Below are 134,158 nucleotides of genomic sequence, written 5' to 3'. Positions count from 1 at the left end.
ACAGCCTAAGACATGATCAGGTGGTGTTTCTCTTACACAAACGTAGTCACTCCACAGATGGAAGAAAAGCCCTCTTTTTGAACTCTAGCAGAACAACACAACAAAACAACCATAACTCCCAAACCCAGCAAACGGAGAGTAAAATTATTCGGCAAAACGTCGACTTCCCTATCCTAAGACAAGGGAAGCAAACGGAAAAACTGGATGGGCTCAACTAGACCGAGAGAGACCGGTGAGAAAAAGAGAGAACCAAAACAGAAAACATAGAAAAAGGAAATGGTCAATCCAGTCTTCAACAATGCCTGATCCCCACCATCTCTGTTGTTGTCATTGCAGCTCAGCTACCACCATCACCCATTCTGCCACATGATACCAACTCCTTGAAAGCATGCTCTGTCATTGATCGTGTTGCTTAATTGGGATTATACATGAATGAGCACTTAGAAGGGCCAATAACAGTCTAATCCATTGAAAAATTAGAGGATGAACAGAATCATATATATTTTGATTAAATCTGTTTGGGATCAAGTTCAGACCTGCTTTCTAGAAAAAAATATATTTAGATGCAGTTAAAAATTTAACTAAAAATAAATTTTAATTATTTTTAATTAATATAATGGTACTTTCCTTAACAATAATAACACCAAACAAATTTACATGGAAGCAATCCTCAACATTTCTCATTGTATAATACGTAGAAGCAATCCTCAAAATTTCTCATCATACAAAAAGAAGCATTGTTTCAGTTTCCAATTTCTCATAAATGGTGTATTGGTAATCATTGTAATTAAGCTGCAACTTTCAGATGAGCTTTCCACCGACAAGGAGGCTCAAAGGGAACTAGGATGGTTAGCCAATCTTTTCTGGGACTGCAACCCTTGTCGCTTACATGGGTAAGGCCAACCAACGGAGCACTTTCAAATTGCCAGTAGACAGTTTAGAGCAACAGTCAATTTTACTCTTGCAAGTGAATCAGTGAAGGATCACATGTTTAAAAGAACTGGAACTTCTAGATCAGCCTGTTTTGCCATTCATGGCAACGCTGCTTCGTTCATTAGCTGCCATTGATGGGCCTTGTGTTTATCATGGAGCTCTGCTTTGCTCACCTCTTACTACAAATTTTAAAATAAAGCATTTTGCATTGCTTTGGTGCAACCTCTAAATTTTGTTGTTTTGTTGCTGCATATTTGCTTATTGGAATATAAAATGTCTTGCATAATTAATCAGATTAAATTCCTCTCAAATTTACATTAACATGACGATCTCCAGGTCATGTTCATATAATCTCAAGATGAAATTTATGAAGTTGAAGATTGATCATGTGCTTAAAAGAAAAACAAATTGTGGAGAAAGAGAAGTCCGCTGTGGCCGGTTAGCCTAATTGGGGAACAAATGCTGCTTCCCAGAATTTTTTTTATTTTTTATTTTTGGGGAACTTATCTGCTGCACTCTTGCAGTTATGTAGGTTTTTAAAGTAATAAGCTTGTTTTTAGAGGTAAAAACTCACTCTCTAATTCACCAAATAAGTGCATGGGAAGGTTTTCCATTATCTTACATTATTTTAAAAAAACCCTCATGTACAGTATAATTATCCCTAGCTGCTTCTCCTCAGACTCAACAAAGGCTTGCCCAAACCCTCCAATATCTCCGGCTTGTTGACAATATTTCTTCTTCTCATCCCCTGGAAGATAAACGAATCTTCAACCTCTAATTTCACCTTTTCCACCAAATAACGCCTGCATATAAACCCGCTCTAATTAAATAAGCATCTAAATTGATTACCACTAATACTTGGAAGTGCAAGTAGAATGAAACTTGATGCCTGATGGGACTGGGGTTAGTGGCTTCTTAGTCATCTAATGAACACATGCCTCTTGGAGAGCGTAATTTATCATCACTAATGCCTGGAAGAAACCCTATTGTCTGCAAGCAGAATGAAACTTGTCCAACTCAGGATCCACAATTTCTTCAGAAAGCAACTTTTGCAGGCGGAAGACAGGGACTAAAAGAGGTGGACGCGTATCAGATATGAAAGGAGGGTCTCGATCAGGTCTTACATATCTCGATGCCTAGTGGGATTGTGTTTAGTGGCTCCTACCTCATGAACATAAGCCACTGGGAGAGAGCATCTAAATTGATAATCACTAATGCCTGGAAATATTAGAATTGTTTTAAAAGGAAAAATTATTAAAAATATAAAATTTATATTTTCAGTTTTTTTCATTTATAACCCATACTAATTCATAAACTGAACTAAGTGTAAAATGAAAAACATAAGCAATTACATGAATAAAACAAAAGCAATTAACGGATTTATTGATGGTAGAGTATAATTAAGAAATATGAAAGTATAGAATTTAATTAGTAATTTTTTTATTAAAGATAAAATCAAATACATTATTATTTTTTTATTTATAATTAAGAGACTTATATTTTGGCTGCACAATATTTTATTTATTTGATAAAGCAGTAGCTAGGCACGTGGATCTACGACTGCATTTCACCAAATTGGCAAAACCTTTATTGGATTTGGTAGGTCCCACGAAGCATTTGTGATTCAGTTGCTTTTGGCTTGATGATTAGGAATCCTCAAGACATCGATGAAAGATTTTCCATGGAGTTCGCGAGAAAGATAACCCTTGAAATAGTCTGCAACGCTAATGCTCTTAAATACTGGTGGAGTTTCAGGGGTAATAAGGCTGGGTGCAGCACACAATTCTCCATCAAATTTTGGGTTGTGGAATGTGGCGATGGAAAGCCTCTCTTTAGTCGAGCTAATAGTTGCCCTATGCTCTATGCTGCGGTAAATTCCATTGGTCACAATCTGCCAAACAAAACATATGTATAAATAATTTGAAAGTACTGATAAATTCAAGAAAATCAGGAATATGTATATATATGCACCTCCAACATGTCTCCAATGTTGATGATAAAAGCATTGGGAATTGGCTTGACAGGAATCCACATCCCATCTTTATGTATCTGAAGCCCTTCAACTTCGTTGAGCTGGAGTACGATGGTGAGGCCAGTTGCATCAGAATGGGGCCTCAGGCCAATCACAAGGTCCGGTTCTGGACATGGGGGATAGTAGTTCATTCTCATTGCCTGCCACCCTTCTTCAGTTAAATCTCTCATTTCATCAGGTTTCATTCCTACAGCTTTTGCCACCAGGTTAAAGAGTTTCTTGGCAATCTTTTGCAGTTCTTCTGAATAAGCTTCGAGGGCATCCCTACACCAATGCAAATCAAGTTGGTAAATGGTAATCGATTACTTATGTAACCAAATAGCCCTTTAAAATCTGATTACAAAGAGATGAGATGAGTAAAATATGTATAAATAGTGAGGACTTATAAATTTATTGACTTCAAGTTTGAGATTAGATGTGGCATTAAGCTCGTTAGCGTTTTCTTTCACGTAATAATTCCCTTAGACATTTTGACCTCTTGAATCTCTAATAGATTTCAACCAATTATATTAAGATTACACATCTATATAACAACTTCTTTTATAAGCATCCATATAGCTATTATATTTTATACAAGAAAATAATATAACTTATTTATAAGACTTGAACATTAGTTAATGATCAATCTTATACGGCTTAGGGCTTTAATTTTATAGGATAAACTGCAATCACATATTTGTAGTTTGTCAAAAATAATTACTTAATCTCTTTTTTTAAAACTCAATTAAAAGGTTTCTGTATTTTGAAAAATTAAATTCCTTAATAATTTTGTTAGATTTCTGTTAAAAAACATTAGTTAATTTGTTTTGATAAAAGGGACTAATTAGTATAGATAGTTAAAATTATAGGTATTAAACAGTGTGGATATATAAAAATTACATAGACTAAACAGTATAAATAATTAAGATTAAAACAAGTTGATTAACATATATTTTAGTATAATGATTAAAGAGTTTAATTTTATGGAATATAAAAATATTTTAATTATATTTTAAAAAAATAGGAATTAAATAGTTAATTTTGTAAAATTAGGGAGACCAATATACCCTTATGTATTATTAGGAAGGGAGAGAACCTGAACGCGGGAGGGAAATTGGAGAACAAATGAGGTTTTCGCCTATGTGTTGGAAGAGTAATAATGTAGAAAAGGTCTGCCCATTCAAGCTTCTGTTCTTCAGACCCAACAAAGTGCTGTCCAAATCCTTCCACTTCTCCTGGTTTTTGCCAAAATTTTGTCTTCTCTTCCATTGGGAGATTGAAGAACTCTTGAGTCTCCAACTTCACTTTCTCCAATAGCTCAGTGCTCACTCCATGATTCACCAACTGCAACAAATTACATATATTTGGAAATCAAATTATATTCAATCCTTAATATTTTCTTTGAGTTAAACTTTTGTTTCTTGACGTTATATATCTTAATTACTTCAATATACATTTAATATACCTGGAAGAAACCCCACTCTTTACAGGCTTGATCCAACTTTTCCAGCTCCAAATCTTCAAATTCTTGAGAAAATAACTTCCCCAGGTCAATGACTGGCATTTGAGGTAAAGAATTGGTTTTGGCTACTGGAGAATTATCATGATCACGGCACACATATCTTGGTGGAATTGCAACGATTTGTTCCTTCACTATCTCCTTTACTGAAGGCACCAGCAGAGAGGTCGACCCTAGCATTGATTTTGACTCCATAACTGCTTACTAAATATATATGCAGAATTGCAAATGCAAGATTACTTTCACTTGACCAAATCAATTACTATATATATAACATTCACAAGAACACAGAATTTTCAAATATTAAATTAATTTCATTTTGAAATTGGGCATTCACTCAAATTAATTAAGTTATGCAAAAACTTTACATCGTCTTAATTTTATATAAATTTTGACTGAATTGGCTCATGGGCGGATATATATATATACACACACACCCCATTTGTAGGGTAGAAATTTCTTTTAATATTGATGTATATATGTTTATTGAGTTCTGATGATTCCAGCACAAGACCTTTTGATTGGTTTTGTTTGGCAGCTACCACATGGAGAACATCAAACTTCACTTACCCAAAAAATTAAAAACATATAAATTGCAACTAAGGATAATAGTGAAAGTTTTATATGACGATTATGATTATTATATAATTTTTGTGTTGTTACCGGTTTATCAATAAATATTTGATCTTTCAAACTAAGAATGTCCTACAAATTCCCAATATAGGAGAAAGATTACTGTAAGTAGTAACATCTTTTTTTTTTTATAAGTTATAATTTTATTACTAAATCAAGAATCAGAAAAAACATAGCTTAAAACGTTCAACTATGTCTATCAAACTTACACATATATAGAATTCTCAATATTCTCTCCTTAAATATACACAATCAGTTATCATATAACAATTAAATTTGGAGAAAATTCTATACCTATTATATTTTAATTTATTTATAATACAAACTTATATAAGTGATTAAGTTGTTTTATACCTCCTAACAAATCTCCAAAATAAACCTATTTCAAACCAACCCATCCCTATCCCAAGCTAGCTTCAAGCCAAAATGTAAACCTACCAAGCTCTCTAGAGAGAGAGACAGAGAAGCCCTCCCATGCACTGCCTTGAAAGCTCCAGCAGTCTAATTGAGCTTTTCTTTTGATTTGAAGTATAAAAAAAATTAAAAAAAAAAAAAAAACAGAAACCAATTGATTCAAAACCATAAAATAATTAAGCAAAGCAATCTTGAACTTAGTATACCTTAACAAGGTCTGTGTGCTTTCCTTAATTTCTTTCTCTGCCCCTCCTGTGTGTCTCAGGTGCTCTGCAGCTGTGAGCTTTCTGTTTGTTACCACTTCTCTCTTTATATAGATAAGGATTACGAATGCTGACTTCATTTTTTTAATGCGAAAATTAAATGCTTGAAAAATGTATTTCTCCATTATTTCCATTCCATGGTCATTCTAGCTTTCGTCACTGTTTAATGGCCAATATAATTAATTTCTCCCTTCTTAAATCACCCTCTTTACTATCTTATCTTCAAAATTCAAACATATAATAATTATCGTTCGTGTACCATGTCATCTGCACTTGTGTTTGGGAGGAAGTTAAAAAACTATTACTTTTGATAAATTTTAATTTAAAAAAAATATATATATTAACTTATTCTCCAAAATTAATATTTAATTTTTAATTAAAAGGTACAAGAATAATAATTACTAATTATTAATCTTGTATTAAACATCCTTAAAAAATAAAAGATATTCTTTCCGTCCACTTTTATATGCCATTTAGAGTTTTTTCACGGTGATTAAGAAAACAATTAAATTACTTAAATTATAATAAAATACTCTTTAATTTAACTAAATTACTTTTTATTACACCTAATTAAGAGGGAGATATTAAGATAAACTTGACAGAATTGTATAAATAATTATTATGTTTGATAGAGATGAGAGTAAAATTGAGATACAATAATTAATATTACTTAATTAATTTTCTCAAAAAAACGTTTAAAAAATAACAAATAAAAGTGAGCAAAAAGAGTATCGATAGATATTTTGTATAAACCTCTCGATATCCCTAAAATTTCTTACACATAATACATAATATTCTGTACATATTTTTCATTTTTAATGACTCTCCCCTATGTGTAAATTGTATTGAGATGAATTAATAAAACCATAATTGATATTCTTTCTTCGTAGTCAAATCTTATTAGGAGTATACTACAAAATTTTTATTTTTCATATTTTTCTAAAAGATATAAGAAAATTGATTAATATCGCAAAATAATTTTAAGATCAATTTATTTAAATTTTTTTCTTAGTTGAATTAAGATTTTGTTTGGTTTATGAAATGAAATAAAATAGAAATCAAAATCAACCGTTTAGAGGTGAAAATTTATACATGCAAAAGTCGAACACATTGATGATGATTATTACCAAATGGCTAATTATTGTATACCCATAGATATAACATTATTAATTAATTGAAGGCAAACAATTATTAATTAATAAGTCTAAAGGTTATAAATATATAATGGAATAATAGCTTAGTGGTAACCCTTAAATGGATATTTGAAATTCTTATCTGTTAAGCAGTAAAATTTTTTGAAAATTAAAATTCATTCGTTTCATCAGATTAGCGTAATACATTTAAGTACTTTCTCTGTCCCATTTTAATTATTTTTTTTTTATAAGACTAAAAGATGATGATTTTATTGAACAATATTATCAAAACAAAATACATCATCAATGAAAGAAAGGTATATGTAACTCTATTCAATCTCGTTAGAACGTAGAATTGTAGCTCAAGTAATTAAATGAGTTGTTTGGTTCTTGATTTCTTAATAAAAAGTAAGTTACTAAATATAATACTCTACGTCAAAGAGTATCAGTAAGAAAAATTCGTTCTATATCTGCATAACTTAAACTAAAAGCTGGGAATTGATACTCAAATTAACCTTATTCCACCCTTTAATCTTATCCAATTCAGTGCTTTAAATATTTTTAAAATAATATTTTTATCTAATTTTATTTATTATCTTAATAAATTAAAAAAGTATTAATTATTTTATCAACTTTACTCTTATTTATTATTATTTCCAATACATTTATTTGTTCCTTATCAATTTTTTAAATTTTAAATACTACAATAGTACTTTAATTAATTATTAATTTTCTTTTTATAAAAATAAGGTAATTTAATTATTTTTTAATTTCAATATAAAAATTTTAAAAAACATTTGAAATTGACGGAAAAGGTGTATTTTTCATATATTTAATGTAATTTTAAAATTGCCATTAATAAAAATTTCTTTTTTTTATTCAACACCATAAATTAAAGAAATAAATATTCAAAAGACAAATAATAACAAATCTCGATAAGTTCAAACTACAAATTTCAAAGCATGAAATTTTTTTTTCAAACATTATTATCACCGATAAATCAAATAGTTGATTCATTCAAGAGTATATGATATCTTATTGTAGAAAAGGCAGATATAAACAATAATTTTTATTATATTTTACTTAACATAAATACGATTTTATATGAAAACAAATTTAATGATATTTGAATTAAATATTTATATCGAGATATAAATAGAATTAATTTAAATATATATAATAAATACATGAATTTAGATATAAAATTCAATTTAAAAGTTTAACTTATTCTTAAAAGAACTATGACTTTATTCTTATACAAATAGAGGATTTTGTCCAAAATTCACTTGGATTCTAGGATTTAAATTTCAAATGTTTAATTTAAAATTTATAAATTTAAAAATATTTTATTTGGCTAATAAAAATAATTGTAATAAAAAATACTAGAAGTGGTGATATATGTAGAGCTAATACACTTAGGATAAACTTAAAATAATAAGGTAAAAATAATTATTTTAGATTTTTAATTTTTAAATTTATTATAAATAAATGAGATTTATATGAAATTTAAATTTATTTTTATTGAAAATATTTAAATAATATATTTAATCTAAATCCAAATTCATAGGGATAAATCCTTTTTCCAATGATTCCTCTAATTAATACCCTGACTTTTCCATCAATAAAATTCAGCACTAATTGCTCATAAATAAGAAAAGGAATTAAAATCGATGCATTTCCTTTTCCAAATCAAAATTTTCGTCTTAAAATTCAGTCATAATTATCATCATACACGTATATTTGGTGAATATTTATTTCACAATATAGAAAATATAATTAAAATTTAAATTCTAGAAATTTACATCAAATTAAGAACTGCTCAATTTTATGTTACAAATGTCATTAATCATAATTTAAAAAATTTTTCTTTTGCTGAAAAATTAATTATGTTTTATAGGAAATTTGAATCTTCGTATAAAATTCATATTGAATTTTTGGCAACAATTAATTTACAGCGAATTGTGGCGGAAATTGCTGAACAGTGACTATTCTCTTTAAAAGTAAATTTTATTCATATATATATATATATATTATGTAAGTCATTGACCTCTGAGAGGAGAAATTAATTTTATTGAGAATGAAATTCAAACAGTAGATGTCAACAAAATTATATATTCAAACAGCAGATGTCAACAAAATTATATATATACTCATACGTGGCCTATAAGAAAAAAATGAAAAGGAAAATATTTTCACTCATGCGGATTGAACGAATGGAATCCTATACATATAGTCTAACTTTTTCTGTTCACTTTTATATGTCATTTAGGGTTTTTGAATGGTAATTAAAGAAATAATTAAATTACTTAATTAAATTACCTTTTATCCTATCTAATTAAGAGAGATGTTAAGATAAATTTTAGGAAATTATATAAGTAATTATTGTGTTTAGTAAAGATATAAGTAAAATTGAAATAAAACAATTAATATTACTTGATTTCTCAAAATAATTTTTAAAAAATACTGATGAAAGTGAATAAAAAGAATATAAGTGAACCTTCCTAAACTAAAATATTGTACAAATCTCTCGAAATCCCTAAAATTTCTTTCACATTATACGTAATATTTTCTACATATTTTTCATTTTTGATGGCTCTCCCCTGTGTGTAAATTATATTGAGAGGAATTAATAAAACCATAATTGATATTCTTTCTTCGTAGCCAAATCTTATTAGGAGCATACTACAACTCAACTTTTTATTTTTCATATTTTTCTAAAAAATATAAGAAAATTGATTAATATCGCAAAATAATTTTAAGATCAATTTTTTAAAATATTTTTCTTAGTTTAATTAAGATTTTGTTTGACTTATGAAATGAAATAAAATATTAATCAAAATCAACCGTGTAGAGATGAAGATTTGTACATGCAAAAGTCGAACACATTGATGATGATAATTACCAAATGGCTAATTATTGCATACCCTTAAATATAAAGTTATTAATTAATTGAAGGCAAACAATTATTAATTAATAATTCTAAAGGTTGTAAATATATAATGGAATATACCTTCGTGGCATCCAGCAAGAACTCCTCAAATGGATATTTGAAATTCTTATCTATTGGGCAGTACAATTTTTTTGAAAATTAAAATTCATTCTTTTCATTTTTAAATTAAAAAATGATGATATTATTGAGCAATATTATCAAAACTTAGTACATCATCAATGAAAGGAGGGGACATATAACCCCATTCAATCTCATTACCACGCACAACTGTAGCTTTAGCAATCGAATGAGTTGTCTGGTCCTTAACTTCGTAATAAAAAGTAAGTTATTAAACTGGATAGTCTGCACCAGAAAACGAAAATCATCTATAAGAGCATTATAGTAAGAGAAATCTTTTTTCTATATCTACATAGCTTGAACTAAAAGTTGGGAATTGATCTCAAAATCAACCTTATTCCACCCTTTAACCTTGATTCAACTCAGTGCTTTAAATATTTTTAAATAAATATTTTTATCTAATTTTATTTGCTATTTAAAAAAAATAAGTATTAATTATTTTTTTTATTTTACTTTTATTTATTATTATTTTCAATATATTTATCTCTTCCTTATCAATATTTTAGATTTCAAGTACTACAAAAGTATTTTAATCGATTATTATTTTTTTTATAAAAATGAGGTAATTTAATTATTTTCTTAATTTTAACATAAAAATTTTAAAAAACATTTCAAATTGACGAAAAATGTATATTTTTCATATATTTAACGTAATTTTAAAATTTTCATTAATAAAAATTTTTCCTTTTTTTTATTCAATGTCATAAATTAAAGAAATAAGTATTCAAAAGACAAATAATCACAAATCTCGGTAGGTTCAAACTTCAATTTCAAAGCATGAAATTTTTTTTTTTTAACATTATCATCACCAATAAATCAAACTGTTGATCCATTCAAGAGTATATATAATATCTTATTGTAGAAAAGGAATATATATATATATATATAATGTTTTTTTATTATATTTATATTTTACTTAATATAAACTCAATTTTATATAAGAATAAATTTAATAATCTTTGAATTAAATATTTATATCGAGATACAAATAGAATTAATTTAAATATATATAATAAGTACATGAATTTAGATATAAAATTTAATAAAAAAGTTTAACTTATTCTTATATGAACTCGACTTTATTAAGATTTTGTCTAAAATTTACTTGGATTTTAGGATTTAAATTTTGAATGTTTAATTTAAAATTTGAAATTTATAAATTTAAAAATATGTTGTTTGCCTAATAAAAATAATTTTAATAAAAAATATTAAAAATTGTGATATCATGTAGAGCTGATATATTTATGATAGATTTAAAATAATAAAGTAAAATAATTATTTTAAATCTTTAATTTTTAAATTTATCATAAATACATGAGATTTATATCAAATTTAAATTTATTTTTATTTAAATATACAAATAGTATATTTAATGATAAGGATAAATCTTTTTTCCAATGATTCCTCTAATTAATACCCTGGCTTTTCCATCAATAAAATTCAGAACTAATTGCTCGTAAATAAGAAAAGGAATTAAAATCGATACATTTACTTTTCCAAATAAAAATTTTCGTCTTAAAATTCAGTCATAATTATCATCATACACGTATATTTGGTGAATATTTTTTTTCATAGTATAGAAAATGTAATTAAAATTTAAATTCTAGAAAATTACATCAAAGAACTGCTCAATTTTACGTTACAAATGTCATTAATTATAATTTCAAAAATTTTTCTTTTGCTGAAAATTAATAATTTTTTTAAAGGAGATTTGAAACCTCGTATAAATTTCATATTGAATTTTTGGCAACAATTAATTTACAGTGAATTGTGGCGGAAAATTGCTGAGCAGTGACTATTCTCTTTAAAAGTAAAATTTATTCATATATATATATATATATATATATATATATATATATATATATATATATATATATATATATATATATATATATATATATATATATATATATATATTATGTAAGTCATTGACCTCTGCGAGAAGAAATTAATTTTATTGAGAATGAAATTCAAACAGTAGATGTCAACAAAATTATATATATACTCATGCGTGGCCTATAAGAAAAAAATGAAAAGGAAAATATTTTCACTCGTGAGGATTGAACGAATGTAATCCGATATATGTAAGACTATAGGGAAGAATAATGGGTTTGATGACAATAATATTTGCTCCATTTTCAAGTCTTTGGAAGCTTAATTTTATTAAATATAAAAGTCTTTGGATGCTTAATCAAAGTCACATACGTATTTCAGATATTTATGATAATAATTTTTTTAATTTTAATATAATTAATTTAATTTTAAAACTTCTTAATTTTAAAAAATTACTTTAATATCATTGATCAAAGCTTATTTTATGATTTTTTTAATACAATTGATAAGAGTTAAACTAAAAATTTTACAATTTTAGAGATAATTTTAATTTTTAATATTATTGAGTTAGATTTTACGAATAATTATAATAATAATAAAAATAATAATAATTTATTCTTTAAATAAAAATAGATTTTTATTATTTGATGCAGCTCTAGAAGTATCTTACGTAACCGTCACCATCTTTGTCAACATTCGCTTATGTATGGTAAGGTGAGGGAGATATATATGAAAGTTACAAAATAAAGAAACTATGAGTTCTATTTACTATTTTGAAAATTTTTAAAGAAGACTATCAGGTTTAGAATGTTATAAATTAAAATTTATGATATAATAAGTCAAATATTTAATTATTAATTTAATAAAATTTTTTATAAATAATTATAAATAATATATATATATTCATTTTGTAGTCTGCAACAGCCACTGCTTTGGACATATTCAGCAGTATTAGCTGTTTTATTAACTATTAATGGTTAAATATTAACTGTTAATAGTTATTTATTTATATAATGATTTAAAGTAAAATTTTTTAATAAAAATAATTATTAGATTAATTGTAAAAAAAAAGTATTATAATTCTGATTAAAATGCTCTCTACTTTTTTTATGAATCACTCTTTTAACTTTTAAATATTAATATAAATAAGAGAAGTAGGGATTAAACCTACCTAAAAGCTGTTGCCTTGTTAATTCAGAAACTCCATTTAATCTAGGGTTGCTAAATGTAGCGATTGAAAACCTTATTTTTGGTCGAGTTAATTGTTGCCCTGTGCTAAATGCCCTGGTATATATAAAAAGGTTAATGTTTATTAATTGTTTGCATCTTACAATTTAATAGTTATTAATTTGTTTTTGAAATAAATATGCATTACCTCCAAGCTGTCTCCAGTGTTGATGACAAAAGCATCAGACATGCGAATCAAAGGTTGCAATTGTATTGATAGAAATTTTATGATTTTTGATGTTTTAATTAAAGAAATTCCAAAATTAAAATAACTTAAATTACTCAGAAATGACCTAATTAATGAAATATTTGTCAATGTTAATTGATAAAAAAAATTGTTATATATTAACCTCAAAAATGGAAGTTTTTTCACTTAAGTCTGAGTTTTAATTTGATGATCAAAGTTTAGTATATGACTTATTTTATTAAGCTCTTTCCCTGAATTAATGTTTAATAAAAAAAATTAGCTTATAAAACAGCATTTATAACGAACAAATAAATAAATAAAAGAGGAATATCATGGTTCAAGTTTTGAAGTATATATATTGACTCTGCATTAGGAAGATAATGTATACTGTATCTCATATATAAAAGTTATTTAAAATATAAAAACCGAAAACAGTAGCCAGCTAGCTAGCTATATCTTATTTACAAATTATTTCTTCAATACAATTTTCTTTTATTTATAATTGCCAATGCTTATTGGCATAATATACTATTATTAAGATGAGTTCAAGAGTCATACAGTACACTTCTATTAATACCCTCAAGAAACTTATTTTAGCATACTTGTAGGGTTTTTGAAGCTTAATTATTTCATTTTATAATTGTATAGTTCAGGACTCATTTAGTTTTGAGTTCTTCATCCTGCTGAATCCTTATCACCTCAAGATACGATTTTCCACGGAGTTCGAGCAAAATAACCCTTGTAGTAATCTGCAGAAGTCATTGTTTTAAACTTTGCTGGAGTCTCTGGAGAAATAAGGCTTGGTGCTGGTCCTACGGTCCCATCTAATCTGGGGCTGTAAAATGTAGCAATGGAAAGCCTTTCTTTGGAGGAGTTAACTGTTGCCCTATGCTCAATGCTAGGGTATATTTCATTGGTCATTATCTGAAAAAACCAAGCATTATTTTGGATATAACCTCGATCAGTATCCTACAATTTAATAACTGTATTAATTCTTTTTTGAAATAAACATTACCTCCAAGCTGTCTCCAATGTTGATGACAAAAGCATCTGGCAGGGGTTTAACAGGAATCCACCCTCCATCTTTTCTGATTTGGAGACCTTCTATTTTATTGACTTGGAGAGGGATGGCAAGGCCACCAGCATCAGAGTGAGGGTTGGGACCAATGACAAGGTCTGGTTGTGGACATGGAGGATAGCAGTTCATTCTCATTGATTGCCATCCTTCTTCTTAGTTCTCTTTTATTTCGTTAAAGTCCATACGAAGAGCTCTTGCCATTTGTTCAAGGATTCTCATAGCCAGATCTCTTAGTTCTGCTAAGTAATCTTCCACAGCCTCTCTGCAGGAAAACAACAGTACATACCGATATTCCGTTACTGGAAGGATTACAAAATCTACTTAAATAATTAAAACAGCAAGCAAGTTCCTTAATTAGTAGAGGCACCTGAACGACGTAGGAAGTGCAGAGAACAAATGGGATTTCCTCATATGGATTGGAAGCATGTTCAAGAAGAAAAGATCTGCCCAATGAAGCATCTGATCCTCAGACACAACAAAATGCTGCCCAAATCCCTCCATATTTCCTGGTTTCTGCCATAGCTTCTTCTTCTTCTCCTCCATTGGTAGATTGAAGAGTCCTTGAAGCTCTGTCTTCATTTTCTCTATCAATGACTTGTTCGCTCCATGTTTAATCAACTATAAAAACATCAGCATAATTTGTGAAAAGAGGGATGCATGGGCACCAGAGTCAAAAATTAATTAAAGAACCATAAATTAAATTATATGCGCAAGAATTTACCTGAAAGAAACCCATTTTATGCGATGACTTCTTTGTCTCCATCTCTTTAACACTTGTCGTTTTCATGGCCATCGAGGGTAAGAATGGGCAAGACAATTATCTTAGACTGGAAAAATTATATATAGAAACGGATGTATGTACAACAGTTTCATTATAACCATTAATTGTGATAGGTCTCACCATAATCAACAGTTATAATAAAATCGTTGATATATACATCAGTTTTACTAAATAAAAATTTCTTAAATAGCCTAATTTATTGATTCATATTAGTTAAGATAGGGTGTTTATGCCGAAAATAAGATTTGATAAACCTCCTCCCTTAAACTAAATTTTGAATAGAGTTAAAATCGATCCATTTTCTTTACATGATATTGGGCATGTGTTTGCATGAAAACTTTACACTCCAAATGTTCATGCTTAGACATAAAGAAGTGTGTTATTATCCAATTGAATTAGTTTTTAGGATAGAGTAGGCTTGATTAATAAATTTGAATTTATTTATTTCCAAAAATATATTTGAATTTAAGACTTTCTTTATCACAAGGTGTGAATAGGTTGAAATATTTGAAAGAATTTTATCACAAATTGCATTTCCATGGTCTTAGTTATGAAGGGTATAAAGCAATTCCCTTTAGCTTACGCTTATAAATTAATTACTATTTGATGCATGGAGGAATTCAAATCCAGAATTCTCAACTTCTTATATTTTTGAATGGCATAAAGATACTAATTAAATTTAATTAATTTGACTAGTGACGACAATTTTCAGTAAATACCTTATTTCTTTTTGTCCCCTCTAGCTAAGTGATCCCTTGAACTAATATCTTGAAATAAGCTATGATCAGTGATTATTAGAATTGTACATATATCTTGTGTGTGTGATCAAGATGGCTATGACTCTAAAACATATTTTGAAAAAAAAAAAAAAAAGAAAATCACTAACTAAAATAATTGGTCACGACACCCATAATTTTTAATTAACAAATATTTAAATATAAAGTATTTAAAGTAATTAATTATTAATAAATGACTACAGTATTAATAAATTAAATAAAAAAATCATTAGTAAATAATAGACTTTCGTAAATGTTGTGAGAAGATGTAGTTGGTGTGAGATGAGAGTGACTCAATTTATACAAATTGTTTTAACCCTAACAAGAAACATATTTGGAGACGTAAACCAGTTTTGGTTAATTAACTAATGGTAATTGCTGGTATTGAGTCACTTTCCATGGCAAAAAATGTTGCGTATTTATGCATCTCATAACATGCAATCTATCCCAAAACTACATCCATTTCTTTTTTAATTTAATTTCTTTAACCAACAAAAAGAAGCAATGGGATTTTAAAAAGATCAAGTCAATATATATATATATATATATATATATATATATATATATATATATATATATATATATATATATATATATATATATATATATATATATATATATATATATATATATATATATATATACATGGAGGTTTGAAGAATATGCAACATTATCTCTGCTGACTTTGTTAATTTCAGGCTTATTCACTTACCTTAATTCCACATGATATTGTAAGTCAAAGGTGACTTAGCAATTCTGGGATTTTTTTTTTTTACTTTATTTTAATTTCAAATTTTTATTACTTACCTCTACCTATCATCTGAGCAAATTTACGAGAGCATGATGTAGCAAAGAACAGGCTTGGTGTATGGAAAGTTTTCTACAAAATTTATTTGTACTTCAATTAATTACTTGATTTTATCGTTGTCAATTTATATAACCAGCCAGTTTTATCCGCGTGTTAGACATAATATTTTTTTTATTTTAATAATATAATTTAATATTTATTTCATATATTTTGTAATGTTAAAATTGTATTAAAAATTTGTTCACGTTAGAATTTTTAATTAATTATATTAAATATAATCTAAATTTATATTAAAACTTTAAATAATTATATACTTATTAAAACCAAATTAAAATTTCATTTTTAAAATAATTATTAAATATTTTTTCTAAATATTTTTTATAAAAATATAACATTTAAAATAATATTTTATATTTTCAGTAGCAACTAATGTCACTTTATGTTTAATAAATGGTAAAAAGATGTGTGCTATTTAATTTTAAATTTTGAAATAACTTGATAAATTAATTGATATATTATTTTTATGATTTTTTTAGATTATATCAAATGAAGTCTTTTAATATGTTACTTGGTGATTTTTTAAGAGGTTAAATGGCTTTTTTCTATGAGCTAATTTGTAAAGGCTATATAATATAAATTTTTAAGAAGATTTATACATACCAAAGTCGAACACATTGATGATGATAATTACCAAATGGCTAATTATTGTACACCCATAAATATAAATTTATTAATTAATTGAAGGCAAACAAATATTAATTAATAATTCTAAAGGTTGTAAATATATAATGGAATAATATCTTAGTGGTGTCCGGGAAGAACTCATAAAATGGATATTTAAAATTTTTATTTGTTGTGCAGTACAATTTTTTTAAAATTAAAATTCATTCATTTTATTAGATTGGACTCATACATTTAAGTTGTGACGCCCCTCACCAGTCTACAGTGTAGCCGAGCGATGAGTGCCATATTCGGTGCCGAAGCACCCTATATTGTCTTGTCATGTCTATTATAAATTTTAATGTCATTTAAAACAGGTAATTTATGTGTAGAATTTTTTTTTTTATATCTTATTTCTGTGGAGATCCGGACAGATACTCCTCTGTTTTATTAGCAGGGTTCCAATATCACCTGTTAACATATTCATAGTCATCTCATATTTTTCCATATCATATTCTCTTTTATCATATTATTCACAACTATTTATGAGATCTCAAAATGAACTATCATCTATTGCATTCATATGGAAACTCATAGATAATAAATTACAAGTTTTCATTTCAATCTCAAGTTTAATTTCAAGTCCAAAATGAAATACATCATAAACTAGTAATTATATCATCACTAAACATAATGAACCAAAATACTAGTCTATGCATGGGCCTTACCAAAATACAAAAACCAATGAGGTAACTACGGGCGATGCGGATCGTGGAGCTCTGTCAATGCACTCAGTGCTTCTGCTTTGCTTTCTTGGGGTCGATCTCCAATACCTACGCGATGGGAAATCAACGCGCTAAGTATAGCACTTAGTGGTGCATAATTTATAATAACAATAATTTAACAATTTGAAATAATATCTACAACTCATAATTTCTGAGTCTTTTACTTTTTTATTGCTCTTTGGAAACAATTAACATTATCGGGATCTTTTATGATTACTTATTATATTTTAAGTCTTAATTAATTTTTTTTCAGTGCCCAAGAAACCCATAACAAATTATAAAAGCTGGATACATGGGTGTATACTGGTTAGACAGTCATATGTCTATCCAAAGATTATCGTCTGTCGAGCACGAGACCGGTATCGGGCACGAGACATTTATCGGAGCTTGTAAAGTCAGAAATAAAGTAGGCATAATGGCCAGTAAGTAGGCATATAGCCTGTAGAATAATCATACCAGACATATATTGTCAGTTCATGATTTTCTCGGTAGGCAGTACTGCTATCTGTAGTCCCTAATTAGTATACCAATTTATCCAAACTAAATAAATAATTCTAGGTATACTATGGGCAATTAAACATTTTTAATTAATTTAGCACTATTTACTGTTGCTATTTTTTAGTACTGTTCATTGGTACTATTAATTTCATATTAATAGGACATTAGTCCTAATTTACATATTCATATCATTTTTAATATTTAATTTTCCTTATGAGTATTTTAATTATCATATATAGCATTATTCCCATGAACCTTTCTTTAGATTCATGTTGATGTGTTATCTTTATTTAGGAATTTGACTAGGTTAGGATGTCTATTTAGTCACACTTCCTTCATAACAATTGCTCCTCTATGTTTAAACTTGAATTTTAGTTTTTGAATCACTGAATTTGGGGTTATAGAACTCAAGTTATGGTCAAAATACCAAAAGAACAATATTTTGGACAATTTCTGGGTTGACAGTTTTAGTGACTAAACTTGTGCTAATAATTTGATTTGGTTAAAGGCAAAACTGGGTCAAGTGGTCTCAATGAAAAGTGTAGCCCTATGTCTAAGTTTTCCATTGATGAAATTTTAGGTCATTTGGACCAGTATAGAGAGAGTTATGACCAAATGAACATGTTTATGGGTTGGCAGTTTTAGTGACCCAACTTATGTTAACAATTTGAATTGGCTAAAGGCAAAACTGGATCAAGTGGTCTTCATGAAAAGTGTAGCCCTATGTCTAAGCTTTCCATTGATGAAATTTTAGGTTATTTGGACCAGTATAGAGAGATTTATGACCAAATGAACCTGTACTATTCATTTGGTCATTTTCTGGGTTAGTAATGTTTGGTCATCCGGGTTTGGGCAGAGAATTGGACATGATTTTGACAAAATTTGGGCAGGGTTTCTTCTTGAAAATGAAGGTTTGGATGTCCCAAAACACCTCCAATTGGCCTTATACCAATTGGAGTCACACATTGTCAATTAGGGTTTAACAAACACACTGGACTCATTGAGTCCCAACCTGCAGAAAATTTAACACTCCCAAAATTCAATCTCCTCCTTCTCCAAATTCCAAATAAGCATACATGTCACTTCTATTATCATCAATCTCAACACAATTAGTTCAAATTCAAAAATTTCATAGAATCCTCAATTTCAAGTGTACAACTCTAATTTCAAACATCAAATTCATATATATAACCATGAAATCAATTCTCACATATAATACCTTGTTAATTAACTTCCCTCACTAAACTAAAACCAACAAAATCTATCATTTTCATGGTTCCTCTAGGGTTGCTGAATTCAAGGGTTTCTTTCCCAAATTTTTCTTTTTAATTTCATGTAAATCTTCACTTGGTTTAGCATGATTTTTATGCTTAAAGAAGAGATTAAGAGTTTTGAGCACTAACCTTTTTTTGTAACTTATTAAACTTCACTTTCCTTGCTTCTTTTTGGTATCTATAGCTTCCTTAAGATATGGGGGGTATTTTTTGTGAAGTGGGCTATGGGTTTTGAGTGGATTAAGCTTAAGAAATCAAGCTTGGAAGCTTAACAAAAATGGTGAAAAGATGGGGGGAAAGTGTGTGCCGGCCATGGGAGAGAAAGAGAGAGAGAAGAGGTGGAGAAAAAGCTTGTGGTTGGTAGCTTTTGTCTCTATTGTCTTATATATTTATTTATTTTTGTGTACTTTAATTCTTTTAAATGCCATAAGCTTTTCTTTTCTTTTCTTTTCTTTTCTTTCTCATTCTTTTCCTAATTTATTTCATAAATTTTAATTTATGTTAATTATTTTATTCTCTAAATTTTTAATTTGACATTTGGGTCAAAATTTACCTCTGAGAGTGAAATGATCAAAATGCTCTTCATAATGCATATCGGGTTATTTTTATTATTTTTGTACCAATTTATAAATCCTTTAAACTTTGATTTATTTTTCTCTAAATTTTTCTTATATTTTTTTAACATTTATTTCTTCAATTTATGCCTCCTTACTGTAGTTTAGGTGTAGTTCCAGACATTTTGACTGTCCGAACAGACATTAGTTGTCGGAACAGTAAAATGTACGGACTACTTACAGTGAGGGCGTTACAATTCTTCCCTTCTAATAAAAATTTCCTTCTCGAAATTTATCTAATGTGAAGAGCTGAGGGAACTGCTGCCTCATCGTCTCCTCGCTCTCCCATGTCGCTTCTTCCGTGTTGTGGTGTCTCCACAAGACTTTCACTAGCGGGATCCTCTTGTTTCTGAGTTCTTTCACTTCCCGTGCTAAGATTCTAACTGGTTCTTCTTCATATGTCAAATCAGGTTGCATAATTATCTCCTCTACTGAAATGACATGTGAAGGATCTGATCTGTATCTCCTGAGCATCGACACATGGAATACACTGTGGATCTTATCCAGCTCAGGTGGTAAAACTAGCCTGTAGGCTACTGGACCCACACGCTCAATGACATCGTATGGACCAATAAACCTAGGGCTCAACTTACCCTTCTTACCGAATCTCAACAATTTCTTCCAAGGTGATACCTTAAGAAAAACCTTATCGCCAACCTCATACTCTATATCCTTTCTCCTCAGGTCGGCATATGACTTCTGTCTGTCCGAGGTGACTTTCAAATTGTCTCTGATGAGTTTCACTTTTTCCTCTGTCCGTCTTACTAAATCTAGGCCCACTACTTTCTCCTCACCCATTTCTGTCCAGCATAAGGGAGTCCTACATCTCCTCCCATACAATGCTTCATATGGAGCCATTTTTATGCTGGCTTAGTAACTGTTGTTGTAAGCAAACTCTACCAATGGAGGATACTTCTCCCAACTTCCTTCAAAATCAATGATGCAGCTTCTCAACATATCCTCCAATACCTGAATCACCCATTCTGATTGTCCATCCGTCTGTGGATGAAAAGCCGTACTAAAATGTAGTCGAGTGCCTAAAGACTCCTGTAGCCTCTTCCAAAACCTCAAAGTAAATCTCGAGTCTTGATCAAATATGATCGATGTTGGCACTCCATGTAGCCGGACTATCTCATCTATGTAAATTTCTGCTAATCTCTCTAATAAGTAGTCGATTCTAACTGGTAGGAAATGAGCTGACTTTGTCAATCTATCCACAATTACCCATATAGTATCATGCTTCCTTTATGTTAATGGTAGCCCAGTTACAAAATCCATAGTGATGCGGTCCCATTTCCACTCTGGTATGAATATAGGTTGCAATAACCCTGATGGAACCTGATGCTCAGCCTTAACTTGCTGGCATGTCAAACATCTAGTCACAAAATCACCAATCTCTTTCTTTATTCCAGGTTACCAATAATGTGTTTTCAGGTCTTGGTACATCTTGGTGCTTCCTGGGTGTATAGCATGGAAGCTATTGTGCGCCTTTTTCAAGATATTCTTCTTTAGTTCCTCATCTCTTGGTACACATATTCTGCCTTTATAGTACAGGCACCCATTTCCTTTCAACTCATAATCAGTCTCCTTCCCCTCTTGAGTTTTGCCCATAACAGTTAGCAACTTTTCATCCCTTAATTGTGCTTCTTGTATTTGCTGTGACAAACTTGGCTTTACACATAACTCAGCCAAAACTACCCCATCCTGTGCTAAAGAAAACCGAGCATTCAATGCTCTCAAAGCCATCATGGACTTCCTGCTTAGGGCGTCAGCCACTATGTTTGCTTTTCCAGGATGGTAGTCAATTACACAGTCATAGTCTTTAAGTAATTCAATCCATCTCCTCTGTCTCATATTAAGTTCCTTCTGAGTTGGCAAGTACTTTAGACTCTTGTGATCAGTGTAGATGTAACACTTCTCACCATATAGGTAATGCCTCCATATCTTTAATGTAAATATTATTGCCGCCAATTCCAGATCATGAGTTGGGTAGTTCTTTTCATGTGGCATTAGCTGTCTAGAAGCATAGGCAACCACTTTCCCTTCCTGCATCAGAACACACCCAAGCCCATTGTGAGAGGCATCACTATAAATTACATAGTCTTTCTCTGACTCTGGCTGTGTCAACACTGGAGCTTCTGTAAGCATAGCCTTCAGCTTCTCAAAGCTAGTTTGACATTTATCATTCCAGTCAAACTTTACATTCTTATGTAGTAACTTAGTCAGTGGGGCTGCTATAAGGGAAAATCCCTTCACAAATCTCCTGTAGTATCCAGCTAACCCCAAAAAGCTTCTGACTTTTGTTACATTTCTGGGGAGCTTCCATTCAACTATTGCTTCAATCTTCCTTAGATCTACCCTAATTCCATCTGCTGACACAATGTGTCCAAGAAAGGATATCTCATCCAACTGGAAGTTGCACTTGGATAACTTGGCATACAACTGCTTTTCCCGCAGTGTCTGTAGTACTACTCTCAGGTGTTCATCATGCTCTTCCCGGTTCTTAGAATACACCAGCTTGTGGTTGGTGGCTTTTGTCTCTATTCTCTTATATATTAATTTATTTTTGTGTACTTTAATTCTTTTAAATGCCATAAGCTTTTCTTTTCTTTTCTTTTCTTTTCTTTCTCATTTTTTTCCTAATTTATTTCATAAATTTTAATTTATGTTAATTATTTTATTCTCTAAATTTTTTATTTGACATTTGGGTCAAAATTCACTTCTGATGGTGAAATGACCAAAATACCCTTCATAATGCATATCGGGTTATTTTTATTATTTTTGTACCAATTTATAAATCCTTTAAACTTTGATTTATTTTTCTCTAAATTTTTCTTATATTTTCTTAACATTTATTTCTTCAATTTATGCCTCCTCACTATAGTTTAGGTGTAGTTCTAGACATTTTGACTGTCCGAACAGACATTAGTTATCGGAACAGTAAAATGTACGAATTACCTACGGTGAGCGCGTTACATAAGTACTTTCTCTCTCCCATTTCAATTATTGTTTATATTCTTTTTTTTTTTAACTTAAAGATGATGATATTTTAGAGCAATATTATCAAAACGAAATACACCGTCAATGAAAGAAAGGGATATGTAACCCTATTCAATCTCATTAGGACACACAACTGTAGCTCTAGCAATTGAATGAGATGCCTGATTCTTAACTTCTTAATAAAAAGCAAGTTACTAAACTAGATGCTCTGCATATAATCATCTACAAGAGCACTACAGTAAAAGAAATTTGTTTTATATCTGCATAGCTTGAACTAAAAGCTGAAAATTGATCTTGAAATCAACCTTATTCCACTCTTTAACCTTGATCTAACTCAGAGCTTCAAATATTTTTAAAATAATGTTTTTGTCTAATTTTATTTACTATCCTACAAAATTAAGAAAGTATTAATTATTTTTATCAACTTTATTCTCATTTATTATTATTTTTAATACATTTATCTGTTCCTTATCAAATTTTTAGATTTCAAGGGTACTACAAAAGTATTTTAGTTAATTATTAATTTTTTTATATAATAATGAGATAATTTAATTATTTTTTTTAATTTTAGTATAAATATTTTTAAAAGCATTTGATATTGACGAAAAAGATGTACCTTTTATATATTTAATGTAATTTTAAAATAGTCATTAATAAAAAAATTTCTTTTTTTTATTCAACGCCATAAATTAAAGAAATAAGTATTCAAAAGACAAATAATTACAAATCTCGATAGGTTCAAACTTCAAATTTCAAAGCATGAAAACTTTTTTTTTCAATATTATTATCACCAATAAATCAAACAGTTGGTCTATTCAATAGTATATGATATCTTATCGTAGAAAAAGAAGATATGTATAATGTTTTTTATTATATTTTATTTAATATAAACCCGACTTTATATGTGAATAAATTTAATGATCATTAAATTAAATATTTATATCGAAATATAAACAGAATTAATTTAAATATATATATAATGAACATATGAATTTAGATATAAAATTTAATTAAAAAGTTCAACTCATTCTTAAATGAACTCTGACTTTATTCTTATATGAATAGAAGATTTTGTCCCAAATTCACTTGGATTCTAGGATTTAAATTTTAAATGTTTAATTTAAAATTTAGAATTTGAAATTTATAAATTTAGAAATATTTTGTTTGGCTAATAAAAATAATTTAATGGAAAATACTATAAGTTATGATATCATGTAGAGAGCTGATACATTTAGGATAAATTTAAAATAATAAGGTAAAAATAATTATTTTAAATTTTTAAAATAATTAGTACCCTGGCTTTTCAATCAATAAAATTCAGAACTAATTGCTCGTAAATAAGAAAAGGAATTAAAATCGATGCATTTCCTTTTCCAAATCAAAATTTTCGTCTTAAAATTCAGTCATAATTATCATCATACACGTATATTTGGTGTATATTTATTTCATAATATAGAAAATATAATTAAAATTTAAATTCTAGAAATTTACATCAAATTAAGAACTGCTCAATTTTATGTTACAAATGTCATAAATCATAATTTCAAAAATTTTTCTTTTGCTGAAAAATTAATTATGTTTTATAGGAAATTTGAAACTTCGTATAAAACTCATATTGAATTTTTGGCAACAATTAATTTACAGCGAATTGTGGCGGACAATTGCTGATCAGTGACTATTCTCTTTAAAAGTAGATTTTATTCATATATGTATTATGTAAGTCATTGACCTCTGAGAGAAGAAATTAATTTTATTGAGAATGAAATTCAAACAGTAGCTGTCAACGAAATTATATATTCAAACAGTAGATGTCAACAAAATTATATATATGCTCATACGTGGCCTATAAGAAAAAAATGAAAAGGAAAATATTTTCACTCGTGAGGATTGAACGAATGTAATCCGATATATGTAAGACTATAGGGAAGAATAATGGGTTTGATGACGATAATTTTTGCTCCATTTTCAAGTCTTTGGAAGCTTAATTTTAGTAAATATAAAAGTCTTTGGATGCTTAATTAAAGTCACATACGTATTCAGATATTTATGATAACAATTATTTTTCCAATTTTAATATAATTAATTTTAATTGATATTTGAATTTAAAAGTTCTTAATTTTAAAAACTATTTTAATATTACTGATCAAGGCTCATTGTATGATAATATTTTTTTAATATATTAGATATAATTAAAATCTAAATTTAAATTTTATCAGTTTTGGAGAGAATTTTAATTTTTAATATTATTGAGTTAAATTTTATGAATAATAATAATAATAATATTTTATTAACTTTTAAATAAAAGTAGATTTTTATTATTTGATGCAGCTCTAGAAGTATCTTACGTACCCGTCACCATCTTTGTCAACGTTCGCTATGTATAGTCGGTGAGGGAGATATACATGAAAGTTACAAAATAAAGAAACTATGAGTTCTCTTTACTATTTTGAAAACTTTTAGAGAAGACTATCAGGTTTAGAATGTTATAAATTAAAATTTATAATATAATAAGTCAAATATTTAATTATTAATTTAATAAAAAAATATGATTGATGATTTTTATTATCATTAACAATTAATGTTTGAAAATGAAATTTTATTTTTAGTAATTTCTTTTTCTCTTTGTTTGATTGATTAACAAGAATTTATATATGTAATAAAAAATTGTATAAATAATTATGAATAAAATAAGTATTTCCATATTATAATATAAGAGATTTTATATATATATATTTATTTTTTAGTCTGTGACAGCCACTACTTTACACATATTCAACAATATTAATTGTTTTATTAACTATTAGCTATTATATATTAATTGTTAGTTGTTATTTATTTATATAGTGATTTAAAGTAAAGGTTTTCGATAAAAATAACTGTTAGATTAATTATTAAATATAAAAAAAAGTGTTACGATCTTGATTAAAATGCTCTCTACTTTTCATAACTCACTCTTTTAACTTCTAAATATTGATATAAATAAGAGAAGCAGGGGTTGACCTCCGAACAGGTTGGAGTTTCTGAATTAACAAGGCTTGGTGCTGGTCGTGTGTCTCCATTTAATCTAGGGTTGCCAAATGTATAGATTGAAAGCCTTTTTTTTGGTCGAGTTAATTGTTGCCCTGTGCTAAATGCCCTGGTATATATCAAAAGGTTAATGTTTATTAATTGTTTGTATCTTACAATTTAATACTTATTAATTGGTTTTTGAAATAAATATGTATTACCTCCAAGCTGTCTCCAATGTTGATGACAAAAGCATCAGTTATGCGAACCAAAGGTTGCAATTGTACTGATAGAAACACATGTAAATACAGGTATAAATAATACATGATAAGCCTTGGCTGATACTATTAATTACAGCAGCGTTGCAGATAATGATAACTATGTTATATTGGTATGAACCTTGTCGGAATCCACTTGCCACCTTTTTTTTTTTTTTTTTTTATCTTGGAGGCCTTGCATTTCATGGACTTGGAGAAGGAAGGTGAGACCACCACCATCAGAGTGGGGGCTGAGACCGATGACAAGGTCTGGCTATGGACCTGGAGGGTGGTAGGTCATTCCCATTGACTGACATCCTCCTTCGTACTTCTCTTTTATTTCGATAAAGTCCATGCGAAAAGCTTTGGCCAGTTGTTCAAGGGATTCTCCTGGCCAGATTTCTTTAATTAAAATTTTATGATTTATGATGTTTTAATTAATTAAAGAAATTCCAAAATTAAAATAACTTAAATTACTCAGAAATGACCTAATTAGTGAAATATTTGTCAATGTTTATTGACTTAATTGAAAAAAGGAAGTTATATATTAACCTCAAAAATGGAAGTTTTTTCTCTTAAGTCTGAGTTTTAATTTGAAGATCAAAGTTTAGAACATGACTCATTTTATTAAGTTCTTTTCCTGAATTACTATTTAATAAAAAAATTTGGCTTATACAAAATAAAAAAGAAAAAGAAAATAGTAAAAAATGGCATTTATAACGAACAAATAAGTAAATAAAAGAGGAATATCATAGTTCAAGTCTTGAAGTATATATATTGACTCCGCACTAGGAAGATAAGATATACTGTATCTCATACATAGAAGTTATTTAAAATGTAAAAATCGAAAACAGTAGCTAGCTAGCTAGATCTTATTGACAAATTATTTCTTCAATACATTTTTCTTTTATTTATAATTGCCAATGCTTATTGGCTTAATATACTACTAATTAAGTTATGAGTTCCAGAGTCATACAGTACACTTCTATTAATACTCTCAAGAAACTTATTTTAGCATATTTGTAGGGTTTTTGAAGCTTAATTATTTCATTTTAGACTCGTATAGTCCAGGACTCATTTACTTTTGAGTTCTTCATCCTGTTGAATCCTTATCACCTCAAGATACGATTTTCCACGGAGTTCACGAGCAAAATAACCCTTGTAGTAATCTGCAGAAGTCATTGTTTTAAACTTTGCTGGAGTCTCTGGAGTAACAAGGCTTGGTGCTGGTCCTATGGTCCCATCTAATCTGGGGCTGTAAAATGTGGCAATGGAAAGCCTTTCTTTGGAGGAGTTAACTGTTGCCCTGTGCTCAATGCTAGGGTATATTCCATTGGTCATTATCTACAAAAACCAAGCATTATTTTGGATATAACCTCGATCAGCATCCTAAAATTTAATACTTATATTAATTTTTTTTTGAAATAAACATTACCTCCAAGCTGTCTCCAATGTTGATGACAAAAGCATCTGGCAGGGGTTTAACAGGAATCCACACTCCATCTTTTCTAATTTGGAGACCTTCCATTTCATTGACTTGGAGAAGGATGGTGAGGCCACCAGCATCAGAATGAGGGTTGAGGCCAATGACAAGGTCTGGTTGTGGACATGGAGGGTAGTAGTTCATTCTCATTGATTGCCATCCTTCTTCGTAGTTCTCTTTTATTTCGTTAAAGTCCATACGAAGAGCTCTTGCCATATGTTCAAGGATTGTCATAGCCAGATTTCTTAATTCTGCTGAGTAATTTTCCACAGCCTCTCTGCAGGCAAAAAACAATACGTATCGATATTCCGTTGCTAGAAGGATTACAAAATCTACTTAAATAATTAAAACAGCAAGCAAGTTCCGTAATTAATAGAGGCACCTGAACGACGTGGGGAGTGCAGAGAACAAATGCGGTTTCCTCATATGGATTGGAAGCATGTTCAAGAAGAAAAGATCTGCCCAATCAAGCTTCTGATCCTCAGACACAACAAAATGCTGCCCAAATCCCTCCATATTTCCTGGTTTCTGCCATAGCTTCTGCTTCTCCTCCATTGGTAGATTGAAGAGTCCTTGAAGCTCTGTCTTCATTTTCTCTATCAGTGACTTGTTCGCTCCATGGTTAATCAACTATAAAAATATCAGCATAATTTGTGAAAAGGGGGACGCATGGGCACCAGAGCAGAAAATTAATTAAAGAACTATAAGTTAAATTATATGCGCAAGAATATACCTGAAAAAAACCCCATTCTTTGCATGCATGGTGAAACTTGTCCAGCTCTAAATCCATGTGTTCTCCAGATAGTAACTTCTGCATATCGATCACCGGTACTTCATGCAAAGCAGCCTTGGATGCGACTGGAGGCTCAAGATCAGGACGCACATATTGTGATGGGACTTTGTTCAGTGACTCCCTTGCCAACTCCTGAACGCTTGGCACTGGAAGTGAGCTCCCAAGTTTCGTTATCTTGGACTGAGCCATAGCTTTTGAGCTAGAATAGCTAGAGATAAGTAATCCCTCCTGTAAGAGCAGCTAATTGATGCTTTTGTAGTGACGATGAATAAGCTTCAAGTAGCTGCCCCTTTTATACAATGAATTCTTTGTCTCCATCTCTTTTACACTTGTCGTTTTCATGGCCATCGACGGCAAGAATGGGCACGGGAAAAAATTACACAACAAAACCAATGTATATACATCAGTTTTATTATAACAATTGATTGTAGTGGATCCCACCATCTACCACAATATACAGTTATAATATAAAATTATTGTACATGTAGTGGATCCCACCATCTACCACAATATACAGTTATAATATAAAATTATTGTACATGTACCTCAGTTTTACCAAATAAAAATTTCTTATATAGCCTATTCTTATTTCTTATATAGCCTATTCTTTTGGTCCACGTTAGTTAAGATAAAGTGTTTATACTAAATATAAGATTTGATAACCTCCTCCTTTCAACTAAATTTCGGGTGGAGTTAAAACTGATCCTTTTTTTACATAGCATCAAAGCCTATTATATTTCAATGCTAGGCATATATTTACCTGAAAGCTTTACACTCTATATGTTCATGCCTAGACATGAGGAAGTGTGTTATTATCCACTTTAATTAATTTTTAAGATAGAGAAGACTCAATCAATTTCCTCTATTTTATACTTCCCTTCGGGTAAAAGATTATGATATATATGAATTTATTTAGTTCTAAAAATATATTTGAATTTAGGACTTTCCTTATCACAAGGAGTGAATAGGTTGAAATATTTGAAAGAATTTTATCACAAATTGTATTTCCATGGTCTTAGTTATAAAGGGTTTAAAGCAATTCCTCTTAGCTTACGCTTTTAAATTCTTTAATATTTGGTGTATGGAGGAATTCAAACCCAGAATTCTCAACTTCTTATATTTTTGAATGGCATAAAGAGACTAATCAAACTTAATTAATTTGATTAGTGATCACAATTTTTAATAAAGAAAATTCTTACTTAGACTGGATTTATCATGAACTCAAGATATAAATATGTGGGATCCATATATTTAATAAGTAGATTTTACCATACATCTTGTATATTGAGTCTATAGTGAACTCGATTTTGGTAAAAAAAATCCTTTCCGTAAATACCTTATTTCTTTTTGTCCTCTCTAGCAAATGAATACCTTGAACTAATGTCTTGAAATAAGCTATGATAAGTGATTAGCAGAATTGTTCATATACCTTGTGTCTATGATCAAGATAGCCATGACTTTAAAACATATTTTGGGAAAAAAAAATAAAAAGCAAAATCACAAACTAAAATAATTGGTCACGACACCCACAATTTTTAATTAATCAAATATTTAAATATAAAGTAAATAAAGTAATTAATTATTAATAAATGACAACATTAATAAATTAAATAAAAAAAATGAGTTTCGTATATGTTGTGAGTTTCGTTCATAAGATTAATAGCTTAATTACTTTATATATTTAAAGTTTTGAGAAGATGTAGTTGGTGTGAGATGAGAGTGACTCAATTTATACAAATTATTTTAACCCTAACAAGAAACATATTTGGAGACGTAAACCAAAAACGGTAGTTTGTTTTGGTTCATTAACTAATGGTAATTGTTGGCGTTGAGTCACTTCCATGGCAAAAAATGCTGCGTATTTATGGATCTCGCAACACACCAACTCTTCTCATGACATGCAATCTATCCCAAAACTACATCCATTTCTTTTTTAATTTAATTTCGTTAACCAACAAAAGGAAGCAATATATAAGATTTTAAAGAGATCAAGTCAATATGCAACATCATCTCTGCTTACTTTGTTAATTTCAAGCTTATTCACTTACCTTAATTTCACATGATATTGTAAGTCAATGATGACTTAGCAATTCTGGGATTTTTATTTTATTTTGTTTTAATTTCAAATTTTTATTACATACCTCTACCTTTTCATCTGAGCAAATTTACGAGAGCATGATGTAGCAAGAACGGGTTTGGAGTATACAAAGTTTTCTACAAAATTTATTTGTATTTCAATTAATTACTTGATTGTATCGTTATCAATTTATATATAACTAGTCAGTTTTTTCCGCGTGTTGGACATAATATTTTTTTTATTTTATTTTAATAATATAATTTAATATTTATTTTATATATTTTGTAATTTTAAAATTGTATTAAAATTTTGTTCACTTTAGAATTTTTAATTAATTATATTAAATATAATCTCAATTTATATTAAAATTTTAAATAATTGTATACTTATTAAAAACAAATTAAAATTTCATTTTTAAAATAATTATTAAATATTTTTTCCAAATATTTTTTATAAAAATATAACAATTAAAATAATATGTTATATTTTCAATAGCAACTGATATCACTTTATGTTTAATAAATGGTATAAAAATGTGTACTATTTAATTTTAAATTTTAAAATAAGTTGATAAGTTAATTCGATATATTATTTTTATTATTTTTTAAATTATATCAAATGAAGTCTTTTAATATGTTACTTGGTGATTTTTTAAGAAGTTAAATGGCTTTTTTCTATGAGCAATTTTATAAAGGCTATATAATATAAATTTTTAAGAAGATTTATATATGCAAAAGTCGAACGCATTGATGATGATAATTACCAAATGGCTAATTATTGTATACCCATAAATATAAAATTATTAATTAATTGAAGGCAAACAATTATTAATTAATAATTCTAAAGGTTGTAAATATATAAATGGAATAATACTTTAGTGGTATCAAGGAAGAACACCTTAAATGGATATTTGAAATTCTTATCTGTTGAGCAATAAATTTTTTTTTAAATTAAAATTTATTTGTTTTATTAGATTAGCGTAATACATTTAAGTATTTTATCTCTCTCATTTTAATTGTTGTTTTTTTTTTAAACTAAAAGATAGTGATATTATTGAGCAATATTATTAAAATGATGAAGTACATCGTCAATAAAAGAAGGGGATACGTAACCCTATTCAATCTCATTAGGACGCACAACTGTAACTCTAGCGATTAAATAAGCTATTTGATCCTTGACTTTTTAATAAAAAGTAAGTTACTAAACAGGATAATCTACATCAGAAAACGAAAATCATCTATGAGAGCACTACAGAAAGAGAAATCCTCTTTCTATTTCTGTATAGCTTGAACTAAAAGCTGGGAATTGATTTCGAAATCAACCTTATTCCACCCTTTAACCTTGATCTAATACAGTGCTTCAAATACTTTTAAAATAATATTTTTGTCCAATTTTATTTGCTATATTAAAAAATTAAAAAAGTATCAATAATTTTTTTTCAATTTTACTCTTATCTATTATTAATACCAATACATTTATCTGTCCCTTATCAATTTTTTAGATTTCAAGGTACTACAAAAGTACTTTAATTAATTTTTTTTTATAAAAATAAAGTAATTTAATTATTTTTTTTAATTTTAATATAAAAATTTTAAAAAACATATGAAATTAATGGAAAAGGTGTATTTTTCATATATTTAATGTAATTTTAAAATTGTCATTATTAATTTTTCTTATTCAATGCCATAAATTAAAGAAATAAGTATTCAAAAGACAAATAATCACAAATCTCCATAGGTTCAAACAACAAATTTCAATGCATGAAAATTTTTTTTCAACATTATTATCACTAATAAATCAAACAGTTGATCCATTCAAGAGTATATGATATCTTATTGTAGAAAAAAGAAGATATAAATAATGGTTTTTATTATATTTTACTTAATATATACCCAACTTTATATGAGAATAAATTTAATGATCTTTGAATTAAATATTTATATCGATATATAAATAAAATTAATTTAAATATATAAAATGAGTGCATGAATTTGATATAAAATTCAATCGAAAAGTTCAACCTATTCTTAAATGAACTCTGACTTTTTTCTTACATGAATAGAAGATTTATTCCAAAATTCACTTAGATTCTTGGATTTAAATAAATAAATAAATATATATGGAGGTTTGAAGAATATGCAACATTATCTCTGCTGACTTTTGTTAATTTCAAGCTTATTCACTTACCGTAATTCCACATGATATTGTCAGTCAAAGGTGATATAGCAAATCTGGTATTTTTTTTTTTTTACTTTATTTTAATGTCAATTTTTTATTACCTACCTCTACCTTTCATCTGAGCTAATTTTACGAGAGCATGATGTAGCAAAGAACAGGTTTGGAGTATGCAAAGTTTTCTACAAAATTTATTTGTATTTTCAATTAAAATTTTAAATAATTATATACTTATTAAAACCAAATTAAAATTTTATTTTTAAAATAATTATTAAATATTTTTATTTCAATGCATGAACATATTTTTTCAACATTATTATCACCAACAAATCAAACAGTTGATCCATTCAAGAGTATATGATATCTTATCGTAGAAAAAAGAAGATATAAATAATGATTTTTATTATATTTTACTTAATGTATACCCAACTTTATATGAGAATAAATTTAATGATCTTTAAATTAAATATTTATATTGATATATAAATAAAATTAATTTAAATATATATAATGAGTACATGAATTTGGATATAAAATTCAATCGAAAAGTTCAATCTATTCTTAAATGAACTCTGACTTTATTTTTATATGAATAGAAGATTTTTTTCAAAATTCACTTGGATTCTTGGATTTAAATAAATAAATATTGTAAGTCAAAGGTGATATAGCAAATCTGCGATTTTTTTTTTTTACTTTATTTTAATGTCAAATTTTTATTACCTACCTCTACCTTTCAGCTGAGCTAATTTTACGAGAGCATGATGTAGCAAAGAACAGGTTTGGAGTATACAAAGTTTTCTACAAAATTTATTTGTATTTTCAATTAAAATTTTAAATAATTATATACTTATTAAAACCAAATTAAAATTTTATTTTTAAAATAATTATTAAATATTTTTTCTAAATATTTTTTATAAAAATATAACAATTCAAATAATATTTTATATTTTCAATAGCAACTGATATCACTTTATGTTTAATAAATGGTAGAAAGATGTGTGCTATTTAACTTTAAATTTTGAAATAAGTTGGATAAGTTAATTGATATATTATTTTTATTATTTTTTAATTTATATCACATGAAGTCCTTTCATATGTTACTTGGTGATTTTTTAAGAAGTTAAATGGCTTTTTTCTATGAGCTAATTTGTAAAGGGCATATAATATAAATTTTTAAGAATATTTATACATGCAAAAGTCGAACACATTGATGGTGATAATTACCAAATGGCTAACTATTGTATACCCATAAATATAAAATTATTAATTAATTGAAGGCAAACAATTATTAATGTAACACCCCTATTTGTATAGCCTGGTATATTTCACTGTTCCGGTGACCGAAGTCGGTCCGGACAATTAAGGGGATTAGAACTACACTTAAGACAACTAAAGAAGCTATGAATACAAATAATTAGTAATTACCAATTAATTAAGTATGAATAAGAAAAACAGAACATAAGAAGTTAAACGAGCCGAGAGTCCCAGCGATGGGTGACCATCTCGGGAACGACTGCGAAGTCATTTTAAACTCAAATTTTGAACCGTAAAATGTGACGCTGCGGTCCTTAGGACCATTACGAACACAGTAGAAAAGAGAAAATCACGAAAAAGAACTGTTAAGCCAGTCAAATAATTAGGTCAGGGAGCCAAAAGAAATATTGAATTATTTGTAAACCGGGATGAACCGGCGATGGGCAATTTGGTCAATTGACCACGAGTGACTCGACCTAATCACAAATAAAATCGGAGAAAAGAAAATTTCGGAATCGATAATTAAATTAAAGAACTAATAGAAAAATAGAAAAAAAAAAGAAATGGAAAATGGAAAAGTCAAAAGGTTATGACATCATGCATGACCTCATGCATGATGCCATAAAGAATATAATTAATTTATTTATTTATTTACATTTTTGGTCTTCCATAAGACTTAAAAATTCATAAAAAAATAAAATAAAATCATTTCTTCTTCTTCAAAACAACGTCCTCATCTCTCTCTCACTTTTCTCTCCCAAGGTTCCTCCATTAACAAGCTTTTAAAGCTTGAAAAACTTAGTTCTTCCTCACAAATTTCAATCCTAAACCCTAAAAAGCTTCTAAGTTACCCTAGAAAAGAAGATTAAAGAAGAATAGGAGGGAAGAAAGTGGAAGAATTGAAGCTTTGGGAATATTTCCTTAAAGGTTAGTCAAGAATCCTCTCAATTCTCCTTATATTCATGAATTTGCACTTGAAGTGAACTAGTATTGATGAAAATAAAATAAAAACAACATATTTAGGAATATAGTGAAATTTAGCCAGCTTAGAGGTAACTTGAAATTGATGGATTTTGATACAATTAAAAAGGTAGGCAAGCTTGATTGAAGGTGTAGTTGAGGTTTATATAGTTTAATTGCATGAAATGAGCTAAACATGGAAGTTAGGGTTTTGGACCTAGGGTTTGGGAGATAAAATTTGGAGAAATGGTGAAATGGTGTTTTTGACATAATGTGAAGTGAGAAATGGTCATTTGTGACCTAATTAAGTGTGTTAGAAGTGTTTAAATCAAAGCCAAATTCGGATTGGGTATGAAGCATGACCAAAAGTCAATTTTGAGAGATCAAAAATAGAATTTTACAAGTTCAATTGGTATGGGACCAATTGGGACTGAAAATAGGCACTAAATGACACAATTTTCATTTAGGAAGCATGTCCAAAAAGTGACTAAAACCTAGTGAACAAATTGACCAAAATTGAAAAATTGCAGGCTGCCCTGCACAAACTGACTAAATAAACAGTGTTTATTCATTTGGTCATAACTCGAGCTAGGCAGGTCAAAATGACCTGAAATTTTACCAGTGGTTAGATGAGATATATACCTAAAACTTTCATGAAGAACACCAACCCAAATTATACCATTAACCCAATCAAATTACTGAGTAAAGTTAGATTACTGAATCTGCAGACTGCAGATTTACCATATAAACAGTAAAGTTTCAATGGCTACAACTCTCTCTAGAAAACTCCGATTTAGGTGATTCTTGAACCGATGGAAACCTAAGGATAGTAGAACATTTCATATGAAGAAAATTAGATCAAATTATAGACCTAACTTGATCAAATTTCTGAACAAAGTTGGAATCAATAATCTGCCAAAATAAAATTTTGCAGCATGAACAGTAAACGTAATTTGTATATAACTTGAGCTACAAAACTCCAATTGGAGTGATTCAAAAAGGAGAATAAACTTAAGATAATAAGAAACATTTTCTATGAAGGAAATTTTATCAAATTCCAATAGAAAAGTGACCAATGGAACAGTGCAAATTTAGACACCAAAACAGAAAATTTGGCAATTTTGCCTAAAAGACCTAAGTTTTGAGAAAATGACCAAAACCAACAAGTTTGGTGATCAAAATGTGGTATGTGGGTGAAGTTGGAATTCCCATACCTATTAAGCCTTAGAAAGTCAACAAATTGACTTGAATAGTATAGTGAATAGTAACCCCGAAACACAAAATTTAAAGAACGTCGAGTTTAACAGATATAAACTAGATAAAAGTGAATTTGAATTTATTTTTGGATTTATGCTAAGCTATGGTACTGAAACACTATGAAACTGTGTGTTTCAGCTGAAAAAGACTTGGAATGTCTGAGAGACTGAGTCAAGGCCTAGAGGCGACTCATGTCAGGTTTGTGCATAATAAACCTTAATTGAGCATTTTGTCATTGAAAAATTGATTTAGTATAATTTATGAAAAATTGATGTTAATCATGAATTGTGTTGCCACCTTGTAAATGAAATTATGACTTTGGAAATTTATCGGATTTCTCATGGATTATTTGAATAAAATGTTTAAAATGGATTTTGATTCACACTTAGCATGACAGTGCTTTATTACTCCTCCTCCATTCATGGGGTGAGATCGATTATTTTTCCTCTCTCTCTGGTTTACCAGTTGAGGTTGTAGATCGGATGAGTACTCATTAGCTAGCTAGTTACCTCCCTCATTGATTTCGATTAGTGGGGTTGTAGATTGCTTTGTCGTAGTGTACAACACGGCATTGATAAAAAATTTTGCGTCATTGCTTATGTTGTGTATGATTTAGCAACACTTTGTTTACTAAATTATTTGATCAAATTGTGTTATTATGAGTTTTGATAATTTATGAAATGTGATTGAGAAATATTTAAATTGTGTTTTGTCAATGAATGATTTATGTATTGTATTTTAAATTTTTATTGTGCACCATTGAGTATTTTTGTACTCAGCGATAGCTTATTTTGCTGTCGCAGATAAGAGCAAGGAGAAGGCAGCAGAGTGAGTTGCTACTGATATTGAGGACTACACTGATATTTTTGTACGGGTATTGTTTTATACCCTTGTAATTATTTTGATATAAATATTGCTATGTTTTATGTATCAATATAGAGTTAAGCAGTTGTATAATAAATTGTAATAATATTATTTTTGAAGCTTCTTTTTGTAAATTAAGGTTTGTATTTGTGAATTTCACACTTTATGCACTGTGAATGAAGTTATGAATTATTTTGAGATGATAAACCTTGATTGGATTGTGGAATTATTTTGAAGTGGATTGAATTGAGTTGACTTGAGATTATTTGAAGGTTGGGAGTTGTGAAAAATTTATTAGAAGTGTTTTTCACAGGTTTTTAAAGAACTGTTTTCTCAAAATATAGACGGAACGCTGTCAAAATTTTTATAAAATTTGTGGACAAAATTAAAATGGACAAAAATTTTTACTAGTATTAAACTTTAAATAAATGATTTTAATTCCTTCCAAAATGCTCAGCACTTCCAAAATGTAAGAAAATTGTTTTAAAATTCCTTGTAAGGTACTTAATGAGTTATTGGTAGGTGAAGTTTGGTAGTTCATTAGGTAGTCTACGGGATCATGTTATGCCTTACAGAGGGGTAAGGTGTGACAATTAATTAATAATTCTAAAGATTGTAAATATATAATGGAATAATAAATTAGTGGTATTAAGAAGAACCCTTAATGGATATTTGAAATTCTTATCTATTGAGCAGTACCATTTTTTTTAAATTAAAATTCATTCATTTCATTAGATTGGCATAATATATTGAAATACTTTCTCTCTCCCATTTCAATTGTTGTTTTTTTTTTTAAGATTAAAAGATGATGGTATTATTGAGCAATATTATCAAAAGGAAATACATCATCATTGAAAGAAAGGGAAATGTAATTCTATTCAGTCTCGTTAGAATGCACAACTGTAGCTCTAGTAATTAAATTAGCTGTTTGGTCCTTGATTTCTTAACAAAAAATAAGTTACTAAATAGGATGCTCTGCATAAAAAAAAAATGAAAATCATCTATAAGAGCACTACAGTAAGAGAAATTCATTCTATATCTGCATAGCTTAAACTAAAAGCTGAGAATTGATCTCGAAATCAACCTTATTCCACCCTTTAACCTTGATCCAACTCAATGTTTCAAATATTTTTAAAATAATATTTTTGTCTAATTTTATTTACTATCTTAAAAAATTAAGAAAGTATTAATTATTTTTGTCAACTTTACTCTTATTTGTTATTGTTTCCAATACATTTATATGTTCCTCATCAATTTTTTTAAATTTCAAGGTACTACTTTAATTAATTATTAATTTTTTTGTAAAAATGAGATAATTTAATTATTTTCTTAATTTTTATAAAAAAAATTTAAAAACATTTTGAAATTAACGGAAAAGGTGTATTTTTCATATATTTAATGTAATTTTAAAATTGTCATTAATAAAAATTTTCTTTTTTTTTATTCAACGCCATAAATTAAAGAAATAAGTATTCAAAAGACAAATAATCACAAATCTCGATAGGTTCAAGCAACAAATTTCAATGCATAAACATATTTTTTCAATATTATTATCACCAATAAATCAAACAGTTGATCCATTCAAGAGTAGATGATATCTTATCATAAAAAAAAGAAGATATAAATAATGATTTTTATTATATTTTACTTAATATATACCCAACTTTATATGAGAATAAATTTAATGATTTTTGAATTAAATATTTATATTGATATATAAATAAAATTAATTTAAATATATATAATAATTTAGATATAAAATTCAATTGAAAAGTTCAACCTATTCATAAATGAACTCTGACTTTATTCTTATATGAATAGAAGATTTTTTTAAAATTCACTTGGATTCTTGGATTTAAATAAATAAATGAATAAATATTGTACGTCAAATGTGATCTAGAAATTCTGGGATTTTTTTTATTTACTTTATTTTAATTTGAAATTTTTATTACCGACCTCTACCTTTCATCTGAGCAAATTTGCGAGAGCATGATGCAGCAAAGAACAGGTTTGGAATATGCAAAGTTTTCTACAAAATTTATTTGTTTTTAAATTAATTACTTGATTGTATGGTAACTATATAACGGAATTATATAATTAGTCAGCTTTGCACGGGTTTTTTATTATTTTATTTTAATTATATAATTTAATATTTATTTTATATATTTTGTAATTTTAAAATTGTATTAAAATTTTGTTAATATTAAAATTTTTAATTAATTATATTAAATATAATTTAAATTTATATTAAAATTTAAAATAATTATATGCCTATTTATAAAATTTTATTTTTAAATGATTATTAAATATCTTTCTCTAAATATTTCTTTATAGAAATATAACAATTAATATAATATTATATATTTTTAATAGTAACTGATATAACTTTATGTTTGATAAATAGTATAAAATTGTGTACTATTTAATTTTAAATTTTTAAATAAGTTGGTAAGCTAATATTGATATATTATTTTTTAAATTATATTAAGTGAATTGGTAATTTTTTAAGAAGTGAAATGGCTTCTTTTTTGTTAGCTAGTTTGTAAGGGTATATAATATAAATTAAATTCTCATTTATAAAATGACTATTAATTAATTAATAGATTATTTTATTATTTTAATAATTATGTTAATTTAATTCCTTTAATATATATATATATATATATATATATATATATATATATATATATATATATATATATATATTATCTAGTTTGATAAATTAAGAATTTAACATTTTATGATTTATTTTAAATTTTAAATTAAAAAATAATTATTAATGAAATTAATTAAATTAGAAAAAAACTTTAGTAGGCATTTTATAAAATACTCTATTTTATTTATATTTCAATCAATTGATTACATTATCTAATATTTATAACATACGTGGCATTGATTTCATTGGTGTAGTAAATTTCACTTCTAAGAATGGCGTCAGCTGTTTTTAGCTTCCTCATTCTGAATTTTCATGTCTTCTTTATAGCATTTTCCATCAAGGACTCATTTGAAATGGTTTTTTTAATTATGTTAAAATGGTCAATTTAATTTCTATTTTTTTTTATTTTAATTTATTTTTAATTTTTTATTTAAATAAAATCAAAAGTTGTAATTTAAATTCAATTTTATTCAAAAATTAAAATTTATTAAATAAATTTTTTGATTTCTTGATTTAAGTTAAAAATCAAGAAATTTAATTTATTAATTTTTGAGATTAAATTTTTTATTTTTTTAATTTAAATTCAAAATTTAAGAAATTTTATTTTTTATTTTTAAAAAATTAAAATTAAATTAAATTAAATTTCTTTAATAAATATATAAATGTGATTGAGTTTTAAGCCAGTTAATTATCATGTTAATTAATTGATAGAAAACAAAAAAATTTTTAAATTTTATGCATTCATTGCTTCTATATTATGAAAGAGACAAACTCTATATTGTATTGCTAGCATAATATTTACGCCATACATAAATAATTTATAATTTTTATTTCTAATGTAATTTTTAATTATATTCTAAATTAAAATAAATTATTACTTTTAAATTAATTTTCAATTTAAATTTCTTTTTTATTTAATTTAATTTAAATACATTTTTATCTATTATAATAATAAATTTTAATTAATTTATGATATAATTAATTGAAATATTTATTTAATTTTTTTATACATATATTAATAATAATTTTCATTGTTATTTCATTTAAAATGTAATAAAATTACTTTATTTAAAAAAAATTTAAATTTTATGAAATTTTTATATTTTATCTCATAATTTATATAAGTAGATACTTATTTTTTTAGATTAAAAAAATATATATTAAATTAATAATAAAATAATGTTATTTTAATAATAATGAAAATATATAACATTATTATTAATTAAAATAATATTTTATTGTATTATTTTTTTAAAATAATATTTTATTGTATTGTTTTTTAAAAATATTATATTTTTAAATTTTTGTAAAGTGTAAATTTTTTATTAATAATATTTTTTTTATAAAATAACTATTTCACAAAAATATTATCATTTTTCGTAAATTTATGATATAAAATAAATACATTTGATAAAAATTAAAATTTTAAAATATCATCATTTTCTATTAATATAATAAGTATTAAAAATACATACTATTTTTTAAAAGATGTACCACTTTAATTATTTTTAATCATTTTTATTAGTAACTAAATTTTTATGTAAAAATAATAACATTTTTATTTAAAGTATACATATATATATATATATATATATATATATATTCACAAATTATTTATAAAAATACAATTTCTCTAATTTTATTAAATTATTCATTTTTTATTAATTAGTTATTTAATTGTTTTAAATTATAATTAAGTTATTAATTTTCTAATTATGTTTATGTAAGATACAAATTATTTAATGATTACTCTCTTAATACTATAATAAGTAGTCATTATTATAAGGTAAGTTACAATATATTTTAATTAAAAAAGATAACAAAACTATTCAAATTTAATTTTTATAACATTAAAACGTTTCTTATTTACTTGACTATCTCAATTCAATGGCCATAAGTTGGTAATAATAATAATAATAAGTTTTAATTAATCTTAGGAAAGTGAAATAAAAAGAATATTAAATTATTAATATGAAAAATAATATATACTAATTATAAATAAATTAAATCTCTATAATTTATTTTTTAAAATTTTTATATAAACTGCAATTTTAATAAAGATTTCATAATAAAAATAATAGAAAATATAACAATATAATAAAAATATTTATTAAAGATATAAAATAATTTAAAATTAATTAAATTATATAATAGTTAATTATTATATTATAAATTAATAATTAATGGACATTGGTGACATTATTATTATTATTATTATTATTATTATTATTATTATTATTATTAAGGGTGACATGTAGAATTTATAAAAAAAAAATAATATAAATAATTTTTAAATATTGTATTTAATCATAAAATATCTTGATTTTTAAAATTTAAATTATAAATAAATAATAATTTAAGTAATAAATTTTAAGAGAGTATTATAAATAATAATGATAATTAAAAAAGAAATAAAAAAATTAAATAATAAAAAAATTATTTATAAAGAGTGATACCTGATAAATTCTCTAAAAAAGAAAGTGTCATGTATCATTATCTTAGAAATATCTTTCTAGTTTATATATATATAGAGAGATATCAATAATCTTTTTTTAATCTTTGTTTTGATTTAAAAATTATTACCACTAATGTCTCCAGTGTTAATTACAAAAGCATTAGGAGGAGGTTTTATAGGAGCCTAGCTCCCTTAATAAAATTATTAAATTTTTAATTTTTCATATTATAAAGTAAATATTTCATGAATACATTATTATAATCCAATGACATGTTGTCGAGATTTTTTTTTCTTGTAGTGTTACTTGCTAAATTTTGCTAACAAACGGATTTCATGGTAGGCGATGGTGTTACCTGGATTTGGTCAATTTTTAGAGCATCATAAGTTTGTTTTCTGGACAGGTTTCCTTCATTAAAGTTGTGCCATTATGGATCTAATTTCATGTCTAATTGGCCTTGCACCAATTAAACCTACACAACTCAAATTATAGATGCCCAAATCCGCTGGACTCACACCCAATCTTGCAGGTCACACTAGGCAGCATACCTAACTTCAATTCCCATGACACAAATCACTTCACTTCCTAATTACACATAGCCAAATAGTCACTAATTGACCATTAGATCTTCCTTTCACCAATACATGAGCAAATCTCAAATTTGTGTCCCAAACCCTAACTCAAACAACTTCAATTCCTCATATACATGCAATCAATGAGTTAAAGCATCAAATTCATGTTCAATAGCAGCCATGCACAACTATAATTCATTCAAATTAAAGAAACCCTAAGTACCCTAAGGCTGCCAAAATTTGGTGAAATTTAACCATGCAAAATTTGTTTAAATTAGCTTAATTTCGCACTCAATTCATATTCTCCATGATGTATACACAAAGTATTAAAGATTAATTGGCACTAACATTGATTTAGCCAATTCTCAAAGCTTGAGAACTCCTTTTTTTCTCTTCCTTTTTACTGTCCAAGTATTGTGCTAGTGGTGAGGATCAATTTTTGTGAAGGGATGATGGGGTTTTAAGGTGAAATGGTGGGTGAACTCAAGCTTGAACCAAGGCTTCCATGGAGTTTCTCTTCTCTTTCTCTCTCTCTAATATTTTGGCTGCCCAAGGTTGATGGTGGCTGCTGGATTTTTCTTTTTGTTTTTATCTTATTTTGTGTCCCTTTTATCTCTTAAGTCATTTTGTTAAGTGGTGATTGGGTGAAAATTCTTAATTACATAAGCATGATATCATAATTCCCAATTTAACTTCTTTTTCTTTCTTTTCTTTTCTACCAAATTTCTACTCATTTTCAATTCAATTTTTAGCAATATTTATTCACATTTTATGTCATAATAATTATTACTTAACTGGACAAGTCGGCCAAAAATCATCTCTGAAGATGAAATGACCAAAATGCCCTCCGTTTAGCTTATCGAGCCTAAAATCGTCTGTACCTATCTAAAAATTTTTTTAAACATTTTATTGGCATTCTAATGCCATCGAAACCTCAATGACTCTTCTCTGGAGTCCCAAAAATTATTTCATGAATTTTCCACTGGGTTTAGGGCTTCTAGCTGTGAAAATAGCAACTTCCTATTAGATTACCCAACGCTAGGGCACCGACTCATTTAACTTGGTTGTATTTTATTTCTAAAATTTTTCCTAAATTTTTCTTATTAATATTTGAGTTATTTATAATTTCTCACTCTAGTCTAAATATTTTTAAAGATGTTTTAGCTGTCCGGACCGATGCCAGTCACCGAAACAGTAGAATGTACGAAATCGCTATAGTGAGGGTGTTACAAATATTATCAAAACTTAGTACATCATCAATGCAACCCTATTCAATCTCATTACCACGCACAACTGTAGCTTTAGCAATCGAATGAGTTGTCTGGCCCTTGACTTCTTAATAAAAAGTAAGTTATTAAACTGGATAGTCTACATCACAAAAACGAAAATCATCTATAAGAGCATTATAGTAAGAGAAATCTTCTTTCTATATCTACATAGCTTGAACTAAAAGTTAAGAATTGGTCTCGAAATCAACCTTATTCCACCCTTTAACTTTGATTCAACTCAGTGCTTCGAATATTTTTAAAATAATATTTTTGTTTAATTTTATTTGCTATTTAGAAAAAATAAGTATTAATTTTTTTTTTTAATTTTACTCTGATTTATTATTATTTTCAATATATTTATGTCTTCCTTATCAATATTTTAGATTTCAAGTACTACAAAAGTATTTTAATCAATTTTTTTTTTATAAAAATAAGGTAATTTAATTATTTTCTTAATTTTAATATAAAAATTTTAAAAAACATTTCAAATTGACAAAAAAGGTATACTTTTCATATATTTAACGTAATTTTAAAATCATTATTAATAAAAATTTTCCTTTTTTTTTATTCAACGCCATAAATTAAAGAAATAAGTATTCAAAAGATAAATAATCACAAATCTTGATAGGTTCAAACTTTAAATTTCAAAGCATGAAAATTTTTTTTTCAACATCATCATCACCAATAAATCAAATAGTTGATCCATTCAAGAGTATATGATATCTTATTGTAAAAAAGGAAGATATATATATATATATATATATATAATCTTTTTTTTATTATATTTATATTTTACTTAATAAAAACCCAATTTTATATAAGAATAAATTTAATAATCTTTGAATTAAATATTTATATCGAGATACAAATAGAATTAATTTAAATATATATAATAAGTACATGAATTTAGATATAAAATTCAATAAAAAAGTTTAACTTATTCTTATATGAACTCAACTTTATTCTTATATGAGTAGAAGATTTTGTCCAAAATTTACTTGGATTTTAGGATTTAAATTTCAAATTTTTAATTTAAAATTTATAAATTTAAAAATATGTTGTTTGCCTAATAAAAATAATTTTAATAAAAAATATTAAAAATTATGATATCATGTAGAGCTGATATATTTATGATAGATTTAAAATAATAAAGTAAAATAATTATTTTAAATCTTTAATTTTTAAATTTATCATAAATACATGAGATTTATATCAAATTTAAATTTATTTTTATTTAAATATATAAATAATATATTTAATCTAAATCCAAATTCATAAGGATAAATCCTTTTTCCAATGATTCCTCTAATTAATACTCTGGCTTTTCAATCAATAAAATTCAGAACTAATTACTCGTAAATAAGAAAAGGAATTAAAATCGATGCATTTCCTTTTCCAAATCAAAATTTTCGTCTTAAAATTCAGTCATAATTATCATCATACACGTATATTTAGTGAATATTTTTTTCATAACATAGAAAATGTAATTAAAATTTAAATTCTAGAAAATTACATCAAAGAACTGCTCAATTTTACATTACAAATGTCATTAATTATAATTTCAAAAATTTTTCTTTTGCTGAAAATTAATAATTTTTTTAAAGGAGATTTGAAACCTCGTATAAAATTCATATTGAATTTTTGGCAACAATTAATTTACAGTGAATTGTGGCGGAAAATTGCTGAGCAGTGACTATTCTCTTTAAAAGTAAAATTAATTCATATATATATATATATATATATATATATATATATATATATATATATATATATATATATATATATATATATATATATATATTATGTAAGTCATTGACCTCTGCGAGAAGAAATTGATTTTATTGAGAATGAAATTCAAAGAGTAGATGTCAACAAAATTATATATTCAAACAGTAGATGTCAACAAAATTATATATATACTCATACGTGGCCTATAAGAAAAAAATGAAAAGGAAAATATTTTCACTCGCGAGGATTGAACGAATGTGATCCGATATATGTAAGACTATAGGGAAGAATAATGGGTTTGATGACAATAATATTTGCTCCATTTTCAAGTCTTTGGAAGCTTAATTTTATTAAATATAAAAGTCTTTCGATGCTTAATCAAAGTCACATACGTATTTCAGATATTTATGATAATAATTTTTTTAATTTTAATATAATTAGTTTAATTTTAAAACTTCTTAATTTTAAAAAATTACTTTAATATCATTGATCAAAGCTTATTTTATGATTTTTTTAATACAATTGATAAGAGTTAAACTAAAAATTTTACAATTTTAGAGATAATTTTAATTTTTAATATTATTGAGTTAGATTTTACGAATAATTATAATAATAATAAAAATAATAATAATTTATTCTTTAAATAAAAATAGATTTTTATTATTTGATGCAGCTCTAGAAGTATCTTACGTACCCGTCACCATCTTTGTCAACATTCGCTATGTATGGTAAGGTGAGGGAGATATATATGAAAGTTACAAAATAAAGAAACTATGAGTTCTCTTTACTATTTTGAAAATTTTTAAAGAAGACTATCAGGTTTAGAATGTTATAAATTAAAATTTATGATATAATAAGTCAAATATTTAATTATTAATTTAATAAAAAAATTGTATAAATAATTATAAATAAAATAATTATATATATATATATATATATTCATTTTGTAGTCTGCAACAGCCACTACTTTGGACATATTCAGCAATATTAGTTATTTTATTAACTATTAACGGTTAAATATTAGCTGGTAGTAGTTATTTATTTATATAGTGATTTAAAGTAAAATTTTTTAATAAAAATAATTATTAGATTAACCGTAAAAATTTTTATTACCTACCTCTACCTTTCATCTGAGCTAATTTTACGAGAGCATGATGTAGCAAAGAACAGGTTTGGAGTATACAAAGTTTTCTACAAAATTTATTTGTATTTTCAATTAAAATTTTAAATAATTATATACTTATTAAAACCAAATTAAAATTTTATTTTTAAAATAATTATTAAATATTTTTTCGAAATATTTTTTATAAAAATATAACAATTCAAATAATATTTTATATTTTCAATAGCAACTGGTATCACTTTATGTTTAATAAATGGTATAAAAATGTGTACTATTTAATTTTAAATTTTGAAATAAGTTGATAAGTTAATTGATATATTATTTTTATTATTTTTTAAATTATATCACACGAAGTCTTTTCATATGTTACTTGGTGATTTTTTAAGAAGTTAAATGGCTTTTTTCTATGAGCTAATTTGTAAAGGCTATATAATATAAATTTTTAAGAATATTTATACATGCAAAAGTCGAACACATTGATAGTGATAATTACCAAATGGCTAATTATTGTATGCCCATAAATATAAGATTATTAATTAATTGAAGGCAAACAATTATTAATTAATAATTTTAAAGATTGTAAATATATAATGGAATAATAACTTAGTGGTATGTAGGAAGAACCCTTAAATGGATATTTGAAATTCTTATCTATTAAGCAGTACCACTTTCTCTCTCCCATTTCAATTGTTGTTTTTTTTTTTTAAGATTAAAAGATGATGATATTATTGAGCAATATTATCGAAATGAAATAAATCATCAATGAAAGAAAGGGATATGTAATTCTATTCAGTCTCGTTAGAATGCACAACTGTAGCTCTAGTAATTAAATGAGCTGTTTGGTCCTTGATTTCTTAACAAAAAATAAGTTACTAAATAGGATACTCTATATAAAAAAAACGAAAATCATCTATAAGAGCACTACAGTAAGAGAAATTCATTCTATATCTGCATAGCTTGAACTAAAAGCTGAGAATTGATCTCGAAATCAACCTTATTCCACCCTTTAACCTTGATCCAACTCAATGTTTCAAATATTTTTAAAATAATATTTTTGTCTAATTTTATTTACTATCTTAAAAAATTAAGAAAGTATTAATTATTTTTGTCAACTTTACTCTTATTTATTATTGTTTCCAATACATTTATATGTTCCTCATCAATTTTTTTAGATTTCAAGGTACTACTTTAATTAATTATTAATTTTTTTGTAAAAATGAGATAATTTAATTATTTTCTTAAATTTTATAAAAAAAATTTAAAAGCATTTTGAAATTAACGGAAAAGGTGTATTTTTCATATATTTAATGTAATTTTAAAATTATCATTAATAAAAATTTTCTTTTTTTTTTATTCAACGCCTTAAATTGAAGAAATAAGTATTCAAAAGATAAATAATCACAAATCTCGATAGGTTCAAATAACAAATTTCAATGCATGAATATTTTTTTCAATATTATTATCACCAATAAACCAAACAGTTGATCCATTTAAGAATATATGATATCGTATCGTAGAAAAAAGAAGATATAAATAATGGTTTTTATTATATTTTACTTAATATATACCCAATTGTATATGAGAATAAATTTAATGATCTTTGAATTAAATATTTATATTGATATATAAATAAAATTAATTTAAATATATGTATAATGAGTACATGAAATTAGATATAAAATTCAATTGAAAAGTTCAACCTATTCATAAATGAACTCTGACTTTATTCTTATATGAATAGAAGATTTTTTCCAAAATTCACTTGGATTCTTGGATTTAAATAAATAAATATTGTAAGTCAAAGGTGATCTAGAAATTTTGGGATTTTTTTTTATTTACTTTATTTTAATTTGAAATTTTTATTACCTACCTCTACCTTTCATCTGAGCAAATTTGCGAGAGCATGATGCAGCAAAGAACAGGTTTGGAATATGCAAAGTTCTCTGCAAAATTTATTTGTTTTTAAATTAATTACTTGATTGTATGGTAACTATATAACGGAATTATATAATTAGTCAGCTTTGCACGGGTTTTTTATTATTTTATTTTAATTATATAATTTAATATTTATTTTATATATTTTCTAATTTTAAAATTGTATTAAAATTTTGTTAATATTAAAATTTTTAATTAAGTATATTAAATATAATTAAAATTTATATTAAAATTTAAAATAATTATATGCCTATTTATAAAATTTTATTTTTAAATGATTATTAAATATCTTTCTCTAAATATTTTTTTATAGAAATATAATAATTAATATAATATTATATATTTTTAATAGTAACTGATATAACTTTATATTTGATAAATAGTATAAAATTGTGTACTATTTAATTTTAAATTTTTAAATAAGTTGGTAAGCTAATATTTATATATTATTTTATTATTTTTTAAATTATATTAAGTGAATTGGTAATTTTTTTAAGAAGTGAAATGGCTTCTTTTTTGTTACCTAGTTTGTAAAGGTATATAATATAAATTAAATTCTCATTTATAAAATGACTATTAATTAATTAATAGATTATTTTATTATTTTTATAATTATGTTAATTTAATTCCTTTAATGTGTTATATATATATATATTATCTAGTTTGATAAATTAAGAATTTAACATTTTATGATTTATTTTAAAATTTAAATTAAAAAATAATTATTAATGAAATTAATTAAATTAGAAAAAAACTTTAGTAGGCATTTTATAAAATACTCTATTTTATTTATATTTCAATCAATTGATTACGTTATCTAATATTTTTAACATAAATGGCATTGATTTCATTGGTGCAGTAAATTTCACTTCCAAGAATGGCGTCAGCTGCTTTGAGCTTCCTCATTCTGAATTTTCACGTCTTCTTTATAGCATTTTCCATCAAGGACTCATTTGAAATGGTTTTTTTAATTATGTTAAAATGGTCAATTTAATTTCTATTTTTTTTAATTTTAATTTATTTTTAATTTTTTATTTAAATAAAATCAAAAGTTGTAATTTAAATTCAATTTAACTCAAAAATTAAAATTTATTAAATAAATTTTTTGATTTCTTGATTTAAGTTAAAAATCAAGAAATTTAATTTCTTTATTTTTGAGATTAAATTTTTTAATTTTTTAATTTAAATTCAAAAATTAAGAAATTTAATTTTTTATTTTTAAATTAAATTCAAAAATTAAGAAATTTAATTTTTTATTTTTAAATTAAATTAAAAATTTTAAATTAAATTAAAAAAATTAAAAATAAATTAAATTAAATTTCTTTAATAAATATATAAATGTGATTGAGTTTTAAGCCATTTAATTATCATGTTAATTAATTGATAGAAAACAAAAAAAAAATTTAAATTTTATGCATTCATTGCTTCTATATTATGAAAGAGACAATCGCTATATTGTATTGCTAGCATAATATTTATGCTATACATAAATAATTTATAATTTTTATTTTTAATGTAATTTTAATTATATTCTAAATTAAAATAAATTATTACTTTCAAATTAATTTTCAATTAAAATTTCTTTTTTATTTAATTTAATTTAATTTAAATACATTTTATCTATTATAATAATAAATTTTAATTAATTTATGATATAATTAATTGAAATATTTATTTAATTTTTTTTACATATATTAAGTTATTAATTTTTTAATTATATTTATGTAAGATACAAATTATTTAATGGTTACTCTCTTAATACTATAATAAGTAATCATTATTATAAGGTAAGTTACAATATATGTTAATTAAAAAAGATAACAAAAATATTCAAATTCAATTTTTATAACACAAAAACGTTTTTTATTTGCTTGACTATCTCAATTCAATGGCCATAAGTTGGTAATAATAATAATAATAATAATAATAATAATAATAATAATAATAATAATAATAATAATAATAAGTATTAATTAATCTTAAGAAAATGAAATAAAAAAAATATTAAATTATTAATATAAAAAATAATATACGCTAATTATAAATAAATGAAATCTCTATAATTTATTTTTTAAAATTTTTATGTAAATCGCACTTTTAATAAAGATTTCATAATAGAAATAATAAAAAATATAATAATATAATAAAAATATTTATTAAAGATATAAAATAATTTAAAGTTAATTAAATTATATAATAGTTAATTATTATATTATAAATTAATAATTAATGGACATTGGTGACATCATCATCATCATCATCATTATTATTATTATTATTATTAAGGGTGACATGTAGAATTTATAAAAAAATAATATAAATAATTTTTAAATATTGTATTTAATCATAAAATATCTTAATTTTTAAAATTTAAATTTTAAATAAAATAATAATTTAAGTAATAAATTTTAAGAGAGTATTATAAATAATAATGATAATTAAAAAAAATAAAAAATTAAATAATAAAAAAATTATTTATAAAGAGTGATATCTGATAAATTCTCTAAAAATAAAAGTATCATGTATCATTATCTCATAAATATCTTTCTAATTTATATATAGAGAGAGAGCTATCAATAATCTTTTTTAAGTTTTGTTTTGATTTAAAAATTATTACCACTAATGTCTTACAAAAGCATTAGGAGGAGGTTTTATAGCCCTTAATAAAATTATTAAATTTTTAATTTTTCATATTATAAAGTAAATATTTCATGAATACATTATTATAATCCAATGACATGTTGTCGAGATTTTTTTTTTTCTTGTAGTGTTACTTGCTAAATTGCTAACTAACGGATCTCATCGTAGGCGATGGTGTTCTTATATATATATATATATATATATATATAATTTTGTGTTCAAGTTAAAGCAAATTAATTATTTTTTTGTTAACACTATCATCCTTTCAAGTTTTTTTATTATTTTTTATGTAAATAATTAATTTTATTTATATAAAAATATAATAAATTGATTTATAATTTTTTTTATATTTTGTTTATTTAATTTTTCAATAAAATTAATTATTTAATTTCTTTAATTTAAAAAATATATTAGTTAATATCATATGATTAGTCCATTAAACTATTTAGTTCCAATCAATTTTTTCGTTAGTTGATGAATTTTAATGCTAATCAAATTATTATTTAATTTCTATATTTTAATAAAATTAATTAATCTCTATATTTTGAAAACTATATTATTTATTCCCTATAATTTGGTTTAGTTAATTTTTAGTCCCTTACGTTATTTTTTTACATCTAAATTACCTTAACTCTCTCTCCCTTATTTCTTTCTTATCATGTTTATTCTCCTCCATATTCACACTCTTCTTTTTCTTATTCTCTTCCTATTGACCATCTTTTGATAAAAAAATAATACAAATTATCTACATAAAAAGATAATCAATTCTCAATCTTCAAGTAATCAATGCGATTAACTCAAAAAAGTTATTTTTCAATAGAGAAAATACAAAACATAAAAGAGAAAATTACATACTATTCTTTACACTAAAAGTAAATGTTTTGCATCAAATAGAATCTATTCATCCCCAACCGTTTCTCAATATCATAACTAATATTGTAACATCCCAAGTTTTATTGGTCCAAATATTCTCTAGGTTCAAAATCATTAGCTCAAAATAATTAACTCAATTTATTTTAATTGTTAAGGCAAGCAAAACAACTCTCATTAATTTAATTATTTTAAGTTCTTTTTATATGTTGAACACATAATTATACGTGGGAAATTAATTCCTTAAGCAAATTAATTATTTATTTTTATAAATTAAATTGATAAAATTATATCTATAAAACCATATTTAGCATTTAAATCATTATATAAATATAGTCAAAATTAATCTGTTTTCTTCCCACCTTTCCAATCAAATAATTATCATTCCTTATAAAAAGTCTATTACCATTAATTTTTTAAAAATTTTGAATTGAGATGGGATTTGGACTTACCAAAATGCATTTAAAATGGTATATAAAAGAAAAATATAAAAATTATATTTAAGTTTTTTTTTTAAAGGTATTTTATTTAAGTTAATCAACTGATTCTTAGATAAGAATGCGGAAAAAAAATCATATCTATAAAAATAATCAGAATTTGAGAAAAAGAAATCTATCAATTTGTCATCATCTAACAGCTAAACAGATCTGTGCTTTATCTCTGCCTCTTTCATGCACAAATATAAATAACTACTCATCTAGATGATTCTAAGTTTTTGATAGTTAGTATGTTTGCTCTGTTCTTGTTTGCAAAGCAGAAAACAATGACGAGTTTCAATCCACTTGGTGGGATTTCTACTGTTATGTTGTTTGGCACCAGTGACACGAGCACACATATTGTTAAAATACAAAGTTCCAAAGCAACCCTTAAATGCTTGAATAAGAGCCGAATGACTCTGGCTGAAAAGATTGTCAAATGGTGCAATTGGATACGAATATTGCAACTCCTGAGATAATGAGAGACTACTTCATCGGTAGTTTACTGAGTGGTGGAGGGCATGTGCCTCGGCTTCGTGCCACTCCACAGGCTGTGCTACCATATAATCAGACTGAGTTCATGAATATATAATTGGAAAAAAAAAAAAGTATCACACGTTAATTGTAATATCTATTAAATAAAATATATATTTTATATATAATTTATTCTAATTAATGCATATTTTATTTAATGAATATTACGATTCATGATAAATAAAGTTTAAACATAAATTTTTTCATTTATTTTTTACTAAATTTTTAAAAAAATCATTAATGATTTTGAATTTTAATTGAAGAGAAATTAAAAAAAAAACTCAATGGTGCATGATTTTATAATTCTATTATTTTCTTAAAAAAAATAAATAATTGTATAAAAATTTGTGAAGAACTCATATATTTTTTTTTTGCTTTCACAAGATTTATGATGTGAAGAACTCATAAATCATATGAAATTTATATGTCTTGATATTATATATATCATATATTTTGATATCATAATAAATTGAGTCTATGTGTATTTTTTTTCCCGTTATTATTAACTAATTCTTTAACAAACTTATGAGTCTGAATTCTAATTCAAGAAAAAAAAAAAATACAATGCAATAATTTGCATAGTTCTACGATCCTAATATTCTCTTCACAAGAAAAAAATAAACAAAAAAAAAATCAATGAAAAAATTTATGTTTAAACTCTATTTATCATAAATTATAACATCGATTAAATAAAATGTACACAGTACTAAGAGTAAATTATATACAAAATACACATTTTATTTAATGAATACTATAATTTATTTGGAATACATTCTTTTAGTATAAAATTAATTTTAATTACATTAATTTTAGTATAAAATTTTAATTGATAAAAATATCTTTTAGTATAAAATTTTATTTAAATATAAATATAAAATATATTTTATTTTTAAATATAAAATTTAATAAATGTACCAAAAATATCAAATTTTTATGTTAAATTATGATTATGTCTAAAATTTTTATTTGTTAATTAAATAAAACTTCAAATGTTATAATGTAATTTATCATCTTGTTTGAATATTTCACACAGAATTAAAAATTTTAAATATAATTATAATTTGACCTAACATTTCAATTGACCCTTTGGAAAAGGAAAACCTCATGCATGTGCCTTTGAATTATTCAAAATTTTTTAATTAAGCAATATAATTTTTAAATGTTTTTTAAACCTACAGGTTAACAGCATTTTACTTCGGTATATTTCCACTAATAAATAAATTTCTCATTTTTTTTAAATTAAAAGAATTTTGCGATCGATAGATGACAAGAATTAGAAAAGACTACATGATAGGAAAAACACGTGAAACTTTTGTAAAAATTTTATTTATGGGAAAGAAACTCTCTTAGCCGTGAAATTACATAATTAACCGGTTATCAGCAATTATATATGAAATGATATAATAACAATTAAATAATCCTTTACTTGCTTATAAATAAACCATGAAACCTCTTCCAATCCACCTTTCAACTTCCCACTAACAACCGTACACTATCACCCCTCATTTTTCCGAGATCATTCTGCAAATTAATACGATCGTCTATTATAGTTACTAGGATTTTTAGCAACTAACCATTTTGATCCTAATCGTGTCACTCAAGGCCAACAACCTAAACTGAAAACGTGTTGAAACTTGGAAGCCTTAAATAATTCTGCTTGAATGGCTTTAACTATCCTCATGAAACTTAAGTGGACTCCGCTTTAACAACTGCTCGGATGTCACAAGACTTGGTACTCGATAGTACAAAGGTCTAGCAACCACCTTCTGATGTTGTTTGGGTTTACTAACTGCTAAATTCTGGAACAAGTAATGGTCTGTCGTTACTAACGAGACACGTTAATAAAGACTACTAATGGAATCCAGGACGAACCTAAAAAACTTCTATGAGATTCTACAATACTTCAAGAATAACTAAATTCATCATCCGAATATCAATCACCAAGTAATATTGATTGCAAATAAAGATAAACTATCAAAAACTGATGAGCAAAACTAGATATTCTCACTCATAACACAGATCAAAAGTTTTTAAGTTCAGTTTATTCATCCTCCTGGCTCCGCAACCTAGCCAGCTTGTTTGTGACAACGACATCCAGTTGGGCAGCTCGCTCCACAATCTCTTTCCTCTTTCTTGTAGACACATCATGTGCAATTTCAGCACAGTAGGTCCTGAACAGTTAAAGGAAGAACATACACCATCGTAAGCATACAGGGGCATTGAAAATTTCCATTTCAAAAACCTAGAATCCAGAATTCACCTGTTATGCATCATCAACAGTTCAAGTTCCTTGACATTGTGGACAACAAATTTCTTGAAGCCATTAGGAAGATAATGACGAGTCTTTTTGTCCGAACCATAACCAATGTTGGGCATCAAAGTACATCCTTTGAACTTCCTACGGACTCTAGAATCAATACCTTTCGGTCTGCGCCAGTTTGTCTGTCATAAAAGTATGACAAAATGTTACTAGTCCTAAACAGTTTCACCATTAACAGTATATGGATCACAATCTAATATAAGCATGAGTGAGAATTGAGAGATTCTGTTATTAGTCCTAAACAACTTGATTTAATTTTCTTCAAATGATCCTCCTAGAACAATCTAGAGGAAGGAGAAAAATCAACAAGGTTTAAAAAAAAATACATGAACAGGAGAATGTGATCAGGGAAAAAGTAACAGAAAGCTCATCGAAGAACAGCTAACTGTGTCGCAAGACCTGTTTATGATTTTTTTCTGCCCTTTAAACGAAACACCCAGCTATGGGAATGACAACACTGGATATTAGATACCATGGGCAATTTAATAAAAAAAGCTAAAAAACAAGGATAGCAATGCTCAAACTCAGCATCACATAAATAGTAATCAAAATTTTGCAATCTCAGCCGAAAGATGGTGATTTTTTTATGATCATCACAGTAAATCCGAACCAATAAATAAATTACATCATAGATTGCAGCATAAGAATCAAAGATCAACTAAAACTTAATAAAAACATTAATCTAAAATTCGATTCAAATACATGTTTAGGCATATATGCAACCGAGATCAGATGGTAGTGCATGTATAGCATTCATCATTCAATAGCAGAAATGGTGGATAAGTATCATCACACCTCATTGCATATATCCGTTTGTTAATTTTAAAAATGATTGCACCCCACACACCAAAAAGGAAAAAGAAATAGAGCTAATAAATAGCTATAGAGGACCAGTTAAGAAAGATATCTCACCAGCTTCTACAAGGAAACAAGACTGGGTATCAAACAACTTCTTCTTATCCCCAGTTGAACAAATTACACATGACAAATCCCATTATGGAAAATAAAAATGACAAATGCACACACGCAAAACAAAAATAAAAAAAAAAAATTCTTATTTCAACTAATAGGGATCAGATAAAAGGTCGATCTTTATCACCACCTTCAATCAAGAGATGGAAGTAAGACTGGGTGTCAAAAAGCATCATCATATCCCTTGAAAGTCTTGGTAGAATAAACAGAGACAGTAAGACACAGATAACACCACACAAATGCATACACGTACACATGAATAGAACAATTCCATTTTATTTGGATTTCTTTTAGCCAAAGAGGATCAGATAGTCGATCAATGGCTCACCATACTGCATCAAAAGATACAAGTGAGACAGGGTGTCAATTGCTTATCATCACATCAAAACTAAACCCAATTGGGAAAACAAAAATTACGATGAATTTGATAAAAATGAAATTGGAAAAACATTAGAGGCATTGTATCATGTACATAAATACACCTGGACAGAAAGATACATAGATTTAGGAATCAGATAAAAATGTCAATCACCAACTTGCATCAACATATGCAAGTAAGACTGGGGCGACAAAATATATCATCATTTCCCTAGTAAAACCAAGTTTAAGCAAATTAAACGAACAAAACAGAGGATCTAGACATTATGCCAAGCTCTTCAGCGATTATTCTCTGAAACTAACTAATATATACCTTGACAGAGATCTTGCGATCACTCTGTGGCCTCTTGAACTTCTTAACCCTCTTTTTCACAATCTTCTTCGACAGCAACGGCACGGCCATTTTTACTCACCTCCTGAAAACATCAAATTCTACCTTTGTTAGCTTCATATAAACTAATACAAGCTAAGCAGATCTAAAAACCTTATATGAGAAACTCGAAGGGAGTGAGGGAGAAAGCTGGGCTTACGGGAAGCTGAGAGGTTTTCTACGCCGCCGCGGCTTCGAGTACGAGGCCTAGCTCATGCTTTATATAGGCGAGAAGGCTGTGTGTATTAGGGTTTCTCTCCTCATAACTTGCAGTAATAGAGCAAAATTTGTTATTTTAAAGCACGTGGATTGATAGGACCCATAAACGGTGAGAATTGGTGGTTCATTTAGAAAGATGGGCCTGTGAGACACTGGGTCTTTTCCCTGTGATAAGGCTAGTTGGGTTGTATAAGATTGGGCCAGCTCGGATATTTAGTAAGCTGTAGACCTTGGATACAGTGCAGTCGAGCCCATAGCGATATGACTGTATAATTCTCCAAGCTCCCAGGGAAAAAGAGTTTTCCCGGGTCTCTGTCACTAGAAAATTGGGTTAAAGACAACGTCAAGCGAGACGGTGTCGTACGCAAAATGAACATAGAAATAGATTTTGGAACAAAATTCCAATGATGCAATTCTATCAGGACTGTAGCACCTAGGGCTGTGCATGGTTTTTGATGAGCCAAATCGAATCAAATAACTGCACTTAACTGACAGAAATTATATCGAATTGAATTTATATTGATACTTTAATTTAGTTTTGGCTTTTCATTAACAACCGAATCAAAACCAGATTGAAACCGAACTGAAATTTAACCGATAATCGAATTTATACATATATATATTTTTTAGATATATTATATACTTTTAATATAAATATATATATTTATATATGTATATATAATTATGAATTAAATATAACCTAATATTATATTTTATTTTTTATATATTTTTTAATAATTTTAATTATAAATATATTAAATTACTTTATAATTCTTAATTCTTAATTATATTTATATTTTATAGTTAAATAATATATTATTAATAAATAGTTAAAATGTGATATACTTATATTATTATATTATATAGTATATTATATATTAATAACTCAATTTAAAACTTAAATACTAATTTAAATATGACTTTTTAAGGAAATAATTATATAAAATTATTTTAAGAATCAAGAATCGAATCAAAATTGTATCAAATTAAATCAAAATTAAATAACCGATAATCATATCCAACCGATTCTAAGATAATGAAGAATCGAATTAAAATTATATTGAAATTTCAATTTGATTCTAGTTTTTAAGTAAATTACAAACTAAATTAAAATTGAACATCCTTAATAGTATCGGTACAGGGGGGAGAGGACAAGAAGGTAATTATGGAGTACTATGAACGGCAATTCTGAATTTGGAAATAGCTTTTATAAAAAAAACAATAAAAATATATAAATATATGTGTATTCATTTTTCGGATGGGCCCATAGCGTCTTCAAAACAAGGATTATGCTGATTCCCACTAGAACGAACTTGGGCTATTTATCTGAATCCAAATTGGGCCAGAAATCAACTTTCAAGCCTAATAAATTGACAATGCTCAGCTCTTTTTTTTTTTTTTTTTACTACAAACAATTATTAAAATTAAATAGAAGGTAAACAAACAGTGATATGAATAATAAAAAAAATGGATCATCATTAAAACCTTAAACTTCCCAATTAAATGATTAAATCAGACAATTTTAGGACCCATTATTACATCACGTAATTAACTGCAGGGGAATTCCATTTTTGAGTTGAGCTGAAAGTAGCAGACTGCCATATATGCCAAGAATAACAAGGCAATCATGGCTCGTGCTCGTGGGTAGTGGGCACCATGGGCGCAGCACCTAAAAATAAAATAATAAATAGAAAAATGGGTGTAATAATAAGTGATAAAAATAAATATCCTGTATTTTTGTAAGTAAAGGAAGTAATGATTATGAAAGAACAAGCAAAGGTGGCAATGAGATGTGCGCTTACGACAATATCTTTCACACTCTTATGAGGACACCTGCATTATATTTATGTTGACGTTTAAAGAACCTTTTTCAAGTAACGGTGACCCACGTACGACACCGTCTCGGTTCTTTAACCCAAATTTCCATTTTATTGCTTCCCTGGCCGCTCCTCATAATTTTTTTTTTCCAATTTTCCTATTTTGTAATTCTAAAACCTCATTATCTACAAATGTTGTTATGCTAATACATTTTTTTTTTTAATTTTCCTCCAAAGATATATTAAATGGGAGCTAGCATATGATGAAAAGTTCATAACTAAAGCTTTTAATACGAAGTATTTATAGAAGAGACATGTTATAAATTTTAAGATTTAAAAATTTGATTTATATAAAAAAAACTCCAAAATTAATATGCAGTGCATTTTTTCTATGACCTTTTTTCACTATAATCTTAATTCTATATTTAATTATCAAGTTAAAAATTTATTGAGCGTCAACACATTAAAAATTTATAAATTAGAGTAATTCGTTAAAGAGTTACCTTTCGTTTATAAATGAATTAGAGTAAAATAAGATTTTATAAAATAAAATTTTTTATAATTTTTAAAATTTCATAATTTTTAATATTTAAAAAAATATAAAATTTTTTAAAGTATTTAAAGACTTTTAAGAGAAAACTTTATTAACTCATTAATTTAGCAAGTTAAAAACCTTTAAAAAATTATATTTTTAAAAATCATCTATTCTCTCAAACAAAAGTTCAAAATTTTTAAATTTTAAAAAATCTTCAATTTCTTTAAAAAAACTTCTTGGCAAACAAAGAGTTAAAGGTAAGAAACTCCTACCATAATCATGCAATGCTTGAAAACTAACTATAGTTAAGAAGAAACTCAAAAAATCAACAAATAGTCATAATTTTCATAAGAAACCACTGAATTTATAACACTTTCGACTTAAGATAGAGGAAAATAGAGGTCATGGCCTCTCGATCTTATCTAGCTATAGAGTACCAACAAGTAGTTCTTTAGAAACACTAGCTCTTGATCCTCGAAGACAAATTTTTTAGTTCATTCCGAAGCCGAGAACCTGCACTCAACACAACACAACACATCACATAAATAGAGTCCCTCCCTATAATCATAAAATTTATAACACTAAACTAGAACTAAAAGGATTTCTACATTCAATTAAAAGGTGGAGAGGGAGAAAAGCCCACACTCTTATTAGAAAAGGATTCTCTCTGCTCGAAAGGATAAAGAAGTTCATCGGCGGCAACGCTTGGGCTTTCTAAAAAAAACTAAGATAAAAAAAAAAATAGAGAAATTTCTTTCTCTTAATAGTTTTAGAGAGCATATTCAATAAAAAAAAAATATCTGATATTATTTATTTTTACATTACTGTGGCTGCCGAATATGCCAAAGATCAATCTGAGCTTTGAGATGAAGACATCTGCAAAAGCGAGGCCTTTTAAGGAAAGTTGTGTGTTTTTTTTTATTAAATAAAAAAAGAATAAAAAGATAGAGAGAATATAAAATTCAAAGTTAGGGCTCCAACTCAAGCTCAGATTTCGGAAGACGCTATATCGAAAATTTCAGCAACATCAATTATTAGCTTTCAAGAAATAAAACCTACATCACCTCTATGCGTGCAAGTAATGGGAATTTATATCTCAAGTTTGACTGGCTGATAGTTAACCTTTTATTTATAACTCTATATTTAAATATTACTAAATATATTTTAAATATTATTTTATTAAATATATATAAAAAAAATCGTATACGAAAGTTTTCAAGCATCAAGATTTCACCTTACTTCGATAATAAAGTCCTATTTAGCGTTGAGTTTTAAAATTTAAAATTATTTTTTTAAATAAAAATATTATTTTATATGTTGTTAAGAAAAATAATGTAAAAAAAATTATTTTGTTATTTTAATATTTTTATGATTAAAATTAATTAAATTTAATTTTTAATTATTTTTTAATATTCTCTGACTAATATATTTAAAAAAATGATTTTCTTAACAGTAATTTCAATAATAATACTAAACAAATCATAAATTAGCAATATTTGGCTTAAGAGATACTGTATGTGTGCACGTTCATTTTAATTTCATTAGAAGTTAATTTTTAAATATATCAAAAATAATAAGTGAAATTTTATATTTTTCTGCGAGAAATAATTTAATTACTAAGTTTTATTCAATTAATAGAATAATTTATTCGTCTAAATTATTATTAATTTTTTATTTTATTAATAAATAGTCTTCAATTTTAAATTTTATATCTTAGAATGCTTATAATCGAATATTATATAATTAAAGCAATTATTTAATTAATTATTTTAATATAAAACAATAAAAATAATTAATTATAAAATAATGTACTTTTCTAAATTTCAAAGTGATATACATTTTTAAACAGATTAAAAGAACTAATAAATTTACAATTTGCTTTCATAAATTCTAAATTTTTATATTATGATATATGGTTTTATAAAAACAAAAAATTTATTTATAGGGATATTTTTCAATTAAATTTTTCATTTTACGTTTATTAATATTATTATTCAATAATTATTTTGTTGGTGCCCATGCTCATGTTTTATGTGATTCAATATCAAAGAAATTCAATTTACTTTAGAAGGAGACCAAATGTGCTATGAGTTATGTGGTCTATATAAAAATATTTTTAAAATTTTTTTATAGTATTGTTGGATATACTATTCATAAAAGTATATTTTATTTATATTAATTAAATATATTTAAATTAATTTTAAACTAAATTTAATATATTTTATGTCACGACCCAACCTATGGGCCGGACCGGCACTAGGACCTGAGCCAGCCTAAAGCCCCCGAGGCCCGTAGTAAGCCTTAACTATTCATTTACTCAACTCTAAGCCCCATTTGGGCCCAATATCAAGAAAACAAACGAACAGAGTCCGGCCATAAAATGGACTTTCCAACGGGAGTTTTTGACTCACCCGACCTGTAAACATAATAAATACTCAATTGGGGAGGTCAGCTCACCCTCCACATACTCATATCCTCATAAAAATAAATGGGAGCTCAGCTCCCTCATCCAATCCATCAAACATGCATATCATTATACGTTTACAGGTCCAACATGATAATAATATTACAGACCATAATCAAATAAATACTTCTAACACATGCGGAAATTCTAGGAGTAAATAAAATTACACAAATATTGATAAATAACCTGCGAAGGAGAAAAGCAGGTTAACCAAAATAAAATCCTCCTGTAGCCTGAAAAAAAAATATTGAACAGGAGTGAGCGTTCGACTCAGAGAGTAAAATATCAATTTTAACCATAATCTCTATAACTATCTAAAACTAATGCACCCTGTAGAGTGAAATGCAACATCAACATCATTTTCATATCATAACATCAAAAAGGTAATTTGGAGCACTCACGCACCCTGTAGCATCAATCATAACATATGGGAGCTGATCCCCTATACAGCTCTCTTAAATCCAACTTTGGTGCCAAGAACTCAAGCCGGACTTTCGCTTAATAAACCAAATCGAGGGTCCCAGCGAAGAACTCAAGCCGTGACTACCCGTCCTATCCATAGTCCACACCACATCACACGCACGCCAACGCACGCACACTGCTCCAAATTACCACAATAACATCATGGCACTTTAACATTTATCAATGCATCATAAATCGTGCCTAGAGTTTAACTACATAAATATATGCATATAGGTGATGCATGGGCATGCTTGAACATATAATAATAGTGAAATTACAATTAAAATTAATATTTTACTCACACACTTGACGACAATCACTGTGGCGGCTGGGCGGAGGAAGAAGGCTGTCCCGGCTCACCTGACAATTTTATTACAATCATTTAATAAATTTGACTCAATACAAACAAAGAAAAAGACCAATACGTCCTAAGTCGTGCCGAAAATCCGGCAGAGTCTCCCCGATACCTAGGACCTACCCAACCTGCAAAAGGGCTCAAACACACTTCTATATTCACAATCCATATGTCCACAACTCAATCACATCACACAGCCCCTCCTGGGCCCACCAAATCAATCATCCATCACAATATGTAAAATTTCAATTTAGTCCTTATAATTGATCATTTTTGCAAAAACTGCTCAAATAAACTCTAAAAATTATAAAACTCCGCCCCGCGGTCCTTAGAAATATTACTAAGCTATTGCAAAAAGAATCGTAATTTTCTAAGCTACCACGAATATTTTATGGATTTAAGCACTAGAAAATTACGAAAAAGCAAGGTTCGGGTTTACCTTTGCCGATTTCGACTTCGGGAACGCGCTCGGGATGCATGACAATGGTGGGGTAGCCAAAACCTCGATCCAATTCAGAGACTTTTCCGGTAGCTGGTCTGTCTGGCCGGAAATTCACAGATCCGGACAATTGTCGAATTTCCGCGAATTGAGGATACCTACACGAAGCCCAATAATAATATATAAAAAAATCAGGAGTGTTACATTCTTCCCCCCTTACAGAAAATTCGTCCTCGAATTTTACATAAGGCAGAATAAAGTACATGATTACACATTGAACAGATAAGGGTACTTGCTACGCATGTCCCGTTCTGACTCCCAGGTGCACTCTTCCACTGACTAGCTCCTCCACAAAACCTTAACTATAGGGATCTGTTTTGATCTTAGCTGTCTCACTTGGTAGTCCACTATGGCTACAGGTTGCTCCTAAAATGTCAAGTTCTCCTTTAGTTCTATTACATCCGACTGCAGTACATGAGAAGGATCGAGAATGTATTTCCTGAGCATAGAGATATGAAACACGGGATGAACGTGAGAAAGGTTGGGTGGTAGCTCCAACCGGTAGGCAACTGCTCCAACTCTATCAGTAACCTCAAAAGGTCCAATATACCGAGGTGCCAACTTGCCCTTCTTTCCAAATCTCATGACTCCCTTCATTGGAGAAACCTTCAGGAATACATAGTCACCCACTGCAAACTCCACATCTCTCCGTCTGGGGTCTGCATAACTCTTCTGCCTACTGAAAGCTGTTTTCAGTCGTTCTCTGATTAAAGGAACTATCTCTGAAGTGTACTGCACTAGGTCTACATCATGCACCTTCGCTTCCCCCATTTTCATCCAACACAGAGGAGACCTACACTTTCTTCCATATAGTGCCTCATAGGGTGGCATCCCTATGCTGGAGTGATAACTGTTGTTGTAGGCAAACTCCACCAAAGCTAGCTGCTCATCCCATTGACCTCCAAAATCCAAAACACTCATGCGAAGCATGTCTTCCAGTGTTTGGATTGTCCTTTCGGACTGTCCGTCTGTCTGAGGGTGGAAAGCCGTACTGAAGTTCAACTGTGTGCCAAGTGCCTCCTGCAACTTTTTTCAAAACCGAGAAGTGAACTGGGGCCCTCTGTCAGATATTATGGAAGTCGGAACTCTATGCAATCTGACTATTTCTCGAATGTAGAGCCGGGCGTACTGTGCCACAGAATATGTAGTCTTCGCATAAAAGAAGTGAGCTGATTTGGTTAGGCGGTCTACAATTACCCATATCGAATCATATCCTCGCGTGGTACGAGGCAACCCAGTCACAAAATCCATAGAAATCATTTCCCACTTTCATTCTGGGATAGGGAGCTCTTGCAACTTCCCTGACGGTCTCTGGTGTTCAAACTTCACCTTCTGACAAGTCAAGCACTTGGACACAAAGTCTGCTATGTCTCTCTTCATGCCATTCCACCAATAGCTATCTTTCACATCATGATACATCTTGGTGGAACCTGGGTGGACATTGTACCGTGTATAGTGTGCCTCTCGCATGATTTCATCTCTGAGATTGTCCACATCGGGCACATACATCCTAGAACCTTGCACTAGGGCACCATCATTGGCAAATCCAAACTCACCACCTTCACCTTGCTGTACTCTTTCTATGATCTTCATTAATTATTGGTCTCTGTATTGGGAAACTCTAACTTTATCTCGCAAGTCTGGCCTCACTGAAAAATGAGCCAACAAGACCCCCTCATCTGAAAGATCTAGGATTAAACCTTGATCCATTAACTCATGTACTTCCTGAATCAACGGTCTCTTCTCTGCTGAAATGTGGGCCAAACTGCCAGAAGATTTTCTGCTTAAAGCATCTGCTACTACATTGGCCTTCCCAGGGTGGTACTGGATGGTGCAATCATAGTTTTCCAGAAGCTCCATCCATCTCCTCTGTCTCAAGTTTAAATCCCTCTGTTGGAAGATGTACTTCAAACTCTTATGGTCTGTGTATATCTCGCACACTTCACCATACAAGTAGTGTCTCCAGATTTTTAGTGCAAAGACTACAGCCGCCATTTCCAAATCATGGGTGGGATAGTTCTGCTCATGCCTTTTCAGCTGCCTTGAAGCATAAGCCACTACTTTTCCATTCTGCATCAAAACACACCCTAGGCCAACTCTGAAGGCGTCACAGTACATGGTGTATCCTTCACCGCTCATAGGTAGTGTTAACACAGGGGCAGTGGTTAGACACTCTTTATCCTCATCATTATAACTGACTCTATCTAGCTCTCTTCCTGTCCTTTGCATCTTATCCACTTCCCTTTTCCTATTTTTGGTATTGTTGGTATCTTTTCAACCTGCTGTACTTTTTCCTTAATTTTAGTCCTATCTCATCCTTACACCTTTTCCTTCAAAGATGTCTATCCCATCATCAACTTTAACTTTCTTTTTATTTCTTAGTCTTATCTTGATTACTAGTTTCATTACTTCGAGAATTCTAACTCTATGATTTACTCCTACCAGCACATTCTTCACCTTATGTAACACTTATAATTACCCATAGAAAATTTTTCTTGTATCCCCTTTTTTTCCAACTTAACTATCAGAACATTATCATTTCCTACCAGCCTTAGTAGGAAATTGCTTATCCTGGATGAATATGAGCCCCATAAACTATAAGTTCCATCTGAACTAACACGGCTGTAGAAAATATGTGTCATGCCTTAATTCCAAACAAGATACTTCACGTGTTCATTCTCCTTAATATAATCATATATCGCCCATAGCTTTCTAAACTTCAACCTCAAATTACCCATCAACAATTTCATCTATTGAAACTCATCTATAAATAGTACTTCATCTAGCTCATAGTTTAAAACAATGCAAGCCTTAGTAGCTAACTCAATTTAACTCTGTCATTACTCTGATCGTCCTTTCATACTTAACACTAGGTATGCACTTACTGTCATTCTCATATCAGGAAATTGTATATGAATTGGTGCCTATCAAAATCTCAAATAACTAGGTCTCCTTGCCTCAGTCTCTGCTACTTATATAACGCTCTGGAATCAAAAACACGAGCTAAACTTGAAAAGAAAGAAAAATATCCTTTATATTCAACTACGCCCAATTGTCCATATAATAACGTTTAACCTATGTTTCTTAGTCTTTCTCTTCAAATTTCATCATCTCCTAGCACAATTGTGCTCTACCTATAAGGTATCATCTGCATGAACCCTTTACTGTACCATCATCCTTCCTGACATAATATTTTATAATTTATTAACTTTACTTATACTCGACCTATGATTCACATCTATCATCGTTTATATTGTGCCCTTAACCCTTGTTGAATCCTGAAAGATTTCTCTCGCTAATACATTCTTTCAACACTAATTCCACCCTTATCTATGGTCATTAATTTGATCCTGAAACTTTCTAGTGATTTATTACCATCCATACTTGTCACTTTTTATTCTACCCCTACTGTTGCTCTGTCGTTATTGCTTCACTGCAAAGTGATTCTGTTGATTACACTAAAAATGTTTGCCTGACATTCATAACGAACCTCTAACTACCTTCTCACTATCTCAAAAGTCTAACCTAAAACCTATGTGTCATTATCTATCATTCTTTTCCTCTCATCATACCTATTTGATCCCTTAGACTGACTTTTATTCAACTTACTGCTTACTAACTTATCTTTCTCTACCTATTTAGGTAGTCCACAATACCATCGCACACCTTCTAACATTTACTCATTATTATTGTATTCCATACCTCCATCACTTTTCTCACTAATGTGGTCCCATTTTGGATTTTCCATCCTTGTCATTCTCCTTGCCAAGAATAACACTTAGCCTATCCTATATCTTAACTTTGTTCCTTTTATTATGCGCTCTTTAAGTTGTCCTTTCATTTATTTCCTTTGTCTTACCCAAAATAGAACTTGACTATTCTATCCCTGGTTCCATTCTTCTTCCTAACATAACAACTGTACTTGCTAACTATATCTTTCAGAGTCTCTATCGCGTTATCATATGTCTGTGCTACTCAGATTTGGTCCTTTGACCACTCTAGCTAGTACTCCCACTGGCACTTAGATTATATTGCATCTGTAATCAATTATCCCAATTTTCATTCTACACTTTCTCTATCTACGCCTTACGTGATTTATCTTCGCTAATTTATTACTCTTAACACTATTATAATTAGATTATACTACTGTTTGAACAATATGAAGTCAGAAAGGAACTCAGGAAATTGCAGTCATACCTTTATCGTATGATTTCTATTCTTATCATTTAGCTTACATAATATCCTTACTACCTCGAGAACTGATTCTGCAGTAATTTTATTTATTATTATTTTTATTATTATTATTATTATTTTCCATGTTTACTCAATTCCAAAACTTAAGATTTTGGGCACCCAAATCCGTCATCCAATTCAAAGGATTTACATCCATCGTGATCTGATTATATATGATTCCTATAATGGAACTTGTATCCTCTCCAGGATACCCGAGCCAACTACTCTCTACCACACTCTACAGTCCCATCTGGGGCACTATTTTGTGGGTCACCATTATTTGTAATAACTTTCGATCCCTTCTGAAAAGATAGGACTATACCCTAACTTGCTGCAACAAAGGTACTACATTTACTACCTTGCCCAAAACCATGTCAAACTAATGTCTCTCTTATCATATCATAGCTCTGTAAATCATATATTCATAGTTTCGACCTTCTCTAGATAGTAGGGTTGTACTTTATTCCATACTGATACACACAAGGTATACTATTCTCACTAAGCTCTAAGCAAAATGTTTGTCATACTGCAAAAACCATCCAAAATTCCATACCGAAGACTAGATGGTCTCACTCTATAGGTGTCACCTTTACTTTGCAACTCTTACTGTAACTCTAGCTCATGCTAGGGTAACTGGGTCACTGACTCTAGTTACCACCCAACTGTGACCTTCGATATTCTACCTCTAGATCCCTAACCAGGAGTTCCTAACTCCTTTGCAGATATAGAACTCTGTTATGGCATTACTGTACCAAAACAGAGACTGCCTGCAACATCCTCATCATAAGCACTACAGGGAAGTACGCAGCTCTACACAATAATCTCATGTCGGTACTGTAATCTGCAGCTTACAGAATAGACATCGAGAATATTGTATAGTTACTACGATACGTCCTGGCAGACTAGGTCTCTTAATCTCTTATCTCTCTTGAATCTTCTATTATCATAAACTTATTCTGTCTGGGTCATCCACTGATGACTGCCAGCAATGGTATCCTCATCCTTATCTAGGGCAACTGTACTTTCAAGACTCACTTTTATGTACTCGTGCCTTGCACAAAATGGGCACACCATTTAAACCCATACTGACGAAAATATAGTATTTATTGGAGTACGTGTTTCCAACGTAGACCTCAATAAGTTTGCTAAATCTATTTCATGTTTCTATGTACTCCATGAAAATCAAGACACTAACTGAGGTAATCTTATATTTCCCGAGGTATAACGTAGAATCTAGAAACAAAGAATTACAGGAAAAGACGAAACAGAATCCTATACTCCGCATGTGACTCCTAGTAGACTCTTCCCAACACTTAGATAATTTTTCCCTATGAATCTGGAGCCTAAGCTCTGATACCATATTTGTCACGACCCAACCTATGGGCCGGACCGGCACTAGGACCTGGGCCAGCCTAAAGCCCCCGAGGCCCGTAGTAAGCCTTAACTATTCATTTACCCAACTCTAAGGCCCATTTGGGCCCAATATCAAGAAAACAAACGGATAGAGTCCGGCCATAAAATGGACTTTCCAACGGGAGTTTTTGACTCACCCGACCTGTAAACATAATAAATACTCAATTGGGGAGCTCAGCTCACCCTCCACATACTCATATCCTCATAAAAATAAATGGGAGCTCAGCTCCCTCATCCAATCCATCAAACATGCATATCATTATACGTTTACAGGTCCAACATGATAATAATATTACAGACCATAATCAAATAAATACTTCTAACACATGCGGAAATTCTAGGAGTAAATAAAATTACACAAATATTGATAAATAACCTGCGAAGGAGAAAAGCAGGTTAACCAAAATAAAATCCTCCTGTAGCCTGAAAAAAATATTGAACAGGAGTGAGCGTTCGACTCAGAGAGTAAAATATCAATTTTAACCATAATCTCTATAACTATCTAAAACTAATGCACCCTGTAGAGTGAAATGCAACATCAACATCATTTTCATATCATAACATCAAAAAGGTAATTTGGAGCACTCACGCACCCTGTAGCATCAATCATAACATATGGGAGCTGATCCCCTATACAGCTCTCTTAAATCCAACCTGGTGCCAGCGAAGAACTCAAGCCGGACTTTCGCTTAATAAACCAAATCGAGGGTCCCAGCGAAGAACTCAAGCCGTGACTACCCCTCGAAGGTTCGGGTCCCAGCGAAGAACTCAAGTCGTGACTACCCGTCCTATCCATAGTCCACACCACATCACACGCACGCCAACGCACGCACACTGCTCCAAATTACCATAATAACATCATGGCACTTTAACATTTATCAATGCATCATAAATCGTGCCTAGAGTTTAACTACATAAATATATGCATATAGGTGATGCATGGGCATGCTTGAACATATAATAATAGTGAAATTACAATTAAAATTAATATTTTACTCACAGACTTGACGACAATCACTGTAGCGGCTGGGCGGAGGAAGAAGGTCATCAGCTCACTGACAATTTTATTACAATCATTTAATAAATTTGACTCAATACAAACAAAGAAAAGACCAATACATCCTAAGTCGTAGAAAATCCGCAGTGAGTCTCTCCGATACCTAGGACCTACCCAACCTGCAAAAGGGCTCAAAACACACTTCTATATTCACAATCCATATGTCCACAACTCAATCACATCACACAGCCCCTCCTGGGCCCACCAAATCAATCATCCATCACAATATATAAAATTTTAATTTAGTCCTTATAATTGATCATTTTTGCAAAAACTACTCAAATAAACTCTAAAAATTATAAAACTCCGCCCCGCGGTCCTTAGAAATATTACTAAGCTATTGCAAAAAGAATCGTAATTTTCTAAGCTACCACGAATATTTTATGGATTTAAGCACTAGAAAATTACGAAAAAGCAAGGTTCGGGTTTACCTTTGCCGATTTCGACTTCGAGAACGCGCTCGGGATGCATGACAATGGTGGGGTAGCCAAAACCTCGATCCACCCGAGACTTTTCCAGAGTGGTTCGTTCGCCGGAAATTCACAGATCCGGACAACTGTCGAATTTCCGCGAATTGAGAATACCTACACGGAGCCCAATAATAATATATAAAAAAATCAGGAGTGTTACATTTTAATCATAATAATATAAAATAAATAAATTATTTATTTTAATTACATTTAAAATGAGTTTTTTTTTAAATATACATTTTCCTAATCTCAATGGTAAACGAATTATAATCAATATTCTCATTCAAAATTTTCATTATGATATTATTAAATAATAACAAATATTTTAAAATATCATATAGTATATTTCATGTATTTTGTAAAACATGTGAAAATTTTGTGAAATTAAATTGATTTAATAAAAAAATCAATCATATGCAGTCATTTAATTTTATAATTATTTTTATAAAAATTACTAAAATTTATTTTATTTTATAAAATCATTGAATTTTAATTTAATTTCATAAAAATTATTGTAAAAAAATTTAAATTAACTTAATTATTTTACAAATAAATTATCTTATTTTATTATTTTTTTTAAAAAATAAAATATATAAAATACATTCAACTACTACATTATTATTAAATCTCTTCTCTTTTTTAATTTTTCACCACTAATAACTGTTAGTTAATTTTATTTGTAAATTAAGTAATTGTATGCAACAATTATTATGATTTTTTGTTAAAAAATATTTTTAAAAAATTATATAATAAATATTTAAAAACAAAGAAAAAAAAAAGGAAAATAGAGGAATATTCTGTCCACATACACGGCGAAGTGCGAAGAGCAGTGGTAGTTCCACTTTGCACAACATGGCCCAATGATGTCACGCAACTGGGTGAGATGACCGTTGGTTCTTTACACCACCCTTTACGCGGGTTGTTCGTTGCAAACAAATAAAGCCAAAGATGCTTTCATCATCTCTTACATCATTATATCTTTTTCATTTTTTTTTTCATTTTATCCTCTTTTTATTTTAAATAGAAAAACAAAAGTCTTGAATTTAGTTATAGGATTATGATAATCCTATAATTAATTATTTTTAAAACGCATAGTTTTACATTTAAATTTATGAGAAAACACTTACAATTATCTTAAATACTATTAATTTAAAATTGTTGTAAGATTTTCTATAATTATAATCTATTTTTTTATTGAATGAATTATAAACATATTTAATATATTAAAATACTGTTAGGATAATATTTAATTTTATTAATAATATTATTTAATAATATAATATTTATATTAATATTTAGATATTAAAAAAATTATCCATACTTTTAGAGGTTAAATGTATATTTTTTATTAGAATTCAATAAAATGATATCACTAATTTTATATTTAATAGTAATTATTTTTATCGAATACTTTTAATTTAAGTTATTATATAAATAAATAATTAATAACAATTAATAAAATAATTAATAATTATTATAATAACTAATATTATTGATAGCTTCAAAATATATATTACACATAAACAAAAAAACTTACTTAAATTATGGTATTTTTATAGTTATACGGAGAATTTTACTAAATCCCAACCATGTAAATAAATTTAGTGTCTTAGATATATCTTATCATTCATCAATTTTAATATAAATAATTTATTATTTATGAAACAAAGAATGTGAATTTTACTATAATATATACAAATGAAGATGATAACATAAAATATTGTATATTTGGATTAAAAAAAAAATTCCCCCTAATTAAATGTTTATTAAAAAAGGTTTCAAACAATGTAGTTCTTCGCATGATTAAATTATTTAAAAAAGTGAGGTTGTTATTCCTTAATTTCTGTCTATATAGTTTGATGTTATATGATTTCCCATTACATGTATTAAATTTGTCAATAACATTCAATTAGTAAATATAACTATAATATTTAGATAACACAATTTTGATGTATTTAATTAATTTATTTATTATATCATATATTCATTTTTTATCTAATATTTTAATAGTATTAAATATTTATTTATTTTAATAAAATAAGAACTAAATAAAATATTTTATGATATGGACATAAAATTTTACCATTATTACAGAATATCCGAATGAATTAGTAACTTTAACACTAAATTTTATTAAAAAGTTTGAGAGATAAAAGTATTAAAAATAAAATTTAAAATAATTAGTGAAAATTTTAAAATATTATATTATATATATATATATATATATATTAAAATTATTAATAGCCACCTATATCAACATATATAATTCCCTAATTAAGTCTAATAATCATGGAATATTTATTGCATATGCATTGCAATAAAAATTTAAATTTAAAATCTCATAACAAATAATATTATTGAATTAAAGTTTATCAATAATAATACTCAATATTTACTACTCCCTCATCACATTTTAATCACATTTTAAATTTTTACAAAAAATTAAGAAAATAATTGAATAATATTATTTTTATAAAAAATATTAATAATTAATTAAATTACTCTTATAGTATTATTGAGATATAAAAATATTAAGAAAAAATAAATACATTAAAAATAATAATAAATAAAAGTAAAATTAAAAAAATTAATTAATATTATTTTAATTTTTTAAAATAATAAATGAAATGAGATAATTATTTTTTTAAATCATTTATTACAATGAGCAAAGAAAAGCTATTAATGCATCATTAATTATTTTACATATTCATATCATGCACATATTTGCACATGAGTAACATTTATTTGTAACATATTTGAATACACATTATTACAAATATCATACTCATAGTGATTTCATAATTCTAAACTTTATGGCTGCTAGTCAATTATTATCAATATTATTTTAAATTAAAGCCAATAAAAGTGCAATCATTCTCACGTGGTAATTCCAAAACGAAGCACCGCTGTACCAAGACACGATATTTAGCTACGGTGGAAAATTCTCACACGTCATAAAAAACTGACGTGGCAAATCATTATCCTTTACTCAACCAACCTTCATCTTATAAAAAAAGGCCAATCTTCATCTTATTTATCACCATTATAAAATTGTAATTACCACATTAATTAATTATTATTTTAAGATGAGATTACTGTTTTTCACCTTTGTTTTTTACCGCAGTTAATTGACTGTACTGCGTGCCGCATGTCAATTAACATCTCTGTTACTGTACATATCTACATACAGTATACCATACCCGGATAAACAGTGGGCCACACCAAACCCCAGGAATGGCAAAATGGAAATTATATGAAAGTCTAAGGTCGAATTGGTGACAAGATATATCCAAAATGTTAAATTTTATATCGCACCACAATATCCCCATTTATTTTAATTTTTCCTTTGTTTTTATAATTTTTCTTTATTTATTTAAAAATTTATTTATTTCTTAAGTCCACCATTGCGGACACCAAAGAAGATTTAAATACAGTTAAATCTCGCCCTGCATTCACAACAATAAATCTCTCTCTTCCCTTGCACTCTCTCTCTATTTCTCCCTCAATCATTCTCTGTTTTTTTTTACTCCTTTCGTCCAATCATCACCTTCTGTCCAATCAGGGAGAGAACTTGTAGTCATAGTAGTAATAAGGAAGTGTACACAGCAAATTCTCTCTCTTTACGTCTCTACCTTCCTTCCTCTTCTGCTTCTGCTTCATCTTCTTCTTTATGCGTGATCGTGAAGAGCTCAATAGGTCGTGGTTCAGTTAATCTTTGCTTGATTTTCTTAACCTTATTCAGGTAATCGCTTGTTTTGTTTTATTTGTTTGTTTGTTAATGTGAAATTGTGTGTTGTTGAGTGTTGTACGAGTTTGATCAATTTTTTTTTTAATTAAAGTTTGTTTTTTTGGTGTTGATACTCCTGGCTTTATTGGTTTTCTTGAATTTGAATAGTGATTTGATCTTTTTGAGGTCAATTTGGAATTCAGTTTTTGCTGTGCTATAGTAATTTGAACTTCAGAGGTTCCTCCCCCTCCCCATTTCTCTTTATCTCCCTATCTGCCTACCCACCTCGTTTTGGTAACAAGTGGTTTCATACTCCTATTTGTTTTTTCCCCCCTACTTTCGAAGATTGGCGTTTATTGGGTTATTGGTTGTACCGTTTTGTAATTTTTTTAATAGTTATGTTGAAATATATTTGGAACTTGTATGCTGTGTGTTCAAGCGGATTTTACATGCTTTAGGTTTGGGTAATGTTTGTCCTTCCCGGTTCACTTTCTCTTAGAATAACAGTGTTTCAATTTGATGGTTTTGCTTTCTTTATTTTTTGCAAGAGGAAACTTGTCTCGTGGTTGTATGTTGGCCTTCAGCAATCTAAAGACCAAGAGTCACGGCACTGCCGAGTTGTGTGCCATGTGTTTAATGTTCCATTAGTTCAGTTTAGGGATTAAATTATGTTACATCTATAAAGTTCTTGTGTCCATGAAGGTTTTCCATGCGTGTGATTTTGTAAATTTGTTTGCTGTTTTTTTACTTTCTGGTCATAATCATTTTCCTGCAAGCATCTATGGTATCTCTAACTAGAGTAATGTTTTAATTATATATTTTGATTTCTTAACTGGAGTAAATCTTGACCAATTTTTCACCCCTCTTTGTTGGATGTTGTTTTGTCTCACAATAGAAGGTGATGCGATGAAGCAGTCGCCAAATATTTTGTCTCCGGGTAATTTGTTGGATTCCTGCATTATGTTTTTGTCCATCATGTTTTTATAGTATGAAATTGCGTGTCTTTCTAATTTATAAGTTTTGTGAATTATATATTTTTAGCTACTGCGAAGAATCCTCCAGTGAATATATCAAAGGAAGTGGGGAGCAGACCGTTGGGAATTTTATCTGGATCCGACATCTATCATGCTCCAAATGATGCTACCCTTTTTTCTAGCTCATTACCAGTTCTTCCTCATGAAAAGTGTATGTGATTTTGTCCTTTGAGTATTAAATATGCCCTGTAATATCCAGTTCTTCCTCATGAAAAGTGTATGTGATTTTGTCCTTTGAGTATTTAATATGCCCTGTAATATTGTTGGAGGTCTTACCATTTTGTGCAAAAACTTGCAGTGAATTTGAATAATACAGAATGTAGTCGTCAATCTGTTGATGATGCCTCATCTAGTTTGGATAAACTTCCTCAAGATGTGGATGTGGAGGGTAGTGATTTACTTGAAGATGTTGAAACTCATGCAATTGGAAGTTTACTTCCTGATGATGAGAATGAGCTTTTAGCTGGCATAATGGAAGATTTTGACCTGAGTAGGCTGCCTGGTTCACTGGAGGACTTGGAAGATTATGATCTTTTTGGTAGTGGAGGAGGTATGGAACTTGAAAGTGATCCACAAGAGAACCTGAGCTTGGGCATCTCAAAAGTAAATATATCTGATGGTGTTATTGGGAATGGGATGCCTCATTATGGTCTTCCAAATGGTGTGGGAACAGTTGCTGGAGAACATCCTTATGGCGAACATCCTTCAAGAACATTATTTGTTCGAAATATTAATAGTAATGTTGAAGACATAGAACTGAGAACCCTCTTTGAGGTAATTAACTTTTTAGTATAAATATTTGTTTATGCACCTTATTTTAGTTGGCTGACAATGGCTATAAAGTTTGCCATCAATACAGTTTATGAGAAGTGAGCAATCTTTTGCAAACTTCAGATATCAAAATAGGGAATTACCCGTGCTAATGCATGGAGCTATTAATAATTTTAATTTATATATTTTCTTTCAATTTAATATATAAAAATAATATAATATTTTAAATTTTTTATTAATTATTTCAAATTTTATTTTTATTACTTTTATCTCTCATGTTTTTTAATAAAGATTTTATCATAGTAATAATTAAAATCTATCCATACATCATATAGATATAAATATATGTAATTAATATATGTTAATATATTATAAGTTACCTTATAATAATGCCTATTTATAGTATTATAAATAGAGTAATTTATAACTTATATATAATAAAGAATGCTACATGACAATACAGAATGCCACGTGTTAGGCACGTGACAATACTACATAAGAGAATGTCACATGGCATTCTCTCAGGAATATCTTCCTGGTTTATATATATATATATATATATATATATATATATATATATATATATATATATATATAAAGATTCGTTGGAAATGAAACTTTTGTTTGAAACGAAACTTAATGTTGTACATGTACATGAAACTAGGATAGAACTTGTCAACGATACCAAAAAAGAAAGCAATTGGCAGCAATGGGTTCTATATGAGTTAGGATACATCATTTAGTAATTTGACAGAAACAAGTTTTGAGTATTGAACTTTTTTATAATTTGCATGTACCCTGATAATAGTTTGACTTTTTAGTATTTATACGTGCACTTGTATATATGTTACATAAAAATGCATTATATAACAAAGTTGTTTAAAAACCTATTTGAAACATGTCAGTGTTGCCCATGCAAATGCAGTGGATCACTATAAGTAACAGGTCCAATTGTGTAATTAGGTGACTCTTGATTTGTCTCATTAGAAAATTCTCAAGTTTTCCAAGTATAACACTGTCTACTGAGTATTGAAAGTAAGAGTAGTACAGGGTGGTTGTCATAATTGCTTTATAAGTTGGTACTGTGTAAAATTTATAGAAATTGGTATTCAATTTTTGAATTTACAAGTTGTTGATCTCTTAACCTGCTTGAAACTGTAATCAAGATATTAATAGTATTCATTGCTTCATCCAAATAATGTTGTTTTATTCTTGCTAACTGTTTGTTTTGTAGCAATATGGCAACATTAGAACTCTCTACACTGCATGTAAACACAGGGGTTTTGTGATGATATCTTATTATGATATCCGCGCGGCTCGAACTGCTATGCGTGCATTGCAAAACAAACCTCTACGACGGAGGAAACTTGATATTCACTACTCAATTCCAAAGGTTTATATTAGAATTTTAATTACTGATAATTTCCTTTTCAACTGTTAATACCATCCTTTTAATCCTATCATATCCATTCTAAATGCATGCCAGGACAATCCATCTGACAAGGATATTAATCAAGGAACTCTGGTCGTTTTTAATCTGGATCCATCAGTCTCAAATGAAGACCTCCGACAAATATTTGGGGCTTACGGGGAAGTCAAAGAGGTGATGAGTTTCTCTGTTGGTTGATCTTTTAGTTTTATACCATACTCTCATCTTTTTGATATAATAGTTGGTCTAACATTTGTGCAAATTCGCCTTTTTTATTGTACAAGAGCAGATAAGGGAAACACCACATAAGAGGCACCACAAGTTTATTGAGTTTTATGATGTTAGAGCTGCTGAAGCGGCACTTAAGTCACTGAATAGAAGTGACATAGCTGGTAAACGGATAAAGCTTGAACCTAGCCGTCCTGGTGGTGCACGGCGAAAGTAAGTATCTAATAATTGTGCTTTTCTTGGTGCGACCTGTAACAACTAGTAATCTTTCTTCAGGTCTGATTGGTATTATATAATTATTTTTGAATTATAAACTGCATGTGTGCAAATATTTTAGTGTGCTTTGCATCTAATGGAGAAAACAGCTCAAATAATATTTTCCTTTGTTTCGTTTTCTTTCCCCATCTTGCAAATGCCTCCTTACATGAGTTAAATTTCTCATTTTCACGTATTTGTTATTTTGTTGGCTGCAATAACTTTTGGGAGATTATTTACTGTTGTTATTATTATTATTATTTACTGTTATTAAGCTGTTGTACTTTTACAATCTCTCTCTAAACAGGTACTGATCTGAAGTGTTGTTTCATTTCTAAAATGAGTATTTTCTTATTATTTTATTTCTTGAATTATTACTACTGAAGTGTCCTTGTAAATGAAATTGTTGACTTTGTGTTTTCTACCTTTCAGCTTGATGTTGCAACTTAATCAAGAGCTTGAACAAGATGAATCCCGGAATTTCTGGCCCCCAGTGGGGTCTCCAGTAACCAACTCTCCGCCAGGTAGGTTTGAGATGCTTCAAGTCTCATGTAAATTAGAGTTCTAAAACTGTCTGGAATTTCTCTTACAAGCTAAATTGGATTACATTTATTACAGGTAACTGGGCACAGTTCAACAGTCCCATGGAACATAGTCCATTGCAAAGTATCAGCAAATCCCCTGTTTTCAGGAATTTGAGCCCAACTGGCAACCATTTACCTGGGCTGGCGTCAATTCTTCATTCTCAAGGATCAAACTCTGGGAAAGTTGCACCTATTGGCAAGGACCAAGGAAGGGGTAGTCTTATGGAGCATACGTTTACAAGCATGAATTCAACCCACGGAGCTACATTCCAACAATCACATTCAGTTCCCGAGTCAAAGTTGAATCAATACCATGGAAGTATGTCATCCTTTGGTGGCCCTTCAACATCTAATGGATCTGTTGTGGAAACATTATCTGGGCCACAATTTCTTTGGGGAAGCCCAAATCCATACCCTGATCACGCCACTTCATCTACCTGGACAACACCATCCTTGGGCCATCCATTTTCATCCAATGGGAAGGGTCATGGCTTTTCATACACGGGTCGACATGGTTCTTTACTTGGCTCATCCCAGAACCATCACCATGTTGGTTCTGCTCCATCTGGAGTTCCTTTGGAGAGGCACTTCGGATTTTTCCCGGAGTCGCCAGATACCTCATTCATGAGTCCTGTTGCATATGGAGGCATGGGTTTAGGCCACAATGATGGTAGTTTCATGATGAATATGGGTGGTCATGCGCCAATGAATGCTGGTGTTGCCATTCCAAGAAACATTTCTGAAAATGGTTCTTCAAGTTACAGAATGATGTCTTCACCAAGGCTAAATCCTGTATTTTTAGGTAATGTCCCATACCCGGGATTAGCAGTCACCAGCATGGAGGGTTTTACCGAGCGTGGGCGTAGCCGACGGGTTGAGAATAATGGGAACCAAGCAGATAGCAAGAAACAGTTTCAGCTCGACTTGGATAAAATTATCAGTGGGGAAGACACTCGGACAACCTTAATGATAAAAAATATCCCAAACAAGTAATAACTCTCTTTATAATTTCCATTTGTCAATATCCAGTCATTATCATGTTAAAAGATCAGTCTTATTTTTTCCCTGTTCTGATCTCATCCCCTAGATACACCTCAAAGATGTTGCTAGCTGCCATTGATGAAAATCACAAGGGCACTTATGATTTTTTGTATTTACCAATTGATTTTAAGGTAATTTCGTTGGATTTTTGATATCATGTTTAATATGTTTTCTATTATTTTTTTTCCTTATTGGATTGCAACTGATAGATATTCTTTCTATGGGTGCAGAATAAATGCAATGTGGGTTATGCATTTATCAATATGTTGTCTCCTTCACATATCATTCCATTTTATGAGGTTATATTCCGTCCTTGTTTAGGATTTAATTGTTCATTCTTTGGGTTTGTATGTCATTGTCTTGCAATGTGGTGTCTCTGGTCAAGCAGGTAATTTTCATTGTGGTAGGATTTAATTGTTTATTCTTTGGGTTTGTATATCATTGTCTTGCAATGTGGTGTCTCTGGTCAAGCAGGTAATTTTCATTGGAAGCCTTAATTTTAACTGTTCAAATGATAGACATGGCACACCTCAAATTTAGGAGGAAACCCTAATTTACAAATATGTTTGTGGATCTATTTATGTTTCTAAATTTTTGCAGGCATTTAATGGTAAGAAGTGGGAGAAGTTTAACAGCGAGAAAGTTGCGTCTTTGGCATATGCTCGAATCCAGGGAAAGGTAGCCCTTGTGACCCACTTTCAGAATTCAAGCTTAATGAATGAAGATAAGCGCTGCCGCCCAATTCTGTTCCACTCGGAAGGGCAGGAGGCAGGTGATCAGGTATGAAATTAAATACAATGGTTGAAGTGTTCAGAACCCTTATGGTATTTTGGAATTTCCTTTTATTATTATTATTATTATTATTATTATTATTATGGTATTGCTGTTGAATGACTGCTTGTTTTTCTGTGCACAGATCATCCTGGAGCATTTACCCTCTAGCAGTTTGAACATCCAGTTCCGTCAGCCGGATGGCTCACACTCTGGAGATTCGCCAGGAAGCCCTACAGTGGATGGCTCTGGTGAGAAGTCAGATAAGAGTTAACAATGTGTTGGAAGGAGATGACCCTCAGCCTAGTGGCTTTGGGTGCTAACCCCTGCGTATATATTCAAGTGTATAAATTTAGGATGAGATGATTAGGAAAGAATGCTTTTGCTGATTTCATAGTATTTAGTGACAGCTTCAAAAGCGGCAGCAAGAGCATTTTAGTATTTGTGCTGATCGGTGGCTTACTGTTGAGTGCACGGACCACTGGGTTTTGCATGATTTCTCTTCAGGGTTCATTTTTGTTTTCGGGGATATGGATTTCATAACTTATTCTGCATATATGACGTGTATAAGGGTACAAGGATAAATGTCTTTGGGGGTTTTCAGATTTTGAGGGTTGATGGTGTAACATGGGGATTTTTATAGAATTGTATAGGTTGTGAGACGGACTCTTTTTGAATTAGTCTCATAAAATTGTTCTCGAGATAGAAGTTGCTTTGTATCTAAAGATGTGGTATGTAAATTGAATCATGGTACTGTTAGAAGTAAAAGAAAGATCTACCAACTAATAGTGGGACAATTTCAAACAAATTGTCTGAATGAAGTCTGATTTTTGCTACTACTTTGTCATGAAATAGGATTTACTTGTCCTGTCAATTAGACAAGCATGCAGAAAGGGAGCTGTGTACCTACGCACTCTGCACAAAACTCGCACAGAATGAGCTCAATCATTGACGAACTCCGACACCTTGCTGGCCATACATTTATTTAGATAAGGTGAATGTAAACATTGATAAACACTAACTTAATAGTTTATGCCATCATTAGGAATTAGAAATATACAATTAGGTGGTTGAGACTGTAATGCATCAGCATGCACCGAGTTAAAACTGAAAAGCGACTGCAACCATTATAATACCAGGTCCACTGCACGTTACTACGCATTCACGACGTTGAGTCATAATTGGAGGCATCTGGGCAGGAGTTAAAAAAGCAAGAGAAGGTACTGGAGCAGAAAGTCAGGCCATTATACTTGTATCTGCTTGCTCCCCCTTTTGTCTTCCTTTCAACTTCAATTCAAGATCAATGAGGAAGTAACATTTGTTATGCTCTCTGGTATAGTGGACATGACCATTCATCTTATTAAGTAGTTTCCGAGACAGGTTTAGCACCAGGCCTTCTTGTGTAGTCCGGTGATTTCCTCCCTCAAACATCTCTTGGATGAGAGCAGAAGGCAAGCCCTTACCCATATGTGTCATTCTACAAGCACAAGAGAAGATGCACTTAGTATGCATAAACTTGTGATTCTGCTTCTTGTTTTATTTTAAAGTGATGTGAAAATATATAATTGAAAGCCAGACACAGATCAAGATGGCATTCTAATAGTAGGCATATGTTATCCCAGGCACCGCTGTTTCAGCTGGCCTCATGGTTTGGACTAGTTTCGGTTCAAAACAGTTTGGGTCCAATTCCGTTTCGGCCCTAAGTATTATCAACTTATAATCAATTTCTAGACATCATTTATTTAGTTTTAAATCTAAAAAAAATTAAAAGGGCCCACTTATAAATCCAATATATTGTTTTTAAAAAAAAAAAAGAAAAAGAAAAGAAAGCAATAATTTGAATTGGGCAAGTTCCAGTTCAGAACCGCGAATTCAAACTGGCTGATTCTAGTGCTGCTTCAAGGGGCCCATTAGGGACGGTTCATTAACCAGAGCCGTTGACCTAGGACAGCCCCAATCCGATTCATTGTTCGAACCAGCCCTTGACCAGTCTATCCCTCCTTTACTTTTCTGTATTGATTTTAACCCACAAGGTTTTGTAAATGTAATTTCCATTCGTCATTAGTAAATATTGTTGGAAGACTGAGAACTTGCTTTGAAAAAAGAGATCTTGTCTTTCAAGAATGACTTGTAGTTTTCCAAAAACACACTTTCCTACAAGTATTAATTGTTTAGAATATCCAAGAGTTTTCTTGTAATGCGGAATATCCAAGAGATATTGTTTCCTATGTAAAATGAATTTTCTACTCCTGCACTCCTATCTTCGCAATTGAGAATTTTTAGATCTGGGATGTCAAAATGAAGGATTATTTAAAAGCATTTCATTTGTGGGATGTGCTTGAAACTAGGAGATATCCTCCATCGCTTCCAGAAGAAAGTGCCGAAAGTTTGTACGCACTAGGTTGTATTCATTCAGTTGGACTGGTATTATATTCATAAGAATCATAACTTGTAAATCTGCAAAAGAAGCTTGGCATAAGCTTAAGGAGGAGTTCATGACAAGTGAGAGAACTAGACATGCAAGTTATAAATTTAAGAAGATCACTTGAAGTTTAAAAATGAAAAGACTCAGAAAATAAAAAGAAGTATGCTGACAGACTTATGAAAATTGCGAATCAGATTAGATTGACGAGGTGAAGAGATCTCCAATAGAAGAATGGTCATTGTCAGCTTGCCGAAGAGATTTGAAGCTAAAATTTCTTCACTTCAAGACTAAGACATCTATTAACTTTGTCAGATATGAGAGCACTTAGGGATGAAGATGCAACTGATGGAGCTTTTCGGCCTCAACACAAGAATAAAGTACAACTGAGTAATGAGGGAAGAAAGCATTTTTCAGAAAAGAAAGAAAATGAAGGAAAAGAAGTTGAAAGCAGTAAGAATGGGGAAAGGCAAGGCAAATTCCCTCCTTGTGGCGTTTGCAAAAGGACTAACTATTTGGAAAGGTATTGTTGGGCAAAAATCGAATATGGACACTGCAATAAATATGGTCACATTGAAAAGTTTGGCAGACTCGAGCAAAATCAAGAGTAACAACAACTGCTCAACAAATGAACTTTGTTGAAGATCACCATCAACATACTAATCATTTATTCATGGTATCTCAAAAAATGACAACTACATCTAGTTTGTATATAGTTGATGCACAAATCGTATGACCAGGGATGTTTCTCTCTTAACTTCTTCGGATGGATCAGTCAAAACTAAAGTGAAGTTGGGTATTGTTGATATGGTTCAGGCAGAGGGAAAAGGTTTTGTTTCTGTGCAAACCAAAAAAGGTACAAAGATTTTCTCTGATGTTTTATTTATTCCTTGCTTAAATCAAAATTTGCTAAGTTTATCTCAGATGCTGAAGAAGGGATATTTGGTATTCTACAAAGATAACTACTGCAGGGATATTTGGTATTCTACAAAAATAACTACTGCACTATCTATCATCCATGTAGTTGTGAGATAGCTTGTTTTTAATACGGTTGATAAAAGTTTTCCATTAAACTTCGATTCTGTCAAGCATCATGGTAGTGATACCAAAACTGATGAAGAAAAACCTCCGGATTTAGGAAAGAATCAGCAGAATGTGAAGGATGAGCTTTCAATGACTGAGAAAGATCAAAGATATTTTTGGTGTACTGAAAATCAGATGACCTAATGATTAATCTTTTAGGGAAAGCTATATTTGAAGAATTAAGGAGAAAGTTTGGAGTTACAAAGAAATTCTCAAGGAGCGTTGGAATATTGAGAAGTAAAAGAGCAACAAGAGATTTTTAGCCTTTCAAGATGACTTGCAGTTTTCCAAGAAAACGTTATCTAAGAAGTATTGATTGTTTAGAATATCTAAGAATTTTCTTGTAATGTGTGAGAGTATTTATCTAGTTTCCTATATAAGGAGACCTATTTCATAACAATTTGTTAAAACGAAAATAGAAAAAGTTTTCTTCAAAAAACTTCATTTCTAATCTCTTATCATTGCTTATCTACTTCAATAGTGAGATTAAAGCATGAATCAGCTTAACTCCAAAAAATTCAACAAAAATAAATTTGTAATGGTCATGTTACCTGATCTGCAAACGTATAAATTCATTACCATCTTGTATCATCTTCAGACCAGGTGAAATCTTGATTTCTACCCAGCCATCTGGAGAAGGAGCATGTTGAACCACACTAAGCAAGATATCTGACAAGATCAGCTGAAGCCTAATTTGATCACCATACAAAGCCAGCGTTTTGATTTCCTCTGGAATCTCATGAAATAGTTTTATATTCCTTTCCCTCAGCAATATCATGACTTGACTAACGATGGCATCTAAAACATTTCCCATAAGAAATTCTTCCGTCTTGAGCTCAATGTTGCTGGCATTAGAACAAAATGACCAGTGAGTATTGCAACATAGGTTCAAAAGTGTAATAAGATGCTTAGTATCCTAAGCGAAACTAGAAATGAACATTTGTACCCAGAAAAAGTGAACACTTTCTGAAACATCTACCAGTGAAACAAAGCTGTAAAAATAAATTAAGACAATAACTTGTGCTCGTACCTAGGTGATTCTTTTTTTCTTTTTTAGGCATTCTTGGAAAAGAATCTTAATGAAAGATAACTTTTAAAAGGGAAGAATTGATGTGGTTTGTGCTGTTACATTGATAAGAATGCATCAGAGTTGGAGCAAAACCTTTTATTGAGATGTATTTGGGCTATATACTAGTATGGGAAGTGGTTTGTTCTGTCAAGGAAGTAAGGATTCAAATGAGCTCAGCTGCTTGTGAAATGTGAACTACTCACAGTTTGGCTTGGTAAAAGGTTACTTGAGCCCGTTTGTCAAGGTTAGTGAGCCAAGCTTAGGCTCGCTTTTAACGTTAATCTAATAAATGAGCCAACTTTTGAGTTAGATAAAGAAGCAAATCATGAATGAAAAAAGACTTACCCCTCCTCTAGCCTTGCTAAATCCATATCCTCAATTATGGTCATAATCTGTTTTTCACATGCATCGCTCGTTTCAAGGAATTGTTTCTGATGTTCTGATATTGCTGTATCCTCTAGAAGTTTGTGGGTAAACCGAATACCACTCAAAGGATTTTTCATTTCTTGTCGTATGTATGCCAACTCTTTAAGTTTCAGAAAGTTTACTTGTTCCTCTTGTCTAAGCCCATCAAAGGTCTGCTGCAGGTCAGGCTCAACAATCTGCAAGAAGCAGAAAGAGCCAATTATATTCCCATCTGGCCCCGCCCTTTTGCTCACTGTTAAGAACACCTCTACAAATTTCCCTTGTCTGTTGAAAAACCCAAATGGAAACTTCTCAGTTTCTTGACCAGTAATTCCTTGATACAATAAAATCATAAACTTAGTTAAAGTATCTTGACCTTTTAGCCGACACAGACTTCCAAAGATCTCCCCAGGAAGCATTTTGCCTATCACCTCCTGTCTTCCTGTACCAGTCAGCTTTTCCATGGCAGCATTCCATTCACAACAGCAGGCATTCTCATCAGAAGCAAATATTGGCGGAATCAGTGGATTAAGGCTTTCTATGATAGTTTTGTAATCTCCTCGTAATCGGAGAAATTTATCTGTGACAAGTTTTTCAGATGTAAGGTCTTGACCCACAAAGCACACCCCTATAACGTTGTTTTCATGGTCCCTACTTGTGCAGGCATTGGCCATAACATATACAACTGAGTTTTGCTGATGAAACCCAAATTTCCTTAGTTTTAACTCAACATTTTTGTCCTCCTCACCTGGATAAGATTTAAGCCTTTTTATACCCATACCATTTGGAAGAAAATAAAAATGAGAAATAAACAAGAGAAGGGTTAAGAAGAGTAAACTTTAAGGCAAAAATAAATTATAAGCAAGAACCCTGGATGAAGTCAAATCGCCCATGATATCCCCATCAATTGTTTCGGAAAATTACTTGAAAACGTAGGAGGAAGAGCTTATATTGTATATACACCTAAATTTGTAATGATAACCCCAGCTGGAGAAAAGTTAAAATGAAAAATGAAACAAGTTCCCATCCACCATATTTGCAGCCTTAGAGTTCAAGATGCAATTTTTGACCCATCCAATTTTACAGAACACCTAATGGTAATGCAACAAGCTCTGCTGTTATCAAGTTCAAGCACCACTTCCAAAGAGGTAATACCAAATTCCAATTAAGGAAGAATACTGGACACTGCTATGATTTGGACATCTAGACAACAATAAATGGAATGGAAGATACATATACTTCTAAACTGAAGAAAAATGCGATGGTGGTGGTGGTTGGAGTGCATTGACCCAGATGGTCTGTGATAAGGAGCATGATTGCATTGTTAAGGGAAAGTCGTTTATTTTTACAGAAAGGCACTATTATAGTTACAATCAGAAGATAATGAACTCAGATGCAGGTTATCTCAAAGCATGATGAATAATACATGACATTGTGATTTGTAAACCATATTTTTGTGTGTGTGTGCATGTATGTCTGGAATATATTACAGCTAAGTGTCATATAATAACAATGAAGATGAGCTAGATATTGAATTCAAAATAATTAAAGGAATCTATTGATAATTAAAACAAGAAAAGATATACCTTGCAAAGCTCTGCCCAAAATACCTTCAACAACTCCACAAGAGTCCTCGTGAACAATTTCATGAACCAGGGACTTTCCCATTGCTTCACTGGTTTGTAATCCAGTCAGCTCTGCAACTTTGGCATTCCATCCATTGACGAGACCTGCTGAATCAACCCCAAAAATTGGTGCTGTAGCTGTCTCAATCAATCTAACCATTTCACATGCCACTGAACTTAGTTCATCTATCCCCCGCATCTCAGTGTCCTTCTGCTGAGCATAGACCATTGCCTTTGAACCACTGTCCTCCATATCCGGAAACGAGTCTCTAATTATTAGCTGTAAAGAATGAATAGCATTAATTTCTGAAACCTCCCAAGGCAAACTTTTGCTCTTCACCACCTCCAGGAAAGCATTAAACGATGATCTTGGGTGCATTCTTTCACCATCATCTTTATCTTCTTGATGATGCTTGGCTCCCCCCCATTTGACTTCCTTTGCAGTGTGAGACCTGAACCAGAACAAAAAATCTCTTGAAGTGATCCTAGCAGTAGCGATGCCACAAACAGCATCACCCAGTAATGCAGCACCTGGATAACCAGCACCAGCCAAGCTATCAGTACTCAACCCGGTAGAATCTCCATGATTGATGAGCAGCCACTCTGCAATATCTTTTACCTGTGATTCAGTTGGAGTTATACCCAGCAACCAACATTTCCCTCCATAATATAGTGCAGCTCCATCACACTTCACAAGATCCATAATACTAGGCGATTGAGTGACAATACCAAAAGGGGCATCTCGGAGAAGCATGTCACAGAGCAACGTCTGAGTCCTGAGGATCTTCTTTTCCACCAACTGTGCTGCCAACTGTAGCTCCATGTAGAGCTGTAGCCCAAAAGCCTGCATGAGTAACTCACATGCATAACGAAGAGGGAAAGGGACGTAGCGTGGGGAAGTGTGATGGCACACAACCAGCCCCCAAAGCCTGGTTGAATCATTACCATTTATGATAACTGCCATTACTAATGAAGCTATGGAACCCATATTGGCCATGTACTGCGTGTGGCAGCCATGGGGTGACCGAAGGGTTGAATTGACCAAACAAAGAGGGTGCTTCAATTCTTCACTTTGGATGATCCTAACTGGACTGGCACGGCAATCACAAATCATCCTCACGCGATTCTGCTTGAACAAGAAACGTGCTGCTTGAGGAATATCTGTGGCAGGATAGTGCAAACCCAAGTAAGGCTCCAAATCAGACCTCCTAATTTCTGACACCACTTCACCATGATCATCATCGTGGAACTTATATACCATGACTCTGTCATACCCAGTAAGTTTTTGAACATCCTCCACGACCGTATCACACAACACCCCAATATCACCACCAGGGAGCGACTGCATCCTAGAAATCGCACGAACAGCGAGTTTCTGTGACTGCACAGCGCCAGCAAGAGAGAGAACAGGATCACTAGATCTTGCAGGCTCCAAATCAATTACAATTCCCACATCAATCCTATGCAGTATAGCATAAAATGGCTTCTGTGTACTCCTAGAATGAACCCAAATCGGGTTTAACATTGAGATCTCCCTTGAAACAGCAGCTTTTGTCAATGAAACCCCCGATTGAGGCGTAAAAAGGGTTCTTGCATCGATTCCAATCAAACCCTTTACTTGCTTGGACTCGAGTTCATTGTGTGAACTCAGACCCAACAATTGAAAGCAATTTTCACTGAAACCAATGATCCTAAAAGTGGGTTCTTCAATTGCAAGCATGCAACCTAAGGACTGAATAAGGCCACCTCTTTGGATTCTTGATAGATAAGCAGTTATTTGCTCTTCAGGTACAGTATTTGGAGCCGAAAGCACTGCTCTTGAGTAGTTAAAGCACTTACCAGAGACACCAGATTGCTCAAACTCAGCTAAAAGCCCAGCATCGGCATTGTACTGGGCAATGGTGGCATTACTTCTACTGTTAGTGGCCAAAGGTCTCATACTGCTAGCAGCTGATGATGACAGGGTTGTTGTGGCTCCTCTGCCGCTCTGGAACCCCATCTTATAGAAGGCTCCGAATTATGAGAACTAGATTTTCCAAGAAGCTCATGTGGATGTCGATATTGGTGGAGGAGGAGTAGCTGGACATTTATCATCAGTGTACTTGCTGCTGCTGGTTTCTTGGCTCTTTGATGATGATGACGACACTGGCTTTCACAAGTCCCTTTCATATTTCTGTGTGGGCTTCTTTACCATATTCTCCTGTAAAAAATTTAGTAGTTTCGAACCAAATGTGCTGTGTCTACTGACCCTCCACCTTTCTCCATCTCTTGTTTCCTTGGGGTCCATGCAAATGCCTGTCACTGAGTCCCACTCTGTTATCTTCTTGGACTGCAGAAATGCAAGGTCCAGCAAGGAAAACCAATATCCTCAAAAGAAAGGAAAAAAAAAAAAAGGGAGAAGAAGAAGAAGAATCTTCAACCGCAATTCTGTTTTTCGATTTTAGATATGATGATCAACATTTGAGATATGATATGATAAAAGCATACGCTAATGGTTTCTTGTTGAAATTACTATCTGAATGCATGGCCAGTGACCCCCACAATGCAATTTTAAACTCTTTTAAGAAGAATTCCTTTTTTTCTTTTTGGAAATTCTGTTAAGAATAATTCTAATTTAGTTCGTGTCAAAAATATTCCAATAATATAACAAAAATATCAAATTAAAATTTAAATTATGATTGCATATATGTTATGGTTCACTACTTTCTGTACTGGGTTAGGTTTTTTTTTAATTTTCATTAAAATAGTAAATAATATTTACTATTTAAGAATATAAAAAGTAATTTTTTTACAAGAGAATGAGTGTATTTAAAATTAATTAGATAATAATTAATTCCCATCTTTGTGCAACAAAATATTTTTCTAAAGTGGACCCATTAAATTGTTTTCATATTTCATTCAACTTTCTGTGCTTGTTTTGGTCCACATAAAATAATTTATTTTTCTAATATTTTGTCTAGACATTTTTTCCTCTCATCAATGTCAAAATTGGAATATGTAGCTGAGAATTGGAATCTAATCCATCAAGTTTAGAATATTTGAATTTTGGAAGGTCCAAAATATTTTAAAATAGTAAAAATTATATCTCAATTTAATTTTTTTTTTCACTCCTAAACTTTCAATTTAATAATATTTTGGTCATTTTCTTAATTTAAATTCCCTTTGGCATAAATCTTTCCATCTAGAATTCCAATGTCATAGTAGAAAAAATAAAAGGCCCAAACAGTAAATATGGTCATAGCCTAATTAGGATTTTATAATATATCCTAAGCCCAAACAAACCAGGACCCTTCAGCCTACTATTTTGTCCAAACCAGGCCCAAATGATTAACCAATTCAAGTGTTCATCTTGTTTTGGACCTTTTGGTAGGCCTATTCAAAGTTGAATTTTATGATCATTTTATTTTTTAACAATTTTAATTTTATTTAGTAAACTATGATAATATTTATGTTGGTGCACTTTACAATAAATTTATTTTTATTATATAATAATTTAACATATTTTTACAAAATATAATTAGCTCTGTTAATTGAAAGCAGAATCATTATAGAATTCAAGCTCTTGACTAGCCTTATCAAAACTTTATTTATCAATATCCCCCAAATGTTTTCATAATCTCCTACATGAGAAACTAGGGGTGTGCAGTTTTCGGTTTAAACCGAAAAATCGAACCGAACCGATTAATTCAGTTCAATCGGTTCAGTTTTAAAATTTAATCGGTTCTGTTCGGTTTATAATTTTGATAATTTCGGTTAATTGGTTCGGTTCGGTTATTTTCATAAAAAAATCAAAAAAATCGAACCGAACAGAAATTATTAATATATATAGGAAATAAAAAAAAATCGAATCAAATTGAATCGAACCGAATCGAATCGAACCAAAATCAAAGAAAACCGAACCGAACTTAAAGATTTTTTAGTTTTGATTTCTTCTTTTTTTTGTTTTTATGTTTTTATTATTTAGATTTAATGTTAAAAATATGAAATTTTATAAATTTCGATTTGATCAGTTTAAAATCGAACCGAACCGAAATTTATCGGTTCGATTCGGTTCGATTTTCTCTTATCAATCTGTTCGGTTCGATTTTTAAAATTTTCGATTTTCGATTTTTAATTTTATCGGTTCTGTTCGGTTCGGAAACGAACCGATCGTTTGCACACCCCTATGAGAAACCATAGAAGAAGTAAGTTTAGGAAACTAACAACTTCTCTTTTCAATTTACTACTCCTAATTTTCTTAATTACACCAATAATTTGCTACAACTATGCTTTGAAAACATTTTCCATCTATAATTAAGTAACTTTTATCCAGTTAGAAGTAAATAATAAAAGTTTTAATTTAAATTCAATTTAGCTCAAAAATTAAGAAAATAAAGAAATTGAGTTTTTTAATTTTTAGATTTAAATCAAAAAATAAAAAAAAAGTTCAGTCTCAAAATTAAAAATATGAACTTCTTAATTTTTAATTTAAATAAAAAAAATCAACAAATTTAGTTCATAAAATTTAGTTCATAAAATTTAAATTTTGTATTAAATTAATCTTAAATTAAAACTTTCGAGCTAAATTAAATTAAAACTTTTCAATAAATATGAAAGTTAAATTGAGCATTTTGCCATTCTAAAGGGGATACATAGCAATACCATTTATGTAAATAAATTAAATCATAAGGGGAATTATAATTAATAAATATTCTTTTTAATATAATTGTCTTCTATTGATATTCTAACTTTAAATTTTATAAATTTAATTAATATTAATATTACTAAATTAAAATTTATTAATATAATTAATAAGTCATTAGTATAAATATTAATTACCTAAGGGTGCGACTCTTGTAAGCTTGGATGTCCTCCTTTTACAGATGTACTAGCTGTGTACTTTGCACAGTTTTTTTTTTATAATTTTAAAATATTTAATTAACTAATATTTTTAATAAATTAAATTTGATTAAATTAAGAAGTGAAAAATAAAACTTTAAAATATAGTTATCTTTTTGGATTTTTTTTATTTAATTAATATTTTGATCAAATTATTCTAAAGAAATCCATATAATTTCCATTTTTATCAGTAATTAAAAAATTCAAATGAATAAAATTACCATTTTATATACATGGTAAGAATGGAGATATTGAATGGTAATATAACGAAGTCAATGAATATAATTAAATATGTATTAATTGGTTTAAAATTAATAATTAAATGAAAATTAATTTATTAAATAATAAAAAATTCAGGTAAACATAATATTCATAACTCACGTTTGAGATGTTATTTATATTTTATTCTAATAAAAAATTAATTAATAAGTAATTTAATTAATGTATAATTTTTTTTTAACAAGAAAGAGAATAATCAATTCCTTATATTTTTTAATATAATTTTTAATTTTTAATGGTTTTAAGATTTAATCATTAAGTTTTATAATGAAATGAAATAGTTAAGAATTTAAAAAAATTAAAAAAATAAATTTATAAAAATTTAAGAATTAAAATAAGCAATATATCGAGTAAAATTCTCTTCAAAAATAAAGTCATTTTAATATTAATAAAATTTTTACGATTATAAAAATTAACTATATTATAATTTAAATAGTCCCATTAAGTTCTATATAAATAAAAATAAAAAAATTTAAAATTAAAAATATATGAATACTTTGAAATGCATAAATATTAAAAAAAATATTCTTTATATTTTTAATAAACTAAAAAATAACATAATAAATTCAATTATTGAGGCATTTGAGTTTTAACATCTAATTGTTAAATAAAATAATTATTTAAATTATGAAGATCGAGATAATAATAATAATAATAATAATAATAATAATAATAATAATAATAATAATAAATACTTAAAATAAAATAAATAGTTACTATTATAAAAAAAAATACTTAATACATAAATAAAGTAACTTATTAATGGTAAGCATTACGTAACCTTAATGATAAATATCACAAGGCGAATTTTGTTCTTTATATATACAAATAGATATCACACCATAGTAGTCAAACGTTGCAATACACGCGCCGTATGACGAGAGTGTAATAAAAACTATTGTCTCCAGTATTCCCTCCAAGAGCATCTCTCATTCCGTGAATGACCACGTGGCAACCTGGCAGGCTGATCTAGTAATATATCCACGTGGGGCAGTTCTACCGGGTCCAGGAAGATTGAATCTCAGCCGTTCGCACCCGCCCTCAGAAAGCCGACATCGCATGTGTCTTGACCGTTCGTGGAAGTTGAGAGAGAGAAAAACCAAACCAAAGTCTTTTCCTTCGTTTTATAAGACAGCTAAATATGGAGAAAACACACAACTCCTAGAGAGAGAAAGTCTCTCAGTTTTACTTTCACAGGTATTTCTCTGTCTATCAAACAAGTATTTTGTGGCCTTTGAAAATGAATATTCTTTTTTGTTTTTCATTTTTTAACTCTGCCAGGTGAATTTTTTTCAAGTACTGTTCCTGTAGTTGTTGATCTCTTTTTTCTTTTCTGTTCTAGTGCTTCTAGTTTAACGGTAATGGTTGGTGATAGTTCAACTGCAAAACTGTCGTTTTCTGAGCTGGGTGAAGCTAGGGTTTTTGTGATTGTGAGTGGCTTTTGATTTTGTTTTGGTGGGAGATTTTGGTTTGGCTTTGCTGGTTTTATGTGAAATTGGGGTGTGTTTGCTGGGTTTTGATAACGTTTATCTGGATTCAACACTTGGTTGACTTTCATTTCTATGTTTTTCTCTTGAAGATTATGGCGGTTTCTGATATGGGTTTCGAATTTTGTGACTTTTAGTGAAGTAGGGACTTCTCTTTCTCTCTCTCTTTCTCTCTCGCCTTGTAATTGAGATTTCTATGCTTGAACTGGTTTCATACAGCCTAAAAGGTAGACCTTTATCTTTTTGAGCTTAATTCGGATACATATTATCCAAATCCTGATAGATAATAGGAATATCCAAAAAATTAAGTCTAGTATCATGCTGTTTGTTTTATACTTGTGCGAAAGGGGAAAATTTATTTCATATTTTGTTGAAGAAAATCATGATGTGATTCCTGAAAAGAAGCATAATCTATTTGCTATCTATTGCAAGTCCATGAAAAACAATCTTTACAAGATGGTTGGTGCTTCGATTAAAAAAAAAGTTTTTCTTGCTCTTATTTTACCTGTATTTACTTTAATTTAGATCAAATTTATGGTGCAGCCTAAAAAAGTTATTTTCTATTGGAATTTTTTATTTGTTCTTTAAGAAGGGTGAAAATGTTAATTAATGCAATTACAACACGGGTAGAATGAAATGTTATGTATAGCCGTAAAAATTATTAGTTCAAAGATATATATATTATCAGTAGTTCATTTGGTCCAGGATTTCTTTTTTTTATTTTTTTATTTTCTGATTTTAAATGTTAAAATTAACTGCTTTGTGTTCTTTATTCTTTGATATCCTATTTCTCAGTCCGTTGTGAGTCTCAATATGCCATTCTTGTAGCATGACTAATTTTGAATAAATGATTGTTGATAGATTTGAGTTGTGACCTTAAAGCAATACAATTGCACTATGCATTATGTTAACATTTTCAGAAATGATTTTGTCAAGCATTCTATGCAATTTACTGATCTGCAAGTCGCTTTGCTCATGTCTGGATGACTCTTGTTATTCTTGGCATAGTGAGTCAGAAACAGCAGTTTCTGTTCAGTTTAGGAAAGTTTTCCGTGCTTTTAATTCTGTCCATTCCATCTATATTTTCATATGATTCTAACGCACAAGCACGTGCACAGAACAAAGTTATTTTGCTTTATTACTATTTTATGCAATTACATATATATATATATATATATATATATATATATATATATATATATATGTATTTGTTTATTTATTTATTTATTTATTCTGATATATTCATTGCTTATCTTTCTGACAACAGTCTTGGCTGGCTCTTCATTGTTTAGAGGGGTTTTGTTTCCCCGCTGATGTTTCCAAGTCGAGATTGTGTTACATATCATAAGAACAGATCAAATGCCATCATTAAAAATGAAGACCCAACCAAGCATGGATTCTTTAAGAGGAAAAAGTTGTCTGAGTGTGTGTCAAAAGTCTAATACGATATCCAAAAAATCAGGTTCTCATGTCACAGTTTCTCAACAGATAGCAGAATGTGATGCTTATGTTCAGAAATGTCAGAATGGATACGGTAAGAAACTTCACTTCACTTATGGAATATTGGTATATCTCTGTCAATTGATGTGAAAGATCTAATGGTGTTTCTGTAACTTGCTTTCAAATCTTTATTTTGATCTTCTATCCTAAATCCTAATCATGTTCCAAGTATTTTCCTGGCTGATTTCTGTTTATTTTTGAGAGAAAAAGACCTTAAGTTTGCAAATTTTATAAAATGAAGTGCATGATATTTATATATTTTATATTTTTTTGTGTTTATAAGTTGTCACATGAAGTCTAGTTGTTGTTGTTGTTGTTGTTGTTGTTGTTGTAATTATAAAAGCATACATTATGAGCTGTTTGATTCTATGGGTTTGTATTTGTTATTGCATATATTTTGTTGTGGTAATTTTATTAATATAGTGCAACTGCTAATGTTTCTTGTTAGTTCAATCAGGTATAGAAACATACACCCCGGATATTGAGTGTGATGAAGCTATTGACCAGCGAGAATTTTTGAATGAAGAAAATTCTCAGTTTCAAAAGCATTCATCAACTTTTGCAGATTCAGGCATTGTGGGAAGAATGGTAAGGTTTATTTGGAAACTGTAATGTTGCTGCTATTGTCTTGTTTGTTACTTTTTTTTTATTGTATTCTATATCTGATTCTCTGATATTTGGACCCTAATTGCTGGATAAGCTAGAAAGCATGTCGTGTCAGTAATGGGCAGAATGTATTTTATACCCTTTTTGGTTTATTTTTTAAGGTAACTGAAAAATAGCCTATAACTGATGTTGAATGAAAAAAAGTTGATGTACCATCTTCTCTTGGGTTAATGATCAAGTAATCTCATGATAATCTTTGTAATTGTTGGTTTATACTTGGTGTTCATCAATTCTATGCTTTACCAATTTCAGAGAACTGCAATTACCATCTGCTTGTTTGGTGATGCCTGGAGCTGCTTTAAATGGATAATTTTCTATTATTGATAGGTTGATAGCACATGGAATCCTCACTAAGAGAAGATAGTGGCTCTTCACTACCTAATGTAGGAAGTTAAAAATGATTAAATTTGAAATTTCTATCCTCTAACGATGTGGAGGGAAGTGTTATCAAAAGATTTACAATTTTTGAATATTGATGCGGAATTGGTCTCAAATAGAGTTGAATGGCAAAAAAGGATCCCTATAACCGACCCGAACTATTTTGGGATTAAGGCTTAGTAGTTGTGTAATTTTGTAAAAGTTGATTAACTAAGCCTGTTTGGCATCCATGTAAGTTTTTGTTGTTCAACAATAAAAAATGGCGTACTTGAAAAGCAAGCAGATGAGCAAAAACTACTTTTTGAAGCAATCTGTCTTCGTCTAAGACATCAATGTTTTAACAATATAATATTTTCTTAACTGTTGGACAACAAAAATCAAAAGTCACAAGGATGCCAAACAGTGATGCATACTGTTGTCCTTTCTGGCATTCTGAGTGCGTGTGTGTGTGTGTGTGTGTGTGTGTGTGTGAACTCCTTCTCTGTTATGATATATTTTTTTTTATTATCTCTGTAGAATACTGTCATATAATTCATTCCTGTTGTAGCTCACCAAAGATTTTTCATTAAATTGCAGGAATCAACCCTTAACTGTACATCAAACTTGGAAACAATTTTTTCTCCTGCTCTGGAGCCTGTTGAAATTCACAGTGTGCCAAATATTGATGATGATGCAGGTGTATTTTTGTATTGATTGAATATGTCATATCAAGCTACTTGTGTGAATATACTGGCATGGATCCAGTATTGTTAAAGTCATCTATTAAGTAAAAATAATGAATTTCTTTATTCTCAAAGCTATCTTCATTTTTTCACGACACAAAATAACTCGAACTACTTTTTGATATAGTTCATGCTAAAGATGTGGAAAAAGAAAGTGGTATTTATGTAGATGCCTGATCCTTTTTTCCCATTTTTACTCAAGTTAATGCTTGATGGTTTATTTCTTATTTATGGCATGACAAGCATGTTGTTGTAAAAAAATTGATTTTCATGAATGATTATTGGTTTGAATATGCGACTGTAGTAAGAACATTAACAGTTGAAAGATAACCGAATTTACCTGAGTAGGCACCTAGTTCCTTTTAGGGATACTAAAGCAGTTAAGGAAATCTAAATTTATGAATTATTTTGATTTAATTTTTCATTGTAAAATTAAGATCTTTATTTCAAATTTTCTATTACAATTTCTATTGGGAAGTTTAGGTTTATATTATATAGGAATTCTACTATTATTTAGAAATAATTAAAAGTATTAGGTTTAATATTTTCCAAGTTAGTATTGGTTTAGTGTTTTCTTACTTTGGGATTCTTAATCCTAATACCATCGGGACTAGTTATTAGTCTACAAAAGGTATTAGTGTATAAATACCCATGTAATCTGGGTCTATTAGTAAAGAGCTTATTATTTTTATAATTGACAATTGAGAATTACTAAGAATTTGAGAATTTTATTCTTTTTCCCTTTGATTGTTCTGTTGGTTCTACATCAGATATTCAAGGGTCATAGCTTTGGAACCTAGGTCCTTTTGAGCAGATTGAATAGCATTTCTTTCATGGAACGTAATTTTGATTTTGCTTTTTTCCTTATCCTACTTGCCAAAATCTATTTTTGTATTTCAACATTCTTAAGGTCCTTGGAGTCAACACTAACAATAGTTACCAAAGCAATAATTATTTTATTTAATGGAAATAAAAAACCTTCAAAATTAAATAATTTTGCACTATTGTTATTTTAATGCTTATTTTGCTTATTGCATGATTATATTTCTTATACGTTTTCAGTAGGGAGCGACAAAGATCTTAATGTGCCAGGGTCGGGTGCTGATGACAGTGATGATAACAGAAGCTCATGTGACTATCAAACATGCAATATATCAGATTTCTTTATTTCTGACATGATTATTACTGGCTTACCATTTGATGGGAGCACAGTTGATGATGATATCACTGAGATCAATCCTTTTCCTGATTATAAATGTGCTGAGCCTAGTATGTTTTTTGATGTGGCTGAGGAATGTGTGATGCTACCTTTTCTTGAAGACACTGCCAAAGTCAGCAATTCCAATGATACGATATCTAGTGAAGAAGGCGCAGTAGATCAGGATAATGCTAGCTTGTACTTAGCAATTAATCAGATACGATCATGCAACCACGAATCTGATCTTAACAGTGATTCAGACCAGATAGAAGACTTTGATCCTCAGTTCTTTATCAAAAATTTGCCTGAACTATCTGATGTTGAGTCAAATTTTCACCCTACAAAGGAGTCTTGGAGAATGAAGTCTATAACCCTGGTACTTGATTTGGATGGTAAGAATAAGTTGATTGTCTTATTTCCTAAAAGATTATGTTAGTTCTTTGTTCATTCTGGTATCTTGCTTGTTTCTGTTAAATGTCCCTATTGATTATTTCAAAGTATTTCAGTAGTCATCAATGAATGGAAAGCAGTGAATAGGTTGGCAGATTTAAATTCATCATGGCAGACTTACAATTTTAATTTTCAACATCGTACACACTCACAATCACAGTGCACCCTGCTAAACTTGTAATGAGAGGAAATCATCTGAAGCTTGCAGGATGATATTATGTGTGTCAATATTTTAGAATCAAAATATAGTTCGCAAACTCTAGCATGCTCTATAGCTTTACTTTTGTGGCAAACAGTTTGATGGTGGGACTAAAGAAGCTAAAAACTTATGAGTTCAGGTTTGTAAAATCATTTTTTAAGTTTTATTGATTATCAAAATGATATTGTCATGAAGAGGTTTTAAATACGTGATCTACACGTTAGATTACTATTGTTGTAAAATATAGATTTTATTAAGAATGTTCTGAGTTAAGCTTTCTTAAGGCAGGGCATTTAGACAACAATTTCAGGTGTTCATGAAATTTCTGAAATGTCCCTGACATTCCCAGTCATGGTTTTTGAGAATTTCTGACAGGATTTGTAGCGCAATCTTGGTTTAGGTTTTATTTTTATTGGCTGTTGAAATTTCCTGGATTCTAATGCAATCAGTTCATGATGAGTTGCTAGCTTGTTATATTTTACTTTCATATGCAGAAAAGAGAAAGATTCTTGTGTTGGTCCTTACAACTTTTTGGTTAGTTTGGAGAGAGTAGGAGGCTTTGAGGGAGAGCAATAATTGCTTTCTGCTTTTATGGATAGTTGCATGTGTTTAGTGAATTTCCTTTTTATTTTATTGCACTGAAGAAATTATATGCAAGTATAATATGAGGATTTAATCAAGATTATATTTTTGTATGTGCAGAAACTCTCGTCCACTCTACATTGGAACATTGTGATGATGCAGACTTCACCTTTACTGTGTTTTTCAACATGAATGAGCACACTGTATATGTAAAACAGAGGCCTTTCCTCCATACATTCTTGGAGAGAGTTGCAGAGATGTTTGAAGTTGTTATCTTTACAGCCAGCCAAAGCATTTATGCAGCACAGCTTTTGGACATACTGGATCCAGATAAAAAGCTTATATCTCGGCGGGTTTACCGCGAGTCTTGCATTTTCACCGATGGAAGTTACACAAAAGATTTGACAGTTTTAGGTGTTGATCTTGCAAAAGTTGCCATTATTGATAATTCTCCACAGGTATTTACCTTGTCCATTTTTGCCTTAACAGTTTTACTTTTTACTTCTCTCTTCTTTCCTCAACTTTCTTTGCTTTTTTTAAGGCTTTTGTTTGAGTCAAATGCTTTTATCCTTGGCTATGCTTCTGCCTAGATAAATGAGTTAATGAAATCAAATTAAGTTGGGATACGAAGTCAAATATTAAATTATTTTAACTGTACTTATCTTTAACAATAAATTTAAGGATTTTGCAAGCTGGATTTTGAATGACAAAGGGGGCTGTTGACTGACTGTTGCAGATCTTATTTCTTTATCGCCAAGGGCTCAATATTGTAGTGTTTGTTGTTTGAATCAAGTTTTTAGAGCCATGCTCTGTGTTTTACAATCTTTAAAAGAAAAAAAAAAGGGTCTGTTTGAAATACCTGTAGCTAGAATGTAAACCATAGCAAACTTTTAATAAATAGCTCTATGCTCAAAACTCTATGGAAGGTGACAGAAGAGCTTACCTCCTAAAGGGAAAGAGATAAAGAAAATAAGATCTTCTTTTGCTTAATGGTAACTTGAAAGGACATAATTGAGTTACATCCCCTGTCCCAAACCAAAAAGAAAAATGATGGGGTCAAAAATTGGTAGGACGCAAATAAAAAGAAAAATGCTTCATTCAATTCGCTCCATATGTGTAAGCCTTGTTTTCTTTATATGGTTTCAGGTTTTCAGGTTGCAAGTAAATAATGGGATTCCCATTAAGAGTTGGTTTAGTGATCCATCAGATTGTGCATTAATTTCATTACTTCCCTTCTTAGAGACCTTGGTTGATGCTGATGATGTCCGCCCTATCATTGCAAACAGATTCGGTAACAAGGAATAAGAGTCCCTCTTTCCTTATTAGCTTGAATATAAGCTCATTGTCTCTCCAATTTGTTTTTTGCAAATTTGTCTCTAATTTAGATGGTCATCCTCTTTTTCACTGAGCTTTTGATATAATTAACTATACCATAAATAAACTAGCGTTACTCTTATTGTTGAGTCAGCTCTTGGAGCTTGTTCCCTCACTTTTCTCATTTTAGATGACAACTTCCTGGGAAGCTCTTTCTAATTTTTCTGAAAGGTAGTTGTAGAGAATGTTTCATTTTATTGTACAGTTGAAGTTGCAATGAAATTCATAAGACGGTGTATGTGAATTGTTATCTTGTGAAATATAGTTTGCAAACTCTTTCTGGCTTTCTTAGTTGGTACTCAGTGCCCTTGCAATTATGATCTTCATTAGTTCTTTACCGTCCTATTCCCTTTCTTCTATGGGAACAGTAAAAGACCATGTAGAATAGTACTAAGAAATTAGACCTTTGGTCTTGAAAACTTCTAGGAATGATCCTCTCTACTTAGTATTTATCCTCTTGCAATATTGGCTGGTGCTTCTTCATTACTTCACCAAGCATAACTAGAAAGCAGACACTGAGACTGAATATTTAGAGAAATTTGTCTGAGGTTTTATTGAGAAAGTCTGAATGAAATATTCTTTGTAATGTTTGAGGTTTTATAGTAATGACAAAGTAGTCTGGTAATTATTAATCTGAATCCAGGTGCATAAATACATTTTTAGTATTGAATTGAACACCATGGAAGTTAAAGCTTTAAAAAGTTTTGTTTAAACTATGTGATCTATATAAGAATTAATGTATGAAGCATACAATAAAATGGAGCATGCATGAACTATAATAATGGAACAATGTTGATTTATTAACTCAATTATGCCAAATACAACCGGTAAAAGTGCCTTCTACACCACATATTTGAGTAATAGATATGCATGGAAGTTGCATCCTAGTTTTTATTGAGATTCCTATTCAATTTGAAAAAGGAAAAATAGTAGCTGTTAGAATTGATGAGATTCCATTTTCCATTTTAAGGGGAGCGTTATAGAAAGTTAATATTATGTTCCCATTTAGTATAGGATTTATATTCCTAAATAGATATGATTTATGAGGGGTGTAAATGAACCAAGCTAATCGCAAGCTGCTTGAAACTTGGTTCGATAAAAGTTCGGCTCGGTTTGGTTCGTTTCCTAAACAAACTAAGCTCAAGCTCGAATTTTAAGCTCATTTAATAAACGAACTAAGTTTGAGCTCAATAGTATTTGGCTTGGCTCATTTATAAGCTCACAAGTTGGCTCGCTGAACAGATTTGCGAGTTGGCTTGTTAAATAGGCTCCTGAGCTAACTCGTTGAATAAACTCATGAGTGGACTCGTTTATAAAACCATTTACGTTAATTATTATATTTCATAATATTGTGTATATATTTATTTTATTTATAATTATTCTAAAAATAATATATTATTTAAAAATTTGATATAATCAATATATAAAATATATTTATAAAATATCGTTATTATATTATATGTTATTGAATACAATTTACATTTATAAAAAAAATTGTAAATTTGAATTTTTTTTGAAAATATGTTATTAAATATTATATTATTATTTAAAATTATGATCTAATCAAAATAAAATTTAATTTATAAAATACATTTATTTGAAATTTAAATTTGATTTGTTTTTATGAAAAATCAAGTTAATTTTTACATGAGAAATAAATTTAGAAAATTAGATAATAAGTACGTAAAAATTATTTTGAATTATTTTATTCATATTAAATTATTAAATAAATTAAAATTACATACTTTTTGGTGTTGGTATGATTTGAAACATGAACCTTCTCTCTCTTCCTCTTTTCCTCTTCTATCTAAATTTTGAATTTTTAAAATATTAAGCTTCAAATTTAACACTAATACTACTTCCTCTCTCTATATTTAGTCCCTCTGCTTCCCAATCTTTTTGACTAGTTTTCTCTGAAGTGAATTTTAAACCTTTAAAAGATTAATATTCAATTTTAATACTAAGCTATCCATCAATTATTATTATTCTACTCTCCTTCTCTATAAGCATTCTCTCTTTACGCGTCCTTTAAAAATCTCTATTTCTTAAACCTTTAAACCCCTCTCTCTCTCTCTCTCTCTCTCTCTCTCTCTTTATATATACACACACAAACGCGTGTGCGTTTACGCACACATTTTCGAACTTAGATATGTGCTTTCATGATTGTTTTCTTACTTAATATTATCTACATATTTCTTAAAAATTAAATTGTTCATATATTAAATTTTAATCATAATACTCTTGAGTTTAGCTAAGAGCCATGAAATTAGATTTAAGAATGTATATGTGTGTGTGTATATATATAATTAATTAATTAAGTTGATTATAATTATATTAATTATGATCATTTGAAAGATTAAGGTTCAAGTTTACAACCAAGTTATAAAACCATCACTTTTTCCCTCTTTATTTTAGATATATGAAATAACGTGTAAGATTATTACATAAATGAAATTTTTTATGATATAATGATAAAGTATGATATCATGAAGTTTATGTCCCGTTACTAACCCGTTTGTGCATGTGTTTTATCTCTGACAAAAAAGAGATATCATGAAGTTTATGATATATTTAAATCATAAATGCACAAAAATTTAAAAATAATATAATTAATGAAGTAAAAGAAATAATTTAAAAAAAATAAAATCCTTACATTAGATTCTACAAATTAACAAAATTATATATACACCTAATTTAAAAAAAATAACCATAAAAATTGACACACATTTATATTTAACATATGGTTATAAGATAAAGTATAACTAAAAGTAGGTACATTCTATTGTCTTTCTTCATTGCACATGTCCATAGTCCACAACTAACAAATTTGATCTACAAACTAGACATTAAAAAAAAAAAAAAGGAAAAAGGAAAACAATCTTATCTAATTATTGCAGCTTGAATAATATTGCCAATTACCAACAAAGTGCATGTTGTAAGGATACTAGTTCACTCAAAACAAGATGTGAGAGTGGGACTTGTCCCACATTAGTAACAAATGAAAGGGAAGGGGGCCTGCTTCCCTATAAAAGGAAATCCCCCCTCCTTATTCTTCAATTAATGCCTAATTGCTAGCCAACGCATGAGGCCCAAATGGGTCCTGCTAGTTTTATGTTACCTAAAGGTTTTTTTTTTTTAATTTGATTTTCTTAATAATATAAGTTGAATTATATTTAAAATGATATATTAATTTCAATTATATTTTAATTTTAGTTAGATTTTAAAGTATTTTTAATTTAAATTTAAAATATTTTTAATTTAAATTAACTTTTAATATTAATAAAAAAATAGTAACAAGCTCGAGTAGAGCTCAAGCTATAGACAAGCACAGTTCAAGCTTTTGGCTCGTTTATATTATAAATGAGCTTGAAATATAAAAATGAGCCGAGCTTGAATTTAATATTTTTATAAAGAACCAAGCTTGAGCCCTATTATTAAAGCTCGAGTCGAGCTTGAGCCTGAACTATTCAAAACTCGACTTGATTCGTTTACACTCTATGATTTGTATTCTTAATTAGTAGAGTAATTATAGTAGGATATATATTCCTAACTAGAAAAGGATTCCTAATTAGTAAATGATTCCCGGTTAATATAGTGTAGTACAATTATAGGAAAGAATTGTGTATATACATATACATGTATATGTATATGTATACATATATATGTAATTTGCGCCCTTGAGTTATTTCCTTATCTTCCCTTTCTTTCTTTCTTTTTCTTCTTTTTATTCTTAAATCTTAACAATGGAAATATAGAGATATTCTATAAAAAGTTCTTCAGTTGAAAAAGGGGTTGGCAAGTTGACAGTGGAAATGGTGACTTACAGACTTTCACAAATTTTGAAGGGAAAAAGGATAGAAGAAAATCTCAAGAAGAAAATCTCAAGAAGTACAAAATTTCCATGCGGAATGACAATGGGATTTCACATTTGTCTTTCCCACATGGCATAAATAGTGTGCAAGTAGTTAAAATTTACTTAGGGTTAACATACTCGATTACAAGAATAGGGACTGGAGAGACTTTATCTTCAGGAAGCATGTGTGCATTGATTTTGCAATCTGAATTCTTCAGTTTTCTCTACACTGATAAAGTCTTTCAACTATATACGAGGCAATGTTATTAAGGTGAAAGGCAACAAGGTACCCTATGACTTTAGGCGAGAGGTGAGGCGCGAGCCTTTTTGAAGCAAGGCGCCATAGCCTAAATTTTATATATATATATATATATATATATATATAACACCTTACACAAATGTATTCAAATTTCAGTAGTTATTAATTTCCTCTATAGCTGTTAGTCAACAAATACATAAAATACATGTGTTATCCACCATAAATTTGCAAGGAGCACCTCAATGTCAATTTTAATTTCTAATCACTAGTAAAACTGCATACGGATATTAAACAATAGCCATATAACAAAAAATTAAACAACAAATTAACAAAAAAAATATCTAACAAAACAATTAAATTCAAAATTAAACAATACCCATGTGACCAAAAAAAAAAAAAAGCAATACCCATATAACAATAATAAAATTAACAATGACATCCGTATAACAATAAATTAACAAGAAACATTTCATATCTAAAAAAACAATTAAAATAAAAAATAAAAATAAATAAAACAATATGACCAGCAGAGTAAAAAAGAAGAGAGAAGAGTAGAGATTCTGTTTTGAAGAAGAAGACCAGAGAAAAGAAGAAAACAAAGAAAAACAAAGGTTCTATTTTGAACTACAGCAGAGTATAAGAGGAGAAGAGAATGAGACTTTGTTGTGTTGAAGCTTGAAAGAAGAAAAACATAGAAGAAGAGGAGAAGAAGAAATAGAGGAAAGGAGTAGAGAAGATAGAAAGGAGAAGATGAGACATACCCATGGTCCCATATTCATTAAAGAGAGGAGGAGAGAAAAAGAAGGAAAAAAAAAAAAAAAAGAAGGAAAAAGCATGCAAAGATACTGCTGTGTTTTGGAGAAGAATAGAATAGTGAAGAAAAGAAGAAAGAGAGGAAAGAAGAAGAAGAAGAAGAAGAGGGGGGAGAGAGAGAGAGAGAGACATACCTGTTGTTGAGAGAAGTGAGCTAGGTTGTGTATTTCTCCTTTTCTCCTTTTTGCTTTCTGTTTCATGAGGTAGCCAAGACCAGGTAGGGATTTTTTTTTTAGTTGGGTTACAAAACAATTAAAAAAGAAAAAAAAAAACTTTACTTCAAATAGGCTTCGCCTCAGCGCCTCGGAGCCCCTTGCCTTGCCCGCTGGAGGCGCTCGCCATATTGAAGGCAGCTAGGCAGTGCCAGGCGAGGTGCTAGAGAGGCGCCTCGCCTCACCTAGTGCCTCTGGCGCCTTTAATAACACTGATCCGAGGTGCACATTTGCTGTTCTCAACCTCAGTTATTTTTTCTTGTTATGTTTCTGAACCTGTGAGGTAATTGAACTTATTTTGTTTATTTAGTTGAGTTCATAATATTGTTTTTTTCTTTATTTATCATGCTATTGATTCTATTTGTAGTTTTAGTTTTTAATACTTTTTTATCTTTTTCATTTTTTTTCCTTTTTGTTATCTGCTATCTTTTGAATTTCCTTGCCCTTCAGAGGTTGCTAGCTTTATAATACTGTAATTGCTCTTCTTGTTGGCGTAGATGTAGATCTTTCTAGCAACTAGTTAGACCTTGATGATCTTACCAATCTTTTTTCCCATAACTGTTGATGTTCATGTGGGCTTTTCATGCACTGCTATCTTAATGTAGTTTTATGATTGGAGAGGGAGGTAGTTTATTAAAGTAAGGAGATTGAAGGAAAGCTGGATGTTTTCAACTAAGTTCATAGATATTAACTTATTATGTGTCTCTCTTTATCTGGCATGTGTTCATATAATCCATTCTGTTGCTTGAGATATTATGCACTTGAATTGCTACTGGAGTTATCATTGTCTATTTCTATTTGTTGTGCCGTCAATTCAGAATATCCTCTAGAACAAATGATATCATAACTAGAAAAGAGATGCTCTTGGGTGGGATTTCAAAAGTCGACAAAAACAATGTTATCCATTACCACGTATAGATCTGGATTCATTAGATGTGGAAAAGTTCAGGTTCTCTATCCAATTAGAAACACTTAATGCAGTGTGGCTTCTATGATGCATACCTTTGCCATACAACTGGGAAACCTCATAAAAATGCTTGACACAATAATCTCTTCTTGCTAAAGGATGCACTTGATGTGAATTTTATTTAGATTCCTAGATTTTTTTTTTTGACTGAAAGATTCCTAGATTACTAGAGCAAATAGATTGGGAGTTCATGTTAATTGCTTTTAAGTTCAAAGTCATGTGCTCATTTTACATAGGTTGATGTTGGAAGTATCTGAACGAGGGAGCCCCCATTATTTGAGGTTGTTTTAAGTTCCTTTGGAAGCCATTATGAATGGTGTGAGAAGGAAAGAGTGGATGCCCATTTGTCAGATGGAAGTGGGAAGGAAACTGTGTTGTGGCGTCTGCTACATAAAATACCCATCAGCCTGTGATAACATATGCTGAGTATTGCAAATTTTCTCTTTATAATTTTGCATGCCTTATCTGCAGGTCATGTGAGGAACAACCTATATTATCTGGTAATGGCAAAATGTAGGTACGTTGTTGAGTTCCATTGTTACTTTCTTTACTTGTAGATGTTGCAATTTGTTAGACTATGGACTGCCCTGACAGTTCTTTCACCTTGAATTTCCAAAGCAATGTTAAGTACAGATTGGTTGTATAGCCCCACTGGGAGATGTTAAGATATTGATTAATTTATTATTCTTTTGTATCCTTTTATTGCCTGGTCGGCTATTTGTGTCTTGAATGCCAAATGTTTATATAGTCTGTAAGAATATGCAGCTACGAATTGCTGCTATTTCATCCGAACATTTGGTGGTTATGTAAAACATGATCTACCGATCCTTGGAAATGCTGTGTTAGTTCTGTTCCACATATTTGTATCAAATTGTTCAATTTGAATCCTCACAAGTATCAATACACCGCAATTTTTTTTTGTTATTGAATTTACGCAATATTAGTTTGCTGACTCAAGCATCTTGGTCTGTCAGCCGTTTCTGTTTGCAGCTTTATTTGAATACTAAATTCAGTTCAACCTGTTAGAATTTTTTAAGATTATGTGCTTTGAGGTGGGCAATTTTGATGTGTAGAGGTTTTAGCCTTTTAGATGGGAGCATGAAATTGAAATAGACAATAAACAAGTTCTGTTCGGGAAAAAAATTTTCAAGCTTGTATCCGTCAGAGAACATATTGAACTCAAGAATGATCATTATTCACTGGATGTATTATTCTTACATAACAAATTAGTTGAGGTTTCAGCATACCTTATTGTGTGAGATAGCCTGTTATGGGACTTTCATATGGACGACAAAATAAATATTATTGCACCAACTATTACTAATTCAGGCATTGGTAGCTAATATCTCCAGAAGGCTGAGAGGGCAGACTGACGAGCCCTTGCATTCTCTGGGAACGGTCTAATGTGCTGATTCCATGCCTTTCTTACATCATGGATGGTTCCGCAAAGGTCGACAAAATGTTGTCATTGCAGGTTTTTTACTGCAAAGTTTACAAGGAGTAGGTGCTTCTCATAACTAAATGTAGCAATGCCATGGTTCGTATATTAAGAGTCAGTTCAGGCAATTGCTGTCTTTAGATAAACATCTATATATATCGTAGGTATTGACTTGTGCACAAAAAATAAACCTGTGAAATTGTTTAGCACAGTCAATACATCGCAAATTTAAAAATCAATGACAGTTTCAAAACAAACACCGGCCCCCAAAGAAAATTCAGGAGAACAAGAAAAAGAACCACTGATGTAAGCCCAAATAGTGCATTGAGTGATTTATGCTCTGCCTTATTTTTATTTAAATTAAGCAAATGAATTTATTTCCAGATTAAGTTTGTGAGTTGTTCAGGTGCATAGCCAATGGACTTTTCTTTTTGATTAGGGCAACAACCCATTAATGGTCCAAAGGCTGGCATTGCGCCAAGATAAAAGATATAATGGTTTTTGCAGTTAAAAAATAATTGTAGTACTAAATTAAATCCATCTCTTTGATTGAAGGATTTGCTCATGAATTTAACTAGAAAATAAAATAAAAATTTATACGTAAATACAAATTTATTAATATGATAAAAGTTTTTGAATTATAATCTCAATTCTCAATGATATAAAAAAAAAATAAATATTAACATAATATAAGTTTTTTAGAGATAATTAACATGTATTTTTTAATTGGCCTCAAAAATAATTTCTGCATCCTTGCCAACATCCCTGGTTTTATTGTTGAGATGACATATTTTGTAACCATGCATGCATGGCCTGTCAATTGCTCTGCTGGCTTTGCTATCATCCACTCTACCACATCAGCATAAAGAACCGCAAGGATCAAAAGAAATGCCAAAAAGATTGTATTAACTAATCCAGATGATCACATGAGCAGTTGGATTGTGGGCAATCACTGATTAGTATCTTTTATTTCACCAATAGTGCAACACTTGAATCCATGGCCGTTTTACAAAGTCCTTCTCTTTATGAAATAATAAAGAGAGAGAGAGAGAGAGAGAGAGAGAGAGAGAGAGATCAGATTCATTGAAGATATTTCTTAGTGAAGTCTGTATGTCACAAAACGCAATCTGCAATAATTAGTTGGCTTATGTAAATAGATTCTTTTGTTTATCTTGGCATCAGAAAGCTAAAAATGCCAACTCAAAAGCATCAATCCCACTCCGCCATAGTTGTCTCCAATCAGAAGCTATAATATTTTCTTGATTTTGGTCCTTCAGAAACTTTTAAAAGAGGAGGTGGTTAACAGTGTTTAAATTCCTGATCTCTAACACTACGAGACAGACAATGTATTATTAAACTATTAGCCTGGTATGGAGGCTTAATCTCTGTTTCACAACTTTTTTAAAGCAACCAAAGCTTTCCATCTTCTCATTTTTCTTATCTTTAATTGTCAATAACGAGTTTGTGTCTGTGGCTTTTTTTTTTGTTTAGAACAAATGGGTCAGATTGAGACCTCGCAGCTATGTAAACAACTACAGTACCATTGAGCTTGCCTTTATTGTTGTTGTTGATGTGCCTTAGATGACTCATACATAAAAGGTAACATTTACTTGCCATAATTAATTTTTTCTTTTGGCCCTTTAAATACATTCAGAGAGTTGAGATGGCTGATCAGGTATAGCAGGTTTTCTCTCAAGTGGAAAATCTTCCAAAAGCAGTGACAGGACTAGACGACTAGTTCTATTGCTACTCATTGAAAATGAAGAACCCATTTCAGAATCAAGTTATTGGAATTCCAATCAATAATTCAGAATCATACAGACTTGGAAGGCCAGCAAGAGGATATTTACCTGATCCTGCTAACCAATACCATCTTTCATCTTCTTCAAATCGTTCTTCCATATTGAAGCAATGTAAGAACTCACTTTCTTTCTCCTTTTTTCTTTCTTTTATTGGAGAACAGAGGTTTTCTAGACCAATGTGGTGGTGTTTTAGTCAGTAATGGGAATTAATGGCTTGTTCTTCATGTCGCAGGTAAAGTAGATTCATTGTTTAAGAGAATGAACAAATTAGGGAAGAAAGCTGACAATTTTGCACAAGCTGTTCGAGAGCATGGTAACTATCTATTTTCCCCTCACAGATATTGAAAGTATCAAAATTTAATGATATCTCTAAATTCTAACTTCGATTGTTTTGAAACTGTGCAGTGAGGTTGGGACCTAACATCAGTGAAATTGTAAAAGGGAAGTTTAGTTTAGGCGCTAAAATTGTTCAAGTTGGTGGAGTGGAGAAAATTTTCAAGCAGTTGTTTAGAGTTGAAGAAGAAGAGAATTTGCTAAAGGTTTCCCAATGCTACCTGTCAACCACAGCAGGTCCCATAGCAGGCCTCTTGTTTATCTCCACTTACAAGGTTGCCTTCTGCAGTGAGAGATCAATCAAATTCTCTTCTCCAAGTGGGAAATCAGTTGGAATCCATTACAAGGTAACTCAAAAAGAATATAAAAATCCAATCTCTCTCTGTTTGCACACAACAATTGTAAATACTAAACATATCCTTTTAATTTTATGCAGGTTTTGATCCCACTTGCAAAGGTTAAAAGAGTTGACAAAAGTGAGAACACGAAGAACCCATCACAGAAGTACATGTAAATAGTTACTGCGGATGAGTTTGATTTCTGGTTTATGGGTTTCTTGAATTATCACAAACTTTCAAATGTCTTCAGCAGGCAGTCTCCCAGAACATTGATGATTAATTTACAAGTGACTTCCTAGTGACTTAAAACTCTGTAATTAACGTTCCTCAATTGCATTAGCATGTAAAAATTTTGCTGAGAAGATAATTTTCCAACAGTTACTCAGTCCTAATAATTGTTCTTTTCCATTATCTGTCAACTTTCTATCAATAAGAAAAATTATTACTATATTTATCTCATGGTTTAAATTCTTTGACAACTTGAATTATATATAGATTATTAATTAATAATTGAAACGGCTAAGAATAAAAAGTAAAAAATAGGGAAAAAAAAAGAATATTTTAGATCATAATTAATTATTAAAATAATTAAAATATTGATGATTAATTAGACAAATTTTTTCTCTTAACACTTCTGTGTAAAGAAAAGAGTGAAAATGCTATTTTAGAATTTATAGTTGCACGTCGCCGTTTTGTAGTTTCCATGCACGCGCCAGCTTATTCAGCATTTAAAGTTTTCAACATATAATCTAATCTAAACTTGGCAGTCGCGAGATCCGTTATATGGAATCGTGAACCGACTGCTCACGTGGCCTTACGCTATTGCGTCAAAGCATAGCTAAAATTAAAAACGGTTAAATTGGTATAAACTTCCGCCAATAAATACCCGGCACGTAGCATTTCTCAATCAAACAACATCAAACGTCACCGTGTACATGAATCTGTCACTCATTCCCATCCTAGCTTCTCCTTGCTGGTAGTTCTAGTACTGTCTTCTGATCTTCTCTCCGTCCTGCTTTCTTTGGCCGTCGAACCAAGAGACACGACAATTTTACGCAAACTAGAAACCAGAAGCGAGATATGGCGAGTCTCTGCCAATTGCCGGCGATAAATTCTTTCGCTCCTCACAGCAGCAACAAGAGGCTCTCTTGTTACCAGTGTAAGCTCTCTTGTGCTGTACCTCGACGAGTTTCGAGCTCTCGCGGCGTCAATCCTCTCAGGTGAGTTGGATGAATTGATTGATCAATCTGAATTTCTGAGAAAGAAACAAAATTTTCTAACCGGAAATTGGAATTTGTGTGTGTTTGGCAGAGTTTCGGTGAAGGGAAATGATTTGTTAATGAAAAATAGAGGGGGTGGAGTTGGTGCGGTTTGTTACACTGGGCCTATCTCTGCTCGTAACCTTCAGTGGATCTCCACCATCTCCTCTGCGTTCGTTCGTCTTTCTTTCTTTATCGAAATACATTGTATAGTTAGACATTGATTTTCTGTTCGCTACGCAGATTAACCGATCAAGACATTGATTTTTTGTTCATTTTGAGCTAATGGATTTTTTTTTTTTTTAATTTTTAATTTCGATTTTCAGGGTTCTGATGCTTGCCAAGGGCACTGCAATCCATAAGTCTTTTATTGTTCCGTTATTAGCTCTGCAGGCACCATCAAGCGTCATTTCTTGGATTAAGTAAGCTCCCTTTTTTTATTAAGTTTTTGCACGGTTGTTGGCTGGTGAGCTCATACGAATTCGGTTTGCAGGGGTGATTATGGCATTTGGACGGCATTCATAGCACTTCTTGTCCGCCTCTTCTTCTTTGTTCCTGGTGAGTTGAGTTCTTTTGCTGTTAGTATCGAAATGATTAGATTGAGGCATTATTGTCTGTTGCTTGTAAATAGATACTGCTTTTGGTTAGTTAGAGAGTGCCAGGGATATCAACCCTTATAAAATTGGCTTCAATCTCACTCAAGTATTTCTATTTGCATGGACTTTTCTTTCATCCTCCGTCGATTTCTCTTTTGATAGAGGCGTGTAGTTATTGTACTGCACCTTGTTACTGATGAATATGTTATCATAATATCACTAATTAATCAAGTTTGCAAGCAAAGTGATGTGGATCGTTTTGGTTTCAATGAGAAGTGAAACAGGGGAAGCAAGCCTTTGTGAACATGTAACTTAGGAAGAAGCATCACAACTTTGTGAAAAATTTAGGGATGGTGGCTCTATTTGGAGCCTTCTAGGTAGATCCACTTGTTTTTGGAGGTTGCTGTCAGTAATTTTAAACATGGCCCTGGTTGTCCCACAACTCCAAAAGTTATATTTGCTGCTTTCTTATGCTTTTTATAGTTAACTATGAGATGAGGAATTACTAACAATTTTGATATTGACATTTGTTGTTCTTAGGGGAACTTGAGTTGCCGTTTATGGCACTACTCTTGGTAATTGTGGCCCCCTATCAAGTATTGAACCTGAGGTAAGTAGATGAATTATTTAAGGAGAAGGAAAGCTGTTATTAATTTTTTATGTTTCTTATTTATTTTTGCCACTTTGCCTCAACAGGGAAACACAAGAAGGTGCTATTATTGCCTTGGTGATTGCAGGCTATTTGGCTTTCCAGCATTTTTCACGCTTAGGCAACTTGCAGAAAGCATTTGAGCACGGTTCAATTGTTGCCACCTTGGCCATCATTTGTATCACCATCATCTCATGCTTGTTCTTAATCTAAATTTAACAAAGATGGTCAGATAGTAGCGTGCTTTATTGTTGATCATATGTAAATTACCGGACTCATGCAAAGGATGTCTGAATAAGAGAATAATCGTTAGTTTATCGTTGATTCTCATGTTATATAGAAGGATGTTTCCTTTGAAATAAGCAATAAAATGTCTAGAACTTAGACTTGTATTAATAAATTGGGTATGAATGCTAAAGATCAGTACTCCATTGCCTTTGAATTATCTTGGAGGCCCAAGCAGAATTCTCTATCTTGAAATGTGCTTGTTGTTCCTTCTACTTGTGGGGCATAAGCCTGTCATCTTCATCTATTCTGCAGTAAAAGTGGTATCCTTATTGTAATGAGATAAATTCTTATTTTATACATGGTTGCGCTTAGTCTAGTCAATACCAATTCCAGTAGACAAATTGTTCAATCTCCTCTATCTTCATTAGATTAATTATGTCTAGCTATAGTCATTATTTTCTGAAAGTTTAATGTTGCACTTGGTCTTCGCATTCATAAATAAATTCATGTGGTAGCCAATAACAAGTACATCTTTCTTGTCTGTTTATGTGGTTCTAAAGACAGAAGCTTATCTAATACTTTATTATGCTAAAACTGAAGAGGAAGTGACTAGTCTAACTCGCCTACAAGTACAAGAACCTAAGACGTTCTATGCTCTTTTTCATTTTCTGTGGGCTTCTTGATCAACTAATATGCATGCATAGGAGTATAGAAAATATATTTTATGGTAAAATTGAGGCCTTGAGAGAACTTCCGGATGTTGATTCTCACTGCCTGTTTAGAAGTTCAAGAATGGTGGCAACCAAGGAAACGGCAATCTCATTTAAGAGGGCAATAAACTTAAATGTCGTATGCTTAGATATGATTTGCAGCAAGAAGTGATCCCACAATAGCTGCTGTGGAACAGAAGAGCAGTAAACTGATTGAAACAGAGGTGGCTGAGCTGGGCAAGCCAGTTGGTTCTGCCACGCCGAAAATTGTTGGTCCACTAGGTGTGGTTGTTATTGGTGGAGTCATCGTTGTTGGTGTAGTGGATGTAGTGGTTGGAGTTGTTGGGGTTGGTGGGCTTAAGCTGTGTTTGCAAAAATATGAATTAGTTCTCTATCAGCATCATTTTAGCAAAGACGAATGGTATTAGAGATGAACATGAAAGATTACCTGCGTGTTGAATTGGACGATGCGTAGTGACAGTTGCCATTACCTGGAATATGCAAATAGAGAAGTCAGGAAATCACTCAGGAAAATCATTATGAGTTTCAGAAACTCTCATATAGTGAGTTGCTGACAGCTGTGAGTCTAGGCTTCTAACACCTTAGGACAGCATGTCTGCAAAGTTATGTGAGATCTTCCGCAGCAATCAAAGATGAATTAAATGATTATGCATTAACAACTACATCTTACTTGGGTCAGTGTTTGTAAGTTGTGCTGTTCCGCCGAAGACACAACTGGTAGGAATTGGATTCTTCTGGTAGTAATCATTGAAGGCATATGAAGCATGGTCCCGGACAGTGTTTGGGTTATAACAACTCGCACCTGGTTGAATTGCTGAACATTCTGCACCGCCATAACCGCAAGCATAGTCAAGAGCCACCTGTAAAGCAGTTTCTGAAGCAGTTGGACTTGCAATACACCATGATCCTCCTGATGAGGTTGGAGTTGTAGTGGCTGGGGGCATTGGAGTTGTAGTGGCTGGGGGTGTTGGCGGGTTCGTCGTTACTACAGTTGGTGCTGGAGGTGACTCTATCGGATTTGCAATAGGGCTTGTTGTTCCAGGAGTTGTTGGGTTCACAATGGGAACCGTTCCCGTAGTGTCTAGTTGAGTGGTGAACACTGGAGATGAGAAAATCATTTGATTTTCTCGGTTGTCTGCTATTCGTTCCAGAGGAGGTGTTTCTGCAACACTTGAACCTGAAGCAATCGAAAGGCAAGATAAGCTGATCTTTTCTTTTGTGTTAGAAGGATGAAAAGAATCTGCAGAATTACTAAAGAAGTTTTCGTGAACAGCTTTATATGATACTTAAAGCGGAAAACAAAACCAGATAAGAAAAGAGACAGAAAATTGAGTTTAAATGTTCATAATGCAGGTGAAAATAAAGGGGCAATATTGTTCCTTTCTCTACTCACCAGAAGTGGGATGCCCACTAGCCATTCTCCTTCCTATAGGGAAATACACAATCCCAATATAATTTTGATTTGGACCTCTAATTGAAACTCTAAAAATTCAAACCATTGAGGTATTCTATACTGGTTTAAGAGTATCTATAACTTGATATAGAAGATGCAACGAGATTAGAAAAATGAAAATGAGGGTTACAATCATCTCCATTTCATATTCCAATGCAAGAAAGGAGAAAAAGAAGCAGCACACAATATCATGTGAAATAGAATATTGAACTAATGCACACAATATTATCTAAAGGTGCTAAGAAATTGAAACTCCTAATTAATCACCTGAGCTGAAGAAAAGATAGAAGAGGAAGATTGTGAAATATTGAACAACTTGAGGACCCATGTCTCTGAGCTGCTTCTAAAATGTTTTTTTGAACTTTCCTTGCTTGTCAAGAACAATGATAGAGAAGCTAAGAGAAGCACCAATGGTGTTAATGCAAAGAAGAGTTTAAATATCATTCTTGCATAAGTTATATAAATAAAACTTGAAGAATCAAAGCTTTCTTGGATCATAGAGAGACGGAAAGAGAGAAGGCTGGGAATATCAGAAAACTTGAGAAAGGAGGCACTGAGTAGCTAAATTTTGCAAGCAAGACAAGGTGCAAAGGAAGGGAAAAAAGTGCATGAGATGGAAAAGGCAAAAGATTGATATGTTGGGAATTTAAATCTGATGTTTTTGATGCTGTATTAATAGTTTAATGACACAAGGTGATGTTGTGGCATTTTCTTTTTCTCCTTTGTGATTCCTTTTCTACTGTTTATGGGACTGAATCAAAAGTTAAAGGTGGCTAAGATAGATACTTCTCTTCTCTGTAAATTTTAATAATAAAACCCTAATCTACCATCTGGATTTTGATAGTCTATTGATTTGGTTTCTAGAACTTTAGATATTGCCCAAGGACAAAACAAGGATTCCTTGTATATGAACAAAAAGTAAAGTTCAGGATATTGCCTTATTTAGCACAAACCTGGTAAAAGATTGCTGGACATTTGAGATCGAATCTAACTTTTATCATTATCTTGTAAGTACATAGGCATATACCTAATCTATGAAACCCTTTTTTCATCCCCACTTGTAGGGTTGCTCGATTGCCTTATAATTAATTAATATAATTATTCCCAAATTACACATTAAGATTAATATAAATAGATATGCATTTGAAATACAAGTGAATTTAAATTTGTATTTCAATCAAAAATTTTATCCCCAATATTGTTAAATTCAAATATCATCTTTTCAAATACACACTTTCAATTTTATAATGAGTTTATACAGTCCGGAGGCTTCTTCTGCCATTGGTATAATTTTCCTGACAGTATTATGGAGCAAGCAAAGTACTATTTTATTTTTAATTAAAGTATGCATGTTCTCACTTGTAAACTGTGTCTGAAAAATAACGACGACATCCGCCTGAAGCTAACATCTTAGAAAGTAGCGCTGATTCAGCTGCTGCTACCTTTCCCACAGATTCATTTTTGGCTTCCACGTTTTCCATTATCAATGATCTTTCAAGTTCCAGTTTCTTAGCTAAGCGAGAGAACCATCCATTAGAAAGTATGCAGAAGTAGATGCCTTCGGTCAACATATGCTTTTCAGCTCACAAGAATTAGATGCTTCTTGTCAGTAACATGTAAGTTATCTTCCTGAGCACTACCATTATTGTGCAGCTGATTATATCATGGCTTTACTTCAATATGCTTAAAATATTCAAGACAGAGGTATAAAGCCTTATCCCTGCGATCTTTATCCTTGTTGATTCATATTGCACTGTGATAGATGCTGTGTAACATCTGCTCAAGCTGCATATACCATATAGACGTCTGTTCAGATTATAAATGGTTATTTCAATTTAACATCCAGAAGGGAAGAAGGACGAAGAATATGATGATGAGTTTGAACCTGGAAAATTTTGATAATCAGGCTCTATTCCATTGCCATTTATGTCCATTTGATTTGGTGTGACATAGTTCTCAATGGTCACAACCACTCCAGATCCATCAGGAAGCTCAAAAACAGATTGAATTAAACCCTGAAAAATTGTGCACTCTATATCAGAGCTATTAAAAGATCGGAATGTTAATTATCATTTTAACTGCTGAACTGGTAGGCCCTCATGATCATAAAATTCAATGAAATGGATCTGTTGATACTTGGCAGTTCCTACAGATAGGAAAATGTTTGAACATTCAGTCAACTCAACATGCACAAACCACACTAAAAGCAGCTTAAGGTCCAAAGAAATCTGCACCAATATATGAACAGCCAGCTTTTGTGATTTCCCCATCCATGAAGAAATAGACCACTATGGAAGTTAAATTGAGTGAAATTAATAAATAAATAATAAAAGAGAGAGGTTCTAGATGCACTTTGGTATGTTTCACAACAAAGTATGAATTACAGGAATAAAATAGATTATGGAAAACACAATAAATAACATTAAACATTGGCAAAATAAACTAACCTTGCCAAAAGTTCTTTCCCCACAATAACAGGTCTACAGTTCTCACGAAGTGCAGAGGCAACCTGGAACAAGAGTCTTAACAACAGTATTGCAACTGTGAATGCTAAATAATCACATATGATTTAGTAAAAGAAGTTTCTCACAATTTCACTTGCACTAGAAGTTTTTTTGTTCATCAAAACCTACATAAGTGATACAAGCCATGGTCACAAACAAGCATGTAAGATCCATCCAATCAAATAATACTCTCAGCTAAGCAACATGAATCAGTTTTACAAAAGAAGTGCATCAGATTGGAACCACATTTTTCATTTCTATTGAAAAATAGAAAGCAATTCAACTAAAAAGGTGGCAAGGGATACCATCCTCGGCACAAAAGGAAACTCAGAAACAAAAGATGTTTCCCATGTTAAACAATGGATGTAACAAGAGATGAATCACATACACTATATACAAGACATCAAATCAATAACCCAAAAGGCTGCAATCATAGAATATTAACCAAGACTGGACCCATTTGAGGATGCAAACAAGACCCACAGCATTTCAGAAGCCCTAGCGGCCTAGCCTCAAACTTTGGTTTATAAAGCTGAGTCAAATTGTCAAACTGTGATCAAGTATGTGTGGCAACTAAAGCCATGCTCTGACAGGATCATATTTCAAGATGCCAAGTTCAACAAGCTTAATTTCCTGCTTTCAACTTATTTGTTCCCCACCAAAATCTGAGACCAAATAAATGGAATAAGACAGGTTTCTGTCTTCATGTTGACTTGCACACCATGCTTCAGTTTACTTAAGTTGCAATTTAGTTATAGCAAAGTAATGGATTTTGGCGGCTCATATCCATACCTAGCAGTGTTCATATCCTTCTTGTTTGGCGCCAAAAAAAAAATGAACCATGAATCAACATAAATATATAAATAATGCTGCTGGAAGAAAAAAAATTCATCAATTTTGATGGCGACAAACCTGATTTGATTTATTGATGAAAACAAATAGATTTACTGTTGTTTATATCATAGAAATAAGAGAACATACAATAATGGGAGCAGTAATCAATGATTGAGCAATTATGGTGTTTTGATATCGAGGATCCCTTCCAACGGTATAAATCACCTGCTCACATACATTATTAGGATAAAACATCAATCAATATAATAATTCCTAACGAACTAAATCCATGAATTTAATTTTCTGCCAGGTAACTGAACTTGACATCCAATTATCTTCAAAATATACTTCAAATTCCAAACCCTGAGTCCAGTATCAAATGCTTTTAATTCCAAAGAAAGGAAAAGGTATTTTGAGCCAACTCTTCCTTCCTTGATGGATAATGCGGCAAATTAAGAAGCCTTTAAGGCTTAAGTAGGTTTTTAAGGTAGTTAGTAGAAAGGGCATTTTGAGTCCTCTATCCAGAAGAAAGTTTACGTATAAAATAAAAAATACTAATGTTACTACATAACAGTAAATACCTCAGTGCTAAATCTATCATACACCCCCTTCTTTCCTCTTTTTCACTCCCAACAGCAATCAAAAGCAACCAAAAGAAAAATAATTCCAAAGAACTCATTACATTTTAATTCATTCTCAAGAAACTAAAATGTTGATGTTTAAAGGTAGAGACTAAATTCATATGCCACTCAGATGTTTCGATGGATGAAATATATAATTCAGAATGTAGTTTGACCTTGCACCCCAAGTGTTCACACCATCCATCATGATCTAAAGAGATTACCTAACAATTTATCTGAAAAAAAAAAAAGAGATCACCAAAGTACTTCTAAAATTTGGATGACAGAGAAAGTCCGAAAAAAGAACAACTCAACTCAACTCAACTCAACTAAGCCTTTATCCCAAAAATTTGGGGTCGGCTATATGGATTCGCTTTTTCCACTCTGAACGATTTTGGGTTAAATCCTCAGAAATGTGTAATGCTTCTAAGTCATGCTGTACTACTCTCCTCCAAGTCAATTTAGGTCTACCCCTTTTTTTCTTTCTATCCTCTAGCCTAATGTGCTCTACTTGTCTAACTGGAGCCTCCGTATGTCTACGCTTCACATGACCAAACCACCTCAATCTCCCTTCTCTCAACTTATCTTCAATTGGCACCACTCCTACCTTTTCTCTAATACTTTCATTACGGACTTTATCTAGTCTAGTATGACCACTCATCCACCTTAACATTCTCATCTCTGCAACTCTTATCTTAGATGCATACGACTCTTTCAGTGCCCAACACTCACTACCATATAGCATAGCCGGTCGTATGGCTGTACGGTAAAATTTTCCTTTTAATTTATTGGGAATCTTACGATCACATAAAACTCCCGTGGCACGTCTCCACTTCAACCATCCGGCTTTAATCCTATGACTAACATCCTCCTCACATCCCCCATCTACTTGAAGGACTGAGCCTAGATATTTAAAGTGATTACTTTGGGACAGTGCCACTCCATTCAAACTAACTCCTTCCCTATCACCAGTTTGGCCTTCACTGAACTTGCAATGCATGTATTCTGTCTTCGTTCTACTTAACTTAAAACCCTTTGACTCTAGAGTACTTCTCCAAAGTTCTAGCTTCCTATTGACTCCTTCTCGTGTCTCATCTATCAGAACAATATCATCCGCAAACATCATGCACCAAGGAATACTCTCTTGTATATGTTTCGTCAGTTCATCTAAAAATAATGTAAAAAGGTAAGGGATTATGGCTGATCCTTGGTGTAATCCAATTGAGATCGGAAAATCTCTTGTGTCCCCTCCCACTGTGCGCACAATAGTAGTTGCTCCTTCATACATATCTTTCAATACTTGTATGTACCTAATAGATACCCTCTTTTGTTCTAATGCATTCCATAAGACCTCTCTTGGAACACTATCATAAGCCTTCTCCAAATCAATAAAAACCATGTGTAGATCTTTCTTCCCATCTCTATATTTCTCCATCAAGCTTCTAATGAGAAAGATCGCTTCCATAGTTGAACGACCAGGCATGAAACCAAATTGATTGAGAGAGATAGAAGTATCATGACGTAGTCGATGCTCCACAACTCTCTCCCACAACTTCATAGTATGGCTCATGAGTTTAATTCCCCTATAGTTTGAGCAACTCTGTATGTCTCCCTTATTTTTAAAAATAGGTACTAAAATACTCTTCTCAGGCATTTTCTTTGAGTTTAGAATATTATTAAATAATTTAGTTAACCATGCCACTCCCATATCTCCCAAATACTTCCACACTTCAATTGGTATTTCATCGGGTCCACAGGCTTTACCTACTTTCATTCTCTTAAGTGCTTCCTTTACTTCTAAAGATCTAATCCTTCTAGTATAATTTACATTCTTTTCTATTGTTCTATAATCTATATTCACGCTATTTCCATTTTGACTATTATTAAAGAGATCATTAAAATAATTTCTCCATCTTTCTTTAATGTCTTCATCTTTCACCAACACTTTTCCTTCTTTATCCTTAATGCACCTAACTTGATTGAGATCTTGACATTTCCTTTCTCTACTCCTTGCTAATCTATAAATATCTTTCTCCCCTTCTTTAGTTCCAAGTTTCTCATATAACTTTTCAAAGGCCTGTGCTCTTGCTTGGCTAATCGCCTTTTGCCTCTTTCTTTGCTATCTTGTACTGTTCATATGCCTCATTATTATCACATTTAGGTAATTTCTTATACCATTCCCTTTTTCTCTTCACTGCCTTTTGTACTTCCTCATTCCACCACCATCTCTCTTTTGAGGGTGGTCCATGTCCTTTAGACTCCCCAAGTACTTTTCTAGCTACTTCTCTAATCTTTGATGCCATCTGTATCCACATATCATTGGCCTCCATATCTAGCTTCCATACTTCAGACTCAAGAAGCTCATTTTTGAACTTCACTTGCTTTACTCCTTTGAACTCCCACCACTTTAGGTGTAATGTGTGCAAACAAGAAAGATAACCAGGATAGTTCTTCAAAGTTCAAAACTTGTAAACCCACATACTGTGTTCCCTTCATTTAGAAAGAGCTTGGAAATTTCAATTCTAGCCTGAAATAAGCAAAAAGTTTTAACCAATCAAAATTACACTCAACCATGAGAAATAACAACAGTTAGCATGCAGATTATGATAATCTCTTTGACCATTAACTTACAACACATTACATAATATCTTTTAAAGGCCAAATGACCAAAAAAGCCATAACATTTTTGCAAATTATCAATTTTAGCTGATCCTTTCAATTTTATCAATTTTATCCTTTGCAAGCAAAAGGCAAAATAAGTAAGATAACCTGTAATAGTCCACCAAGATTGTCCCTATAATCCAGAACAAAATATGAGGTACCCATGTCTTGAAGTCGCTTCACTGCTGCAACAATCATCATTTAATTCCATTAGGCCAAAAGAAAGAACTACGAAACTATGAGCACACCCAACTGAGTAAAATTTAAATAATGTTTTGAACTCCAAAAAAGCATTATCACCCAAGCTAGGCAAGCAAATATAACCATCATAGGGGGGAAAATAAAAGACAAATGAGAAATTAACATAAATTTGGGGGTACTTGTATGTTTTCGGACCATTTTAGCTTCAATAATTCAAAAACAAAGTTAAAATCAAAGGTATCACAAAATCAATCACTCTAATGTGAAAAAGCATCATGAGAAAGGAGATAAAACATTAACTCCATTGTTATTCAATGGACCTAATGTTGTTCAATCCAGAGTGTTCATAAAACATGAAACAAAGAGAAATCTAAGCATGTTATAAATACATTATAATCAATAACACTTGTATCACTTAGAAAAATAGATAAACATTTACCAATTACCAAATCTTTTCTAGCCAATGCATTGAACTCTTTCAGGTGAATATACCCAACAGAAGTGGTGCCTTTTGTCTACTTGTCCCAACCGGTAAAAGACAGGTGTCTGAGCAATCAGTTGTCTCTGAACTTCTATTGATTGAATAGGCCCACAATTGCCATGCTTCACCTATAAAATTGACCATATATATTCACAACAAATAGTGAAACAACAATATATGGAAAAACTAAACTAGCAGTGATCTGTATCTTAGACCAACTTCAAAACCTTAATAGTCACAAATGTTTCATTTGGGCCTCGTAACAAAGATGATACTTCAAAAGCTGATTTCCCACTGACATCCTCTCCATTAACAGCTAGACTTCATCCCCCTAGTAAAAGAATATAGAATATAAGCAAGCTCATCCAATATGTATCACAAAAAAATTAAAAGTTAAAAAAAAAAAAAAAAATCACCCACAATGCCAACCAAATAGAAAGACTTGTATTATTCAATCCAAATGAACTAATAGAGCCAAGAAAATAGTAGATACAGATAAATAATGAAATCTTACAGTTCAATCTGCCACACAATCATAATTTCTGGCAGCCACTAGCCAGTAACTTAAGTAAATGAAACACTAGAAATAGGTAGTGAGATTGTGTCTTCAAATACTAATAGCAATAAAATTAATCATATAAATTTCCAGTTTACAGAAGCTTAACTTGATGGAAATTCAATAAACTTAAAAAAAGAAGGCATATGCAGAGAAACCCTGGATGGATTGACCACTGGCATGATCCTTTCATTTGGGAAAGAAGGAGATCAAAGCAATGGTATTCCAGTGTGAGAAAAATGGCAAGCCCACTGCAAAATTCAGTTGAAACAAACCACAACATGACCTAGAAATACCTTTTGCCCCACCAATTTAATATATTATTAGTTCAACAGGAAAAAATGCATTTGATAAATTTAGAGAAAATATTACACTTGAAATAACAAAAATTGTTTGAGAAAATCGCAATAAATTCTCAAACTATGAGTAATCAAAGCAGAAAGTAACACTCCATACATAAAATCAAATCAAAGATAACAAAGCATAACCTCTAAGAATTGGTGGAAAAAAAAAAAAAAATATATATATATATATATATATATATATAAAGATCAGCATAAACAAGATAAGACATTGCCATGTTGTATCTACAGTCTTGGCTTCGTAGTTACCTGTCTTACACCAGCAGTATGGGCAGGCCCATCCAGGAATCCTAGTACCTTCAGTTTCACTCCACCACTCTCATCTGGAACTTCCCTATGGTTTATTCCGATACCAGTAATGTCATACCTTGCCATCTTCAAGAACTTTCACAGTGACAAAGGTGACACATGCCATGCAATGAGACAACTGAAAAGTATATAAGTAAAGCCATGCACATGTGCAACAGAAAAGAGCCAAGTGCATGAGTCATAGAAGGACAATATATAAGTTGCACATTAATGAATCTTGCAAGAAAAGCTTTACATCTTAAAAGATAACATATTAAGAAGATATAATTATGATACGCACTGAGAAATTATGTCCAACTCAATTAAGTCTTAACCCACCCAATCTAATTGAGATCATGTACATGGTGATTTCACTCCTTCCAAATTGATTTAGGATTACATTTATAGAAAGGTTTAGCAATGCTAACTCCTTTATGACCACTTCCCTCATTGCCATTCTAAGTTTACCTCTCAAATAATGATCAATTAGAAAGGCATCTACAGTTCTATACATAAAGAAAATTCAGGACATTTATTACAGACTTGCCACTTAGATGCTTCTCATATCAAGATGGCAACAGTATTAGCCCATCACATCTAGACATCAGCTGCACTTTTTTTTATTCCTGATAGATGACCACTTCTTCGAGGTCATGCTTACAAATTAAAAATGAACAGTTCTCACCAAAAGTGCAAATAAAGCGGCTGCCATATGAAGCTTGCTTTCCAAAACAAAAGTCTTATTACAGGAATTTTACGTCCTGGTATAGCCCCCAAAACTAAGCTACCACACAATAATTTATTCAGCATTGGTGTTATGTTCTCAACATATGATCCAACCATTACAAGCCCTAAGGAAATGATTAACTAGCCAAAAATCTAGGAACATTAACAGCAATTGCATATTCAAAATTATTTTTTAGAAAAAAAAGGCAATAATGAAAAAGCTTGAACCCAATTACCTCAGCAGGTGAAAGAAAACGCGTATAAGGGTCACCCAAGCTCGCTAACATCCTCCTATTTACATCATGAGCCTTTGATGTACTCTGAATGGAAGGGCTTAAATTATCCTCCCTTTTTTGCTGTAAGCAGAAACAAGAATTCTCTTGTCAAACACAGTACTTCCAATATTGGTCAATGCTAAGCATATAAGCAAATTTTCACTTAAACTGTCGTTTGAGGTTTACATGAATCAAACATGAACGGTGGAAATAAACTGAAACGGATTCCAAATATAAAACCAAATGAAACAAAGAGAAATAAAGTAATCGGTTACATGAATCGGCGTTTAGGTAATTTTGAGTGTGTTTGTGAATTACTTCTTACCTGCCAAGATTCAGAAGTCCAGCGATGGCGCCCAGAATCAAGAAAGCTGTCATTGACAATCTGCCCAACTTCCTCCACTGCTTGAGGTCCAGTAATATCTCTGCATTACTCCGTCAAAGAATTAGAAGGATAAGAAGGCGATTGTCGTAGTTGTAGGGGCGGGAATTCTGATGCGAACGAGTATGGAGAAGAGAGTAAAAACTTGAAAGAGAGAGCTCCAGTTGAGGCTCCAGGCAAGATTTTCTTGGCCCAATAGGCGGTAAGGAGGATAACTGGGTTCTTTTTTGTTGGCGTTAGAGATATTGGAGATAGGAGGAATGTAAGCGAGGAATTACAGAGCAAGCACCAAATAAATTTTATTTATTGGAAAATTTATTATTTAATTTTTATATTTTAATAAAATTAATTAATCATTTTTAATATTAATTAAATTATTATTTAATTTTTTATTTTAATAAATAAATTAATTAATTTTTATATTTTAAAAAATATATTATTTTAAATTTAATTTTATTAAATTTTTAATTCATTCGATTATTTTTCACACTAAAATTATTTTGATTTTCCCTTTATTTCCCTGTTATCTACTTTTTTTTTTTTTAAGTTACTTCCCTTTACGTTAACATTCTTTTTTTCCGTATTCTCTTTATTTTATTTTTTTTATAAAAAATTGTATAATTTATATGTATAAATTTACATTTAGTTTTTATATAATAAAATTTTTATTTTTATCTCGAAATATATTTTTTAAAATATATTAATTAATTAATTAATTTTATTAAAATAAAAAAAAATAAATAACAATTTTTTAAATACAAGATTAACTAATTAATATTTAAAAAAATAAATTAATTAAATAATAATTTAAGTAGCTTTAGAATCGTTAATCAATTGAAATTTTGATAGAGAGATTAAAAAATTTAAAGAAAATAAAATATAAAAATTAAATAATATATTTTTTAAAATATAATAATTAACTAATTAATTTTATTAAAATATATAAATTAAATAATAATTTTCTCTTATTTATTTATAATAATATTAAATTTTTAAATATTAAATTTATTTTCAAAATAATTTAAGATTCTTTGGATATTAATGTCACTACTATTGTTAATAAAAAATATTTTAGTATTATAAGTTAATTAACAATTAAATTTAATAATTTTTTTTTATCAAAGATCATTTTTTAACTATGAAATACAATGGCTAATAAGTTTTAGATGAGTAATATTATAATAATTTTTAATATTTGAGATTTCAAATCCAAATTTCAATCAAATTAAGTATATTAAAAAAAATTATAAAATTCAATGAGCCAGTATCAAATAAAATCATAATTTTTTTAGTTTTAATTAAAGTTAAATTAAAAAGTATTTTTTCTTATTTAAATATTTTCATTTGAAATAATGAATTCGTAAACCATGAATGGGTGATTAGATGAGATTTTTTTTTATCATATTAAATGTAAGTTTAATATTGAGATTCAATGAAAATAAATCTTAAAGAGTATTATTTTAAATATTATTAAAATAATTTATATAAATTATTTCATTGTTTTGACATTTTTATAATTAAATATATTAATTTTAATATTTTATAATTAATTTAGTAGGTTATCAACTCAAGCCTAGAGGAGTGCGTGGACATTCTCTTCTCTACTATCCTATTTTTTTATTTACAACAGTCAATCATCCTACTTATTGGATAAACACTATCATTTCCCTTCTAAACCTGCTCTTAATTCACTTTTCAAACGCGTTTACTTCACTAATCGTAATTAATATAAACTTATTGATTTTAATTATTTTCAGTGAAAATAAGAGTGAGGTGGTGAATCCCTTGATTATGATAATTTTTTAAATTATCTGTTTTTTTACAATTAATCAATAAAAAATATATTTTTTATATTTTAAATTTTATGATCAAATTTTGATATTTATTACAACTTTAATAATTAAATTATTTAATAAGTAAAAACTTATAAGTAAAACTCTTTGAGTTTCTAGGATAGATTTCTCATTAAAATAAATAAAGTGTTATTCTATATTTTCTTAGATTTTTGGATAGTCACAGTTGAAATTTTATATATTGGTGATTCTCTCTCTTTTTTTCATATTTTGTGGATTTTATTTATTTTTTTTATATTAATAATATATATTTTTTTTACTAAATTTGTAATTGTTGTCTTGATTTTTAAAAATTTTATGTTTCTCTGCTATTCACATCTATATAAGTCACATGATATTTTTTTTTTAAATTTGTTCCATGTTATTCTACAAAAATAATTTTTTTATAATAATTATTATTTAATTATTTTTATTTATCTTTTAATTATCATTATTATTTTATATTATGACCTTAATATTTATTATTTAAATTATTATATTCTTTAAATTTTAATTTTTAAAAATTAAAATATTTTATGAGTAAATATAATATTTAAAAATTATTTATATTATTTTTTTATAAATTTATTTATATAAAAATATTATTTACCATATATTATCCTCTATTATAATAATAATAATAATAATAATAATAATAAATCACTAATAACTATTAATTTAAAGAAAATTAACGATTAATTTATGATCTCATATTCTTTTATATATATATAAAGCAAAAGGATATTCCTCTTATGCTATCATATGATATTTTTTCGTAGTATTATCACACGATATTTTTTCATTTAATTCTTTTATTTTTTTTAATTATATAATAAAATTTTAATATTTAAAATAAAAAAAAAATAATAATATGTTCAAGCCAATTTCAAGTGACTATGCATCTTTAAACAATGTTCTCAATATATTATTTTTTAATTTTTATTTTAAAATTTTCCTTAAAAAATTTAAGAGGTAAAAATTAATAAAAAATATGAAATAATATTTAATTAATAAAAAATAAAAAATATAAAAAATAAATGCGTAATAATTAATAAAAATTGAATATATTATTTAATTTTCATATAAAATAATTAAAAAAATATATAAATTATATTTATTTATCTATTAAAATGATTAATAACGACGTGAGTAAATTAGTACAAACAATTCCCTGCTATTGCATAAGTCGGGCTAATAAAAGGCCAATAAAAACTAAGTTAATTTTTAAGTAACGGTCTATGTGGACCACAAATTGAAAATTGTGAGTTATATAAATGTTTTACATAAGTATCTTTTACGCTAAAATTTTCCCCTAGATAATTAATTTGAAACAGTTTAATAAAATTGTTAACTAATCGATAGAAAATAAAATTTAACTTTCAACTCATGTTAAGTTTATTAGAATTTAAGACTCATGGCTAAATTTTTTTAATTGCTTAATTTTAAAAATTAATTGTTAGTATAATTTAATTTTTAAAAATATTTTAAAAAGATTAAAATTGAATGGCTAATTAAAAAATTTAAATATATTGATATAATATTTTAAATCTGCCAATAAATTTAAAAAAATTAGTGACCAATTTTTTATCTATTAAAAAAAATAAAATTTTAAAATTTTGAGGAGTTTTTTCTAAGTTGGCTTATTAGTAGTCAAATGTGAGAGTTTATTAATAATATAATCACATTTAAAGTAAATTAAAAATTAAAATTTTAGAAGACTGTGACTTTATTTAACTCTTAACTTCAGTATTAAAAAATTTAAATATATTGACATAATATTTTAAATCGGCCAATAAATTTAAAAAAAATAATGATCAATTTTTTATCTATTAAAAAAAAAACTTTTAAAATTTTGAGAAGTTTTGATCAAGTTGGCTCATTAGTGTCCAAATATGAGAGCTTATTAATAATACAATTACATTTAAAGTAAATTAAAAATTAAAATTTTAGAAGATTGTGACTCTATTTAACTTCTAACTTCTGTATTAGAGTGATGCTTATTTTTAATTATGACTAAATTCAAAATTTTAAGCTTATTAAAATTTTTAATTTAAAATTAATATTAATATGCTAATATTAAATTCATATTAACTAATTTTAATTATGGTCAAACTGAACATTTATTTAACTAAAATTTGGGCCAATGGTCCATATGTCCATGCCTGATTAATTTAATTAGTATATACAAATTTTAGAACATTTAATGTACTTGTTTCAAACAATTAATTATAATTATATTAAATTTTAATTTAAATTTATATTGGTCCCATATTAAGAATTTTAGGCTCACAATTTGCTTATATATATATAAAATATGAAGATATTTTTCATAATATATCACGTGATATTGTCTTTTATGATATTCCACGTGACTTATAAGTGATAAAGTTTGATACGTGATATTTTATTTTATAATATTGTCACACAGTTAATACGTGTCATTATATTTTATAGTATTATCACGTGGTATTTTTTGTTATACATAAGTTATAAATTATGTAATAGTTACTCTTTTAATATTATAACAAGTACCTATTATTATAAGGTAACTTATAAAATATATATATATATATATATATTATAAAATTTTTATTAGAAAGATTAAAAAAATAAAAATAATAAAAATAAAATTTAAAATAATTAATAAACAAATTTAAATATTACATTATTTTATATATTAAAATTTTTTAAAATATATAATATATATATAATATAAAATTTTTATTAGAAAGATTAAAAAATAAAAATAATAAAAATAAAATTTAAAATAATTAATAAACAAATTTAAATATTACATTATTTTATATATTAAAATTTTTAAAAAAATAATATATATATTATAAAATTTTTATTAGAAAGATTAAAAAATAAAAATAATAAAAATAAAATTTAAAACAATTAATAAAAAATTTTAAATATTATATTATTTTTATATATTAAAATTAATATATATATATATATATATCAAAATAATTAATAATCACTCGCATTAAATAATTCCCTCATTTTGTATAATTATTACTTTATTATTTATTTATAGTGTGGAAGAGATGATAAATATATACCATAATCACCATTTAGAGAGAGAAGAGCTCAAACTTCTTTAAAATATTACCATTGTTTGAGTGTATTTTTAAATTATTTACTTTTAAATAAATTTTTAATTTAACTTTAATTATGAAATGTTATGTTTTTAATTTTTTTTAATACTAAAAAATATTTAATAACATTATAAATTTTCGAAATTAAATGAATGACAATAATATATTTTCTTTTATTTTTTTATTACTATATTTTGAGTATTAACTAGATGATTTGTATAATTAAAAGATAATTAATTTGATATTTATATTAATCTTATAAATATCTTTTTCAATAAATATGCATTTGAAATAACTATTGTCACAAAAGGTTTTGCGGTAGCCTGGACGAACACTTACCGAAGTGAGAAAGAGTGAGGAGTCGCCACTTTAATTTTGAGGGAAATTAAAGAAAACCATTTGTGAAAATAAAAGAAACCACTTCGAAAACAGAGATTCTAGGTTCAGGGTCCATATACGGGCGGGGAAGGTGTCAGGCACCCCGCCTCGTCTCTCAATGAAGGTGAACAGACTTAATATTATGCTATTTTATAAATAAAAGGGGTAATTAGGAGGGTTGGGATAGTGATAATGTTAATCCTTTGTGTAAAATAAATGAATATTTGATATTTCACTTATTTAGGGTTGCCCAAGAACACGAGTTCGTGAGATGGCCCTTTAGTGAATAGGTGTTCAGATAAAGTTGTCTTGTGTATTGGAGTTTTGTTTATTTTGAACTTCACTAAGAGAGCTCGAGACAGAACTTTTCCCGATCTTTATACATGTTTCATTTAAAGTGTCAAACAGGATATTTCGGATAAGAACTCTCCTCCGAACTTCACGTATTGTGAGAATCAAGTAAGAACTCTCCCCTTACCTCTTAAAGTATTAGGTATAAAGATTTTAGTGAAGGATCTCGGATAAGAACTCTCCTCCGATCCCCTCATTTTGTTTAAATTTTGGATGAGAATCAGGTAAGAACTCTCCCCTGATCTCTTAAAATATTTGGTTTAAAGATTTTTAGTGAAGGATCTCGGATAAGAACTCTCCTCCGATCTCCTCGTTTTGTTTAAATTTTGGATGAGAATCAGGTAAGAACTCTCCCCCGATCTCTTAGGGTGTTTGGCCTAAAATTTGATGGAGGATCTCAGATAAGAACTGTCCTCCGATCTCTGTGTTTTGTTTGAATGATGATCGGGTAAGAACTCTCCCCCGACCTCTTAAAATATTTGGTTTAAGGTTTTTAATGAAAGATCTCGGATAAGAACTCTCCTCCGATCTCCACATATTTAATAAAATTTTTGATTGAGAATCAGATAAGAACTCTCCTGTGATCTCTTTAAGTATTTAATTTAGAGTTTAGCGTGAGGAATATCGGATAAGAACTCTCCTCCGATCTCCACATATTTATTAAAATTCTTGGTTGAGAATCGGATAAGAACTCTCCTCCGATCTCCACATATTTATGACGATCGTATACCGTAAGAAACTTAGACTAAGGGTTCTGGCGCCTGAAGATGCCAGGAACCCGAGCGAGGCTTCTTAACCCATTGATGCCTTGTAACTAGGGAGGGGATACCAGACTGAGTTTTTGCCGATCCCCTTTGTAATCGCCTTACCAGTACTTATCGCAAGGTGTTTTGCGGTCGCCTGAATGAACCCTCACCGAAGTGGAAAAGAATGAGGAGTCGCCACTTTAGTTTTGAGGGAAACTAAAGAAAACCATTTGTGAAGATAAATTGAAATAAAACCACTTCAAAACAGAGATTCTAAGTTCGGGGTCCGTAAACGGGTGGGGAAGGTGTTAGGCACCCCACCTCGTCCCTTAATTAGGGAAAGTAGATTTAACTTCGCACTCTTTATAAATTAGTTAGGAGGACTTGAATGGAAATGTTAATCCTTTTGACAAAAGGAATATTTGATTTTTCACTAATTCGGATTACCCAGATACATAAGTAAATGAGACAACCTTAGTGAGTTACTGTTGTATGTTAGTTTTGTTTGAAGGGCTATTTTATCAGAATCCAATTTTTGAAATTGGATGAGAACTCTCCTCCGATCTCTTTTAAATATTTATTTAAATTTTAGATTGATAACCGGATAAGAACTCTCCTCCGATCTCTTTTAATATTTATTTAAATTTTAGGTTGAGAACCGGATAAGAACTCTCCTCCGATCTCTTTTAATATTTATTAAAATTTTTGGATTGAGAATTGGATGAGAACTCTCCTCCGATCTCTTTTAATTTTTATTAAAATTTTTTAAGCTTGAGATCCGGATAAGAACTCTCCTCCGATCTCTTTTAATATTTATTAAAATTTTTAAGCTTGAGAACCGGATAAGAACCCTCCTCCGATCTCTTTTAATATTTATTAAAATTTTTAAGCTTGAGAACCAGATAAGAACCCTCCTCCGATCTCTTTTAATATTTATTAAAATTTTTAAGCTTGAGAACCGAATAAGAACTCTCCTCCGACCTCCTTTAAAATATTTGTTAAAATTTTAGATTGAGAATCGGATAAGAACCCTCCTCCGATCTCTTTTAATTAAATGGTAGTCGGATAAGGATTTTTTCGATCTCTCTAAATTTTACCTATCGAGAGGGCCTAAGGCTAAGGGTTCTGACGTTCAAAGGTGTCAGGGGGTCTGCGCAAGACTTCTTTAACTTATTGGTACCTTAGGACTGGGCAGGGGATGCCAAACCGAATCCTCCGACCTTCCTATATGGTCGCCTCACCAGCATTTTTTGGTAGCCGATCTATTCCATTTAGTTATCCAGGGTTTGGTTTTACTCTGTCTTATGACGTCTTGCCCTATGACCTACTGAGT

The 134,158-nt window shown here is 29.7% G+C and overlaps 9 protein-coding genes, 1 long non-coding RNA gene, 4 other non-coding genes and 2 pseudogenes across 26 annotated transcripts; 4 read left to right on the top strand and 12 right to left on the bottom strand.

The window, feature by feature from the left end:
- Positions 1-2,349: 2,349 nt before the first annotated feature.
- On the bottom strand, positions 2,350-5,790 carry LOC110671282 (protein SRG1). 2 transcript variants are annotated; one of them, XM_021833701.2, is made up of 5 exons: positions 5,717-5,790; positions 4,410-4,667; positions 4,041-4,288; positions 2,905-3,229; positions 2,350-2,824 (listed from the first exon to the last, which is right to left on the bottom strand). In XM_021833701.2, exons 2-5 carry the CDS (start codon positions 4,656-4,658, stop codon positions 2,558-2,560), a joined length of 1,089 nt encoding a protein of 362 aa, XP_021689393.2. In that variant the 5' UTR covers positions 4,659-4,667; positions 5,717-5,790; the 3' UTR covers positions 2,350-2,557. The 2 variants fall into 2 exon arrangements, with proteins under 2 accessions (XP_021689393.2, XP_057992577.1); XM_058136594.1 differs by having other exon boundaries at positions 4,410-4,660; positions 5,717-5,782.
- Positions 5,791-13,876: 8,086 nt separating this feature from the next.
- LOC110651199 (oxoglutarate-dependent flavonoid 7-O-demethylase 1-like) lies at positions 13,877-15,091 on the bottom strand (annotated as a pseudogene).
- A 12,415-nt stretch (positions 15,092-27,506) lies between these two features.
- LOC110651200 (oxoglutarate-dependent flavonoid 7-O-demethylase 1-like) lies at positions 27,507-29,306 on the bottom strand. The gene is made up of 4 exons (XM_021806460.2): positions 28,974-29,306; positions 28,623-28,870; positions 28,193-28,517; positions 27,507-28,101 (listed from the first exon to the last, which is right to left on the bottom strand). The coding sequence occupies exons 1-4, from the start codon at positions 29,220-29,222 to the stop codon at positions 27,832-27,834; spliced, it is 1,092 nt and encodes a 363-aa protein (XP_021662152.1). The 5' UTR covers positions 29,223-29,306; the 3' UTR covers positions 27,507-27,831.
- A 26,468-nt stretch (positions 29,307-55,774) lies between these two features.
- On the bottom strand, positions 55,775-58,211 carry LOC110652766 (60S ribosomal protein L32-1). The gene is made up of 4 exons (XM_021808382.2): positions 58,076-58,211; positions 57,859-57,961; positions 56,136-56,317; positions 55,775-56,046 (listed from the first exon to the last, which is right to left on the bottom strand). The coding sequence occupies exons 2-4, from the start codon at positions 57,946-57,948 to the stop codon at positions 55,917-55,919; spliced, it is 402 nt and encodes a 133-aa protein (XP_021664074.1). The 5' UTR covers positions 57,949-57,961; positions 58,076-58,211; the 3' UTR covers positions 55,775-55,916.
- LOC131174329 (small nucleolar RNA Z196/R39/R59 family) lies at positions 56,750-56,833 on the bottom strand. Its single transcript, XR_009144577.1, has one exon. It is a non-coding gene; the product is annotated as a small nucleolar RNA Z196/R39/R59 family (small nucleolar RNA).
- LOC131174328 (small nucleolar RNA Z195/SNORD33/SNORD32 family) lies at positions 56,918-56,995 on the bottom strand. Its single transcript, XR_009144576.1, has one exon. It is a non-coding gene; the product is annotated as a small nucleolar RNA Z195/SNORD33/SNORD32 family (small nucleolar RNA).
- On the bottom strand, positions 57,266-57,350 carry LOC131174356 (small nucleolar RNA U31b). The gene has a single exon (XR_009144604.1). It is a non-coding gene; the product is annotated as a small nucleolar RNA U31b (small nucleolar RNA).
- Positions 57,676-57,756, bottom strand: LOC131174355 (small nucleolar RNA U31b). The gene has a single exon (XR_009144603.1). It is a non-coding gene; the product is annotated as a small nucleolar RNA U31b (small nucleolar RNA).
- Positions 58,212-62,953: 4,742 nt separating the features above from the next.
- On the bottom strand, positions 62,954-64,377 carry LOC131173974 (uncharacterized). Its single transcript, XR_009144322.1, has 3 exons — positions 64,207-64,377; positions 63,715-63,772; positions 62,954-63,183 (listed from the first exon to the last, which is right to left on the bottom strand). It is a non-coding gene; the product is annotated as an uncharacterized LOC131173974 (long non-coding RNA).
- Positions 64,378-74,898: 10,521 nt separating this feature from the next.
- On the top strand, positions 74,899-82,115 carry LOC110661857 (protein MEI2-like 2). 3 transcript variants are annotated; one of them, XM_058136237.1, is made up of 13 exons: positions 74,899-75,181; positions 76,062-76,103; positions 76,208-76,351; positions 76,499-76,974; positions 78,206-78,364; positions 78,458-78,574; positions 78,690-78,841; positions 79,316-79,407; positions 79,502-80,456; positions 80,555-80,639; positions 80,739-80,807; positions 81,109-81,288; positions 81,425-82,115. In XM_058136237.1, exons 2-13 carry the CDS (start codon positions 76,073-76,075, stop codon positions 81,551-81,553), a joined length of 2,589 nt encoding a protein of 862 aa, XP_057992220.1. In that variant the 5' UTR covers positions 74,899-75,181; positions 76,062-76,072; the 3' UTR covers positions 81,554-82,115. The 3 variants fall into 3 exon arrangements, with proteins under 3 accessions (XP_057992220.1, XP_057992221.1, XP_057992222.1); XM_058136238.1 differs by having other exon boundaries at positions 74,901-75,181; positions 76,065-76,103; XM_058136239.1 differs by lacking the exons at positions 74,899-75,181; positions 76,062-76,103 and having other exon boundaries at positions 76,322-76,417.
- Positions 82,116-82,227: 112 nt separating this feature from the next.
- On the bottom strand, positions 82,228-90,315 carry LOC110661856 (phytochrome E). Its single transcript, XM_021820651.2, has 4 exons — positions 87,845-90,315; positions 86,199-87,006; positions 85,336-85,629; positions 82,228-82,756 (listed from the first exon to the last, which is right to left on the bottom strand). The coding sequence occupies exons 1-4, from the start codon at positions 89,880-89,882 to the stop codon at positions 82,516-82,518; spliced, it is 3,381 nt and encodes a 1,126-aa protein (XP_021676343.2). The 5' UTR covers positions 89,883-90,315; the 3' UTR covers positions 82,228-82,515.
- Positions 90,316-94,085: 3,770 nt separating this feature from the next.
- Positions 94,086-108,396, top strand: LOC110661855 (probable phosphatase PSR2). 9 transcript variants are annotated; one of them, XM_021820646.2, is made up of 8 exons: positions 94,086-94,237; positions 95,795-96,061; positions 96,485-96,615; positions 97,648-97,747; positions 98,856-99,383; positions 100,343-100,680; positions 101,369-101,513; positions 108,172-108,396. In XM_021820646.2, the coding sequence occupies exons 2-8, from the start codon at positions 95,887-95,889 to the stop codon at positions 108,255-108,257; spliced, it is 1,503 nt and encodes a 500-aa protein (XP_021676338.1). In that variant the 5' UTR covers positions 94,086-94,237; positions 95,795-95,886; the 3' UTR covers positions 108,258-108,396. The 9 variants fall into 9 exon arrangements, with proteins under 9 accessions (XP_021676338.1, XP_021676337.1, XP_021676333.1 ...); XM_021820645.2 differs by having other exon boundaries at positions 96,476-96,615; positions 98,859-99,383; XM_021820641.2 differs by having other exon boundaries at positions 96,476-96,615.
- A 389-nt stretch (positions 108,397-108,785) lies between these two features.
- Positions 108,786-112,310, top strand: LOC110661800 (GEM-like protein 4). Its single transcript, XM_021820562.2, has 4 exons — positions 108,786-111,051; positions 111,173-111,253; positions 111,346-111,620; positions 111,710-112,310. Exons 1-4 carry the CDS (start codon positions 110,898-110,900, stop codon positions 111,785-111,787), a joined length of 588 nt encoding a protein of 195 aa, XP_021676254.1. The 5' UTR covers positions 108,786-110,897; the 3' UTR covers positions 111,788-112,310.
- A 215-nt stretch (positions 112,311-112,525) lies between these two features.
- LOC110661854 (cold-regulated 413 inner membrane protein 1, chloroplastic) lies at positions 112,526-114,557 on the top strand. The gene is made up of 6 exons (XM_021820640.2): positions 112,526-112,831; positions 112,923-113,042; positions 113,197-113,292; positions 113,364-113,428; positions 114,007-114,076; positions 114,163-114,557. Exons 1-6 carry the CDS (start codon positions 112,692-112,694, stop codon positions 114,326-114,328), a joined length of 657 nt encoding a protein of 218 aa, XP_021676332.1. The 5' UTR covers positions 112,526-112,691; the 3' UTR covers positions 114,329-114,557.
- A 252-nt stretch (positions 114,558-114,809) lies between these two features.
- On the bottom strand, positions 114,810-118,031 carry LOC110661853 (PLASMODESMATA CALLOSE-BINDING PROTEIN 3). Of its 2 annotated transcripts, none has more exons than XM_058137294.1 (4): positions 117,887-118,031; positions 115,745-116,251; positions 115,502-115,544; positions 114,810-115,415 (listed from the first exon to the last, which is right to left on the bottom strand). In XM_058137294.1, the coding sequence occupies exons 2-4, from the start codon at positions 116,190-116,192 to the stop codon at positions 115,199-115,201; spliced, it is 708 nt and encodes a 235-aa protein (XP_057993277.1). In that variant the 5' UTR covers positions 116,193-116,251; positions 117,887-118,031; the 3' UTR covers positions 114,810-115,198. The 2 variants fall into 2 exon arrangements, with proteins under 2 accessions (XP_057993277.1, XP_021676331.1); XM_021820639.2 differs by lacking the exon at positions 117,887-118,031 and adding an exon at positions 116,795-117,112.
- On the bottom strand, positions 117,677-126,705 carry LOC110661870 (carboxyl-terminal-processing peptidase 1, chloroplastic-like; annotated as a pseudogene).
- Between the last annotated feature and the right edge of the window lie 7,453 nt (positions 126,706-134,158).

This window comes from Hevea brasiliensis, chromosome 15 (genome assembly GCF_030052815.1).
Source record: "Hevea brasiliensis isolate MT/VB/25A 57/8 chromosome 15, ASM3005281v1, whole genome shotgun sequence".
Taxonomy (NCBI): domain Eukaryota; kingdom Viridiplantae; phylum Streptophyta; class Magnoliopsida; order Malpighiales; family Euphorbiaceae; genus Hevea; species Hevea brasiliensis.
Note: the sequence above shows the minus strand (reverse complement) of the source record. Positions and strands in the feature narration are given on the sequence as shown.

Excerpts from the sequence above, each read along its gene's own strand:
- LOC110671282 (XM_021833701.2), bottom strand. The coding sequence starts at position 4,658 with ATGGAGTCAAAATCAATGCTAGGGTCGACCTCTCTGCTGGTGCCTTCA. Across the intron at positions 4,289-4,409 it reads AAGAGTGGGGTTTCTTCCAG|TTGGTGAATCATGGAGTGAG; the intron begins GTATATTAAATG and ends AATTTGTTGCAG. Across the intron at positions 2,825-2,904 it reads ACATTGGAGACATGTTGGAG|ATTGTGACCAATGGAATTTA; the intron begins GTGCATATATAT and ends TTTGTTTGGCAG.
- LOC110651200 (XM_021806460.2), bottom strand. The coding sequence starts at position 29,222 with ATGGCTCAGTCCAAGATAACGAAACTTGGGAGCTCACTTCCAGTGCCA. Across the intron at positions 28,871-28,973 it reads AAGAATGGGGTTTTTTTCAG|TTGATTAACCATGGAGCGAA; the intron begins GTATATTCTTGC and ends ATATTTTTATAG. Across the intron at positions 28,102-28,192 it reads ACATTGGAGACAGCTTGGAG|ATAATGACCAATGGAATATA; the intron begins GTAATGTTTATT and ends TGGTTTTTGTAG.
- LOC110652766 (XM_021808382.2), bottom strand. The coding sequence starts at position 57,948 with ATGGCCGTGCCGTTGCTGTCGAAGAAGATTGTGAAAAAGAGGGTTAAG. Across the intron at positions 56,318-57,858 it reads ATCGCAAGATCTCTGTCAAG|ACAAACTGGCGCAGACCGAA; the intron begins GTATATATTAGT and ends CTTTTATGACAG. Across the intron at positions 56,047-56,135 it reads CTGTTGATGATGCATAACAG|GACCTACTGTGCTGAAATTG; the intron begins GTGAATTCTGGA and ends TTAACTGTTCAG.
- LOC110661857 (XM_058136237.1), top strand. The coding sequence starts at position 76,073 with ATGAAGCAGTCGCCAAATATTTTGTCTCCGG. Across the intron at positions 78,575-78,689 it reads CTTACGGGGAAGTCAAAGAG|ATAAGGGAAACACCACATAA; the intron begins GTGATGAGTTTC and ends GTACAAGAGCAG. Across the intron at positions 79,408-79,501 it reads AGTAACCAACTCTCCGCCAG|GTAACTGGGCACAGTTCAAC; the intron begins GTAGGTTTGAGA and ends CATTTATTACAG.
- LOC110661856 (XM_021820651.2), bottom strand. The coding sequence starts at position 89,882 with ATGGGGTTCCAGAGCGGCAGAGGAGCCACAACAACCCTGTCATCATCA. Across the intron at positions 85,630-86,198 it reads TTAGCAAGGCTAGAGGAGGG|CAACATTGAGCTCAAGACGG; the intron begins GTAAGTCTTTTT and ends TTCTAATGCCAG. Across the intron at positions 82,757-85,335 it reads TTTATACGTTTGCAGATCAG|AATGACACATATGGGTAAGG; the intron begins GTAACATGACCA and ends TTGTGCTTGTAG.
- LOC110661855 (XM_021820641.2), top strand. The coding sequence starts at position 95,887 with ATGCCATCATTAAAAATGAAGACCCAACCAAGCATGGATTCTTTAAGA. Across the intron at positions 96,062-96,475 it reads GAAATGTCAGAATGGATACG|TTCAATCAGGTATAGAAACA; the intron begins GTAAGAAACTTC and ends GTTTCTTGTTAG. Across the intron at positions 101,514-108,171 it reads TATCATTGCAAACAGATTCG|GTCATGTGAGGAACAACCTA; the intron begins GTAACAAGGAAT and ends CCTTATCTGCAG.
- LOC110661800 (XM_021820562.2), top strand. The coding sequence starts at position 110,898 with ATGAAGAACCCATTTCAGAATCAAGTTATTGGAATTCCAATCAATAAT. Across the intron at positions 111,052-111,172 it reads TTCTTCCATATTGAAGCAAT|GTAAAGTAGATTCATTGTTT; the intron begins GTAAGAACTCAC and ends TTCATGTCGCAG. Across the intron at positions 111,621-111,709 it reads CAGTTGGAATCCATTACAAG|GTTTTGATCCCACTTGCAAA; the intron begins GTAACTCAAAAA and ends AATTTTATGCAG.
- LOC110661854 (XM_021820640.2), top strand. The coding sequence starts at position 112,692 with ATGGCGAGTCTCTGCCAATTGCCGGCGATAAATTCTTTCGCTCCTCAC. Across the intron at positions 112,832-112,922 it reads CGCGGCGTCAATCCTCTCAG|AGTTTCGGTGAAGGGAAATG; the intron begins GTGAGTTGGATG and ends TGTGTTTGGCAG. Across the intron at positions 114,077-114,162 it reads TATCAAGTATTGAACCTGAG|GGAAACACAAGAAGGTGCTA; the intron begins GTAAGTAGATGA and ends TTGCCTCAACAG.
- LOC110661853 (XM_021820639.2), bottom strand. The coding sequence starts at position 116,855 with ATGGGTCCTCAAGTTGTTCAATATTTCACAATCTTCCTCTTCTATCTT. Across the intron at positions 116,252-116,794 it reads CTATCTTTTCTTCAGCTCAG|GTTCAAGTGTTGCAGAAACA; the intron begins GTGATTAATTAG and ends CGATTGCTTCAG. Across the intron at positions 115,545-115,744 it reads ACTTACAAACACTGACCCAA|GTAATGGCAACTGTCACTAC; the intron begins GTAAGATGTAGT and ends TGCATATTCCAG.